General features: G+C 40.0%; 9 protein-coding genes, 1 non-coding gene and 1 pseudogene across 24 annotated transcripts in view; 8 read left to right on the top strand and 3 right to left on the bottom strand.

Annotated features, from left to right (window-relative positions):
* Positions 1-416, top strand: part of LOC146569748 (uncharacterized) — an 880-nt pseudogene extending 464 nt beyond the window's left edge.
* Positions 1-28128, top strand: part of megf11 (multiple EGF-like-domains 11) — an 80238-nt gene extending 52110 nt beyond the window's left edge. For 2 of the 8 annotated variants that reach the window (XM_085282255.1, XM_085282253.1), the window contains 17 exons: positions 5487-5699; positions 6179-6353; positions 11030-11150; positions 14119-14282; positions 14409-14511; positions 17307-17453; positions 18759-18893; positions 20846-20974; positions 21583-21711; positions 22351-22479; positions 22617-22745; positions 22852-23085; positions 23231-23400; positions 23491-23554; positions 24990-25034; positions 25731-25943; positions 26190-28128. In XM_085282255.1, the coding sequence (XP_085138381.1) occupies positions 5487-5699; positions 6179-6353; positions 11030-11150; positions 14119-14282; positions 14409-14511; positions 17307-17453; positions 18759-18893; positions 20846-20974; positions 21583-21711; positions 22351-22479; positions 22617-22745; positions 22852-23085; positions 23231-23400; positions 23491-23554; positions 24990-25034; positions 25731-25943; positions 26190-26365 (2476 nt within the window). In that variant the 3' untranslated portion in view covers positions 26366-28128. Of the gene's footprint in view, positions 1-5486; positions 5700-6178; positions 6354-11029; positions 11151-14118; positions 14283-14408; positions 14512-17306; positions 17454-18758; positions 18894-20845; positions 20975-21582; positions 21712-22350; positions 22480-22616; positions 22746-22848; positions 23086-23230; positions 23401-23490; positions 23555-24989; positions 25035-25730; positions 25944-26189 lie in introns of all 8 variants that reach the window. The other 6 variants (XM_085282254.1, XM_085282251.1, XM_085282258.1 and 3 more) reach the window with 4 other exon arrangements.
* A 4321-nt stretch (positions 28129-32449) lies between these two features.
* Positions 32450-32521, top strand: trnaq-cug (transfer RNA glutamine (anticodon CUG)). The gene has a single exon. It is a non-coding gene; the product is annotated as a tRNA-Gln (tRNA).
* Positions 32522-36287: 3766 nt separating this feature from the next.
* dennd4a (DENN/MADD domain containing 4A) lies at positions 36288-60925 on the top strand. Of its 2 annotated transcripts, XM_085282243.1 has the most exons (30): positions 36288-36496; positions 42657-42988; positions 43151-43397; positions 43503-43572; positions 43697-43866; positions 44657-44895; positions 45017-45083; positions 45176-45234; positions 45356-45500; positions 45621-45796; positions 46050-46150; positions 46885-47103; positions 47569-47714; positions 48176-48196; positions 49521-49654; positions 49986-50118; positions 50315-50521; positions 50624-50752; positions 50860-51004; positions 52391-52513; positions 53966-54073; positions 54886-55679; positions 55775-55994; positions 56607-56698; positions 56799-56974; positions 57221-57626; positions 57932-58049; positions 58348-58510; positions 58611-58675; positions 59144-60925. In XM_085282243.1, the coding sequence occupies exons 2-30, from the start codon at positions 42678-42680 to the stop codon at positions 59278-59280; spliced, it is 5121 nt and encodes a 1706-aa protein (XP_085138369.1). In that variant the 5' UTR covers positions 36288-36496; positions 42657-42677; the 3' UTR covers positions 59281-60925. The 2 variants fall into 2 exon arrangements, with proteins under 2 accessions (XP_085138369.1, XP_085138370.1); XM_085282244.1 differs by lacking the exon at positions 48176-48196.
* Positions 60926-60929: 4 nt separating this feature from the next.
* slc24a1 (solute carrier family 24 member 1) lies at positions 60930-71695 on the bottom strand. Of its 3 annotated transcripts, none has more exons than XM_085282246.1 (10): positions 70780-71695; positions 68385-69566; positions 67560-67619; positions 67236-67338; positions 64261-64335; positions 63146-63300; positions 62772-63029; positions 62593-62682; positions 61780-61946; positions 60930-61661 (listed from the first exon to the last, which is right to left on the bottom strand). In XM_085282246.1, exons 2-10 carry the CDS (start codon positions 69495-69497, stop codon positions 61412-61414), a joined length of 2271 nt encoding a protein of 756 aa, XP_085138372.1. In that variant the 5' UTR covers positions 69498-69566; positions 70780-71695; the 3' UTR covers positions 60930-61411. The 3 variants fall into 3 exon arrangements, with proteins under 3 accessions (XP_085138372.1, XP_085138371.1, XP_085138373.1); XM_085282245.1 differs by having other exon boundaries at positions 67230-67338; positions 70780-71687; XM_085282247.1 differs by having other exon boundaries at positions 63212-63300; positions 67230-67338; positions 70780-71675.
* Positions 71696-77656: 5961 nt separating this feature from the next.
* Positions 77657-84529, top strand: ints14 (integrator complex subunit 14). Of its 3 annotated transcripts, none has more exons than XM_085282250.1 (12): positions 77657-77822; positions 78070-78388; positions 78496-78603; positions 78759-78914; positions 79898-80016; positions 80120-80262; positions 80871-80963; positions 81493-81637; positions 81748-81881; positions 82252-82370; positions 83677-83742; positions 83840-84529. In XM_085282250.1, exons 2-12 carry the CDS (start codon positions 78167-78169, stop codon positions 84071-84073), a joined length of 1539 nt encoding a protein of 512 aa, XP_085138376.1. In that variant the 5' UTR covers positions 77657-77822; positions 78070-78166; the 3' UTR covers positions 84074-84529. The 3 variants fall into 3 exon arrangements, with proteins under 3 accessions (XP_085138376.1, XP_085138375.1, XP_085138374.1); XM_085282249.1 differs by having other exon boundaries at positions 77657-77826; XM_085282248.1 differs by having other exon boundaries at positions 77657-78388.
* Positions 84530-84803: 274 nt separating this feature from the next.
* hacd3 (3-hydroxyacyl-CoA dehydratase 3) lies at positions 84804-88065 on the bottom strand. Its single transcript, XM_085282242.1, has 11 exons — positions 87859-88065; positions 87052-87094; positions 86881-86954; positions 86579-86743; positions 86402-86447; positions 86189-86299; positions 85971-86098; positions 85760-85872; positions 85354-85460; positions 85124-85255; positions 84804-85021 (listed from the first exon to the last, which is right to left on the bottom strand). Exons 1-11 carry the CDS (start codon positions 87934-87936, stop codon positions 84945-84947), a joined length of 1074 nt encoding a protein of 357 aa, XP_085138368.1. The 5' UTR covers positions 87937-88065; the 3' UTR covers positions 84804-84944.
* An 84-nt stretch (positions 88066-88149) lies between these two features.
* ppcdc (phosphopantothenoylcysteine decarboxylase) lies at positions 88150-100565 on the top strand. Its single transcript, XM_085282241.1, has 5 exons — positions 88150-88344; positions 94950-95045; positions 95390-95518; positions 95614-95782; positions 98609-100565. Exons 1-5 carry the CDS (start codon positions 88219-88221, stop codon positions 98695-98697), a joined length of 609 nt encoding a protein of 202 aa, XP_085138367.1. The 5' UTR covers positions 88150-88218; the 3' UTR covers positions 98698-100565.
* Positions 100566-105252: 4687 nt separating this feature from the next.
* On the top strand, positions 105253-116202 carry prmt2ip (PRMT2 interacting protein). Of its 3 annotated transcripts, XM_085282237.1 has the most exons (4): positions 105253-105469; positions 108524-111800; positions 114009-114702; positions 114820-116202. In XM_085282237.1, the coding sequence occupies exons 2-4, from the start codon at positions 108566-108568 to the stop codon at positions 115103-115105; spliced, it is 4215 nt and encodes a 1404-aa protein (XP_085138363.1). In that variant the 5' UTR covers positions 105253-105469; positions 108524-108565; the 3' UTR covers positions 115106-116202. The 3 variants fall into 3 exon arrangements, with proteins under 3 accessions (XP_085138363.1, XP_085138362.1, XP_085138361.1); XM_085282236.1 differs by having other exon boundaries at positions 105255-105464; positions 114009-116202; XM_085282235.1 differs by having other exon boundaries at positions 105256-105469; positions 114009-116202.
* Positions 116203-118191: 1989 nt separating this feature from the next.
* On the bottom strand, positions 118192-130244 carry arih1 (ariadne ubiquitin-conjugating enzyme E2 binding protein homolog 1 (Drosophila)). Its single transcript, XM_085282240.1, has 14 exons — positions 129798-130244; positions 126566-126633; positions 126307-126454; positions 125116-125208; positions 124238-124293; positions 122889-122955; positions 122579-122685; positions 122443-122485; positions 122239-122310; positions 121792-121922; positions 121384-121441; positions 120702-120962; positions 120197-120309; positions 118192-120113 (listed from the first exon to the last, which is right to left on the bottom strand). Exons 1-14 carry the CDS (start codon positions 130083-130085, stop codon positions 120029-120031), a joined length of 1590 nt encoding a protein of 529 aa, XP_085138366.1. The 5' UTR covers positions 130086-130244; the 3' UTR covers positions 118192-120028.
* Positions 130245-131182: 938 nt separating this feature from the next.
* On the top strand, positions 131183-141048 carry hexa (hexosaminidase A (alpha polypeptide)). Its single transcript, XM_085282234.1, has 14 exons — positions 131183-131494; positions 132019-132123; positions 132247-132312; positions 134086-134132; positions 134248-134358; positions 134451-134552; positions 134785-134917; positions 135233-135413; positions 135552-135638; positions 135722-135794; positions 139685-139865; positions 140100-140190; positions 140298-140405; positions 140518-141048. The coding sequence occupies exons 1-14, from the start codon at positions 131233-131235 to the stop codon at positions 140579-140581; spliced, it is 1611 nt and encodes a 536-aa protein (XP_085138360.1). The 5' UTR covers positions 131183-131232; the 3' UTR covers positions 140582-141048.
* The last annotated feature ends 271 nt before the right edge of the window (positions 141049-141319 follow it).

Below are 141319 nucleotides of genomic sequence, written 5' to 3'. Positions count from 1 at the left end.
GCTGAGAGATACAGGAAGGAGGGAGCGAGTACAACAACTTCTGACAGCAGAGTGTTGCACCACTGCTCCTCTGGCAAAAAAACCTGCCAGTGTGCCCAGTGCTACTACATCTAGCAGCCAAGGTGAGATGGCAGAGCCAGAGGAGGAGACCTATTCTGCAGAAAAAGAAGTCATGGACTACCTGATGTCAGGCTACGACCTTCAGATTCTGCATACGTTTTCAAGCATAAAGACATTTTTTTTTAAAGTATAACACTCCAACCCCATCAAGTACTCCTGTGGAGCGACTTTTTAGTCTGGGAGGTTTGGTGCTCACGCCTAAAAGAAATCGACTTTCTGACAAAGGGTTTGAGAAGCTTCTGTTAATGAGGTACAACCACTGGTTTACTCGCTCCAGTCTACTGTTTCCCCCATAACATGCAATGACAACATATACTGAAAAAAAGAGAATGGGGAATCCAATTTAAATAACTATTTACAAGTAACTGAATTAAGTTTATCAAAGTCACTTAATAAACTTATTAAAGTTTTCAAGTTGATTAACTTAAATCAATTACTTGCAAGAAAGTAAGGCAATTTAAGTTGGACCTGCAGTCTCTTTTTTTTCATAAGATTAGTCCAAAGTTACAATAGTGCTTACATGTGGATGATAAAAAAAAAGTATCTTAAGGGAAGTCAAGAAAGACTCTTTGTTTGTTTGTTTGTTTGTTTGTTTGTTTGTTTTTTATAAAAAAGTATTTGTTAAATGAAGTCGACTTATTGTTTTTTATAAAGTTTTTGTTAAAGTCAAAAACTTTCTTTGTTTTTTTTTTAATAAAAAGTATTTATGTTAAGTGAAGTAACAAGACTTTCTTTATTTTCATACAAACAAGTATTTCTGTCAGGAAAAAGTTCAGCTTCAAATGTCAGGAGATATATTGTTGACATTACTGTTAAAATACACTTCCAATAAAGTGAGTATTGGCAAAACCGGTTGATGTTTTTATGTTGAGGCAGTGGGGAGTGTTATTGGCAGCTTCTGAAAGTAACTAATAAAGTAACGAGTAATCTAACTTAGTTACTTTAAAAATAAAATAAAGTAGGGCTGGGCCATATTATACCGTTCACGGTAATACCGGTATAATGTTAGGCAACGATAGGAAAATGAAATATCGCGATAGAATATGAGTAAAACGCGCGTGCGCAGTGCCTTTGTTTTTTTGTGTGTGAAATTATTTTTTAACCATTTGACTTGAATTTGATTTAAGCAGATGCATATTCTTTGTGATATGACCATATGGGAAACAAATGATCATTTAGCCATTTATTTTTAGCTCAAAATGACAACATTAACACAGTAAAACAGGTCTCTTTTTTAAACAGAAGCCTGTCATGCTTAACTTTTGAGAATATAAGTAAATCTTTCTTTAAAAGAACTCTGTCCTGCTTAACTTAAAATTATATAAATTAATAGAAAGCAATAGAACAAAAACATTCTTGTAACAGTGCACATATAGTGCATTTAGTACAATTGGCTTCAGTTGAGGTATTATTTCAGCTTTTCTAATGCTAATCAGCTGCTCCTGTTTGTAAACCCGCTTGTTCCCATGATTACACATCATAACTCATCATCATTATTAATCTATGTATTACTTTTATGTATTAGTCATCTATTTGTTGTAATCATCTATCCTTGCAGTTGTTTATTACACAAAATAAATTTTATTATCACACTTCTGGCCACATAGCGCTGATATTCACTGCACATGCCCATATTAACCTTAACCAGAGGGTTTAAAAAAAACAAACCAATGTTTACATACCATATCTGCTTCTGCCGTGGCCTGGTGGACAAGAAATTGGTTAAGGGTTCCCCGAGCTTTCACGCCCCTCATGTTCTTCATGCGCCCACCATTAGAAGCATGCCTATGGAAAAAGTGAGGGTGTCACCGCAGCTGCTCACACGTAAACGTCGGTGAAAAAGACGTTGCAGCACGGCGTGTGATCTGGACACAAGCGATGGAGGCACAACTTGTAGAACTTTGGAAAGCTCATCCGAGCCTTTTCGATGTGGCATCACAAAATTATCACGACCACAACAACCGTGAAAATAGTTGGATTTACATTGCTGCTCAATCACAGCTGCCTGATCAATGTCTTTCATTAGCAATTTAGCAAAGTTGATGGTGGTGGCGTGCGTATCTGTCTGAGTGAAAGACAGAGAGGGAGAGCGAGCGACAGATTTTCTATTATAACCTTCATTTTATGGAGTCACAGTGTGAGCACTCAGGTCGCATCAGAGCATCGGGCGGTATAGTGTGAGACCCTGCCTCGTGACCTATAAACTTATAACCCCTGTGAGTCAATCGTGCAGTTTGAAAATCGCACAGTGTATGTCCAGCTTTAGGTGTACTGTCGTCCGAGAATTGCACCGCAGTGTCGGCGTTTGTTTCCCTGTTGGCCATGCTTCTTGTTGTGGTCATCTGTTGTCTTCCGGTATTTTCTCCGTAAGCAACCTTTCCTCGACCAATGAGATGAACGGTAATCTGACTTGTCATACTCGAATTGTCATAAGTGTGCTGTCAGCTCATTGGTCACAAAGCAGGAGAGGGGCTGGGAATTATGTTTTCAAACAAAGTGTTAATTCCATGAACATTTATAGACTACTTTTGATTCTCACTGTATTACGGGACAAAGTGCGTCCCTTATTAGCTCAATACGGGACGTGTACTTTTGTTTCTAAATACGGGACGATTCCGTTTTTTAAGGGACGGTTGGCAACCCTAGGTCAAACGAACACTGCAGCATCACTGAGAGTTAAAAACTGTCTCAATTCTTTCATCTTTAATAAAACGATCAGCATTGCTGCTTTACCAGGTGTAACTATGAAGTTTAACTTCCAGGCATCCATGAAAACAAAATGTATTACATTTAACGGAGTTAGAAGTTAGCAGGACGCTAGCGGAAGTTAGCTCGCTATAGCGAGCTAACTTCTCAGCGGTAACTATAGTTACCGCTGAGATTTCTGAAAAAATTCAAATGTACAGCTCTGCTATCATGTCCAACATAAATGAAGACAGGAAACTAAACAGCAGTGACGTTTGTAGGGTTACTGAAGTTGGGCTAGCTGGTATATAATGATGTGCTACCTGATCGCTAGTGACACAGCTATGCTAGCATAACATAAACAGTGAAGCTGGAGGACGAACACTAACACTTTTCCACTTATAAAAGTTAACATTAAGGTTCCTGATAGTTAGAGACAAATGCAATCGCATGGCAGGATGCTGTAAACGGACCAAACTTCAGTCAGGAGAACAACTGAGATGATCCATCCACAATACAAGGTTAGTCATTAATATACTGCAACAACATGGGAATAGAGTATCTGCCGGAGAATTCAACATTAATGACTCAATGGTACAGAAGTGGAGGAAGCAAGAAGAATGAGTTTAATAAAGTTTGATTTATCTGACTGCTTTGTTTCGCTTAATGTGCCTTATAATCCCGTGCACCTTATGGTCTGAAAAATACGTACTGCACACTGCAGTTTCATGTTGCAAAGCACCTCTTTTTAACTTCAGTGGATATTATACATGGTTATGCTCAGGATATGTCAGCCCATTTCTACTGGAAATGCCTTTTGGTTAAACTTTAAGCAAGGAATTTGCATTTGCACTGTTACATTTTTATAAAGCTTTAATGTACATAAAAACCAGCTTCTTGTTTAAGTGAAAATAAATGGAAGGTTGTCTTTTTGTACTAGTAATGTTGTGGAGTTGTATTTTGTCTCGCATCAATTATATCGTCAGTTATATCGTTATCGCAAATTTTCAAATATATATCGTGATAAATATTTTTGGCCATATCGCCCTGCTCTAAAGTAAAGTAACTAAATTACTTTTGGAAGGAGTAATCAGTAGTCCGTAATATATTACTTTTTCAAAGTAACTGTGGCAACACTGTTAATAATATATCCATATTATTTAATGTATTGAAGCTGGGGCTGGAGTTTTATTTCATGTTCCAATTCTTAAACAATCTTTGCATTGCGTAAAATATGATAAAGCATTATTGTTTTTTAGTATTATATTTACATGCACTTTCCAAAAACACCCTGTTGCATTCAGATCTGCCGCATTTCCTCGTGGCAGAGATTCAACAAGGTGCTGGAAACATTCCTCTGAGATTTTGGTTCATATTGACATGATAGCATCACACAGTTGCTGCAGATTTTTCAGCTGCGTGTATTGATGTGAATCTCCCGTTCCACCGCATCCCAGGGGTACTCTGTTGTGGATTGAGAACGTGTGACTGTTGAGGCCGTTGGAGTACAGTGAGCTCACTGTCATCTTCAAACCAGTTTGAGATGATTTGAGCTTTGTGACATTGCGTGCTGTCTTGCTGGAAACAGTCATTAGATGATGGGTAGACTGCTGTAATAAAGGTACGGACATGGTCAGCAACAAAACTCAGGTAGGCTGTTTAAACAATGCTCAGTTGGTACTAATCGGTCCAAAGTGTGCCAAGAAAATATCCCCCACACCATTACACAACCAGGTCAGTACCAGGTATTTAAACCCTAGTGGGAGTTCTCCCTTAAGAGGGTCGTTGACCCGCTCTTGATCATGTGCCTCATCACACGAGCCAAGGCGTGAAAAAGGTGAGTGTCATTATCAGCAGAGGTTTCAGGTGAAACCATCGTGAGACCTTGCCTCACACTGTCATGTGAACTATTAAGAATGGCTGATGCAAGATGTGAGTGGGGGTTATTTAACAGCTAACCTTCTGAAGACACACAAAAATGTAGTCTGCTATAAAATCAGATGGTGACTGGTACCAACGTAAAACAATAAAATAATAATACAAATAAAACTTTACAAGCAACCTATTATATATTTATCTTATGCTTTTAAAATGTGAACAGAGTGGTTAGAGTAAAATATTTGCCCGCATTTATTTTCCTTTGAGTTTAGAAGGTTCAGGGTCTATGAAATATGTATCCAAAATGAAATGTTTCAGTTTTACTAAAATGGCTCATAATAAATATAAAATTGACTCAATTTCCTTCATGTACTTGTGACCATGTGCAATTTGTAAAGGCTTTTTAATGCTGTAGTGATTAAGCATTGACATTGTTGAAAAATACCATCATTTATTAACTGAACTGCACTCACAGAGCTGAAAGGTGGGATTTGTCTGTGTTTGAAACCCTAAAACATGAACTAGAGAAAGGACAGAAAAATGAGCACATTTTAAAAGATGGAACCAAGCAGAGTTTGAGATTTTGCAGATTATTCTTTATTCAATTCATTTTATTCAATTGTTGAAATTAACATTGTATATATCTGTATATATATATCATACATGCACAAAAAGAATCTTTAACATTTCCAACATCAGATTTTCATGTTACAAGTCTTGACTCATTTTTTCCCCCATGTACCTGACATTTTTTAGAGCAGCAATTTAAAAGACTCCGTCATTGCTCTGTAATTTTCCTCCAGATGTCAGGATGACTGCCCTGTGGGCACCTATGGACCGCAATGTAACCAGAAGTGCGAGTGTCAGAATGGAGCCAAGTGTCACCATATCAATGGAGCCTGTCTATGTGAAACAGGGTTTAAAGGGCCTAATTGCCAGGAGAGATTCTGTCCCCCAGGTCTATACGGCCTCATTTGTGACAAGTACTGCCCCTGTAACACCACCAACACCATCAGGTAAGTGAGACATCAGTGCAAGGCCACACACAGCTTTGCTCTGACCAAGCCCTGAAGCAAAGACTCTCCATATGAATAAAGATTTCTGCAACTCAATTTTGTCTCATCTTAACTCTATGCCAGCACTCATTCTGAAGTCTGGACACCTCTTAGCCATGTCATCCAGTTAGCTTTTAATCGCGACCTTTACTTCATTCATAATTTCTCAGCAGCATTCATAGTTAATGCAATGTTAATGCTCTGATTCCGGCAAGAGTTGGGCATCGGCCATAGAAGTCATTACAGAACGAAGGAGAAAAGGGACACCTCATCTATCAGAAACGAGCACGTAGACGCGTAGATGGATGAATGGCTTTTGGCGCGGACTTCACACTTTGATCCTGCTCAAGAATGAAGTGTTGATACTTTTAGAGCTCAAACTTCACCTCACCCTTTTTCTTCCTGTCATTGTCCCATATTTCTTTCTCATTATATTGTAGCTGCCACCCGCTTTCTGGTGAATGCACCTGCTCTGCGGGATGGACAGGGCTTTACTGTAATGAGTCCTGTCCGCCTGGATTCTATGGAGAGGGTTGCATGCTGACTTGTAGCTGTGCCAACGGAGCTGACTGTCATCCTGTCACGGGTACCTGTACATGTGCCCCTGGGTTCATGGTGAGTATCATGTACATTCACTGCTATTTTATTGTACTCATATCTGTGGCCACTTTCAGGATAATGTTTTATTAAAGATTTTCTTTCAAATTTGACCTTTACCTGATCTCATGAGATCTAGATCTCTTTTCCCAGAGCCAAAATGCCAAGGTGGGGCCACAGTTACGCTATGCAAACCGAAACACAGCCAATGTGTACTCAAGGAAAAGGAGGAAAAAAGAAGTTGGTGGAAAAACAGAGAAAAGAGCACTCAAAATGCATTAAAAACAAGCATAAGCTTAAACGGCATTTAAAACACTTAGAAAGAGCAGTCCTTGAACATCCATGACTTTGTGTTCTAAACCACGTTGACACTCGCATGTCCATTTTAATTTATTCGCAGCTATAATTACCATGTCAACTTGTAATTATGCTATTGGTTACATTAATTTCTCATGAAATGCTCAAGGGTTAATTGTATTTGTAACCTCGCTCCTCGTGATCTTTAATATACTGAAGAATATCTCTATCTCCACTAACCAATAATTGTACTCGCATGTCTCATACCATATGCTGCGAAACTCTCCGCCATGAGCCTAAGTTGTGAAGGTTGCAGCTTTGACTTATGTTTCATGTTTTTTTGTGGCTGTTGTAAAAGGTTTGTGTCAGTGTGGTCATAATTTTTTTGGAAGTTGTCCCAGTTTCACTTTAGAAGCTTTTTGTACACAGACAGTCAAGAGCAAGGGGAGACATTTTATTATCGCCTTATTATAAATGTGCTCTACCGCATCACAATAAATCCTCTGGTACCTCCCAGTGCAGACATTAATAATGGGTCGTGTGTATTTTACAAATACAGTCGATATGTCTTGACTTGTAGCATCAGTGATCTGTACTCCTGGACCAATTGGGAGAAAATTGAATCCTTGACCTATATATGTTTTCGTTTTAGTCGGTTTTTGTTGCAGCCACATTGTTCCCTCTTACAACTGTCAAATTAGTTGGGTAACTTCAATCAGTTTCCCTATTGTATTTCTTGTCTTGCAATCTGAAGTTAGAGAGCAACAGCGACTGCAAGGGTACATTCCTGCCAACATTACATTTCGGTGGAAATTGCCTGTGTCTTACACCAGGCCACTGTGGTGAATTGAGCTACCGAGTAGGGCCGCAGACTGTGTCTTAATTTGCTCCACCTGTTCTCTTTGGCGGCTGCTGGGAAGGACTGCCAGATCCATTAAATAGACCTAGAGGGCAGGAGCTGGAAAGAAAAGAAGGCAGTCAGATGGGACCAGACACACCTCATATGGAGGATTGGTGTGTTTGAGTGTGTGTGGAGAGTTTTTTTTGTTTGTTTTTTTGTACTCTGAACAAAGCTGCTGCTGTGCAAACACTTTGTTACAGAGGTAGAGCTGTGTAGCTGCTACCTGTAATTGTGTGACATGCATCACACATGGTTATTATCACATGGAGCTTTTAAAATGTGGTTGATGATGGTGTTGCGGCTATGATTGCAAGCGAAGTCACTTCCCCGGGGGACAGCTGATAAGACTAAGCCTCCCCACTGCATCTTTGTTCTGGAGTCCCATCGGGGGGCAAACCAAGCAAAGTGTCTGAGCAGACTGAGCACCTCCACGCTTGATTTAGCTCTAGTAATTGGACATGCTCTTTTTGACTGGGACAAAGTGATTACATGTTACCTATTCAGGCATTGTCCCTTGCAATCTGCAGCATGTGGACTCTGTAAGGTGTCTTTCTTTTTTTTTCTTTTTTTCTACAGATTCTGTTGGTACCGCTTTATGTGAAATATGAATGCATTAGGAATGGATTCCAGTCTGCCTTTGTAGGTGGTGAAAACAATTTTCCTATCTCTCAGGGATTTCTCTCCTCATCAGAAGGTTCAGAGGTTCATTTTCAACCATGCTGCATGAATTTTAAACTGCACTCACTCACCCAGCAGTTAGATGAACTGTTAAGGAGTGAGAATGATTGGTAATTAGTGGTGCCATTTGCATCTAGTCTCGAAGGGTACCAGCCTGATCAATGTTGTGTCAGCTAGTGGCTTTCTGGAAAAAATGCACTCCAATTACATTAAGATACTAATAGGTATGAATTTAGTGCTTTGGCCAAGGACGACCTGGTCTGGTCTGGTTACTACTTCTATCGGCTGTGTAGTTATGTAAGGTCCTGCTGCTCCTATGCAATGGACTGACAGCCCGTGTATTAATAATGATTCTCCACATCCAGACTTCTATCCTTCCCAGCTCAGAAGGAATATGAATCAGTCGACTAATGAGAGAGCTGCCTTTCCCCACTTGAGAACAGACCAACCACTGGAGTCCGCACTGTGAGGGGGGAAACCAAGTGGAATTCAACGCAGTCATGGAGGCAGCAAAATCCATGGTCATTTGTGGCTGTATGACGTTTTATCCATGAGTCCAGTCACCAGTAAATTGCCTGAGCTCTGAAGAAAGACTGCACCTCCCTGCCAGTCCCCCTCTGTCCAGCCCTCCCCCACCCCCCACCCCCCAGCCGGTCGAACTTCTTGCCGCACTTAACAACTGTAACTGAACTGCTATTGTTAGCAGTCTTGAAGCTGTCGTTTGCGGCAGAACAAAGGTTATTGCAACCGATTGATAAAAATTTCATTCGCAGACAGGCGCTTTTATGTGGTGTACGGGGAGGAGAGATGTTTTAAGATGTGTGTTCTGCCCCTGGCGTCCACTGGCACATCTCCTCCTGCCTCATGTTTAAACTGAGTTCAAAATGATAATGAGAGCAGTGAGCAGCCAGCAGTCCCCCAGATCTCTGGTGAGCGAAGCAAGAGCCACTCAGGACTCCTCTGGGCCTCTAATTGGAACTCTAAATCATTGTGTCACCTGTCACTCAAGTCAGGGTTTGAAACAAAGGGTGTGGGCATCCATAGACTGGCTGTGATCTCTAGCTGAGGGAGGGACAAGAGCGGTGGAGGTGGGTTGTGCTCAGCCTTTAAAGCAGAGAAATTCTAATGACAGCAGGATGCAGAGGACAGAGACGGAGTACTTCATGTCCTTTACCAGATACTTAATTTTAATGCAACAACACTAAAAGGCTGTGCCAATGTGGCTGCCAATCTTTTCTATGGTATATTAGAGTGAGAGGTTAGAGAGTTGGTCTATAAGTGATACCTGTGGGATCCTGTCCATCCATTTCACTGTGGAACTCATTTACTTGGATTTTATCGCTGTTTTTGCCTAGTGTGGCTTTGGCTGAATATCTAGCCTGATGAGGGCCCACGTGCTAAAATGTAGATACAATGTTCTCACCACAAGATTCAGCCCTATTGCATTCCCATGCTGTCAAATCCATGGAAAGCTGCTAATGTCTCACAGACGAGCACAATGTGTTTTTTGCCATCAGTGCTGTGACGCACAGGGTAATGGCAACAATGAGATGGGTTTTGCTCCCAAATGATCACAGGCAAACTTGTAAAGGACCCCTTGGCATCACATTTATGGGCAGGGTTAATGTGGGGAAGGTGCATGTTTTAACCCAAGCCTCAATCTCCTGATGCTGACTTATTTGCTCATTAAAAGAGGACCATTATCTCTCTGTGTCCAAGACTGCTGCTGACAGTGTGTCAAGGACACCGGTGCCAAAGGACACATTATGAGTATCTTAAAAGTTGCCATTTTTTGTTGATTCCGTTTGGCATGCTAAGTTGGCTCACTCAGCAAACCGGTAAAGTTGAAGCCACAGAAGTGGTTCGAACTCAAAAATCCAGTTTCTTTGTCTGTTTGAACACACAGATGTTTTACATATTTTTGTGATTTAGTTTGGCTCACAATTCATGATGGTTTCATCATCTCCAATGTCCATCGCAATAAGCATCCATAAATCAGATCTCAGACAAACTCCAGGATGTTCTTCTTTACCTTTCAATGTAATGTAATGCAGTGTAGTGTAATCCAGTCCATGGGAAGCTTGCAAACAGCAACTTGTTGTGCTTATGAGCCATATTTTTATTTCATTTCAGTGTGCCAGTTCCATTTGCATGCCAACATTGTCTTGACTGCTTGAGTGGGCTCCACAGTGTCAGATTTTGAACACCCTTATAGAGTAAGGCTTGCAAAATACATCTTCTGCAAGTCATTTCACAAGGCAAGGGCAGTAACTTAATGTGACTTTAGTTTATTAAGAACTCAAAAGATTGCATTAATAGAGTGAAGATGATTAGATAAGAGTGCAAAGTTAGTCATTGCTTGATTGGAGAAAGCGGTGAAAAGTCTGGATTCTCCAACTTTGGAGTCCTGCCTGCGTCTCAGCTGAAAAGGAAATCTAACGGGAGATGGAGATGAAGAGAGAAGTTGAGAGATGGGGTGAAATGGGGTTGCAAACCATGGCTCAGAACAGGCGCTGTCAGAATATATAGAGTGCATAATTGGAAGTTAAGAAGAGATAGCTTGAGCTGATCAAGTGTGGTCCTTCCTTTGAACTTCAGTTACTTTCTTAAATCCATTCAATTTCAGTCTCCATACAGACACAATGTGACTTGTTTAAGTAAACAGCTTAGTAAGCTATACAGAGAAATAGAGTCAACCTTCCCAGTGTTTTAGTCCACATCCTTTCAGACTATTTTATTCCTTTTTCAGTCTGCCAGTGTCAGCATTTATTGCTATGTTGGCTGTGTGCTGCATAACTTTGCGTTATTTCTCCCACAGAGTGAGGACTGCTCTACAGTGTGTCCACCTGGTCTGTTTGGACGTAGTTGCCTGTCCACCTGCTCTTGCCATAATCATGCATCCTGCTCTCCTGTTGATGGCTCCTGCTTCTGCAAGGAAGGTAAAGAATGAGGCTGAGCACAAGTCTTCTATATCATGAGATAAGGTGTACTGGCTGTGCAGATGAACAGATGGATGAACATTTGTACACATAAATTCTTATGGACTAAATTCAGTTGCATTCTGTGCATTGGGTTGTTTTCCTGTACAAACTTTAATCTGTTCAAGTTTCCAGTCTAATGAATAATACATGTCATAAGCTATTCTTAATTTCTTAAGACAAAATTTTATGGTACAATGCACCCCTCATTGACCCACCCCTCATTTCCATGTGTTTCTCAAGGAAAATGTGAACTAGGTGCAGTGATTCATTGAAATGTGCAAACATGAATGAGAATGCAACATGCAAGGTAAAAACTGTTCGTACAATTCTAATGAAATTTGGTATGACCGCCTTTATTCTTCAGCAGAGCATGAACTCTCTTAGGCAAGCTTTTTTTGTCATTTCTTCATGTAGGTTTCAGGAATAGTTCTCCAGGCTTCTTGAAGAGCACTTAATAATAACGAGCATGGTGTGGGGAGGCCAATCTATGACTGATAGTATGCAATTGTGTGTGTAGAATCATTGTCATGCTGTTAAATGAAGCCACTGTCAATCAGACAATTTCCAGATGGTTTTACATGATGGATCAATGTATGACGCTATTTTCTGTTGACAATGCGATACATTTTGACAAGAGTCACAATACCACTGACCTCAAACTCCAAATCATGGCGGAGCCTCCACTATGCTTTACACGTGGCTGTAGATGGTCACTATCGTACCTCTGTCCTAAACTCCTCCTCAACAATCTAAACTAAAACCTTCAAATCTGGATTCATTCCTTAATAAAAAGCTGTTGCAACTGATTTTAAGTCCAACTTTTTCTTTTTTAAACTCAGATCTGCCACTTTTTCTTTTGTCCTCCACTTGTCCAGTTTCCTCGGAGTGTTTAAGGACACACTGCACACAATGCCAAGATATGCCACGTTTTTGGCCAATAGCACTTTGGGAATCACCTTGCTGGTGCAAAAATATTATGTTATGGCCATCAAACGGTGTTATCTTTGGCATTTTTCATTGATTCAACTAAAGAAATAGGCACAAATTATTGGTTTTGTGACAGACTGCTAATAACAAGGTGCCAAGCGATATATTTCTGTGAAAGACAGCAAAGACTACACTGAAAAATGACTGAAAAAGTAGCCAAAGTTAAAAGAAGAACTTTCAAGGACCTTCAGAAAGCCTGGAGAACTATTGCTGCAGGCCACTTTAAAAATTACAAGAAAGTCTGGCTCCTTGGAAGCAAACTATAAAGAAATGAGGGGTGGCTCAAGATTTTTTACACAGCACTGCATAAATGTCTCACTGATATCAAATCCTTCTTACCTTCTAACCTCTCATTGCCTATAAAAACATTTTCCTTTCTCAGATTGTATTGTTTTCCACCAGATAAAAGATAAAAATAATAAGTGTGCACCAAATACACAGTATACACAGTCAATAGTACCACCCAGATCAATTATTCCTGAGAGATTTCACTCATGCACACAGATGTTAACTCGTGGGTTAATAGAGGAATCGTAAATTTTGACTGCCAACAGTTGAGTCTATTCAATGTTTTGGGGGCAATATATCCAGGACATATAGATATATTTCTCTGGAAGTAAAAACTTTATTATATTTGAACACAATAAAACAACTGAAGAGGTTACCAAAGTCCAGATGCTATCAATATACCACTTTTTTTTTTAATCTTTTACCCATTGTACTGGACGCACTGAAGAGAAACTTAAGAACTCTCCAAAGTCAGTAGGACTGAATAAATTTATACAAGTCCATCCATAGTTATTGTGCTCATTCATACATTGCCATTCTTAGAGGTGTGTTTTCTCTTTGCAGCTGAATCATATCACATTTATTTAAATTAATCTTTAGGGTTCAAGCACAAGGGCAAAAACCATTGTAGCTCACCATTATTTACACCAAAGGTGTCAAACATAAGGCCTGAGGGCAAAAATCGGCCCAGCCTACTGGAATGATTTTAAAAATGTGATGGAGGACCTAATTTTCAGGATTTAAACAGCTGTTTCTTAAGTTTTCCATCTTTTCTTCAGATGAAGACCTTCCTCATGATCACTGATGTTACAACAAAGTTATAGATAAACAATTAATTTTGAGTAAGCTTCCAGTTTTTTTGTTCCTTTCACTATTATGGGGCGATCGTGGCTCAAGAGTTGGGAGTTCGCCTTGTAATCGGAAGGTTGCCGGTTCGAGCCCCGGCTCCGACAGTCTCGGTCGTTGTGTCCTTGGGCAAGACACTTCACCTGTTGCCTACTGGTGGTGGTCAGAGGGCCCGGTGGCGCCAGTGTCCGGCAGCCTCGCCTCTGTCAGTGCGCCCCAGGGTGGCTGTGGTTACAATGTAGCTTGCCACCACCAGTGTGCGAATGTGTGTGTGAATGGGTGGATGACTGGATATGTAAAGCGCTTTGGGGTCCTTAGGGACTAGTAAAGCGCTATATAAATACAGGCCATTTACCATTTATTTATTATAAAAATGACAGTTTATTACAATGGGTCCACAGTAATTATAAAATACAACATTTTCTGTGAATGACCTTGCAGAACTTTTTCTGAAGTTTTACACATTTCTTGCAATTTATGCTGAAAGAGTCGTGATGACAGAGCAGAATTCCTTTGGTGTGCAGAAAAACTGAGATGCACAGTTGACATTGCACTTCTTTTTCTATTATTAAGATATCTCATGGATCAAGTGGGTAGTTAAACTTCTTTGCACTCATAGAAAGGAGTGTTTCACTCGTCCAGCCCACTCAAGATCAAAGTGGACTGTATGAGCCCAATGATATAAAATGAGCTGACATCCCTGATTTAGACTGTTCAGTTGTCTGGTAATTTTAATATAAAGCCTTCATGTCGCTTTTCTTGTATAAATGTTTATAGTTTGATTTTTCTCTCTCTGTTACTCGAGGTTGGCAGGGTGTGGACTGCTCCATCCTCTGTTCCAGTGGTGCCTGGGGTCTGGGCTGTAATCAGACATGCTTATGTAGCAACAGAGCTGCATGCGATCCTATAGATGGCACTTGCACATGTTCTCCTGGTTGGAGAGGAGAGCACTGTGACGAGCCCTGCCCTGTAAGTCTGTCTTTCTTTCTTTTTAACTGAGAGATTGATGTGAAGACCCAGCTAAATCTTTTGCACCATTGTGCTGTATTTTAGAAGAGTTAGAGCAAGTTTTCTTATTATTATCGTCGTTGTCAGGAGGGTACGTATGGGTTGGAGTGCCGTGAGCGCTGCGACTGCAGCCACGCCGATGGCTGTGACCCAGTGAGCGGTTATTGTCGCTGCTACCCTGGCTGGACAGGTTTGTACTCCTTTTTTCACAACAAAATCACAGTAGTCTGTCTTTAGGAGCAGAAGCGGCCCGTCTTTAGTAGTTATCTTCATTAGCTGAAAATCAAAGACATTAGATGCCAGTCAGACACACTGATTTACCATAACAGGAAAATATGCTGCAGCATTCATGGCTTGTGCAGTACAGTATGTTTACAGAATGTCTACACAGTGTTTTGTTAATTAAATGTTCAATTTGTTTTGCCACTGCGCCGGTGGCATAGCCGAATGAGAGATGTTGAGAATTGAGCTCTAAATTAATTCTCTTGGCTGGCACGCTGGAAGCTGCTATGCAATCATGCTTATATTATATGATGCCGGCTACACACAAGGACTGAACTGAATCATCAGCTAAATATTTGCAAACTGAATCAAATAATTGGCCCACATTGCTCTCAAGATTTTTAGATATGTCTTGTGATATTGTTATTTTTGGTTCTGTTTATTAGAGTTTGCATTTTATTGGGAAATTTGATTAAACCAGCTGCCGCGTTTATTCACCAGAGTATCAATCGTTCTTTGCTATCACAAGCTCTCCACTGGAATCTGATCCCCTCTGGATGCAATAGTTTTTCGTTTTTTGGGGGGTTTGCACGTCCATATGTTCGCTCTCTGTTTCTTGTCATTTAAACCATTTGCTTACAGGGAAAAAGCTTGGAGGTTGGAAAGTATGAATGTCACAGCAAGGGTGAGAGTCATTATGCTCAAAAATGAAGCGTCGCATCTGAATGTCAAATACAGGGGGCTAGCAAAGGACCTGGTCTCTGAGCTTGGGCAGAGAGGTGCAGTCGGAGAGGGAAAAAGATTCAGCAGGAAAGGTCAAGCCTGTGAGCTCTCAGCATCCCACTCCATTCAGCCTCCCGAGCTTCGGGCATTTATTCTGGGAAACAATGTGGGTTTTATTATCTGCAAGAATGGAGCCGGCAAAACGGGCCTCTCATGCTCTGAATCCCGCACAGGTCGGGACCATCTGTCAGCCTTAATTGAGTCACCAGGGTGCAGAGCTGGGGGCAGCGTGCAGCCCAGTGGGTCGGACAAACACACACATACATACTTAAATTGCAGCGGCTTGACAGCGGTCTCTCTGAAGGAAGGAGCACCTAGAGAGAGGGCTATGTGGGATTCGTCACAGGACTGAGTCAGGGATGGAGTGAAATGTCTGTTTACAGCTATTTTTGTAAACACTGTCATATCACTGAGTGTGCCAGGGTTGGTATTGCATTCTACTTTGCTGTCAACTTGGTGTTGGCTCTATTGTGAGGCTTGCCTAAATTGTCAAGAAGCTTGACTTTAGGAGTGTGCGCGCTTAAGTGGCTAGGCCGACTATGACCCACAGAATTGTTACTGAACTGTCGTGAGCCTGACATCAGCCAACAAAGATTTAAAAAAGTTCTCTGACTAGACACTTGATGCAGAGGGCATCGTGCTAGACCATGTTAAATAGACCTTTGCCTTTTATTTCTGTAGAGATTCTGATCCATGACACGAAGCAGGTAATGTGATGTGTGTTTACATGCACTAGGAGAGAGAGAGTTAAAAAGGGAGAGAGAGGTTTGCTTCGCTGTGCTCACTGTACAAATTGGATAGTAGGACCTCTGGCACTTCTCAGCGAAAAGCCTCCTTTGAAGAGACTTCAGTTCTGGCTTCTTTCACTCTTTCTTCTTCTCCCTCACTAGGCACCCAAAGCCCCTCTGTTTGTCACCATTAGACTGAAAAATGTGATGCTCTGTCCGCATTCATTTTCTGACAGTAAAGCCAGCCACTGTTTTTCTTTTTTTTTCCTGCCTGCCCTAGCAGAACCTCAAACACACTTGCACAAGCCTTGCCCTCCTTTTGATGTCCATGGCACAGCTTCTGACTTAATCACTGCGACTGTACCCCCCACACCCATCTAGCCCCCCACTCATCAGACTTAACATTTCCTATCCTATATAGCCTTAAGGTGCCATGGTTACCGTATAACATTAGTCCCCAGAGTTTAGTCCAGGTTTAATTCAAAGGTACTGCACTAATGCCGCTTTAATTGCCACACCATTCTCAGATATTCTCGCTCAAAGGAAATTTCAAATGAGGCTTCGAACTGAGGGCTGAAGCTTGAAAGGTTGCAGAGTTTGCATGCATTTGTGCGACTGTGTGACACCGACCGTGTGCATGTGCAATTGCAGGGCTATGCCACACTTTCTATACCCGGCTGTATACATGTAGAACGGCACGCGTGAATTTTTTTTTCTGAAGGAAAACATGGCGCTCTGATGGGCATGCTAATGCATTCACAGTGAGAGCCCTGTATGGATGCAGTGTTTTGCATTTGGTTGAAGCCACAGAAAAAAAAAGACACTGTGACACTTGCAGACTGTGGTCTGAGTACTTCCCTTCAGCTCCATGCACTACCCTTGCTCTGCTGAAAGAGAATGGGAGACAAGCTTGGCCTCTCTTGAGACCCAACCCTGTTAATCAACACAGTGCACTGGCAAGGAGCTCCAGTCAGATCAAAAATAAAATACATTTGGAGAGGAGAAGCAGAGTGTGAAAGATGGGCTGAAAAAAAACACCCTCCAAACTGCAGCTTCTTTATTCAAAACTAAAATAAGTCAATGATTCATGTTAGTTTAATAACCCTGAAAAGATGTGCAATGATCAAGCATTGTGAATGCTGCCCCTTAATGATGTGTTTTTACAGATGGCACTCTGTTTAGAATTTATCAGCTTACCAGTCTTTTGCCTTCTTAATATGCATTCACTGAAGATTTGGTAACATGCCTGCAGGAATCCACTGTGATAATGTGTGCCCACAAGGCTTCTGGGGACCCAACTGTTCAGTCAGCTGCTCCTGTCAGAACGGAGGATCGTGCTCTCCCGAGGACGGCACATGTGTGTGTGCACCTGGATACAGAGGGACGTCCTGCAAAAGAAGTGAGCCTCTTTCTCGAAGCAACTTCTTTTTATCTAAACCCTTAGGAAATAAATCTGTTTCACTGAGACCATCATACTTGCAAACTCCATCACAGCACTGACCTTGTTTGATCTTTGAAGAATTGTTGTTGGACATAACTGCTTGAGTGTAAACCCTTCATCACAGCTATCATGTAATCACAGTGTCTTTGCCCCAATGGCATTCCCCCAGACACATAAACATACACACACACTGACACACTTCTCACCCCTTTCTGGCACAGTCCTCAACAACCACCTCACAGTGGGAGACTCACAGTCCTCGCCTGAGGCTCATCAGAGGGTATGCTCACTGGGAGTGCCAGCGCTGGTTTCCGAATGGGGTCTGTCTGAAGGTGCTCTCAAGTGATGAACTCACTGATTGGGAGTGAATTCACTGTCTCAAACCTGTAAACATCAATTTGAGTGGAGAGACTTAAACACGCCGTGTGTGTGAGAGACAGAGAGGGGAAATGGTTACTCCTCCAAACTCAATATTTACACAGATAATTTTCTCGTCAGCTAGAAACCTCGTAACTGCAGTTTTGCACTTTTTCCCTTACTGAAATATTGTTAACTAATTGCATGCTTCTCCAGAGGATGATAAAAATGCACCAAACCTGGTGCTTAAAATAAAATCCACTGGGTAAACTTAACATTGCAAGTTTGTCAAGCTACAACTGAGGTTGTTTTGTCAGTTTCTAAAAGGTTTCTATTTTAGAAATACCCAGCTGTCCCCTGACAGTTTTCTCCGAATCACTGGCTGTGAAAATAGTGTAAGTATTCCTAAGGCGCTCTTAGAATGTGTAGCGCTGGAATGAAAATATGTTTTTAATATAAATTGCAGCTTTTTATAATGGTTGCACAATCTTTGCATAAAGTGTTATATAATAACTTCTGCACCACCGTTTATATATCTCTCAGTTCACATTCTTTCAATGAAATTTGCATTATTAACACAGCTGTGTGTCTCCTCACATATATAGATCATCAGGCTGCTCTCATGACTTGACGTAAAACAGACTCACTATGCTCTTAACTCGTTTACTATTCTGTCTCTGGCTGCAGATAAAATGGCAGTGATTACAATGGAGACTGACTTTTATACTTTTCCCCTGCCTTTGCTGTCGCTCCTTGTCTTTTCTGCTTTACTTCTCGCAGCCTTGATTTTTCTGCACTCCCTTGATCACTCTTGTCATGCTTTGTTTCATTACTATATACCTCTTGTTTCATCCAACGCTGGTGACTGATTCTCTGTCGTCTCTTGCCACACTCTGCTGCCTCCAGTCTGCTCTCCGGGGTTCTACGGGCACCGCTGCAGCCAGTCGTGTCCACAGTGTGTGCACAGCACCGGGCCATGCCATCATGTCACGGGCCACTGTGAGTGCCTGTCTGGCTTTACCGGCTCGCTGTGCAACCAAGGCAAGTAGTCTTCTATGTCCTTTTGACCTTTATCCTGCTCTTTCACGTACAGTGAAATTCATTCACTGTGAAGTTTGAGTGTTTTTTTTTTCTTTTTTTGTTGGTTATTTTTGAAAATGCCTTTGTATAAAATACAGAAATCTGTAAGGGAATAATACTGATCATGTTGTTCCTGTACATTTTGTTTAAGTCCTCTCTTTGCACACTGGTCCTAATAAGATGACCTGCTGCCTCTCGCACTAGCATCTTAGCCTTGAAACTTTAAAATATGACTATTATCGATGCAACCTAAGCTAAAAACAAAAGTAAACAAAAAAAACAACCTTCAACAGAGGATGGAAAATTGCTAAGAGCCACATTTTTAGACAAAGAATATTTTAAGTAAATTTTGCTGTCCCCTTGCCTAATTCTGCAAAAGGAGCTGTATGTAAATTGCTTTCATTAATATACAGACAAAGAAATGCACAAACACACCTGTTTCTATTGTTAAACTTGTTTTCAAGTCAACTTTTCTTTTGTGGCGTTACTGAGGATGTTATATGAAAACAACTTGGTTTGGCACTTTTTATTCCTTATAAGCGACATTTCTCAGCAACTACTTCTTGTAGCGTCATGACATCTTGATAAATGTTTTACAAAGAGGGTTTTGTTTTTTGCAAGACGTTTAGCTATATGTCTGGTCAAAGAGAACATTTAGTAGGAAACTGAGAAAGAGAATGAATGTATACTATGTGTGTGTCACAGTAGTTTTTGTCTCCACACTGTCCATCCATTGAACAGCGTGCTGATTTCAGTTCATTTGTGTGACAAGGTATTGTATTTGTCGTGTCAGTGGTTCCACATTAAAAATGTTCTCCGCCGTTCTGAGAAGAGATACCTTCACACAAATGCGCTGTAGATTTTTTTCCTCTAATAATTTACCTCTTTTTTTAAATAAATTACAGATAGGCGATGAGGAATTTTTGAATTCTCTTTCATGGCTTTAAGCAATGTCTTACAAATAAAAGTTTAATAGCTTAGCTGAAGGAAGAGGGAAAAGTAAAAGCGAGAACGAGTCCTAATTTGTCTGAACCATAATTACTGGTGAGCGGGCGTTAGGCGACGAGGGACAGAGGTGGCCATCATCATGCACATTATCCTCTTGTTGAGCCCCATTGTGTCCTCACTTGTCCTCTGTCCAGCACACAAAGTCCCAGCCTAATGAAGCTCTCCCAGTGAGCTGAGGCTTGAATCCCCCGAAGCAACAGTATGGGGGAGCCAACCTCATGGCTTAATGACAACCTGCTTGAAAGAGGTTGAAAGAGCTCTCAAGAAGAGGGAAAAACCAGTTGAAATATAATCATTAAAATCACCCCCCATGATAATGAGTCAGACCCATCTCTTTCACAGCCTGCCACCTTATCAGATATTCCTAACGGTGGCTATTCTTTTATGTGAGACGTTTATTGCATCTGCTGGCACTGCAGCTCCCTGATCCTGATACTGAGATACACCTTGGTTTAATTTGTCCCATGGTCCAACAAGGAAACACAAACGAGGTTTCACTGGAAATAATATTTCTTATTGAAGAGTGCCTGGATGCATTGAAATATTAATTTCATTAAAAATGTATACAGTGGTCTGTGTACATGGTCTATTTTAATTCTTTGGCACATCACTCATTCCACTCTAAGCAGTGGAAATGGGGCAGTTGTGCCACAGGAGGCAGTGACTGACTCCTCCTTTTGTTTAAGCAGATCATTTCGTGTCCACTCAAATAAAAGGATATCATCCATTAGAGGAACATGTTTACACAACCTTTTCAAAAAATCAGTGTGTTTTCATAAATGTGTTCACAGTAATGTGCCTAAGTTTAGTGTCATAATGTTAATGGGTTTTTCTAATCTTAAAAGAGGCAGAGCAGTTTTTTTGTTTATTCGTAAAGTGGTGTGTTGTTTCTTTCTGTTCTGCAGTCTGTCCAAGTGGCAGGTATGGGAGAGCTTGTGCCGAGATCTGCCTCTGCACCAACAACGGCACCTGCAACCCCATTGATGGCTCCTGCCAGTGTTTTCCTGGCTGGATAGGAGAGGACTGCTCTCAGGGTATGGCTTCCTTCCTTCCTTCATCCACTCTGTAATTTGCTCATTTGTCCACTTTTCCCACTCTCATTGTCTGTCTCCACTCCTAATTTCTCTCTCACCCTTACCTTCATACACATTAATCATCTTCATGACCCGGCGCACAGAGAGAACTAACCTCAGCACCAGCTGATGTAAAACACACAGCTTGCTTAAATGATTGTTGTAATACATTATGCTCTTTGATTTACAGAACTGTAGGCCAAAGATCATTAGCAGAACTTTGAGCTGCCATGGCATGGGAAATTGATGTGTGTGTGTGTGTTTTTTTTAATTGCATTAACTATTAAACTAAAAAAAAACAACAACTAACGATCACACGGGTGATAATCCATACATATTCACCTGACAGCAATTTCCAACACTACAACTTGTGGGCTTGTGGAGGGTAATGACAAAACTGGATTTTCTTCCAAATGTATCATTTTAACATATTGTATGAAAGCGTGGAGAATGTCTGGACTTTTCCTCAAACATATGTGTTATGTGATTCATGTATGCATGTCTAGGACGTAGTGTATGTAAGGGAGAGTGCGTGACCATGAGTTTGACTGTGTCTCTGGCGTCTGCAGCCTGTCCCTCTGGGCACTGGGGCCCTGATTGTCTCAACTCGTGTAACTGTCACAATGGAGCCCAGTGCAGTGCCTATGATGGAGAGTGCAGGTGCAGCCCCGGCTGGACCGGTCTCTACTGCACACAGCGTGAGTTTCTCCCATCCAGTTAGTAGACACACAGTGTCATCTACTGGCAGTCTAATAGAACTGCAGCAGATGACAAGTGAGAAACAATGCTTTTTTTCTGATTACAAGGAAACTGGATGTTTTTATCTATTTTTTATTTTTTATTTTTTTAAAGCGAGAGAGAGCAATAGCAGAACAGAACTAATGGTCATTTCATTAATGGTTGTAATACATCCCAGTCATTTACCCAGGGATAGAGCAGATCATCAATATCAGTCCACTAATTTGAATTTCCATTATCCATCACCTCGAGGGGTTTATTCAGTATTGTTTGCAGTGTGGAGCTCCTGCTATTGTGCATGAAAATTACATTTGTTTTCCCCTCTCTTCTCTCATATAGATTCTTACTATTTGCAGTTGTCTTCTTCTTTATTTCCACCTCTAGGTTATGTTGACAGCATAACAGCATTTTCTGCAGAAGCAGGAAATGTTTCATTTCAATTCATTCACATTGTCTCTTATTGAGTATGCAGCAGAGACATTGAGTGATATTGATTTCCTCGTTCCTTTGCGATTTGACCTTGACTCTCTATGTTGTCTTCCCTTCTCTTTGTTTTCACCACTCCTCCCACCCCAACATTTTATACATCTCTGTCCCAGGCTGTCCTTCAGGGTTCTACGGCAGGGACTGCTCCGAAGTCTGCCGCTGCCAAAACGGTGCAGACTGCGACCACATATCTGGCCAGTGTGCTTGCCGAACCGGCTTCATTGGGACGAGCTGTGAGCAGAGTTGAGTAGGCACAACACATTTTAGCTCTGAGCAAAATTACCCAGTAGATGAGTGTGTGTTCTATAAACAGTTTGGCTCCCACTCTGTAAGTGCTTTAATTTTGATGGGTGTAATAATGTGCCTCTCTGTCATGCAGAGTGTCCCGCTGGTACATTTGGATATGGTTGCCAGCAGCTATGCGAGTGCCTGAACAATGCTACCTGTGACTATGTGACTGGAACATGCTACTGTAGCCCTGGCTATAAAGGCATCCGCTGCGATCAAGGTGAGAGGTGATTGAGATGGCTGAGGCTTTACGGGGTATTATCGCTCAAACACAGATGTGTACGCATTGTTTAAACGACCCACTTTTTCTGCTTTCTCTGTAGCAGCTCTGATGATGGAAGAGCTGAACCCATACACAAAGATCAGTCCAGCACGAGGCTCCGAGCGCCAGTCGGCAGGGGCTGTCATGGGCATCATCTTTCTCCTCCTCATCATCATGGCCATGCTTAGTCTGTTTGTGTGGTACAGACAGAGGCAGAGGGACAAGGGCCATGAGATCCAGCCAAGTGTATCGTACTCACAGGCCATGCACATTACCAACACTGACTACTCTCTGTCTGGTAAGAGTCTTGCATGTGCATTTTTCCATCACTTACAATATATGTAAGTGATGGGATATTACACCCCATGCAATATCACTAAAATGGGAAAAAATGTAAAAAGGTATCATTTTGCTTTTGAACCTTTCTGTGTGTAAATCCTCAGAGTGTGGCAGTACTGTCGCGATGAGAACCAGTGCTCCTGAGATCAGTCAGAGCCAGAACAGCAGCAGTAGCAGTGGCCAGTGCTTCTCCAACCCTAGCTACCACACCGTGGCTCAGTGTAATGTGGTCTCAACCATTTCCAGCAACTTGGACGGCACTCTGACCCTCAAAGTATGAACTCCCTCCATGTCTTCACACAAAATTTCTAAATTACATGCTGCAGTACAAAATCAACACTACATTGTCTTTTTCTTTTCACAGTCAAACACGCTGAAGAGCAGAAATGGGTCTGAATGGAGGGCCTACTGCAACCTCAATGACCTGGGTCAGTTTTCTTCTCTCCCTTATTACATCGCAGTTCGTAGATCTGGAATTTGGACTTTACAGAGCCAGCAATTCAAGGGCAAAAGACACACGTGTCGTTCTCACACACCCTTTATTGGCGCTAACCTGCTGTGAATGAAGATGAACCAGGGGTCTCTTGTTAGACATAACCTTTGCTCTGATTTTGATAAGATATGCAGCGAAAGCAGTGGTGCGAAGATGAATAGGGGTCACTATGAGCTCATTAGTCCTCTTTCACTTCCCCTGGTGGCACATTTTTCTATGAAGGCTTACATTGGGTCAAACACTACACTCACATAGGCTGTGAACGATAGAAAATTAAGTGTGGCATTTAAAAGGAGCATATTAGCATTTCATAAATGGTTTATAACAAACTAAAGGGTAGTTTGATGTAAGCACATCAAAGTCATTTTTTTTTGTATTAATGGTAATTGTCAGGTAACCATTTGTAAGTGGAGAATAAGGTGTGGTGCACAGATAATGAATGACAGTGTGAGCTGTTGTAAAAATACTGTATTATTAATATTATTATTTTCTTTACTGCTTATGTCCTACTTTAGGCGCGCTGAACACTGTTGCAATGCATTCTGACCCTGAGGCGTCAACTGCTGCTGTTCTGTCAGATGCCACTGGTGTCCTAGAGATACGCACAAGGTGTCCTTTTTGCTTTGTTGCCGTGAAGTGCTGCAATATAAGATGCCAAGAGATAACTGGGCCCCTTTTTAAAGACTGATAAAATCCTCAGTAGGAAGTGATTGCAGTCCATGTCCCCTTTGGGAGCGTTTGTCTTTTGGACTTTGTTTTGCTTTATTTTCTATCACTGAATTCAATTTTGCATCCACTCCCTGGTTAGGCTTAGGCTTGCTTAACTTTAGAAAAGTGTGCACAGTCCTTTACTAGATTCAATACTGTATGTGACAAGTTTGGAGCGAGAAAGCAGTCTTAGTCTCGTTATAACCAAGTGGGTCATGCACAGACACCAGAGGACACCTTGTGCATATCTGTGAGATGCCAGCAGCTTTGACAAAAAGGACAGTGTTCAGCGCTCGGGGAATCACAATAGGCTGGATGTCCATTCAAAAACCTAATATCTATAATTAATTCTTTGTCATGCTTGACTTTAAAAGTCGGAGCCCCCATTTAGTTTATACGTACAAAGCACATCAATTATATTGGGAAGTCAAAAAGTGGTTTTTATTTACTGAGCTATGAACTGTTGTAGTCACAGTACTTGGCTTTTTCTTTTTTGTGGTATTTTGTTGTTGGCAGTAACTTATCACCATCATTTTCTTCCTATCCTTTCAAAAAATAAAAAAATAATAATATTTCACTATAATGAGACGTCGCCTGTCAACCTTCACACGTTCTGGGAATTTAATGTGATGTCTGACTTTGTTGTTTTGACATGTTTACAGATGTTCAACAGGGTGAGGCACAGACACAAAGAGGCTCCAGGAAAGGTAAGAAATGAATAGCAGGGACAGTTTGCTGTGTGCTGCATGCGTGTCTGTGAAGACCTATTCTGCATATGGAATCCTGTTCAGCTTCACTAGCAGCTAAATTACAAAATCCTTTTATGCTTAACAGCCCATATATCCATTTTCCCATTTGGGTCGTGTTCCCCTCTGAGACAGCTATTTCTCTGACCCAAAATCCCACATCCATATAGTCTCTGTAATTTATGTGAAAACTCACTGCACTTTGGACAAGATCATGGTGGGCTGAGGTTTTATTCCAACAGTAATTGCTCTCTATGGCTCCGTGCCTGATACGTCATTTTGTCTTCCACACTGTTCAATCGGTGGTGAATGTGAGAAACCCAAGGGTGTGGAGAGTGGTCTGAAGCAGCTTTGCTGCGGTCTCTAATGAGCCCTCTTATCAGTATGATGAGACTGTTATGGATGAGACGAGTCCTCCACTCTCTCCCCTTTGTACTCTGATTACTACGTACCACCATTAGTCACCTGTCCGAGACAAAAGAAGTTCAGCTTCTTGAGAATGGCAACGAGTTTCGCTTCCATTCTTCTGGTCACGCTCTGATACCAGCTTAAATTTTAGTCCTTTAATATCAGAGTTCAGTATGTACGCCATTGTTAAAAGTCAGTGGCAGGCACTTCATCTCTGTTGTTACTAAATATGTCCTTGTCTTGCGGCAGCTGCAGATTACATCAAGAGCTCCATGTGCAGCAACAGCTCCTGCTCCCTCAATAGTGAGAATCCTTATGCTACCATTAGAGACCCACCAGGGCTGGCTTGCAAGCACACAGAGAGCAGCTATGTGGAGATGAAATCCCCCTCCCACCGTGAAGTGCCCTTTGGAGGCACTGCCACCCTCCTGGGCAGTGCAAGCAGGAATGTCTATGATGTTGGTGAGTGCGTTGTTGGAGTGTTGTGTGTGGAGCTCAGCAGGGTCCTGCAGCTTATGGCCTCTCTGGTCATGTCCCATACTGTGATCCTGTACAGAATTTGTACGCCTTGATAAAAGAAAATATATGTGGTCTCTGTTGCATGTACCTCTCTGGTCTCTTTTTTTCCCTCAGCCTGTGCCTGACACTTTACCTTCTTATGTATCTCTCCCACTTTTTTTCCCTTCCTCCTTCCCCAAACTGTGACAGAGCCGACAGTGAGCGTCCTGCAGGGGCCCAATGGAATGGCCACCGGATTCTCCCAGAGCCCCTACGACCTTCCCCGCAGCAGCCACATCCCTAGCCACTATGACATACTACCCATGCGTCACAGCCCCACGCACACACCCCCACCGCCTCCAGAAAGCCCCAGCTCTCTGCTCTAGAAGGAACGCTGTCCTCCGGGCCTCTGACTGCGTGCCGGCATCTGGGAAACATCCAGCCACCTTTCAACCAACGGCCCTCCCTTTGTCTCTGTGTGTGTTCGATTAGATACTGACATGCTGAGATGGAAGGACAGCCACAGCTCTTCTGGACCCTGCTCTCTTTAGCTCCCTCACTGGTGCCCATTCTATTGCCCAGAGAGAGGAAAGGGGGGAGATAGAGTGTCCCACACACCAGCGATCATTCACTCATTGTATTTTCTTATATAATTGATCACACAAACTGCTGGCTGGCCTCTTTATGGACCTGCTGAAGTGGAACAATATCTTTCCAAGCACCCTGTAAGACAGTATACATGGAGTGGGTGGACAGTTTATTTACCTGGAGAGAGCTCTCTTCACTCTGATTTTTAACCCATCATATAAGTTTACATTCAAGGACAGCCAAGCGTTTATAAAGTCCCCGCAAAACACAAGTGATTTTCTCCACAGGAAGGAAGGTTTAACAGCCTTCACCATATCTAAGCAGGCAAAGATCTGCTATGTATAGTGTTTATGAATTTTCTCTGTGAAGCAGCTGCATATCACAGCACAGCTGCCACAAAGTGCTTACGATCATCTACTCCGAAGTGAAGAAAAGCGCGGGCAAAGGTAGCGAAACCTCCACTAAATGTTAATTAAGGAAACTTTGCTGTGAGTGAGCCAAGTCTGAGGAAGCATGGATAAATAGTAAAATATTGTATTTGGGGTTTTTTTATTCACTGTTATCCAGTAACAATCACAGTTAATACTCATGTGATCTCTGTGTCTTACTAAAGAGCTTCTCTTAGTTTTAGTGTTAATGAGGCCCAGTGTATCTTGAAATGTATTCAGGTCATCAGTGTTCATGCATTTATTGCATTGCTGAAAGTAACAGTAAGTCTAAAGTTTGGATTTTTCTCCCCACACTAATGAAGTGATCTGATCTTGTGTTGTTTTGTACGTGAAAGCTTCTTCTTCTTTTCTTTTTTTCTTGCAAATGTTTTGGTTTACATCTTTTTTTAAAAATAGTGGGTCATAAGAAGAGTTTGCTTAGACTTTTTTTGTATTTATAAATCTAATTGGTTTTTTTTGGATTGTTTTATATTAGTGATGGTGTTCCTTTTTAAAAAAAAAAAAAAAAGTCTGTGTTATTCTAGCATAAGAAAAAAAATGAGCATGGATACCCGCTGATGTAGATAACACAATTTATCTTCTTGTGAAATTATCGGTGTCATTTTGTGAACTGTTTTTGAAGTCACTTAAAATGTTCTCACTCTCTCTGTCAAATTGTAAATTGAAAAAAGGGAGAAAAAAAAGGCTTTCACATGAGCAGTTTAAGACCCACAAATATCCTGTGCAGTATTTACAAAAGGGAATTATATGTTTAAAAAAAGAAAAAAGAAAGGGAAACAAATCCATTTCTAAATCTAAAATTTATGTTTGTATCAGGCTAAAAGAGCATATTTATTTATTTATTTATTTATTTATCGAGATGAATTTGCTCATTCACTATGTGAATTCCATTTCACCCTATGTAGAAGCAATAACATGTTGACAATCGATGCACAGACAGCGTTTCATTAGTGCTGAACATTATCCCATCTTTGACCAGTGTGGTGACCAGTGGATCATAAACCATGTGACTATTTGACCTCCGAGGAAGGTTTTTCTAGCTGCTGTCATATCAAAGCAGGTTGTTGTTTTGGTACAAGTTTCAAATTAAATGCCTATTCTGCCATCAGAAACCCGTTTCAGTCAGGTTAATACCCTTAATGAAGGGTTCTGGTCTGGTGAACAACAAATCTTATCAGGTGGCTTAATGATGAGTCTTTGGGTGAAATTCATGAATAGAAACTCTGTTAAATCCTCCGATGTTATATGCTGTGCGCAGACTGAAGCAGAAAGGGGACAACTACATGATTTAGACCAGCGATAGGCTTACTCGCCACCGCAGGGCGCCGGCTGACCCGTCGACTATTTTAAAATTCACTGTATAAAATTGATTGAGTGGTCTCCACCGTTGCGGGGTGTTGCATGAAGGCTTTTAAACTTAACAAAACTTCAGATGCCCCTACTGATTGCGCTATCAGCTTGTCAGTTTTATTCATTTAATCTCATAAATTCTACTTTTTTATCATTTAAACTGGCCCCTGGCCTCCTGTCATTCTAAAGGAGCGACCTCCAGGCAAAGCAAGCTGATTTACACCATACGTACACTTCAGCTCTGCACAGCATGTAAATTTATCCGCTACACCACAGAGGAAAATGTTTTATCCTTTATTCTACCGCATTTATTGTACTTTCATTAGAGTTACTTGACAGCTATATAAATGAAATCACAGGAATTAAACATTTTCTTTTGAGTAATTTCCTGATCGACTGTGCAGACGAGTGAAAAACAGAAAAGCAGGTTTTTTTTTACTGCTACTCTATGTGAAAGTGTGGAGCCTGTTTTTCATCTCTGACTGCGCCCAGGATCGCTGATGGTTGTAATTGATGCTCAGAAGTCTACTTCATGAACACGATAGGCTGAGATGATGACCTGTTGGAGTTAAGTAAAGATGCACATTTTTGGAGCTGTTAAGTTTGTCTCAGTGCACGGGGTTTTTAAATAATTTACGCTGTTGGATCACCAAATACATTTAATATGACTAACCGTATCTGTCTATATGAAGTTATAGAAATAACTCTGTGTCTCTCAAGTGTAAAAGGCCATAGTGCTTGCTTTACTAAAAAAAAAGAGTCATAACTGTCATAATTACCGGAACGTGGAGAAATTGCAGGGTGTCGGGTCACTATTACAAAGAATTAAGGAGCGGGTTTTTTGAGCTCCACTCAATTGACAGCCGACAAACCCTGAGTGATGCCCCACGGAAAGGAAATGCAGTCACTAAGTCAAGGAACTAATGGACCAAATACAGCCAGGGACTTTAAAGAGAGCTAGAGTGGAAGAAAAGAAGCATAAAAGGAAGAGGTCACACGGTAGCACGGTAAGCACTTGAGAGATGTCGTTTCTTTTTTCTTCTTCTTTTTGGCTTGCTGAATAGCCTTTCCGAACTGAAATACTTTATGTGATTTCTCAGAGGTCAGACCATGTAGAGAGTTACAGACGGCAACAAACCTTCATTTGACTAAAAGCTGGACAGATACTGAATGCTTAAAAGTTCTGTGCGTTCAGATGCAGGTATCATTATTGCTGCTGGGGAGCGTGTGCTCTCTTTCAGCTGAGTCACTGTGACAGACAAAAAGAAAATGTTTCTAATTTCCAGAGTCTTGTTCTGCCACCTATATGAATATTACATCTCAGTGTAAAGCGTGCCATCAAATATGCAACTATATTAGTGGCACATTCGCTTCTGTCCACATCTGTTCTCCATTAATCCTAATTTAACAGTGTCAGCTGTCTCACGGGAAGTCATTTGTTTCCCTTTAAACTACATTTTATACAAAGTATTGAAATAATCTTCACAGTTGAACATATTTCTTCTCCTTTATTACTGATAGTCTTTCAGTGGGCAGTTAAAACTTGCAGAGAACTTTTTGGACATTTTCACTTTGTTAACAAGAAGCACTCCAAGAGCACAAACCTCTGGCATGGCAGCTCATTCTCTGGGTAGTATTTACTTTTAGGGGAATAGTGTTGTATTCTGTATATATTCATTTTTCTTTTCTTTGTTCTTTTCAAACTACTTTAAGAAATTTGTTGTGCAGTAAAAATCAGAGAAGGGCAGCTAGACAGATAATGTAGGCGTAAGTAATGATCAATAAATCAAACAAGGTATTGATTTAGGAATAACCAGCTCGTTCTTTTTCTTGATAATACTTTCTTTTAAGATGTAAGAAAGGCAGATGTGAAATGTGAAAGTGAGGTCAGAGGTCAAATGTGACATGATATTTGGATGCAAACTGTAATGCCATATTTAAAATCCACGTATACCAGAATCATTTCCTAAATGTTACCAGTATAAACAAAGGCGGTACAGATTTAATGATGAGGTATTTGATGAAACTTTGAGGTTATTTGACTAGAGTAACGAGATATTTGTATATCCCCATATGTAATTCCATGTTGTCAATGCAAGCAAAAGCAGTACGAAGCATGGGTTTAAATAACACTGTATAGAATTATTATCACTTTGACCTGCAGTTTAATCTAACAACTGTGAGGTCAGAGGTCATATATGACATATTAAAATATTTTTACAGTAGTTTCTATATGTTGACACATCTCACTTATAAGGATAATTTTTTTTCTACGTTCTAAAGCTTTTTTTTTTTTTTTTTATCATTTTCCGACTGATAAATCATTCATTCGACCTTGAAGACCTTGGTGGATGTAAGCCAAATTTTAATGGATTGTTAACATGACCCCACTCTACAACCCTACCACGTTTTATCAAAATTCATGCAAAGCTGACAAGATGACATGCAAACGCTACCAAAAACTACACACGACACAAACTCGTTGCAACTGGTTAAATGTGAGCGGTGTCATTGGTTTGATTCATATGTGTGCATATCTTTGGTCTGCATCTTACAACGTTGATAAATCTTGAGCTGAAGAACTTCAGGGCTTTTTTCACTTTCTAATGCAGTCCTAAGGCGTACACCTTTCTGGTGCATTTGCCTGTCAGCTCTATCTCTCGCAAAAGCTGTTTTTCACAGAAGCTGTCATAGAGTGGGGAGGGAAGAAAACATCTACATGTTCTGAAAAGCTGCACCTGGATGCTGACCACGCTGCTGCAGAATAACCTGTCACTTTCACTTGAGTCTGACATCAGCTGTTGAGAGCCAGGGAATAGATTTATGTCTGCATGAAGCATTTGAAAAGAGCGACACACAACAACTTCTGATAAAGTTTCTATTTTTCCTGGTGAACTTCTGATAGCAGGATCAATTGTGGTGTGATAGCGCTCTCATTTAAGTATGCACCATTTGACTGCACTCTGCTGTGGCTAAATCCATAGCAGAGCTCAGCTGCCGATCTTTATTGTGGTCACGTCCTGCTACAGGAACTGTGATTATCCATCAGACCAGAGCTGGATCTTTACTTAATGCACAATCACTATTCATCCCAGTGAGGTTGATCATTTTCACTCCCTCTGTGTCTGTATATAATTCAGATGAAAACCAACCTTGACACTTCTAACACTGCTCAATAACTAAATAAGCCTGTTAACAAAGTAAAGGTGGGAAAGGAAATGACATAAGATTTGTCTAAATCAACTGGTGAGACCTGTTAATGGAGAATTCTATGAGAACAGATGTTTCCATATGAGTTCAAAGCTCAAGGTTTAAAGAAATTACTATTTTTATGGAGACAGAGCAACCACATTACTACAACCCTGCGAGTGCTCAAGGCTAGTGAGTCCTGCTATGTAATGTTGCACCTCGGTCTATAATGCTTTTTTTTCACAGGTATTGGTTGAACTAAGGAGATTTACCCTAGAGTTGAACAATCTCAGTCATAAACTGATTTTGTGCTAGGCCTGCTAACTGTGGTGAACTCACAGATGTGCAGTTGCACTTTTTAATTTAAGTGTTATTAGGTACTCTTTGCAGAAAGATCATCGTTAAATTTGTATATTCAGATCTAAATTAATTGTATTTCAAAAAGATCTCATGCAAGATGTTTCATCAGCAGCAGTTTAACATAGTATTACAATTACATAAGTGCACCTCCTGGAAAGGATTTGGAATGAAAGATCACTAAATTGTGGCTGTAGACTTAATTTAGACATGGTTAGGTCATTATTACTAGTGTGGACTGGAGACATTGGAATCGCCCTGAGGTTTACATACTCACATGTGCCTCAAAGACGAGCAGAAAACGGAATGAAAATCAATACCTGCGGTTCTTGCAATTACACATGTTGACCACCAGGAGGCAGCCGAGTGCTGGTGAGAGCGGCATTGAAGTAATTCTGCCAGTCACAAGTAAGTGCCCAAGTTTTGTCTTTTTATTCCGGTCTACAAGGGAAACAATACATCCGCAATAAATATACACCTTGCAGAAACAAGATGTGTCACGATTCACTCTATGATTTTAGTAAGTCGCTGACACGTGGTTCCATGGTGTAATGGTTAGCACTCTGGACTCTGAATCCAGCGATCCGAGTTCAAATCTCGGTGGGACCTGAAAAGTTATTTTTCTTTAATTCTCGTTTTTATTGTAAAATGTCTATAGTTTAACACACAGGATTCTTTTTAGGTCTATCAATACTTATAAAATAGATTATAATATATCTAATATCTATCGTTTCAGCTTACTAATGGGAAATTACAAACAATCTCCACAGTACGAAATAAATCCTTTCTCCTCCGTTTATATTTCAGTTGCAGAAGGTATGCAATATTTTGACTCGTTCACTATTTACATGCACTCACACGTTGCAAGTTTTCTTAAGAGTCTGACGTGCATATATTTGTAGAAAAACATAAATCATTTAAAAAAACACAGTTTTTGAAAGTCTAAGTCAAATCACTGACTCACTTCCCAATTTTGTCAAGGGATTTTTCAACTAAAGAACACAAACTTTTTCCCTGATGGTCTGAAAAACTGTATACTTCTGAAAAAGTGTGAGTGAGTCAAGGAGCTGATTAGACTGGTGCTGCTGGCATGACCAGCTGATGATCAAGTCAAGTTGGCTTTATTGTCACTTCAACCATATACAGTTTAACAGTACACAGTGAGGCGAAACAACGTTCCTCCAGGAACCAAGGTGCTACATGCAACATAAATTTACAACATAATTTAACAGAAAAACTCTAAACTAGCTAACTAAGAGGCCTAGTTAGCTGGCTAGCAGAGACAAGACAGACTGACCTAACATAAATTACAACATAACTTAACAAAAAACTATCTAACTATCTAAGGATGACTTTTTTTTTTTTTGATGATGACCCCTTTCCAAGCTTGAGGTGTAACGTAGAATTTTTCAATAACACTTTCTTGTCTAATGTCCTCCTTGTAATGATGTTCATTTTCGAAACAATTTTTAATCCTCTGGAGGATGTCATCAACAATAGTCTCATGCGATCAAAGACCAGACATCATTATATGGTAATTTCACCTGGATTTTTCTGATCTGATATTAAATAAAACTCTGTCTATTGCCTTTAATGCAAGGCTAACAAGGCAGACCAATTCACACTAATGGCTGATTTCAAAGCTCAACAATAACCCCAACACAGCTGGTCCCCCCCCCCCCCCCCCCCCCCCCCCCACACACACACACACACACTTTTTTAGCCTAGCTGTTATCCTGAATCAAATCAGAAAATGATAATCCTTTGAAATGTATTTGTTGCTCAGTCTGTTAGTCGTTTGCAAGGTAGGCTCATACATTAGGTTGGATAAATCACCCTTCCTTCCTTCCTTCCTTCCTTCCTTCCAATGTGTAGATATTGCAATAACACGTTTTTTAAAAGAGTTGTTTTAATTTCTTCCCTCATTTTTTTTTTTTTTTTGATGTTGTTGTTTTGGGTTTTGGTTTTTGTAATAACTCATCAGCTGTTGCCATGGATGCAATGTTTTCTTGTTTGACAGCAGCAGCGATCTCAGTGATTGTCAGCTTTGGAGCTTGCTTGTTATTTCATTGTGGGTAACACATACAGATACTTAATGTTCTGTTTTTCTGCTTTAGCCCTTCAACTCATACTGAGCTATTTGCTGAGATCAAGAAATGTCAGGTAATGTCAGTACTCCACATTCACGCTTCTGCAAAAAGCCCAGTATGACAGCTGTGTTGTGCTTTGACAGGAAGAACCTCACTTCATCTTACTTGAACTTAACTGTGTTTGTAACAACACATCTGATCTTGGATTGCAAGCAATTTATGTGAAGTCACAAAATAATTATTTAGTCTTCTCTAAAGTGACGGCGCTGCTGGTAACCAGTGCAGTAATAAATACTGTGTTTAGTCAAACCTGAACCTGCATCACTACATAGCTCTTTGGCAGCTCCAGGTGTTTGTGGGTGGGAAGCACCATCTGCTAAAAATACAAATAAATGCCTAGTCAAGGCCCACAGTTGTTTTTGTAAGTTTTTAGTTAACACTGTAGCATAACCATGAAGTTAAGAGCACAGAGCAGAGAATTTAGTGCAAGCTGACAGAAAAATGGTATGTAATATTCTCAGGCAGTTCGACTTAAATATCCGTTTGGACCGTTTGGACCTTTGTGATATATATATATTTTCATGCTAAACCAAAGTGTGATGATGATCATTTAGCTCTGAAGAGCATTTTGATTTGTTGAGTTTAATGACTTAACATCAATAACTAGGCCTTTACATAGAAAACCTGGTCACTTTTAACACCTGTACAGTACCTTTGAAATACCAACAACAGCATATCTGCTAACTGCCTAAGAATATATCAGATATCTTGTTGTTTTTATGTTTCTTCAAGGGTGCAGTCGGGGTGTGTGCCTGCAATCTCACAGAAACAAATGAAAAGCCACCTACTGTCTGTTGCTAATGAATACATTATCCAATGTGAGCATGCAGCTTGTCAAACACATTCACGCCACAAATCTTATATCATGTTTTTCATCTAGTCTGCACATCTCAGCAATACCATGTTGAACATTTTTGATGTAGTAGCTGTCTTCAGCCTATAACTGTTTTTCTTTTAACAATAAAACTGCAGTGTTGCCATCCTTATCTTGGAGATATAATAAGCATTAAAAAGCATTAAAGAGACAATACCATATCTGAAACTGGAGTAAATCAGAACTATGCGTTCTATTAATTAATTAATTAACTATTAATTTTCCCAAGGGGCTCCATGAGAAGCTGCAACTTTTTAAAACTACTGGTGCATGTATTGCTCACCACTGGAGCTATATGGGGTTTCCCAGTATTAATATGTGGTCATTTGTGAATTTCCACCAAACTGTGTGTCTTAGTAATCGCCACACAAGGGCAGCAGAGGGCAGGACTGCCAGGGTTTATGCAGAGTAAAAAGTTACAGTATACTGTAACTTTTTACTCTGCATAAAACCACTTTCATTGGGTATAACTGAACATTAAACAGCTGAGTGAGGAAAAAAACAACAACAACCTTTTGATTATCATGTCATAGATGAGTTCATGTGATATATAAAATTGTATAATAATAATAATAATAATGATAATGTGGTGAAGTTCAGAGTTGTCTGGCAATAAAGTATCATCATCACCACCATCATCATAATTCCTATATTTATTGCAAAAATTATATTAATATAATTAGCCTAATATATGTAATATTCTCAGATTATACTGAATGCACTACCAAAATGAATAAGTGTTTCTATGCCCCTTTTCCCTTTAAGAATAAAATAATGTACTTTGCTTATTAAATCAAAAGAGTCTTGTCTGTCTTTGGCGATGGGTGGGTGGGGGGTTGTGGGCCTGAGCGGTGTGGATGACTACAGTTAAATCCTGGAATACTGTGTCACTCAGTAGATTTAAATAAAACTAGGTGTAGCTCATCAGAATTTATTATTCCTGTTCGTATGCAAGAAGTTTCACAGAGCTATCAAATGAAAAGAAAAACAGTTTTAAGCTTATTGCGGTGATATAAATAAGTTGTAAAAGTAAAGTTATACTGTAATATTTCTATCAGAGACGTTTTTTATGTTAGCTCAATAACAAAAATAATAATAATAAGAAAGTAAAATACGTTTTTATTTATATAGCTCCTTTCGAGATAAATATAACAAAATCATTCGCGACAAAATGCGACTAGTACAGCTTATGGCAATAATAATACTCTTTTGGTGTGGTAGCGCTTTCGGAAGTTGTGCAGTTCCGTATAAACCTGTTTCTTCAGAACCACAGACGTTTTTCTCTGTCACAGCACTGTCATCAGTGACGTCAGTCAGGGTTGTAATCGGTCACGTGAACAGCGCAGGTCTGGATAAAGCGCTGCTCGGGAATACACCATTTATTCTGGTCGGTCCAACCCTCTGTGAATGATTTTTTATTATTTTATACATTATAATATATGTGTAGGTAATTTATTTAAATCTGAACTGTAAGAAATAAACATTTATCATCAACGGGGACCTGGGTTTTATTTTCAGCGTGTACTCATATTCGACTGATCATCTTTCATTCGTCGTGATGTGAGTAGATTCTTCTTTTGTCGAATATCTTTTAAAAAAAAATACAAGCGACGCTCGCACACGTAGTTTCTGTGCTTATAGTAATTTTTGTGTTATTATTATTTTTTTTAATATTATATGTCTGAGATCCCATTTTTGTAGCTTTATGTTTGTGTGTGTTATACACTGAAGGCTAATTTTAATGTTGGATTGCTGCTTGGAACAATTAACGGCAAACATGTCATATCACTGTCCAAGAGCTTCATGCAATGCAAGCTCAGATTAATTCTTTGCGGTGAGCATCGGTTTCTGTGTGAGATTTTCTGTGTATACACTGCGCCCATTGGTTACAATGAAGTCATATGGAGGCTTATTCCATTGCCTCCCGTGTCGGTGCTCCATAAGATGGCCTCTTTAGATGTGGGCATATGAGAAACCCCCTTTATTTTTATGGTCGCTGTAGCCAGTTGTTTTTTTTTTTAATCTATTTATTTAATTTTAACCATTTACTTTATGGTTAACCCAGTAGTCCTTTTGCACGTGCGGTTCAAGCTTAACGTACAAAGCCCTTCAGCGTTCTCCTATTTTCAGCACCACCTTATCTCCTTCATCTTTCTGCTCTGTTTATCTTGGGCGTGTGTGGTTTCCTCATCAAGCGGCCAGGGCTCCCCCCCTGTCCAGCATAAGGAGTGCAAATGGCTGATGAGGGTGAGGGTTGTCTTCATGGCTTCATGGGGAACAGATGCTTAGTGAAATGTTGTGGTGGTTCCCTCCCTGTTCACACTGCCCATCCTCCCTGCCCCCCTGCTGTTAACACAGCCCTCTAATCCCTCCACAGCCCTACTCGGACTGTCCAGCAGCCACTGCCTCTGTCTTTTGGGCCATAATTACAACAACACACAAGCAGAAGTCAGAAAGAGGGAGGATCGATTTTTCAAAGTTTAATGTCTGCCTTCTGAAAAAACAACAACAAAAAACAAAACAAAACAGAAAAAAAACATGTTATTGGCAAGAAATATCAAAAGAGACTGGGGATAAATAATTGGTCATGTTGCTTCTGATGAAATATAAGTTCATTCTAATTTCCGAAATTGGCTTTAATGCCTATCCAGCACTTAAAAATATATTTTGGTGCAAACAAAATCATGTTTGATATTTAGGGGTTTTGTCATCTGCAGAGCTTTGGCAGTTGGGACTTCTAAAATGTGAGGCAGTGCATTTTAGTTGAGAGCTATTATCAGAGTGTGCTGCATACAAATGCTACAAATGTAAAAGGAATGTTTAAAATGATGCAACAATTTTATAGGACTGATGCAAGTTTAAAAAACTCATCTTAGAACATGTTTTAGAACATAAGAAGATACACAGAAGGTGTGATGCTCTCAGATACCATGAAAAGAAAATATTAGGTTTGAGGATGCTTAAGAGGGAAATGTCAGGAACATTATGGCACAAGTGGTTAACAAATTACTGCAAAACGGACGGTTGACGGAGACTCACGCAAATAATAGTGGATGCGAATAGGGAAGTTGGTTTGCTTGCAGTAAGAGGAAATCCGCCGTGTCCTTATTTGTCCTGTTATTAAGAAATGCAGTGAATGAAGCGGTTGCAGTTTCTGTGGCGACTGTGACTTGCTCACTTCCAGTGTTTAGTAAACTCGAGACTGCCTAGAATAAGTGAGATAATACGAGAACATTTCAAAATTAAATTTCAGTCAAAATATTTGTGATGGAGTCAGTTTGATTTCTGTGTTGGGGGGGGGGGGGGGGGGGGTTGTCACTAGAACATGCACTTAGTGATTGATGGGATGAACAATCACATACATGAAAGTGGATGATACAGGCCAGTAACCAATCTGTTTTACCATAGTCATCTCTGTGGTATTAAATATGATATCACACTGATAAAAAATAGAAAGCATTTCCAGATAAAAGGGAAACACTGTGGGCAATCATGTTTACTAAGAGTGTTTGTTTCCTCGTCCACAATCACATGGAAAAAAAAAATCAATTCACATAAACAGATAAAAGATATTATTGCGGCCGATTCTCCATCTGGTAAAACATGTTTCTCAGACACATCGGTCCAGGCAAAGACAAATAATCTACAGCATTCTGATTAAAGGAAACCAAAGACTGTGTATCATCACAGGAGTTAGAAATGTTCAACCTTCTGTTCTCTGCTCAGTTTTAATGTTGTTGCTATGGAGAGGATTAGATATAATTTTAGGCCTCTACTTCCTGTCGAGGGGGAGGAATAGACGCAGTAATGTCGTGGTGGTTGGAGCAGGAGATTACATCTATATTTAATCCAGAACCTTTTGAGTATTATATGACACATCTGTCTAGCTTTTAGCTGTCAGCATTTGTGTAATACCCAGAGGTGTGGACTCGAGTCACATGACTTGGACTCGAGTCAGACTCGAGTCATTAATTTTATGACTTTAGACTTGACTTGAAAAAATGTTCTAAGACTTGTGACTTGACTTGGACTTTTACACCAATGACTTGGGACTTGAATTGGACTTGAACCGGTTTACTTGAAAAGACTTGATATTTTACCCCAAATATAAAATTTAACATGCATATTATATAGAGATTGAAAATGTGACGTCATTCACGGGTAGAACCGCAAAGGATTCTGGGAACTCGTGGCAAGCGGTACTAGCGCACGCAGGCTTTCAATTGAAATCAGTTACACAGCGATAAAAAGAAACACAAAAATGTCAAGAAGCCGTTGTATTATTAACTGCAATAGCCGGTCGCATGACAGCCACGGGAAGCCGACGGGTAAAGAGATCGGTTGTTATCGGATTACGTCGTTGAAGAGAAATTGTTCGAGCCATGTTTCCGAAGTAACAAAGACGCGACGGATGGCCTGGATTGCAGCCATTCAAAGACCAAATATAACGTCCCAGAACACTCCAGCTCACAGGTTAGTCTGCTCCAAGCATTTACACGAAGGTCAGTCTGCTGTTGTAGTTAATGCGTCATTTTTCTTAACATAATTGGTGATATAGGTTACAAGCAAGTCTGGCGCTGAACAGAAATTGTCGCGCTATGCTCCTTTATTTATTGTGCATAAATAGTGAATTGTCCTGACACAATATTGCGTTTCGCTTCTGTTATTATGGTACATTGACAAAAACACATACTTTTATTCACAGGATAAAACAGGTTTGTATCAGTACGATTACAGCATACAGTATTATTGTCACTGCTACATTTCTGTAATGAACCAGAAATTATTTCCACTACTAATTAATTACCGTTGAGCTCAAAGGTCCTATTAATAAACGGTTAACGAATGTGTATTTATGACGACAATTTGTGAGACTGGTAAACTTATGATACGTACGATGGTCTTTCGTTCTACACGGTGCATTTCAAGGTCCTGCACCCATCCGTCGGTAAACTGTACCTGGGCTTGTTGCAGTGACCGGAAGTTACTAAACTTCATGAGTGTATGCACTCACTCCAAGAACCGTATGATTATAAATATGCATATAAATATGCTACGATGAGATAGCTGACTTCATCTAACTAGCAAATGTTGTCCAGGCTACGTTGGTGATACAGTTTTTTTTTAATGTGTATGATATTTTTGTCATGCGATTTTAAAGCTGGTCCTACAACCGCATCCAAGAATAACATGCAGCTTATCTCAGAACTGTCGGTGAAAATTATTCTTGGAGCTAGGTTTAATTGAGCTGCATTTTAAAGAGGTGCAATTTCACAATTTGTGTATATTTTCTAAGTTCACTATTTTGTCATGTGTTGAGAAAAACACAGATTTTAAAATTACATGGTCTAATATTTACATTTAGCATAACTGCAACATTATTTTTTCGTTTTTTGTTTTTTTTTAAAGACTCGAAAGGACTTGAAATTCAAAGTTTCAGACTTGTGACTTGACTTGGACTTTTACACCAGTGACTTGAGACTCGACTCTGACTTGCCTGACATTAGTTGAGACTTGACTTGAGACTTGAGGATAAAGACTTGAGACTTACTTGAGACTTGCAAAACAATGACTTGGTCCCACCTCTGGTAATACCTACTGGCAGCAGGTATGTTGTGTAAGTGTTGTGCGCGATCAAAGAACAGGTGAATCAGCTGAACAGAATTATTGTGGCCTTCGGCTTGTTAGGTCATTAGGTAAAATGGATTCGGCACTGGATTACAAAGGATTTTGTGCCACATGAACAGCTGGCGATATGATAAAAGATGTGACACACAAATTTCTGCTTAGAAATTCTGGGGCAGGAAAGAAAGTGGTAAAAGAATCGCTTCTAGCTTTTCCAGCAGCATTATTTTGGGTCAAAGTCTGCAAACATTTCACCTGGTTTTAAACAGATTTCACCTGTAATTATATTTCATGACTTTGATTGTTCATTTGGTTAATGGGGAAGGACTTATTTTCTAAAATAGTTAGAACCTATTTAGAAAATAAGACCAAAATTAACTATCATATAGATGTTTAACAATGTAAATTATCTAACATAAGAAAAGAAGCCATCACATTCTGCCAGATAAGTAAGTAAGATTTACTTACTTATATGGAACCTTTAATTCATATAACACCTCCTTTAAGGACCACAAAGTGGTTCACAACTACAATAAAATTACAAATATTAAAACACAACAATAATGTCCACTAGTTTAAGTTTCTAAAAGCCGTTAGATAATGTGAATAGTTCATTGAAAAGTAGAACCGCAGAAGCAACATAAAAACAAGACCAGCTAAGCAATAAAATAAATATACATCAGTGTTTTTCAGAATAAAAAACTTTTTTGAGAACCTGAGTAAACCGTAGAGGAACAAATGCTACGTTGTAAAATGCATAAGTGGCAGTGTAATGAATGCATACATATTTTTCAATAAAATAAAATTGAGTATTGAAGGAGATCTGAAAAAACAAGAAACCTTTTTGCTCTTTACACGCCGAGTCATCACGCGTAACCATAGGGCTCAGCACAAATAACTGCGAAAAAACATCAACTACTGATGGAAAAACAATGTCGACTGGAAGACTGTCAGGATGGAGGAACCTGGTGGTGATGAGTCATCATTTCAAAAACAAGCTTATGAAACAGTGGACTGATCTTTGCTGGTAAATTATTTTAAAAGGTCTTGTGATTGAAAGTGAAAGCCAGTCAGATACCAAATTCTAAATCTTGTTCAGTAAACAACTGAATCTCTGTCATCACTCAACATGCTGCAGTATCTTGCTTCTACAAATTATCTTTTTTCCATGCTCTTGTGTTAGGAGTTAGTTTTGCACTCTGAGCCTGTAAGCAGTGCTTAGCTGTCTGTACCATCACGCAGCCACAGGGAGGAACAACACACGGGACTATTAGATTTAAAGCCAGTAGAAGCCAAAGTCCTCAGTAGATGAGATATGGCCATAGCTCCTTGTGTGCCAAGGTTCCTAACAGTGACACATCCATCACAAAGGAGTGAGACAACTATTCTACCTCCCACATACGCCAGTGGGGAAAATAATAGGCAGCTGTTTATCAGTTTGCTAGTGTGTGTGGACGAACTGCTGAGAGAGATAAACCAGGCTCTTCAACTGAACCACAATAAGCTGGCCCAGCACTTAGAGGGCTTCCAGGGTTCCATGCTTTGTGATAAAGCCATAACAAGCTAATTCACTGGCGCGCCCTCTATTCCTTTCATTTTCATGATGTTTTTGAGCCCAAAATAAATGCTGTCTGAATATTACAGCTGTAAAAGCCCAGAAAAAACTGCTTGCCGAGCAACAACGTATCCTCTCTTCACTTCTGAGTGCTCAGTTACAGTTCAATTTTAGTTTCCATATGCGCCTTTTTTCTTTTTTCTCTACAGAGGCATGTGTTCTGTTTTACATAACCAGCCATGGCATATAGCAAGGTCACTGGTTGCAAGCCCTCCCATATTTCTCGGTGAAATATGATGTTTTTGCAGCAAGGAATGTATTTTAAGTGCTTCCATGTGCTCTCATTATGTGCTATTTCTTTGGTATGGTATGCAATTTAATGCACTGCAGGAGAAGTGTACATTTTACATGCTGCATTTTGCCTCTTTTTTCAAATCTAGTACAACAGCTAATACAGAGTAAGGACATTTAAGGGTTATCCAGTGTATAGAGTGCACTTTGTTGACCCCCCCATGCAACTTCCACTTTTTTATTTTGCAGCCAACAGTGTGGGAATGGGAAATGATGGAGGATAAAGGGCCTCGTGTAGCAGACTACTTTGTGGTTGCTGGCCTCACCGACTCATCCAAGCCTCTAGAGGAGGATCTACACTTTGATGATGCTGGTCCCAAATCTGTGAAACCCAAAGCCCCTATCACGGATGTCGCTGTCGTGATACGCTCTCTGGGAGAAGAGGTACCCCCAGGCTTCACCTGTGTTGAAACTACCCCCTCAGGCCTTTCTGCAGAGCTCAATGGAGCCAGTCTAAGGGGCCCACAGATATTCTTGTGCTTTAAGCGAGGCAGAGATAAGCCTCCACTGACAGATCTCGGGTAAGAAGTAATCCTCACTTACTGACCTTTTACTCACCCAGCAGCACTAATAACTCCTCCGCTTAGGGTCACTGTAATCTGCTTTAATGCACATGCTCCAGTCTGAAGTCTTGATCAGTTTTCAAAAATATAAAAAGTCACCAACACCGTCTGATATTTCAGGGTTCTGTATGAGTGGAAAGAGAAACTCAAACCCGGATGTCACATCGTTCAGACCACACCCTCAGGCCGCCCTGCAAACATCAGCAGCTCGTCCTCCCAACGCATCTACATCACCTACCGCCGTGCACCAAAGAGCCAGCCACACACCTCATTGGCTGTCACCGATGTCTGCGTTATCATCCCCGGCAAAGGGGAAACGCCCCCTCACACCTTCTGCAAGGTGGACAAGAACCTCAACAGCAGCATGGTGGGATAGAGCTCTGAAAAATAATCACTTAAACCTAGTTTGTCTGCCCACACAGCCCAGATTGTTGCTGCTATGTGATGAACTTTATCTTTCTCCGTATTTCAGTGGGGATCCTCGGTCTACCTTTGTTACAAGAAGTCTCTGGCTAAAGCAAACACAATCGCATACAAAGCAGGTAAACTGTGCAGAGTTTGTAGCAGTGAAAAGAAAAAGGAAGTTTAGTCATGGATTTGTGTCAGTCATTATCAGTATTCATACAAAGAATATGTTTAACATTTCTTGCATGTGTTTGTGTCCAGGTCTTTTGTGTAGGTACCCCGAAGAGGACTATGAGTCCTTTCCACTGCCAGAGTCAGTGCCTATGTTCTGCCTGCCCATGGGGGCAATGATCGAGTGCTGGCCTGCACACACCAAACACTCCCTGCCTGTTTTTTCCACATTTGTACTAACGGGAGCCTCTGGAGAAAAGGTAAAATCACCTTTGTACGTAGTTGCTTTTTTGTATTCTTTTCTTTTACTTGTTATTTTGTGTACTCACCTACTGAAGTGGCCAAAAAAACACTTCTCCATTCAGCTTACGGCCATTTCGGTGAGATCATCACCAATTAATGATTCCCCTACAATACCACACATACAAAATATCTCCCTTAATTGCTTCATTTCAGCTAGCATCTCTATCTTTAGCTCCACCTCTGTCTCTCACTGAGAATTAGGATCCCTTATGGATTAGACTGTTTATGAAGTGCAGCTGTATTTCTAAGAATACCAGACAATCTTAATCAACTTCTGAACTCTGACTGGAATCAAAAGTGGTCTAAAGGCTGTGTTTGGAATACCAAAAGCCTGTTAGCCTCTGAAAGCACTGCAGCATAAAAGATTTTTTTTGTATTGTGCGGCTGAGTGTAGCTCATCTTTTGAATAATGGATGGCTCATGCACCACTTGGGCTGATGTGCAAGTTTTAAATGCTGGATGCTTCAGTGTTTACTGCTTCTTGCCTGCAACCTCTAGTCTGCAGGCTAGTCTCATGGCACTTTAGGCTAGGAATGACTTGTGTATTTATTTGGGAGAAGGAACTTCAAAGGGCGGATTTATTATGTTGAAAATTCTCTTGTGAAGCCGCCACTACATGCTCAATGAATGTGTTTCTCAAGGGACTTGTGGCTACTGTTGGGTTTGCATTAGGATAACAAGCGTGCGCATCCTTTAGATGCATTGTGCATTCTTCACGCAATTATCTTGGGGGCCCTTTGTGTGCAGGTGTACGGAGCAGCTATCCAGTTCTATGAGCCTTACCCAGAGGAGAACCTGTCTGAGCGTCAGCGCTCACAGCTCGGCCTGCCAAGCTCTGATCTCAGACCTGACGAGACCAGAAATGTTTACAGCAACAAGAGCATCTGCTTACTCTCCCACTGGCCCTTCTTCCAGTCCTTCAGGAGCTTTCTCACCTTCCTCTACCGATACTCCATCTCTGGGCCACATTCCCTGCCTATTGAAAAGTTAGCAACTTTTACAGATTTTATCCCTTTCAAATCAGACACTTTAGCTCACAGCCTGATAAATCATACAAAAGTAAGAAGTGTTACAACTTTACTAACTGAATTGATTTTTTACTCACAGGCACATCTCTCACTTCATGCAAAATGTGCCGTTTCCCTCCACTCAGAGACCACGCATCCTAGTCCAGGTGAGTTTATGAGAAATCACTTCAACTTTGTACGGGTGGGTTCTTTGTTAAATTTGCTCTAACTCACTAAATTTTGCTTGTGTCTTCCACAGCTGTCTCCACATGACAGCCTGATGCTGAGCCAACCTGTGTCCTCTCCGCTCCCACTCAGGTAAAGATAACAATAAATTTCAGAATTACAACATCTTGCATTTTTTGCAATCCTAATCTGAAAACTTGTGTTGTTGTTGTTGTTGTTGTTTTTTAAATTGCCGTGTGTTTTTGTGTGGTAGTGGGGGAAGCCTCTCCACGTTGCTCCTGAATCTGGGCCCCAAAAATGCTGCCACTCTGCTCGTGTTGGCTGTCACAGAGCACAAGATCCTGGTTCATTCCCTGCGCCCCGCTGTACTCACCAGTGTAACCGAGGCCCTTGTGTCTGTAAGTATTGTCTTTTTTAATCCTCTTTTTTTCCTGACAGTAAAACGAAGGTCTTTCATGGGACCATAAAAATCTTTTGTATATATTGTTTATAGTAATTTTACTTATGATCCTTTTCAGATGATTTTTCCCTTCCACTGGCCATGTCCATACATCCCTCTGTGCCCGCTGGCTCTGGCAGATGTTCTTAGTGCACCATGCCCTTTCATTGTGGGCATGGACTCCCGGTACTTTGATCTTTACGTCCCCCCGGCTGACATCACTTGTGTGGATCTGGACACCAACACCATCTCCCAGTAAGTGACCTCTTACTGCAGCCAGTCTGTGCTACTAGATGGCCACCTTCAAATCAACTCTTATGTAATGATAAGAGGTGGAATGTGAAGTATTTTTACTGTACAGAAAAAAAAACATGTTTGGATCCCACTGGTCTCCCACATCAATTCAAAAGGTATTCTGTGAGGATATCAGTGAATCCTCCCTCCCTCATATCTTTTTTGTTTCCTAACTGTCCTCCCGTGTAACAACAACCATCTGTTGTGCTTTCAGAAAAGATGACAAGAAGGCTCTTACGTGGAAAATCTTGCCCAGGAGAGCCTGCAAGCATCTTCTCAATAGTCTGAATAAGCTCTATCAGCAGCTCATTGAGGGTGAGTCCAGTCTGATGCTGTGTCATCCTCTAAGTGGTTTCATGAATAATTTTGGTTGCTTAGGCTACATGAGTCTGTTGAGTCAGCCTCTATGGGCAGCTTTACAGGAAAACTGACAGGATGCACTCACTGTTCCGTTAATAAAATAGTGCAATGATTAGTTCTTTTATAGAAGAGCATGTTGACCATGTATCATTCGCCATTTATGGTTTTTTAACTGATCCTCACCCTTCCTCTTATTCCATATATGGTATTCTTTCATTAGTGATTTATTCAGATTATTGTTTTTATTATTCTATTTCTATTTAATTTAAAAATCTTTTAAATTATGCAAAAATGAACTGTTATGTCCTGCCTCTTATAAAATCTAGATCTTCGCTGTGGTGTTTGAACAACATGACATCATGAATACTGGTCTAGACAGGAACAATTTGCTTGCGACATCATGCCAAGTGGTCTGTTTTTGCTAGCTTTATACCTGTTGGCAAGTTGGTCTCTGCATTTCTTTTAACTAGGTCTGCTGTGAAAATCAGAGTATTATACATAATTTGACTTTGACAGTCTCACTTTTACTCCAGTCTTGAGTGCTGTACTTAATACTTCTTTCCTTGTGGAAAAAGTGTGTGGTCTGTGGTAATAATAATACTGGTGTCTGGTTAAATAACCGGTTATTTGCTATCAGGTGGTTTACGCGCGTATGGATTGTTAAAACATCAGCTGTTGTGTGCCCTCAGGTGGTCATTTAAACCATGAAGATGTGCAGATGGATCACACAGTGACCGACTGTGAGCTTGAAAGTGGAAAAAGCCTGCACACACTAGAGCTCGAGATCCAGGAGGCCTTCCTGCGCTTCATGGCTGCCATCCTGCGAGGCTACCGTTCCTATCTGTTGCCCATCACCCAAGCCCCGTCCGAGAAAACCACTGATGCCAGCTCCCTCTTTGACATCCAAGGTATGTGTCACTCTCAGCCAGTAATATTCACCATACTAAGTCACGGCAAACCATGCTGACAGGTCATGGCTCCCCTCCCTCTGTGATTCAGTGCTGTAGTAAGTCGTGGGGTTAAGGTCTGAATGCTGCTAAGCTGGCCTCAAATCAGAGCTGTAATGACTGTTGTGATTTATGTTAAGCCTCGGTGGAAATTAGGGTTGGATGACAAGTCAGAGAGGCCACTGCGATTAATAGCACAATGTCCCTGCACATCTGTGTGCTATTATGTAAGAGGAGCAGTGGAGAACAAATTGTTTCATAACACAGCATTTATTTTGCGGAAATGTTGGTTACGGCTGCATCTTTACCCCATAAATATTTTGCAAGGGCTTGACAAGTAAATGCAATGATTTAGAATCATGAGACGGATATGAATTCCCCACTTTTTAAGATTTTCAATAAATAATTTCGTTTTCTTTTTTACAGGCTTCTTGAAGAGCAGAGACCGCTCCCATCAGAGGTTTTACTCCCTCATGACCAAGACTCAAATGTTCAGTCGTTTCATAGAAGAGTGCTCCTTTGTCAGTGATAAAGATGCCAGCCTGGCTTTCTTTGATGAGTGTGTTGATAAGGTGAGGTTTACAGCTAATCTTTATTATGGATTTTCAGTGTCAGAGATGATTCATCAAAATCATTCTGCTGCGTAGGAACAAACGCTCTTTGAGCGATATTTAGTCTGGCCTCTGACTGCTGGCAGAAATTCTCTAAAAAAGAAGCAGAAACATTTAGAGGAACAATTAATCACGCACTGTCCTCTAAATTAAGACCTTTTTTGGACTTTATTTAATTTTCAAAAAGAATGAAAAAGCAATTAACAGGAAGTAAAGGCAATAAACAAAAAGTAATTAACACTTCAGCACATCTCTTGGGCCTCTTTGTAAGATCAGCTCTAAGCTTTTCCATCAACTTTATTGTCTGCTTCTTTTTAAAGATGTTTTCTGTCTTCTTTTTGCTTCTTCTGCTGTTCTGATTATCTGCCTTCTTGTCATTTCTTTCTTCTCCTTTGCTTGTCGTTACGGTCCCTGCCTATCAGTTATTTTCCAGTGGAGGAAAGGTAAGTTACTCAATCCTATGCTGCTGTTTAAATAAAATATTTTTAACATTTTCCCACATTGATCCCAATCAAAGGATTTAATAATGTACATTATATTTATGTGCACTTATTTTGAATAAATCAAGGTGGTGTAACAGAGGGCTAGAAAGAAAATGTCTTTAATGTGATGACATGCATTAGATGTCAGAAATCTGCGTTATCCTTTTTGTTGTTGTTGTTGTTGAAATCCCGTGGGATGTGCTGATTATTAGTTTGTGCTAATTCTTCGTAGACTTGACAGATTTTATGAACACAAACTGACAACTTGTTTTGTCACACCCTCGCACAAAAACACTAAAACATCCGCCTCCTCTGTTCGTGTGTGTACGTGTGTGTGTGTGCTAGTACACTTGTGCAATCAGGAAGTCACATTTACATCCTGCTTGAAGAGTTTGAACTGTATTAATGGTCATTGTGGTTATTATTGAGAAGTGGAAGCCTTGATTCATACAGCGTCATTGCTGCTGAGGTTGACAACAAATGCGTGATTGAGAAAGAGCTCTCGGGTGTAAGAGGAAGGGCAACAAACAGAGAAACACAGAGCAGAATTGAAGTGAGGGCAAACAGGTCAGTGAGGGTCCGGTGACTGAATCATCCACTCAACTGAGTGGAACAAACCCTGTAATCCAGTACACCGGGGAACTATTCAGCCGCTGCCATAATATTAACGTTTTTGTGAAACTCATGCCCGAGATAAGCTGGTAATCGATTCAGACAAGCCAAGTGAGTGCACATCAGCTCAGTAGGCTTTTTATAATGTCCCAGGAAACTATTCAGAGCTGATTTTCTTTAAAAAAGGAGCATGTATGCTTTTGCTTGGCTTCTCTTTGTTCCTGCTGTTGTTCTCAGAAAGGCATGCAGGCATGCAGGCAGGCTTTGAAAGCTTCTCTCCAGACAGCAGATAAGTCCATTTGGAGCTGAAGCAAATGTGGCAGTTAAGTATCAAGTAGTGCTGCCAAAGCTGTACAGTTAAATGGTTTCATGTCCCTAGAGTAACATGGCATCAATTTTGTCCAGGTCACTGCAGCCTAGATTAATTCGGTCTTGGAGAATTCACGGGATCAAGCATTCGGTAGTGCCCTGTAGTTAACTGGAATTGGAGCAAAAGCCATATTTCTGATGCAGGCCGGTTCATTACTGACATCTTTGTGTCCTCACTGACCCTGATATCTGGTCGGATCTGAATGCTTCCAGAAAGCTTTAGCACTTGTAGATTTGTGTTTAGAGAACAGCTAAAAGGAAAGATGAAGACAGCTGCTGAATTTGTGTTTCTCTTGCAAACCAGATGGACAGTGAGCGACCAGAGGACGCCAGACTGATCGAACTGGATGAATCGCACCGCAGCGAGCACACAGTCTACATCAACCCTCCAGAGCTGCCTCCGCCATCGCAGGGAGAGGAGCATCCTCTGTGCTATAGGTACCACACTGCAGATGAATCTCTAAATGAGAGAGGCAAGACAGGGGGTTTCTTTTTTTAAAACTCTGTCCTGTATGCTTGAGCAGCACACTGGGTGCTGCTCCCAAAGGACAGACTCATAAACTGCTTCCGTTGTTAGACTTTGTCACTGCCACAAGGCTGTGTGGTTATTTTGAGCTGTAACACATTACTTTTGGATTCTTATGTTGGTGCCTCAGGGAAGAACCAAACTGTTGTAGGAATAACTCAGCTTGCTAGCATTTATGAGCAATCCATGTCTATTTTTAGCTTATGTAACTGTATATAAGGGAGTATACATTTCTTTCTGCAGCTACTCTGCATTTCCTGTGCTAAATGCTGAGCTTCTGGAGCCTTTGGAGGGAGCAAGTCCTTCATCGGCAGGCATAGCCTCACGCCACAGCAGTCCAGCCAGCCCCACAGCCATCTTTAGACGCTCTAAACAGGTCCTTAAGAATCTTCATGTCAATTTGGTTTCTTTCATGAACAAAGATAAACCTAAATATGTTCAAATTAATGTCACATTTACTCCTGTGCCTATTCTCCATAATCATGTGTAAGGATATGAATGTGAATCCAAAATGCAAATCTGGTTGTTAATAGACAATGAATCACATTTACATCTGATCTTTTTCATCTTAGGAGATCAAATCAGCTCAAAGGATGGCCAAAACATATTCATCTATGCCTCAGATGTGGTCCAAGTGTCTGCTTCGCCACTGCTACGGCCTGTGGTTTATCTGCTTGCCAGGATTTGTTGGCAACTGCCACTCCAAGGTGCGAGCGCTGCGTACGGCTTATGATGTGCTGAGGAAAATGCAGGACAAAAAGCTGCAGGCTCCAGATGAGGTAGGAAACTGCTCTGGATAAGAAAACAATACAGATCTGCCGATATGATTCAGAAAAGACGACGCTGCACATTTTCAGTGTTAACGTGTTTTTTTCTCCAAGGTTTGTTACCGTGTGCTGCTGCAGCTGTGTGGACAGTACAGCCAGCCAGTCCTGGCTGTGAGGGTGCTGTTTGAGATGAAGAAAGCTGGAGTTCAACCCAATGCTATCACATATGGGTACTATAACAAGGTGCGTGCTATCGGTCGTTAACAATACAACTAAGAAAATGCAAGCAATTTGCATATTGGATTGAGATGGGAGCTTAAATCTTAAAATATGTTGTATTTCTTCTCCAGGCGGTATTAGAGAGCACCTGGCCATCGACCACCAGGGGAGGTTACTTTCTATGGGGAAAGCTGAGGAACGTGCTCCTCGGTGTGCTCCAGTTCAAGCAAGCAGGAAGGAAACAACGGAACTCCCAAAGAGATCCTCATCTTTCAGGTAAGGAAAAATTAAATTCCTGATTATGTGACTGTCTGTAACAACCCAATTACATATATTTTGGTGAAAAAACAAAACAAAACATACAGATATTTTTTTCATTCAACTACAGCACTTCCACAAACATCTGGCCAAACATTTTGTATAGAGCAGTAATTCTCTGTGAATGCTTTCCTGGGCGGTTACATAGATCACACACATCATATTTTTGCCTCTAGTGAAAACTACTTTTTCCTCTTGTAAATAAAAAGCATGGATCAATCTTGTCTTGTATTAGCGGTTCAGGCTGGAGGGTATGTTGGCAAACTGAGCCCATTAGTAACATCTAAATGTTATCTAAACACCACAGCTCACCTGAGTATTGGTGCTGACCATCTTCATCCTTTTATGATCACAGTGTAACAATTTTGTGATGGATGCTTCCAGCAGGATAACACGCTGTGTCACAAATCATCTCAAATTGCTTTCTTGAACATGACAGTGAGTTCACTGTATTCAAATGGCAGCCACAGTCACCAGATCTCCATCCAACAGAGCACTGTTGGGATCTAGTGGAATGGGAGATTCTTATCATGGATGTGTAGCCAACAAATCTGCAGAAACTGTGTGATACTATCATCTCAAATAACATCTCTGAAAAATGTTTCCTTAGAACTCCGATTAAGGCAGTTCTGTAGTCAAAAGTAGAACTAGTAGTGACTGCTTTACACTCGATCCCAGTGAGGCTTTAAGATGTTTTGGACTGCATCAAATTTACAGAAAATTACTCCTGACTTCATCAATGGTGTATTTTCTTCTTAGTTACTGTAATTGCTTTATGAATTCATGCGACATAGTCTGATCCTGGTTCCCTACCTTGCTTTTTTTGAAACCTTTTACACAAAGTGAAGAGGTTTTCCTCCCTGGCAGTCAAAGTATACAGATTCCTTTTGATCTCAGTCTCAAATTCCCACAACAACCCGCAGCGACCCTCATTACCATAATGACATATTGAGTGATAGGCTTTAATGAAAAAGTAATGCTTTACACCATTTGATACGACATTTTTCCCAGCTGCACATATTTTAACTTAACGTTTTTAAACGTTTAAATTCCCAAAATAAAAACACGATCATATTAAGTGCATCTTCGGTCTTGAGCAAGATTCGTTCACTTTTCTTCACTTTGAGGTAAAATAGATAAATCTTATAGCGCTGGTTGATGCTGTGGCACTCAGAACATTCCTGCGTTTGCTGCAGATGATAATGATTGCAACACAGTTCAGTGAGGGTTTATACATCGCTCATATATAGTGTGAGTGCAGCTCTGGTTTCATAATCCTGTTGGTAGTCTGTCTTTTGTGAAGCCTCTCTCATCCCCTTTCTCTCTGCTCTTATCTCCCTTTAGACGGCAGCGATCTAGACACAGTCAGCCATGGCAGTTTGGACAGCGCTAATGACTCTGCTGAGCGCACCTCCATCGACACCGACTTCACTAAAATGGACTCCAGCGATGATGGATTTAGTACAGGTAGAGAGCTACTGCCCTATGTCGTTCTCATTCCATCTATTTTACGTGCAGCCTTTTACTTTCCCTCATATCTCTCTGATTTATGGGATGTGATTGAATTAACTGCCTTAAAAGTGGCAGAACATCATGAATCTCAAACCTTAATTATTCATCTGCACTGACTTTCTCTCAGTCGTTTTACACAAACTAATATATGAAAGACTCCAGTATTAAGGTGTGATGAAAGGTTCACCGTTTTCACTGTTGGTTTTTCCCATACCTGATGTACTTGATTTATATCAGAGAGACGTTTTTGTTGTTTATTTTGATATTATGGAATTATGCCAGGTAATCAGAGCGAAAATCTCTTTAGTGGTTGTGTCGTGTCTTGTTTTTTCCTCTGTGGTTAGATGCTATGGATGGTGAGGTGCAAGGATCAAGGATAGTTTGATCCCTGATTATTTACTTAATGGTGTGAAAGCAATAGGGAATAAAGGGGATGTGTAGTCAAAGGCACTCTGCTAAATACATAGATATACAATATGTGTGCTGCATGTGCCGTATTATAGGTACCTTTCAGCATGTAAGCAAATAACAGGTGATACCTTTTGTTATTTATTTACATTTTATATCCTTTTTGTTCGGCTTGCCCGCCCTCGGCTGGTGGTAGGGTCCATTCAGGCATGGATAAGAGAAAGAAGGCGTAACGTAGATGGAGATGTGGTGGCAGTTTGTTGTGTAGCTGCTTTCTTACTCTTGCTTTTAAATATAACTTTTAAAACTTTCTGCTGCTTTTAAACCAGCCCAGTCAAAAGCATAAATAAATACATATAATAAATCTTTGAATTATGCATTAAAGGCAAATTGCATTCAAATTACATTTTAAGTGATTGGGGAAAATGCAAATGTAAAAGCCAAGAAACAAGCACTTACATAAAGTCTGCTCTGTAATATGTGGTGGTGGAGGTATGGGTGGGGTTGGGGAAAATTGTATTATGTTGGATAGCGTTAGGTAGGCATGTTTCTTTTGTAAGCTCACATCTTCGCAGCTAAGACAAGTACCAAAGCTGAAAAGACCAAAGCTTTTGCGCTAACAATATCATCTGGCACAACTTGTCTCATCAAACTACTGAAAGTGAACAAATTCTTTGAAAATACTCCAAGCACAGTGGAGAAGGTTTGTACTGTCTCCTGCTATTTGACCTTGTGAATTTAATGAAGTTTTTATAAAAATATTCTGTTCCTTTTCTGGTGCCCCTGCTTTTCTATTCTGGGTGTTTTGTGTGCTTCATGCTGAAGGGAATGTCACAAAGCGCTTGTAAGCAAAAACTCTCTGATCAGTTGTCTCATATAAAGCTTCCATGGAGACTAATAGGAACAAATTCTAATTCACTCGAGGAAGAAACAAAACACCAGTGAGAGGACATTTAAAAAGTAAGCGTCAGCGGAGTGATTTCTCCTTATCTTTTTCAGGTGAACAGTCAGACCAAGGCTATGATTCCTTGTCTAAGGAGGAAGAGAGATTGTGCAGCAGAGAGAGTGATGGCACAGCCCTGGTGGAAGACAAAGGAGTCAAGTCAAGTGAGTTATGGATTGCTTTTATGTCGTATCTTTGACACTGGGGGATTATTTCTGCAAAAAGTGACTCACAGCTCACTGCAAAATGGATGCTTTGCCTTTAAAAGCTGGTGGTATCACATCTGGCTGTGGGTGTAAAGTGGGTTTTTTTCTTGTCCATTTGCTGTTAAATTTAGGTGTTTCTCATTAAAAAAAAATACAATCTGCTGATGGATAAACGTGTTATGTAAGCAGATGACTTTTGCCTTGAATTTTGTTGCAAATCATGACATGCGGTGTCTGACTTTGTGTTGTTTTTCTAATTTTTCAGTCTTCATAATCAGTAGTCCTCTGTAATTGGTGTGGCATTTTATCAGAGCCTTAATAACTTATTACTTTTGGCTTAAAATGCAATACAGCTGTATTGTAAGATAAACACATATCCCTTAAGGAACCGCAGAGCTGCCAGTTTCCCTTCCTCCTCGTCCCTGCAGCAGCTTCATGTTGGCGTGAACAGTAGAACACCAGCAACAATTCATTCAAATCTAACAGGATTTTTTAGAATAATGCAAGAGCACAATAATGCCACAGATTTCAGTGGACTAGCCAAAAACGCACAAAAATGCCTTTTAGTGTTCATTCTCAATCTAAATGTTGTTCAAAACTGCAGCGTTTGATGTGGAGGTTCCATTCTTTCTCCCAGTGCCTCCAAATCAAAAGATGCTAACACAGCAATGTTTTATTTATAAAGCAGACTCTCAAGAAGTTGTTTTATTACTGCGTATAACCACTATGTACCGTTCAGCTGAATGCTTTCAAATGTGTTTTTGTCACAGGCAGTGGCCTTAGGCTGGCTTCCAGTCCATCTAGTGACACTCTTCTGAGTGGAGCTTTGCCAAAGGCAGAGAGGCCAAATTCTCTGGACTTGTCTGGTGGACAGGGAACTCTGAGGCTCAGTGTCCCCATTCTAAGTACATCAAAGCAGCTTCACCTTGCTTCTGACAGACTGCATGAAGTAGAGGAAGAGGTCACAGAGACTGATAAACAGAAACACCCAGTGGAGAGGGCCGGCGTTATCTGCAATGCCGGGACAGTGAGGAGGACAGGTATTGAGATGGGATTTGATCCCCTGTCGCTGATGGCAACAGCGACCGTACAGGAATGTGACCATGACAACAGCAGTGCATCCAACTCTAGGCGCAACCTGGCCGAGGAGATTGAAACGTACATGAATAATGGCAACAGCCCCTTGAGCAGCCGCACGCCCAGTATGGACCTGCAGAACCCCTCAAGCCCTTTGTTCCGCTCAGCCTCTTCTCCCCACTCCTCCCCGCAATCCTCAACCCTAGTTCAATCCACTACACACCTCCCACTGCCTGCCAAAACAAAGGAGAGGCTGAGGCAGTCTCCATCTCTTCCTCTTGGTATTTGTAACAAAGACAGAGAGAGGCCTCCCTCTTTGGTTTCACCGTCATCACCCACTCCTTCCACTTCATCGTTCTCCATGGAAACACTGTTCACCCCAACTCTCGACATCTTCAAGAGCAGCGTTATATCAGCAGGAAAGGGTGTGGCTGAGAAAGCTAGTCGTCTCTACTCTCGTTTGTCCTCTCAAACTTCACTAACACAGGTTAGAATTTTTTTAACATATAAATAATTCATGCATATTTGGGATTACTGGCTCTAGGATGAAATCTAGTTACAGTTCTTTTTTGCCCCCTGCAGGACGCAAACTGTGACCGCATGAGTGTGTCCTCACTGACCTCAGGAGAGGCCGATTGCTCCTCGCTGCTTGATAATGACTCCTGTCTAGATCCAGATGGATTTACATCCCCACAGCATGGTAGCGTGTCCCGAGTCAGGAGAAGCCCCGTTGGGCATCATCATACTAACCTGGGCAGCCCTGGCACCCCAAACAGAGTGTTCAGACACAACTCCTTTTCTGGTTCGTTCCACATCTTTTAATAAATATTGTTGTAGTGAAGCTTTTATTTTCGTGTGTTACATTGTTATTTTACAACGTTACTGATACTTACACTGGATGATCAACAAAGTCAATTAAATCAGGTCCCTTTCCTGCTAGAAGCAGCTCTAATCTAAAAAACTCATGGCTTAAAGCTTTGTTGTTACAAGCTCATTATAACTGCAGCATTGTGCAGGTTTGCATGAAAACACTTCTTGGCAGTCTAAATTTAGAGTAAGAGTAGGCCTCAGTGATGGAAAGAGTTGGGTGTTGTTCTATTGGAAAGTAGGCCAGCAGGCGTGAGGGATGATGCAGTGTGTAGGTTTTTCTGCACCCAGCCACAGGCCCTATGCTAAACACACTTCAACATGTACACGTGCATGCACAATCACGTGCACACAAGCAGAGACACAGACTCACTAAACCTGCGGCACAAATACAAACACTCATTGCAGATTTTAATAAAGTAATTGCTGCTTTGTTTCAGCTGGACACTTTTTCTTAGTTTCATCCAGATATTTCAAGCTTTGACAGCTGTGTTCAGTCTTGGCTTTGCGTTCTGTGTCTGATTGTATAATCCTCCACTGTATCCAGGTGGTTTGGCACTTCCCTCCAAAACTCCTCACACTCCAGATTCCTCCCCCGACACCGGCCGCTTCCAACCCACTCCCAATTACACCGTAGAGGTAAGGCACCAGCACATAACAATCCCAGTCCAACTCTTGTCTGTAGGCTCGCTCAGGCAGTGTGATGGTTTCTTTCTGAACCTGACGCTTTCTTTTATAGGTGTTGATGTCTAGCTGTTCACTTTGTAAGACATGTGACTGTCTGGTGTATGATGAGGAGATAATGGCAGGATGGACGGCAAATGACTCAAACCTCAACAGCACTTGTCCTTTCTGCGGCACAGCCTTCTTGCCTTTTCTCAATGTGGAAATCAAAGATCTGAGACCGCACAGCAGGTAAAATTTACACAGCACACTATGCTTACAAAGAGAGCTCAAACACTTTGAATAGTTAAAGCCATCAATTTGGGCTATTTTCAGTTACAACATTGTGCTAGATTGTCTTTTCTATAGTATCTTGCTAATTGTCTGGAACATTTTTTTTTTCTTTTTACAAAAGAGCACTAAGGCACACAGACACAGACAAAACATCTTTTATCCCCGTGGCCCATTTAAACAGATCCACTCTCTGTCTCTCATCAGGTCGTCTAAGAAAAGCAATCCGGTTAAAGAGGAGGATACATCCCTGCCACCCAATCCCGAGGAAAAAATCTCCACAACAGACGGTGCAGCTGAGGCGTCTGCAGCTCCTGCACAGAAGCGGGAGAGCAGTGGGGGTGCTGGCCAAGCCCCAGCCTCATCCTCCTCCTCCTCCTGCTCCTCTGCTTCTGCTCCTGTAACAGTGCCCTACTTGAGCCCTCTGGTTCTGTGGAAGGAGCTGGAGAGCCTGTTAGTGAATGAGGGCGACCAGGCAATCTCCTCCCCAAGCGTTGTTGACCAACATCCCATTGTCTTCTGGAACCTTGTTTGGTACTTCAGAAGGCTCGACCTGCCGAGTAACCTGCCAGCTCTTATCCTGGGCTCCCAACACTGTAGCCACGAAGACCAGGTAAATATGACAGCCTGTCACCCACGCAGAATACTTTAATGATGTCATCCCGTGTGCCATCAGCAACTAGAAAAGTGAATATTGTAGCTCATTAGCTTAGCCAAGCGCTAAGGCAAGCAGAAACAGTTTGTACCAACTGGCACTTCTAAAGCTCAGAAAATTATTTGGGACTTTGGTGACTCCTAGTGTTGTTATTAAAAATCAAAACTAACAAAATATAATGCATGAAACCATAACACGACTTGTGCCTACAGAGGACAATGCAATAATGAATTCATCTTTTTTATGTATTTTGTCCCCTTCAGACTCCTCAGATGCTGTCATCGGAGGACAGCAAGCAGGTTCTCGTGAGGATTATGTGGGACAATTTGAAGTTGCACCAAGACAAAGTTCAACCCTGCTACGTCCTGTGGAACACCCACTGTAAGTTAATACAATGTTTACTTTCACAGACTATAGTGCAATAAATTAGAAAAGGTGATATCAGGCTACCTTCAGAAAAATTTTTTCCCGGTAAGGTCAGATATTTACATGCAAATGAAACAATGCATATTAACTAGTAGATCATGCATAATTCAGCTCAGGAAACCTATTAATCAAGTCATCTTATCAGTGAGCCACACCTTCAGACTTCGTTTCTTCATTTCTCTCATCTGTTAATGAGAGAAATGAGATGAATGAACCTTTGATCGCAGTGATTTTAATCTCTCCCTCTTCGCAGGTGCCAACTCGCTGGTTCGCTCCGGGTTATGTGAAGAAGGCCAACTCTTCACTGTGGAGCTCCTGCAGGGTTTCGTGAGGAGCATTAAGAAGAGTGATGTGCATCAGCCCATGAGCCAGATCATTCAGCTGTTGGGGCCTGAGTTAGGTTTTAAAAGACAGAGGTAAGTAAATAAAGAGGTGTGTGATGAGTAAAATTACACCGGCAAAATCATATGAATGGAAAATCTCATTGCTTTTCTTTTCTTTTCTCTCCCAAAAAAGGAGTCTCTACAGAGAGTTATTGTTCCTTGCTCTGGTGGCTTTGAGGAAGAACAACATTAATATCAGTAAGTTCAGAGCATGGATATTTTAGTTTTTAGTTATTTTAGCAGGACTGGAAATGTCAGTCCACTGCTTTTGCCCAAATATGTAATAATGACTCTTGATGGCTTTAATGATGCCCTGACATTTTGTGTAACTCCATCAGGCGGGTTTTTTTCTTCTTTTTTTCACATATCCTGTACAAAGTTTTGTGTAAACAGCCATCTTGGATGCAATACACTAGCCTCATTTGTACTCTGTACAAAGTATAAGATTAAAGTATTTGAATATATCCACATAACACAGTTTTAGTACCACCTTACATAACCCAAAGTATTTCTCTGACCATCTACAATAGAACAGCTAGCTAGAAGACTGTAGATTCTTCTGCCGATATTCTCAAATGCCTGCTGTTTGTAGTTAATGGATATAAAAGATTTTATATAAAGAAAGCGTGCTGACAGATTCTTAACTTACCATTATCTCGCCTGCAGGTGCTTTCGATCGCGAGTACAAGCTGGCATACGATCGCCTCACCCCCAACCTGGTTAAACTGACACACAACTGTGACCGGCCCCCTGGAGCAGGGGTCATGGAGTGTAGAAGGACATTTGGAGAGCCTGGTTTGTGAACATTTTGTCCCCCTTCTGTAGCTTTTTTTCCTCCCTCCAACAGTCACTGCTGCTGTTGTTGTTGTTTTGTTTGTTTCTTTGTTTGTCAAACTGCTCTTCAGACTCAGGACCAGCTCATCTGACTGAAGCATTAAGCTCTTGTAAGCACAATGGGACTGAACATAATGCAACTGCCATGAGTTTCTTGAAAACTGTCAGAGCTGAGAGGCATGAAGTGACAGGCCTTGTATTTGTAAATACTTTGAAGATATTTTCTGTATAAATGTTTGCACAGTTATTACACGGTCTACTTTATGCCTCTGTTACTGTTGAAGCTGTGAATAAGTAGGTACAACTAAGTGTAAGTTCACCTCGTCGAAATTCCTCAGTGGTCCTGGTGACCTTGTTAAGACTGTTGTTGACTGTGTGTACTTTTAGACGTTCATGTTTTTACAAAGCACTTTGATAAGATGAGCACTTGCCATTTGTTCTCATTTACATGGGGCTGTGTCTCTGCCACGCACACCTTAGTCATGGTTCTGTCTGAAATTTCCACAGGTTCAAGTTTGTAAAGGCAAATCACTTCCTCTTCATGTACACCTCATAAAGCGGACAGGTTAAACTCATATACTGAAATACACTAAACTAGGTTGTAACCTCATAAAATTATAAACCACAAAATTGTTTCTGATTCAAGAATGGAGCCAGTTAATTTATATGCACAATGTTTATTTGTTTTTGTACAATGTACCAAAAGATCCCAAAAGGGAATATTATATAATTCATTAATTTACAGTTTGGGTTTTTTTTAGGCAATATCTTTTTTTAAAGTAATGATTAAAATTTTGTGTTAAATGTGATTTTGCAAGGATGGATTTCCTTAAAAACAGTACAATCAATCAAAAGGAGATAAATGTTTTCTGTCAACATTTTCTTTTATAAAGACTTTGAGTCACACTAATGGGTTCATAATAATGTACAGAGCATTTGACTCTAGAATTTTGTATATTTTCTTTTTGTCTTCAATGTATGGTGTCGATGTTTTAGATATTTGGACAACAGTGCACTGTTTAGTGTGACATACAGAGTATTGATGGATGTTTTACACACTTATACTAACCGGTCTTGGAACAGACGGTAGTGCAGGCTTATTTGCACTGAGAATATTTAAAGATATAAAGATGTCAAAGGCATTTCTTTGACATGAAAAACAGCTCCGACCTGCCCTCATTCAGAAATCACTTTAAAACACAAGTGTGACAGTTCACTCTTTCACGATCAACTGACAAAAAACCTGGAGTGATGCAGCTCCACAGCTCATTGCTGGACTTTGCAGTAACTGATGATACAATGCTGGATTATATAAGTCTGTGTGCTTGAAATAAAACACCAATCTCACAGCATGTAGACCAGTATTTTAGCCAACTTGTAAAAAAAAAAAAAGTCTGGGTAAAAAACAAAACAGTGAATGACCAAAACATAATTTTATGTCTATGTGTTGTTTACACTAAGTGTCAATTTTAACAATGTTTTCAATGTATTATTTATCATTTGTAACACAGATACTGATTTGTATGATTTTTACATAAAGAAAAGAAATGAAATTTCTTCCTTAGGTGGATGTATAGTTTGACTTCATTTATGAATAAAGACATTTATTCTATGGATGTTGTGTTTGATTTATTTTTTATTTTTTCAATGATTTTTCATGATTTTTGAAAAAAAAGTTCAAGCAAGCTCAGGGTCCCTATCATGATTCTTACAAAATCATTTACTTACGATGATACAAAATACACATTTAGTAGCCTACATTTTTCAAAATGTGTCCACAAACTAACACTTTTACTTGCATTTCATAGACAGTGCATAAAAAACCCATTAACATCTCTGTTAGGTCTTACACCGCAAAATCTACACTGTATTAGACAGTAGTCATGCATCTCCCCGTGTACTACGAAAATCAATTTAAAAGCTGCCATCATTTCTATAAGTGAGTATCGGGTTCTAGAAAACGCTTTATTGCTGCTGACATACCAGACACTTCACTGGTAACAATGCAGAGCACGTAGCTTTCTGAATGTTTCCTATAGATATCCAGGTCTATGCTCGTGAGATCCTTTCCCAAAAAGGTTAACAGTTCAGCAGAAAGAATTAGATGGAAACTGGGCAGATGATGATACGATCTTCCAACATAACACTGAGCACCAAGAAGATAAAGTAGAGGAGGAACATGGTGAAACCCAGCACCTTATTCATCTTCCAGTTACAGGAAGCAATGGAGATGATGACAAAGAGGAGCATGAGGAAGAGCAGCACAATGGCACAAAAGAGCCCATTGCTGCTGACAGCCACTGGACCAAAACTATGGATGGCTGAGTACAGGAGCCAAGGGACTGGGAGACTTTTAAATAAAATGATAGTGAAAAAACATAAAGAAAAGGGAGAGAAAGGAATTATTAAAGTTTGTGTTAAGCAGCTTTAAAAACGAAATTGATGACGATCCAGCTATAGAGGCTCACCCCACAGTGATGTCAAAGATGTTACTGCCCACAGAGCTAGACACAGCCATGTCTCCCAGGCCTTTACGAGCCACAATCACACTGGTAATGAGGTCAGGGATGGAGGTCCCCGCAGCCAGTATAGTCAGGCCCATAATTTCCTCTGAGATGCCAATAGTCTCACCCACCTAGGAAGATGAACAAGATTTTTAGGTGCTCAGCTTTTAGTTTACACAGATCTTTTAACTCATTCACTGCCATTGACGTCTATAGACGTCAATTACGTTTTTCAATGGGAGGGGCTAGAATACAACCTCGGGCAGCTTGTCAGTGAATTTTATTTTTTCATATATTTGTAAATAAATTGTTTTGATAAAACATAACCTTTCTCAGTGTTATTTCTGTTTTATAGAAGTGAAAAACTATTTTATATGTTAGAGGTGTCACAAATCAAGAAATATTAGTGTTCTGCTTGAAATGTATTTTTCACAAAAAGCTCGTTTTCTCCCTTTTTTTGGTCAAAACAGGCATTTTTGGTGGAACCCACCTCTCTTCTACAGCTGATTACTAAAGAATGGAAAATGGTAGAAACAAGCTTTATTTTTTGGATGAAAGAAGAGAGTCTGTTCTTCATTTTGGTAGGTTCAGCGTTTATATGATCATAACACACAGTTTTCTGTGGCTCTTCAAAAATGAGTAAAAATGCTCAAAAACCCTGGCAGTGGGGAGTTACCTGATTTGAAAATGGCTGGCAGTGAATGAGTTAAGTGATACTGTGTGTCAATGCACATCAACAGGAAACAAAGCAGAGTATTTGTATCTAAAGTAACTGACCTGATGGGCCCACCACACCATGAGGTACGAGAAGATAGCAATCCATAGAATAGAGCCCAGGAAGGTGACAACAAAGAATTTTCTGGATTTCTATAGGACAAAGTGAGTTATGGAAAAGCAAAATGCAGCATGATTTAAATTACCACAGCTGATATCAGAAATATTATGGTATCTCTCACCGGGTTGCGAACATCTGGGACGGTAAGCCACAGAGGGAAAACTATGGGCAACAGGAAGAGGTAGGTTGCTTGCTTTCGACGTGTATCGGGCCATTCTAAAGACAGAGGTTCATCGTCTTTTTCATCTTCTTCTTCGTCTTTATCCTCATCATCATCCTCATCTTCACTGGACTCGTCACTTTCATCATCGCTGTCCTCTTCGTCGCTCTCAGAGTCGTCTGACTCTCCTGACCCATCATCTTTTGCTGGTACATCTTCCTGAAGTAGGAAAGATACCGCAATTAAAACATATGATAAAAAGAAACAAAAGTCAAACCATCCTAAGGAAGCAGGTGCCCACAAGTTGTATCATTGATCTGTGCATTGACTCTTACATAGACAGGAATCAAAGACTGACTTCTGGGCTTTTTGAAAGCCACCAGGACATGGTTGGAGAGTACCTTCTTGTCCTCTGGCTGCTCCTTCTTTTCTTCTTCTGCAGCTGGGGTTGGTTCTGACTCTTTGCTCTGCTCAGTTTTTTCCCCACCATCTGTGAAAGGAATCCCAAAGAGTTTGCTTAATAACTGCGGGCTCTTATGCAGTTATCTGGAAGATTTTAATTTCATTTAAGACTTCAGGACTGATTACAGGAAGAACTGCAGTCAATGCATTAGCTGAATTCACTCACTGTCTTCTTAGCTATATACCTATACATTCCTTGAGTTCTCTGCATAGTTATATGCACTTGGTTTGTACATGCAATTTGACATGTCAAATATGTCAAATAAAAAAAAAAAACATAAAGCTAGCATTAACAAGTAAACAAGCTTCAGTGATTTAGCATCCTAACAGATGAGTTTCGTCTTGCTAACCACCTTGGCCAACGTGTGATGCAGAGAAATGTTAAAAACATTGTTAATACTTCCTTACATTCACAAGGAAAGCTGTGATGACGGTGGAGAGGGCTGCTCTGACCATGTTGTTTTATTACTTTTTTGCTAAAATGTTATTTGGCAAATTCCTCCACCTCCTGTCATTCTCAGTTTGTTAGCAAGTAATATTTGGTAATATAGTAGATATTCAGTTATAAAAGTAATAATATTTTAAAATTCTTCAGTCAGGAAAGAGTGCCAAAAGCTGAAGACATCCATGTAAAGTGCAGACAGACAGCAAAAATGGTATGTTTTAATCTGTTCCAGTTTAACTAGTTAAACTGTTAAAAAGTGGAATAATATGTTTGTTTCTGGAGGCTGGGGAATCTCTGCTTGCCTTTGTGTAAAAGTCACGCCACCGTCATACAGTATATATATATATTTTTTTTTAACTAGTGTGTACTAACTGTTTCCAAGGTATAAGCTAAAATATTGTTGAACAAAAAACCTATTTTATTTTTTTTTTTAAGTCATTTTGCGCATGTCATTTTAATGCTTTGCAGACCAGCTATTGATAATGATACTAAGCAGGTGTCAGTCTCTAGTCAGTGAATGACGCTCACATCCTTCAATGTTACCTTCACTTTTGTCTTTGGCGTCTGATTTCTTTCTTGCCACGCTGTTCAGAGTTTCAGCTTTCTCCTTAAATTTCCCTACAAACACACAAAGTGGCAAAATAAAATTAGAATCACAGACGTCACACGGAGGGCCCTAAACACAGTACAAAGTGCTTTTAATTTAGATTCATTATGTGTATATTGCTGCTATATTACGGTAGTCATGAAACCCTAAAGAGAGCCTGATTGAAAATGTTGGTGGTTAAGATTTGTATTTGATTAACTTATTGCTCATCTTTTCATCAGACTGCACTTTAGATTGAGAACTACTATAAGTTAATTTAGTATTTAACTGATATTTAATTGTCATTTCCTGGAGTGGGAGGAGCTACTGACTATATGGTCAGCTACTTTCCAGAAGCATTGCATGTTAGGTCATAATGGTGAGTAGGCCACAATGGATGTACTACAGAATTGCTATCTTAATAGTTTATTTTACTTTTTGGATAATCAGTGTTTAAGTTGAGGTTACTTGTTTTTCTTTTGCTTTATACTAAACTTCTTGCCTTAGTTTGATTGCAAATACGGCACACTAATAAATTGCTATGATGAAAAGGGGGGATAAACAAAGACTGGACTGTTCATCTGCGTCCACCACACAGCCATTCCTCACAATGAGGCTAAAATAATTATTAATATTACCAGTAGTACAGCAAAAACCACAGAAAGACAGCGTCAGCAGTCAGTTTTTCAACTTCTCATATTTTGGACTAAATACACTCATCCCAAGGTACATAATAACAGAGTAGAGTATTTCTATTGATAGTGCTCCCCAGACATGAGAAAAGGTTTGATTGACTAAAAATTATTGCTTGACAGAATTACTTCTGTCACTGATGTTTCTTGGATGGATCTCAGGGTGTTTTCATGCCTGCTGTGTTTAGCCCATTTAAATCAAACTCTGGTTCATTTCCCCCCTTCATGCAGTATGTTTGTGCAGATGTGAACACAGTAACCACACCAAGAGCCTTTAGAGGAGGTGGTCTTGGTGCAAATGAACTCCTTGAAGTTTGTTTATAGTGTGAATGTGATCCGACAGTGATTCAAGCCATGGCTTGAATCACTGTCGGATCACATTCACACTAGGAGTTGAAGACTCCTAGTTGAAGACCACTAAGCAATATCAGATCGAGCGTGAGAATATTCAGCCTGCTTATTGGCCAGATGTGTCTGGGGTGGGAATAACAACAGTAAAAACAGGAAGAAGGTGTTGTGTTCTGGACTATTTTTATTCTAAATATATCTTCATTTCATAGCTAGTTGCTAGCTCGTACAGACCCTTGCACATCTATAGTACCTTTCCGCTTTCAGATTACAAAGCATTCATGGCTAAAGGGAATTTTCAGCTCAAACGTATAACATAGATAATCTTTGTAACCATTTTCTCAAATGTCAAATCTGGATAGGTCAGCCCATCATCACACTGTCAACCCAGCTTACATCTTCTAAATCATTGCATTTTAACTAATTTAAGGGAAAGAAAACCCCGTCATCATCAGTGTAGGGACTAACGTTATTAAGTAACACGTTACAGTAACTACGGTATTATTGTGGTAACGAGCACGGTAACTAGTTATTATGCGAAAATCAGGAACGCATTAATCGTTACTGGGATTTAGATAGGGTCGTTATTCGTTACTTCGTGTGGTGGCTATCGCAGCTTCCACAGATTCAGTAACATTAGCAAGTGGTGGAAGCCAGCAGGTGGATGAGGGAAAGGAGGAGCAGAGAACCGAGGCGGCCGCCGGTCCGAGTGTCAGGTGAACTGAACTTCAGGTAAGAAGTTATAACCTGCAGTCCATCTGGGTCAGAAATAAACCAAGTTTAGATGGAGTTTAAATGGTAAATGGCCTGTATTTGTATAGCGCTTTACTAGTCCCTAAGGACCCCAAAGCGCTTTACACAACCAGTCATCCACCCATTCATCCACCCATTCACACACACATTCACACACTGGTGATGTCAAGCTACGTTGTAGCCACAGCCACCCTGGGGCGCACTGACAGAGGTGAGGCTGCCGGACACTGGCGCCACCGGGCCCTCTGACCACCACCAGTAGGCAACGGGTGAAGTGTCTTGCCCAAGGACACAACGACCGAGACTGACCAAGCTGGGGCTCGAACCGGCAACCTTCCGATTACAAGGCGAACTCCCAACTCTTGATGAACCAGTCCAGCCCTGTATGCAGCTCATCTGCAGTCTGGTGTTACCTACATCTTCCTATTCGGAAGGCCGAATTTCTGAGTTCTGCGTACAATCGAAAGCACCACGACTGCAGTTTTTGTGTTGGATGTAAAAAGCGCACATGACGCTGTGACGTAGGCTAGAATCGTGGCGGCGGTCAACGGTGTGGGATTTCTCCAGGTGTGGGATTTCTCTCGTGGAAATATGCACATCATTTTTTCCTTTCTATTGGTAGGTGGCACAGTGCACTTGTGGCAAGTAAGCAAGCTAGAAGACTGGCAATCTTGCTGGGTATCCAGTTATGGAAGCAACACATTAACAAGAGAATTCTGAGTAAAACCAAAGTTACTTTCCCTAGTAACTAGTTACTTTGAAAGTAACGATTAACTTGAAGTAACTGAGTTACTTTTGATAGAAGTAACTAGTAATGTAACTAAGTTACTAATTTAAAGTGACTTACCCAACACTGGTCATCATGCACTAACTGACTTTTTCTAGAGTGTATTCTATACCCTGGTGATATTCTTCCTGTTCTCCTACAGGCCTCTAAATGGATCCCTCTACAGACTGAGGTAGGTATTTATCTGCTTAGTATCAATCTGGACTTAGTGCTGCCTTCATGTGGGACACTTTGCTAATCCATTTTAGAATGAGAAGGACATAGTACTCAGACAGCTATTATAAAAGCACTTGGTACACAGTTATCAGTCATCAAACAGTATTCACAACTATCAAATAGTACTCACCATTACCTATAGGGTCTAATGTATGAATCATGAGTTGGAAGATGGTGTTTCTCATTGTGCTGTTGTGTAAAGAAGCAGAACTCCCCCCTCGCTGAAGGGATGGCTTCAACTGGGGAAAGAGACGGCTGAGGTCATGATAACTAGTCACTGTACAGATAATAGCCCATCACTGTTAAACATGCAATAGTGGATATAGTGGCTTCTTAACTAGTGCAGGGAGCTAGCACTTGTCTTAATTATTTACAAAATAAGACTGTGAGTCTGAAGGGTATAAAGAATTTTTTTGTGACTTTCTTCTTGCAGTTTATTGGTTGGTGAATTGATTTTTACCTTTAAACGATTCTTGTCCTCTGGAGCAGGAGGGGCATTATCCTCACCGTTTCCATTAGTCTGTGTGCAACAATGTTTTGTTCAGTGATGATCATTCAGCGGCAGAGATAAAACAAAGTTCATTCTGGTAGATTTTATATTAGTGCTATAATTTAATGCATTACTAGTTCACTCATTGCACACGCTGCCTGACTTGATGATGTCAGATTTTTTTTTTTTTTAAATGCAGAGGATGACAGTATTTTTATTGTATCCATTATCCCCATAAAATAATTATTAATGATTCTAAATGATATGAAATAGCATTTTCAACAAGGAATAAAATGTTCTCTTTTTGGGAGTCCCACCCTCAAAAACCCTGAGTATGAACAAACCCTTAAACCCTTTACTTGGTGTAAGTTAAGCCTCAGTCACACTGTTTAGGTTTGGACACGCTATACATGGATGCTAAAGGAGCTATAACTCTGGAAAGCATTCATTTGCTGCAGCTGATTAGCTTTGGGGTGTTTTTGTTTTTATAAAAAGCTACGTATATATCATGTGACGAAACTGCTTTCTAGTTGCTAATAATAATCCCTACAAAAACCTCTACTAGTTAAATATCTTAAAATCTGCTGATTTATGTCTCTCCAGCAGGAATGCATTAATACCTAGCTAGTATGCCTAGCTCTTCAAAAGTTTCATTAGGTTGTTTTCTGTTACCAGTAGTTTATGGGTTTGGGTGAAAATGGAGAAAACTTTTCAATATAGATATCAGACAACAGACTTATTAGTTGTCTGACTGAGGATAAGAGCTTTGATGAATTCTTTAATAGGAGATCTTACCTTGTCAGGTTCCTCTACAGCAATAACTTTGACAATGCTCTTGTGTTTGTGGAGTTGGGTCTTGAATGCACGCTCTATTTGCACATTAAACTTCATGAAAATGACATAGACAGTGTAACAAGCCACCAGCATCATGCTCTCCCACCACATTATGACATTATCCAGGAAGAAGATAATTAGAAAGATGAGGCCAAGTATGTAGAATGACACATCTCTGAATAGAGGCCACCAGGTCAGATGGAGAATCTCCCGAGAAAACAAAGCACACATTCCAATCACAAACAAAATATTGAAAACTGCTGAGCCCACAATTGTGCCAATACCCACGTTGCTGTGGGCAATGAAGACTCCTATCAAAGAGGTAAAAAGCTCAGGGGCAGAACCTCCGGCGGCCATGAAGGTGGCTCCAGCCACATCATCAGAGATTGCCAACTTGTTTGTGATTACCCCGAGAGCAGGAACAAAAAACTCATCACACACAATTGCAAGTGACACAAACATGTACATCATCCCAATAATGTGAAGGGTCACCCAGCCACGTCTGCGATCTTCGATTGAAAAAATGTCCTCTGGGTAATCACCCTTCATATGTGGCGCTTCACCCGGAAAGGCTGGTGGGACGGTAGTTGTAGGAGGAGCTGGCGTGGGTGTTTCCGGAAGTTCAGGTGCCACATAGATGCAATGCACAAGAGTCCGATTTGTTGTTGGCAATAATGGCGATTCAGTAGTGGTAGATGTTGTGGATACTGAAGTTGTAGTTGCATTATGGACATCATACGTTGTGTTTCTTTGCTCAGTTTGCTCTAAATCATATGCTGTAGTTAGAGCCTTTCCCAGATCTGCAATCTCCTCAACCCCCTCTGCTGAACCTTCCCCACTATCCTGTGCAATTTGAGGCATTGCCAAAGGCTCGTACAGTCTAGTGCTGATGGTCAGCTGGTAGAGGGTACAGAGGAAAACCCCAGAGAGGAGAAAAAGAACTCGGCTCAGCTGCAGTCGCTTCCTTCTGGTACAATACATTTTTCTCCAGCAGCAGGTGTTGCTTTTGGCTAGGTTGAAATAAGGTGCATAAATAAAATTTGGTGGAGTCCAGTTCTCTCCCCAGAAGACCATGGGGTGGCAGAATTCAAAACTCCAGTGATGTGACTCATTTCACATCTTCAAATCCATGGAATACCCAGTCTATAGTACAGTAAAGGAAAAACAGGGATAAAATTGCATTTGGAAAAGATATTAATAGTATACATGTATTTCAAGGCATTTGGACTATTCATAACTAAAATGTATCCATTATTATGTGTCACAGTATTATCATGGGGAAAACAATTATTTGTTTGCTCACTTACAACAAAATTAAATCTGTTTTTTTATGGTAGTTTTAGTTTAACAAAGAGAGACAGAATATCAAACAAAACACATTATATAAAGGTTATAAAGTCATTTGCATGTCACTGAGCGAAATAAAGATTTGATACTTCTGTTCTTAAATAGTTATGTGCATGAAGCACAATCGTCCACATAATCAGTTTCTTCCATTCCAACCTCTGCATTCCCACAGGCTAAAGAGTAAAGTGCTGTCAAAGAATGTCAGGAGCAAGATTACAGACCTGCACAAGGCAGGGACGGGCTACAAGACCATCAGCAAAAAGCTTGGTGGGAAGGTGACAACACTTGATGTGACTATTAGGAAATGTAAGACACAGAAAATGACCCTCAATCACCCTCTGTGAGGAGCTTCAAAGTAACTCTAATAAGGAAGCCACATGTATAGGCTCATGTGAAGTTTGCCAGTAAAGATCTAAACAATTTAAAGAAGGCTTGGGATAAATTGCTGTGGTCAGATGAAATAAACATCAAGCTCTTTGGCCTCAACTCGACTCACCTTGGTGGAAACACGGTGGTGGAAACATTATGTTTTGGGTACAGGAGAGATCCTCTCATTGAGGGACAAAAGGACGGGGCTGCGTACCACAAAATCTTGGACAAGAATGTCCTTGCCTCAGCTAGAGCACTGAAGAGAGGTTGTGGATGGGTCTTCCAGCATGACAATGATCCAAAACATACAAGGCAACTAAAGAGTGGCTAATTTGTTCTATGTCATTTTTTTCTGGAGTTTTTGTTGATATTGTGTGTCTCTCCATTGAAAAAAAAACAACCATAAATATCAGAGACTGTTTATTTCTTTGAAAACGAGAAAACAAACAAATTCAGCAGATCATCAAATTATTATTTTCCCCACTGTATTCATAGATCCATTTATAAAGTGTTACAGTTACTTTCTTTGTATAATGCTGGTTTCTGCACAACATGAAAGACTAGAGTTGTGATGCAAAATTTAAAGCAAGGAGCCAATCTAATTGCTTTATCCAAAGAGAACAAAAAGGTTCAGACTTACCAGAGAATAACATCTTGCAAAATCATAAGTGCAAGCATATCCAAACACAGGTTTCCACTGTCAGCTATTGTGGCACAAACAAACTGTTGCAGTGGCCAGTGTTATGTATGTAGGACACAGAACAACTCTTCACAATGGATCAGCATAATACCTAATACCTGAAGTCTTCTAAGAGGATTATGTGCGTTACCGCACTCTCACTTGTGAGTATACCTTAGTAATATTCAGTTTAATGCAAAATAAGTGTTTGTTTTGTCTAATGGTATTTTGACACCACAGTGTTTAGAGAAAAAAACTTTGATGACATAGTGAAACGTATTATACTGGTATGTCTACCTTTAAACTTCATATTAAAACATATAAGTACCATATCAATGTGCATAACTGATAAAGTGACGCGTTCCTTGATGGATTGCTGTTCCGGTGTTTCCAGCATAGGAATATGAAATAGTAGTGCATCTTAAAACACTGTTGCAAGGGCGAATGCCATATTCTGAAAACTAGCCAACCATTAGACTCAGACTGTTTGCAGCTTTCAGTGGTGACTTGATCAGTGATGTCACGTGTATGTGTGATTAATGCTCCCCTAGTGTAGGTGAATGCATTTCCATGAGTGAACGCAGCTTTAGCACTGACTCCTCCCATACCTGCTTCCTAATCGTGGGTTGATAATATAATGCACCTGAAGCCTTTGTTTACGTCCCACTCTAACCATATATGCACTATATGCTTGCTATCTATCTTGCAGCAAAAGAGGAGGTATCACTTGGATCAAATAAATATGTATTTGGAAAGATGTTCTTGTAAAAGTAAACTTTGGTTTTTGGTTTAATTTTAAAATGTGTGCTGAAATTTGGTAAATAGTTTATTGTGGGGTGTATGATTGTGTACCTGCCAACAGGGGTAGGCAACTCCAGGCCTCGAGGGCCGGTGTCCTGCAGGTTTTAGATGTGTCCTTGATCCAACACAGCTAATTCAAATTGTTAAATTACCTCCTCAACATGTCTTGACGTTCTCCAGAGGCCTGGTAATGAACTAATCATTTGATTCAGGTGTGTTGACCAAGGGTGATATCTAAAACCTGCAGGACTCCAGCACTCGAGGCCAGGAGTTGCCTACCCCTGATGCACACCAAGGTTAATTAGAACATAAAACCATAAATATTTTACATACTGTTAGAGATGCATCACAAAATTTAAACTAACTGGAAAACATACTAATGGGTGTAAAATCAACATCATAGGTGAAAAGCTTCTTATGTACTGATCAGTTTTTTTGATTATTTGCTTCTGTTTTTTAGTTTTCTTAAACTATTTATTATCTGTGTTTCTGTAACTAACAATGTGAAGCTATTGCTTATGCCTAAACACTAAGGATTTAAAAGAAACCCTTTTTCAGAATAACTGTGTAGTCCCATGTGTTCCTGTGATTTATATGATTTGTGTCTTAGTCTTTTATTTACCCGGGTAAAATGCTAATTGAGATTTTAATCTCTTTTCCAAGAGAGACATGGCCTAGACACCAGCAGAGGTTACAACATACACATCACATAACAATATTCAGTACAGACAAGTGGGCACAATCTATATACTCTATATGAATCTATGTGAAACATACACAATAATACACATAAACAATAGTTACACTGACCAAAACAGCTATTCTGTTGCTCCTTTAAAATAGACTCAACTATCGTAACCCAACTTGTGTAAATTGTAAATAATAAACAGATCAAGATCTTTTTTTATAACACCCTCACAATTTTAATTAGTGTCAGGGGGACACTGCATTGGCTTTCAATGTTCTTTTTTTGAAATTTCAGGTTTGTGGTTATTTTTCTCAGGAAATCATCTTTAATGCATCAAGCCTTTGTTCTCTAGTTTCTTTAAAGTCACTGACTTTATGAAATGTATATGAACCCTTTCAACAAGCCTACTTGGGCTTACAAACAGGATGTCAGTGCGCAGGATAGAAGGCCTTTGTATTTTGTTGGGCGTAATATAGGGCCCCTGACGTCACAGTCACACCATCACTGGGGGGGTTTTTTTCAGAAAAGACTATTTATACATTTTCCGAGCGGATGTCTGATTATTTAGTTTTTTTTATTTACACGGCTGTCTATATGCTTGATAACTGCATAGTTTTGTCCAATGAATAAAACATTTCTATGGTCACACACTGTAACTCATTAGTAAGTAGAGATAGGGAGAATTCAGGATAATCCAAAGAAATGAGTAACGATACAGCAATTAATGAGCGGTGAGAGTCGGAAAAGCCAGGTTGAATTGGTAAGTTTTCAAGCATGCTTTAAAGGATTGAATGGAGTCAGAGGCACGAACGGTAGCAGGAAGACTATTCCAGATGTTTGGTGCTACAGAGGCAAAGGCACGATCATTCCTAGTCTTCAAACGGTGCCTAGGCTGGGCCAGAAGTAACTGACCAGATGATCAAAAAGAACGGCTGGGAGTATAGAGACTGAGGAGGTCGGTGAGATAGTCAGGTGAAAGGTTGTTTAGGCATTTAAAAGTAAGCAGCAGAACTTTCAAATCAATACGCAATTTAATAGGCAGCCAATGTAAATCAGAGAGCACTGGAGTAATGGAGGCAAACTTTCTAGTTCCGGTTAGGAGACGAGCCGCAGCATTCTGAACAAGCTCTAATCGTTGGAGGTGAGCGAGTTGGAGTCCAGAGTAGAGAGAGTTATATTAATCTAATCTGGAGGTCGCAAAGGCATGTATACGTTTTTCAAGATCTTTGTACGGTATTAAACGTTTGACCTTGGAAATTTGGCACAATTGGCACAAAAGCCAGATTTAACCACAGAGGAAACCTGTTTATCCAGCTTAAATGAACTATCCAGGAAAACACCTAGATTACTTACAGTATCTGTAAGAATAATAAAAATAACAATAAATCAAAAAGAAGAATCTGATTATCACCTTTTTGCGAACATCGGGCAGCCTAAGCAGGTAGATGGCTTGCTCCCACCCTGAGTCAGGCCACTGTAAAGACAATGGCTCCTCTGTTTTTTCATCTTGATCCTCCTCCACTCTGTTTTCATCAGCTCTGGCTTTGTTGTCATCATTTCCTTCAGGTAGATTCTCCTCGGAAGCAGTTCATTAATCATGACTGGCAACAGTACCTAATATGTACCATGATTTCTGTCTTTTTTAATAACAACTAGACCACTGTTTGAGACAATCTTCTTATCAACTGACTGATCCTTCTCCTCGTGTTTTTAATCATCTTATGCTACAGACTATACAATGCTGCAACTTTACAGACAGTATCATTTCAATTTTTGACATAGTTGCAACTACATACAGTGGGGCAAAAAAGTATTTAGTCAGCCACCGATTGTGCAAGTTCCCCCACTTAAAATGATGACAGAGGTCAGTAATTTGCACCAGAGGTACACTTCAACTGTGAGAGACAGAATGTGAAAAAAAAAAAATCCATGAATTCACATGATAGGATTTGTAAAGGATTTATTCGTAAATCAGGGTGGAAAATAAGTATTTGGTCACCTCAAACAAGGAAAATCTCTGGCTCTCACAGACCTGTAACGTCTTCTGTAAGAAGCTTTTCTGTCCCCCACGCGTTACCTGTATGAATGGCACCTGTTTGAACTCATCATCTGTATAAAAGACACCTGTCCACAGCCTCAAACAGTCAGACTCCAAACTCCGCCATGGCCAAGACCAAAGAGCTTTCGAAGGACACCAGGAAAAGTATTGTAGACCTGCAGCAGACTGGGAAGAGTGAATCTACAATAGGCAAGCAGCTTGGTGTGAAAAAATCAACTGTGGGAGCAATCATCAGAAAATGGAAGACATACAAGACCACTGATAATCTCCCTCGATCTGGGGCTCCACGCAAGATCTCATCCCGTGGGGTCAAAATGATCATGAGAACGGTGAGCTTTGATCCCAGAACCACACGGGGGGACCTGGTGAATGACCTGCAGAGAGCTGGGACCAAAGTAACAGAGGTCACCATCAGTAACACACTACAACGGCAGGGAATCAAATCCCGCAGTGCCAGACGTGTTCCGCTGCTGAAGCCAGTGCATGTCCAGGCCCGTCTGAAGTTTGCCAGAGAGCACATGGATGATACAGCAGAGGATTGGGAGAATGTCATGTGGTCAGATGAAACCAAAGTAGAACTTTTTGGTATAAACTCAACTCGTCGTGTTTGGAGGAAGAAGAATACTGAGTTGCATCCCAAGAACACCATACCTACTGTGAAGCATGGGGGCGGAAACATCATGCTATGGGGCTGTTTTTCTGCCAAGGGGACAGGACGACTGATCCGTGTTAAGGACAGAATGAATGGGGCCATGTATCGTGAGATTTTGAGCCAAAACCTCCTTCCATCAGTGAGAACTTTGAAGATGAAACGAGACTGGGTCTTCCAACATGACAATGATCCAAAACACACCACCCATGCAACAAAGGAGTGGCTCCGTAAGAAGCATTTGAAAGTCCTGGAGTGGCCTAGCCAGTCTCCAGACCTCAACCCCATAGAAAATCTGTGGCGGGAGTTGAAAGTCCGTGTTGCTCGGCGACAGCCCCAAAACATCACTGCTCTCGAGAAGATCTGCATGGAGGAATGGGCCAAAATACCAGCTACTGTGTGTGCAAACCTGGTAAAGACCTATAGTAAACGTTTGACCTCTGTTATTGCCAACAAAGGTTATGTTACAAAGTATTGAGTTGTATTTTTGTTATTGACCAAATACTTATTTTCCACCCTGATTTACGAATAAATTCTTTACAAATCCTACCATGTGGATTCATGGATTTTTTTTTTCACATTCTGTCTCTCACAGTTGAAATGTACCTCTGGTGCGAATTACTGACCTCTGTCATCATTTTAGGTGGGGGAACTTGCACAATCGGTGGCTGACTAAATACTTTTTTGCCCCACTGTATTTGTCTAACTGGTAACTTTTTAATATGTTTCTGTGAACGCCTGGCATTCATCTTATCCTTGTGTTAATTCTTTTAATTCTTTAAATAGATGCAAAACATACTTACAAACACATCTGAATGAACTACACTCTGTAGTTTTGTTCCCAATCATACACTAAAATTGTAACACATCACTGGTGTAGATACCATCTGGGGTTAAATGGTTTTTTAAATCAAAGCAGTCATTACAAACCAATTAACAGTGACCAATAAATGAGGTTTATGTGTGAAACTACATTTATGATGATATTGTCAGTTAAGGATTGTTGTGGGCACGGTTGAAATCATTAAATTAATGGGTTTTAAACAAGATAATACAGATTTTAGGCTCTTGAAAATTACATAAATACCAAACAGTAGATTCAATTCTTGTCTGATTCAACATAAGACCTCTGAAAAGGAGAGCTTACCTTGTCAGGTTCCTCTGCAGCAATAGCTTTAAAAATGCTCTTGTGTTTGTGGAGTTTGGTCTTGAGTTTGTGCTCTATATGCACGTTAAACTTCATGAAAATGACATAGAGAGTTTAACAAGCCACCAGCATCATGCTCTCCCACCACATTATGACATTGTCCAGGAAGAAGATGATCAGTACGATGAGGTCAAATATGTAGAATGACATATTTCTTAATAGAGGCCACCAGGACAGGTGGAGAACTTGCTGAGAAAACAAAGCACACAATCCATTCACAAAAGAAACACTGAAAACTGCTGAGCCCGCAACTGTGCCAAAAGTTGTCATGGGTGATGAAGACTCCTATTAAGAAACCCAAAAGCTTTTGGGGTGGATATTCCAGCAGCCATGAAGGTGGCTCCTACCACATCATAGGAGATGGCTAACTTGTCCCTGATTACCCTGAGAGCAGGAACAAAGAATTTATCACACAAGATCGCCAGCAGCACAAACATGTAAATGATCCCAATGAGGTGAAGGATCACCCAGCCAAAAGATATCTAGAGGATAATGAGCATGAAGGATGGTCGGTGCAGGAGGAGCTGGAGCTGCTGTAGATATTTCTTTTGGAAGCTTAGAGGCTGCAGAGATAAACCCTTTTGTGACTTGCAGTAATAGAGACTCAGTAGTGGTGGGTATGTTGGAATCTGAGGTTGTTTCCACATCATCTACCACATGCGTCTGATCTTGGGGATCATAATCATGCTTTGCAGTGAGAGATTCCACCTCAAGTATCTTTGTTAATTTCCCCCTGAAATCCTCTCCGTTCTGAGGCAAACCTGGTCTGGCACTGACAGTCAGCTGACAGAGGGAACAGAGGAGAGTCCCAAAGAGGAAAAAAAAAAGAAGCTTTTTCAGCCGCAGTCGTTTTCCTCTTGTACAATTCATTTTTGAAAAATCAATCAAAAAAAGTCCCAACTTCCCACTTCCACTTCAAAACCTAAAAAAAAGGTTCTTCAAAAAGTTTAGGAACTGTTTTGCAATTACAACTCAAATACAGCACCAGATAAGGATATTTTCAGAGGTTCTGTTCTATTCAGATAATCAAAACAAATATTATAATTTTTAATCATAGTGGCAGACATCTAAGGAATGTTCAAGTTATAGGATATGACGCTGGAAAAGTCTTCACCGTAAACATTATAACCTACTTTAGGTCCGACTAATAGGATTATGTGTAGCGTCTCATCTTAAACTAATCATCAAAGCAGATTCCAGAAAGCCTAAAATACATTTAAAAATATTTAAACTGTGAAAATGTATTTTGAAAATGTGGGTAGATACCTTGAAACGCGTCCACCAAATCTTTACTGGTCAGGGCTTTAAAGTGGGCGTTGCTTATCGGCCCGTCTTTTGTGCAAAACAAGTCGCCAAAAGACTTGTTTTGCACAAAGACTTTTTATCATCTCTAGATGATAAAAAGTTATGTCTGCAGCCAGATCATTATTATTATCATCATTATCATTATTATTACTATTATTGTTGTTGTTATGGGTTTTGTTTTGTTTTTTTATCTCCCGGGAACTATCCGCTGATGTGTACACTAATGTCAGCCCGGACGGAAGTGCTGGTGCACAGTACACCATAACCATTGTTTAGTTAGCGTAAAAACTGAAAGGCGCGTAGGTTTTAGTAATTTTTTTTCCTGATACCGCTTCTTTACTTTGTATCTTAGGTTTTGGATAGTTATAATGTAATTTTGGTTAAATGGCAGCTGGAACATTTCATTCGTTTGCCGTAGCGTTACATAATGCTAATGTAAATTAGCCGAAAAACTAGCCAACATTAGCTAACAGTTCGGATGTTACCATATGTCCCTTCTTCTTTATCTTTACTGACGGCGCCTGTGTATTTGGTTGTTCTAGCTAAATACGCCTCAGCGACGACAACGCAGTGGAAACCGTCAGTGGGAGCATTGCAGCGGACTTCTGTTTTCATATTTGGGATCTGTAAGCGGTGAGCATGCCTACTGTGGTGTTAATGGACGTGTCTCTGTCCATGACACGACCAGTGTCATTGGATGGCATCGAAGAGTTTCAGAGGAAGAACCTGGCTGTCCACGGACTCAATATGTTGTTTGAACACATGGCCTCAAACTACCGCTTGGAGTTCACGTCGCTGATGGCCTTTTCTTCCCTGTGGGAACTCCTGGTACCTTTCACCAGAGACTACAATGCATTGCAGGTAAAGTGTGCTCATGTGACATATCTGTCTGAAAAGTCAAAGTATATTTTGTTTCCTTGAAAAGCGGTCTGATTTTGGGATTACCGTATGTTTTTTTTCCTGCACAGGAGGCTCTGAGCAACCTGGAAGACTATGACAAAACCTGTGTTGAAGCAGCTCTAAATGGAGTTAGTAATGTAGTACAGCAGGAGTGGGGTAGTGCCTGCCCCTGTCAGGTATTTGGCTAACACTTTATTCAGTATCGCCACACCTCTGTATTTATTGGATTTATTTATTGCTTATTATTGGTCGAATAGCTTTCCTGCAGTGATCTGAACCATATGTTCATATACTGAGTTATGTTTATGTACTTCTTCCATATGTCCTGTAGGTGGTGCTGGTTACTGATGGATCCCTTGGTATTGGGAAGGGGTCTTTACGCCACTCCCTCCAAACACTGAAACAACGTGGGGATGACAAGAAATTTCCTCTTCCTTTCCCTTTTCCTACCAAACTGTTCATCATGTGTATTGCCAATGCAGAGGAGGTATTGAGCCATCCTTACAGTCACATGATACCAGAAGCAGCTATCAAAAACACAATTCAGGGTCATATTGCCTGTGTTAGACACCTGTAAATCACACATTTCTGTGAACATTTTAGGATGACAGCAGTATGACAGTTGCTTTCTACCTTCACAGACTCAAACTATAGTTTTCCAGCACATAAAACATTTTGGCTTCCAACAAAGAGGCTGTCACTTCACAAAGCTGTTATTTAAAAAATAAATTTGAATACATTTTATTTTTCAAATAGCAAAAAAATAACATAAAATGTATAAACTTATAAGTATAAGTGAAATAGCACAGTCTTTTTGTGTTGACTATATGCACACTAATCATGGTTATAAATAGTTACCAACTTTGAGTCGGGGAAAACCCTGCATGTTATTAAATATCAGGTATTCATCAAATCACTTTTATTGTCACATCACATGTGCAGGTACACTGGTACAGTACATGTGAGTGAAATGTTTATCGTCATGAAATTTGTAGATGAGGTGACCTTTGATTAAAGGTTTAAGATGATTTCTCTGTCAGCATTTCAGAATCGACAGACAAAAATTTGCTATAGATAACCTCACAGCACTTATCAGTTAAAGTTTTTGTGCTATTGTATCCCAAGTGCCCGGGAAGTTTCTCATGGAGATTTTTTTAGGAGGGGGACCACACCTCATTCACTCCCTGTCATATGACTATTGTATGGCTACTTCCTTCACTCAGGTTCTTAGTTCTCATTTTCATACATGGGAATCTGCGAGGCCCAGGAGCAACCACCAGTCTTCCCCATACCACAGTCTCAGCCCTAGATCTATATTTATTCCATCTGTCAGTACCTTTCAGGAAGCATGATCAGTCTAATTGAGAATGTGGAAATTGCCATTAAATTGCAAATATGTAAAAGTTTAACTTAATCTAGCTAAATAGCCCAGCTTTGAAAAATTAGACCCACTGTCTTGTGTAATTTCAGTTACAGATGACTGATGCCATGGACAACCTGGAGGAATTACTTTGCCTTAGTGGAGGGGATGGGCAAATCTTTACTATGGAGGGACCGCTTTGCATGAAGAGTGTACAGACCATGTTTGGGTACTACTGTAACTGTTTAGATTATTCACAAAAAACATTTTAACCTCTTTCATATGTTTAGTAAGGGCATCTTTGGTCATATTCTATATCTGCATGTCCCCAGGAAGCTGATCGATCTTGTATACTCTCCCTTCCACGCGGTTTTGCACTGTGGGAATCTATCCTCAGATGTTCAGGTCTTCCCTCGACCTGAGCCTGTCGTGATGGATGAAGAGGTGGAGCCTATGCCCCGGACTGTTAGTACAGGTACTGGCTTCAGATTTTATGATTAGTTTAATTTAAGGAGGTCATGAAACATTACATGCATAAAAGCTAATTTACATCATGGAACCCTACTTTAAAAAACTGACATAGATGTAACTGTGAAGCAGGATTTAAGAAATAAGTGCTGAAGTTTTATTCTGTCAGTACGGACCATGACAACATGTGGTTGGCTGGTGGCAGCTAGTAGACTTACATTATTTTACGTTAGCTAACTAGTGAGAGAATCAATAACTCTAAGGAAAATAAAGACACTAAAACTGAAAATCCATTTAAGGGGATCATTTTTGTGCTGGGCTAAGAAACTTAGCTGATTGCATGAGCTGATTGTGCCGCACAGTACAGCTGGTTAGAGGAGGAAAAATCAGTTTCTGACTTCATTCTGTCGGTCTGGTGATTCAAACAGTCTGTCCTCTACACTGTTCTTATTTAAGTAAACTTTAAGCACTTCTTTCACAGACAGTGTTACATCTATGTCAGTTTTTGAGAGCAGACCTCCACGATGTAAACTGGCCTTTATATGTTTAGTGTTTCGTATCCTCTTTAAATTCTTCATTTTTTTTAAACAAATCTTTCTCTTGTATGCCTTTCAGATTTGGAGATTGTGGGTTTCATTGAAATTGCTGACATTGCAAGTCCTCCTGTCATATCCAGACACTTGGTATTACCTATTGCTGTAAACAAAGGTTGGTTTTAATACTTTTGCTATGTTCCAGTTATAGAGAAATGCGGATTGGTGACATATTAGCTTTGCAGCTTGTGCACATCTCCTCGTATTTAGATGTAAACACCCAAATGTTCAAGCAGCTTTATGTTAACTCACTTAAGAAAGAAAGAAAAAAGAACTTTAGAGTTTGCTGTTGCAGAACAAATCAATTTTAGTAAATAAGGTTGATAACGAACGAATCAGGAAATGCCTCAGACTATAAGAAACCAACAAAATAGGAAGGAAGAGCAAAGCTGCTGGGAAATCCCTTGAGGTTCGAGCTTCCTTTATTTGTCATGCACACTAATTTATTTCAGTACTTCTTTAAAAAATTGCTCTCATTCTGTAATGTAAAAGATTAAAACTAACATTAATAGAAGAGATGAGAAAAACGTAAGTAAAATTGTCTAACACAGTCTAACAGCAGAAATGAAAACAAGTATTTTTTTCTGATTAATAAAGAATAGCAAATATTTATGATTTAGTTTATTATGTGTACTTGGTTTTAGATGTGGATGAAGTTGGTACGGGAACCACAGATGAGCTTGAGGAGGAACCTTCTGCCAGTCAGATGGCAGGCAAAAGTCCCAATTTTTGTGTACTTTTACATGGAAGTCTGAAGGTTGAAGGCATGGTGGCGCTGGTCCAGCTGGGGTGAGATGCAGCAGAGCTGTTATATAAACTCTTTTATATTAACCTGCACCATAAAGACTGCTATATTATGCAAACAAATTGTATATGTAGTTTGCTTTTTTGCCCCTCAGGCCGGAGTGGTACGGCATGTTGTACTCCCAGGCAGACAGCAAGAAGAAATCAAACTTGATGATGTCTCTTTTTGATCCCGGTCCGGAGCCTCTGCCCTGGCTGGGCAAGATATCACATTTGGGACCAATCTCAGGTGACTTTTTGTTTTTTTAATCTCTCCACCATGCCAAGTTTCATTGCAGATGAGGGTCAAATGAGCAAATATGAAGAGTTCTGTGTTTACAAAAGATTATATGGGGTTTCTAAGTGCACTGTCTTTAAATTTTTTTTTCTTTTTTCCCCCAGTGGCTTAAATTAATCCGGAAACCATTTTAGGGATATTCTGAAACTCTGTGTTTTATTTAACATGTGACACAATGACCCATGCACAAGTATTCCTAAAGAACAACAGACTGTGGACACGATCAAGTAGTTAATACTTCACCTGGGTTTCTCACATGTCTCATGATGCAGTGTATTGACTGACCTCACTATGTTGTCCCGTGACCTTTCTCATGTCACAGAAGCGGCTGATAATCCCTACGGAGAGGATGACAGTAAAAGTCCATTTCCTGTACAACCACAGGTGAAACGTAGCTATGCCCAGAATGTGACCGTGTGGATTAAGGCCAGTGGACTACAGGTGAAGTAAAATTACTGCGTGAGAGTATTTTTCTCTTGAAAGTTTGGAGAAAAGACAAACATTTCATACATTTCTGTCAGTGATAAATTTATCTAATTATATTCTTTTAATGAACTGCTTTCTGTTTTTAAAAAAACCCAGAAAGCGATTAATTTCTGACATTTCTGTGTAAGAAGAAGAAAAAAAGGCTTATTTGCGAAATTGTCAAAATAGCTTCAGATTAATTTCTTGCAATTGACTAATGAGTTACTTGGCTTCTCAGAGGCTGCTCTGTTCACTGCCTCTACAGTGGGCTCAGCAAGTCTCTACTTTGTTTGAACTCTCTTCAGCAGAGCTTGGTTAATATTTATTGAAATTCTTGTTCCTGTGATTAATAATTACTCCAGGAATTTCTGGTATTTGATTTTGTCAATATTGTCGCCATCAAACAAATATTGATTCTTCAGGTCAGTCCAAGTCTGTCATTCAGAGTAATCTTTACATGACCAACTATGTAATCTTATATTAGTGAATCTTAAAAAAACAAAGGAAAATGTCATCAAAAGGTTTTTCGTTTTTGTAGTTTATTCAATAATCATTACACACGAAGTGAAATATTTCCTAAAAATATGACGAAATATTTACTATTTGATATAAATCTTGAGGCTTGTGGTTTATAGCTCATTTAAAAACGGAAATCCAGTGTCTCAGATTATTAAAATGCTTCCTAAGTTTAATCAAAAAAAGATTGACAATAAAGAAATGTCCACCTACTGTAAAGTTCATGTAAACACTCAGCACTTAGTTTGAGTGCTTTTATTATTTATCAAGGCGGCGTGGCATGGAGATGATCTGCACTGAAGCCCAGGTTGCTTTGATAGATAGATGGCCGATAGTGCAGCTTGTCTGTGTTTCTCATCTTCCTGACATTATCTCACAGATTCTCTTTGGCATTTAGATCAGATTAGTTGGCTATAGTCATGCACAGTAATAACATTGTCAGCAAACCATTTGCTCATAGATTTAGCAATGTGTGCTTACTCCTGCTGAAAAAGGGAAATCTGCATCTCACTGAAGCTTATCAGAAGATCTGCGCATAGAGTACTCTAAAATCATCTTGTAGATGGCTGTTAACTCTGTACTTAACAAAACGGTGAACCAACAATTTCCAATACAGATCAACTAATAAATATTCTACTAATTGAGATACTGGATTTCAGGTTTTCAAGCCGTAATCACTAAAACTAATATAAAAACATTTCATTGGTCAAAACATTTAAGGGGCCTTTTGATTCATTGACTCGTTTTTTATGCTGTCATTGTACAGACTGATGTCCAGAAGATCCTGAGGAATGCCAGGAAACTGCCAGATAAAACTCAGACCTTCTATAAGGTAAGATTAGCTGGAGTGGCTCTAAACTATAATTTTTAAAGCTATGTTTGTTTTTTTCCAAAAATGAAATGTTATATTTTCATTTTGATTCTGACAGGAGCTGAACCGTCTACGTAAGGCTGCTTTGGCTTTTGGTTTCTGGGAGCTCCTGAAGGGAGTTGCCGATCTGCTGGAGAGAGAGTGCACCATGCTGCCAGACTCGGCACATCCTGATGCTGCTTTCCAGCTCTCCCACGCTGCACAGCAGCTTAAATTGGCCAGCACTGGTGACTCCCAGTATGCTGCTTTTGATCACAACATTGTTCCCATGCACACGGATTTCTCAAGTTGAGCCGCATCCGAATTTGTATGAATGAACTCAAAATATCATAGGCTCCGCCTGCGTGGACCAATGTGCTGCAGTGTTGCATACACCCTGTAAAGACGTTCACGGGATTATTTTACGAAGTCATCTTTGGGATTCAGTGTTGTTTTGTTTTTATAAATGTTCCTTTGTAGGAATCTTTTGACACAATAACCACATTAAAATTAGGTTTTTATTCATTGTCAAATAACTGCCACATTTACAGAACAGAGTAAACAGCTATTAATGTTGGCATTCGTAATTCAAGTGCAAATAATAAAAAAGCAGCCAGAAAAAACCTGTTACAATTTAACATTGCTCCTTGAAGGTTGTTGTTGAGCACAATGGACACTTTTTTTTTTTAAGCAGTCTGGTTATTTGTCCCTGAGCTTTGTGGAATGGCTTGGAATTGTGAAATTATAACCAAGAGCTTATCATGTGGAATGATGACTTGTTTTCTTTATACATATGGCAGTGACTGAATATGAAATGATAACAGGGTTTTCTTATCAGTGCTTCTCAAAATAGCGCTGCGTGGGAGAAAAACAAGACTAAGAGCGGGGGGGGGGGGGGGGGGGGGGGGGGGGGGGTACTATCACACAGGTGCTATGGAAATGTACCGGTATGTGTGTGCAAACTTGGTCACCAATAAGTTTGCTCGATGCAGTATTTCTGTACTCATTGCACATCTATTGTGTTAATAATAGCCATAAAGGAAGTCATTTTAGTTTTTATATGGACAGGCTGTCAAAAATTGAGTTGATAATAAATTTGACATAAGGATGATGATTATTAAAAACAAAGGTCGAGGAATAAGCAGGCAGCAAAGGTGTTCAAGGAATGCTGTTGGTGTTGAGTCTCAATTTGCTTTCCTCTTTTTGGTCCGGAAGCGCCTCTTCCTCTGCTTGTAAAGGTGGCTAAAGTTGATAAAAAGTCCTTTTGTGGGGGGGGGAGGGGGAACCAAGATTAATATCAGAGCAGCAGTGGTTAAGTTAGAATATATGTGTCATGTGAGAGACAGTTCATGTGGGGACTTACCCAAAAACATAAGAACAAGATAAATGTACAGGAAGTAAGAGAAGCTGACAGAGGTGCCAATCACTTTAGTCAGAGGAATGCTGAAGAGTTTAGATTCATCAAAGATGGGGATGGACTGGATCACTGCAAGAGCTACGTGGGATTGAGAGATAAGAGTATATATAATAGAGTCTATAAACATGTTTGCATGTTTTTTATATCAAATTTTGTTTAAAAAAAAAAAAGCCTACCTTCAGCTAAAACACCTAGTGGATACAGTGGCATCCAGACAGTATACCGCAGCCAAGTGAGGGTTTTCCACTCTGTATTGAAACAGCCCAGCATGTAAAAGGGATACCTGAAAAAGGATGAGCATGTTGGTTAAGGAAAAAAAAAGTCATGCTCCAAATAAAATTACACAAAGTTGCATCCACAGTTACACATTCTTATAAAATTATAGCTCAGATGCAACTGCTACTTGCCTGTTTCAAGGCTGAAATGTGAATAAAATCTAACAAAAAACTGTAACTGTTCCAAACATTTGCAAAGCTCTAAATCTTATCCAATTTTAGTTTTATTTAAATACAACTGGCTAAAGCTGTACTATATATCACTAGATGACTGTTTACTGTAGACAGTAGGAAAATGCATACTTGCCTAAAAATCTCAATAGCACTCCACAGATAGAAAACAAAGAACACAACTGGCTTGTGGTGCATTTCCTCCAGACTACCAAAAATGATGAAGAGGATAAAATTCCTTCCGACCACCTAGTGCACAAACAAAAGATGTATATTGGTGCTCAATCTGTAACTTTAGGAAACTTGAACTCAGGCAAAAAAAACAACAAAAAAAACCCATCCCATACCTGTATAAGAGTTGGTATAACACCTGTCTTGACTACACCAAAAGCAGCATTCAGGACCTCTACTAATGCCAGGATCTGGCAGAAGAACATCACATCCGAAATTGTGTGAAATGTGTCATAGAGGGAATCTGAAAAGAGTTTTGAACGGACATGTTTTAACCAGTTTTCTGTGAAGTAAGTGACACTTTCAGCTTCTCCTGTGTAATATATTTTCACACCTATGCCAATGATAAACAGGCGCACTGTCATGTTGATAAAGATCCATGAAAAACCAAGAAACTGGACCAGGTTGTACACAATCAAGAACACAGTTTTCAGGCTGACGAACCCTGAAATATTTCAAAGAAATTGGAAAATTGTATCAGCAGTTTTCCCTTCAAAGCCATCTGATAAAACAGAATGTTCAAGTGCAATATATTATCTGCACCCACCTTCTTCTTTTTGTCTTGAAGCCTTCAGCCTGTTCTTTTTCTCCTCCTTTTAAAAGTATTTAAAAAATGAAAATAGTACAGTCTTTAATCAATTATTTTAGTCATACTGACATTTTTTAATCTTTATCTGCGAGTGTCATCTAGTAACAATTGTCAAATGCCAAGTTGTACTCTTACCTTTTCTCTGATTTCCATCTCAGCGTCTGACTCGTCCAGCCAGCGATCAAAGTCCGGTGCCAGGAAGACAGGTTTACGCTCCCGGAGAGTCAGCCTTTCCCACCAACCTCGCTGTATTTTGTGCACTGTAATGTTCACCTGCCGCTGTGTGGACTTGTAGCTGACCTACAGGTTCACGCAATGAGCACAAACAGGAAAACCAAAGAAAGGAAAGGAAAAGATTTAAGAGCAATCTTAAAGTTATTCTGTCTATAGATATATTTCTGATCCCACAAGATAAATTATAGAATTACTCAGCATACCTGTGGCTTTACTGGTAAGAGGAAGTCCAAGCTGAACTTGTACTCATTTTGTCCTTTTGCACCATGCCCCTGGGCTACAAACAGGATATCACAAATGAAATGCCACAAAAATATTTTTAAAAATATGTCTTTAATCACCAAATGCAAATGAAATCCGTGAATCCATGTCACCTGAAAAGTGAAGGACATTTTCATCCACGTGGACGTCAATATTCTGCAAAAACACAGGCAAAGGATAAGCATACTTCCTCGCTAGATCAAGAATTTTTTTACTTCCTGTTAACAGAAACCCGAAACAAAGATATTAATCTTATGTTACATATTACCGTGACAAACTATATTGCAAAACACATAGGATATTTAATTAACAGGTAAAATAAGTGGTTAAAAAGTCTCTAACCTGAATCTTCTGTTACATGATCAGAAATAGAGTTAAGTGCTATAAAAAGAAGAAGAAAACGAGTGCTGAGAAGCCCTCCTGTAGCATGTAGTATGGGATGATGTGATATCTACAGGTGTAACAACACCTGTCCCTCACACATAACCCCACGAGCGCCGCGTGAACAATGCTACCACCCCCACCCACCCCGCCTTCCGAGTAGTTCCAACGGGTATTTTTAGGACTTTTCACCCATGTGATTAACTGTTAACACGAATATTCTTAAAATCAACAGGTTTTAAAAACAGGTTCGAACAGGTTGTGTGGCTTTAGACGTACTACATAATGAACGAAGGACCTCAAAAGAGAGCTTTGTATGGATCAGTTATCAGATAAGAGATCTCAGTTCTCATACAGTATGCAAATAGTACAGCTATCCAGCAGGATAACGTTTACAGGAACCTTTCGTCTGTATTTGCATTGCTTCCCATTTACCATCAGAGGCCCAAACACAAGGCTTAAAAAAGAAAAGAAAAAAAAAGTCAGAACCATGCTAAAGCGTTTTGCCCGTGACAAGCAACTGCAGGAGGTACTCTCACCTGAACATCTGTCAGCTCAACTCGCAGGTAAATGTCTTCATGGCGTTGAGCCCAATAAACAAGAGGTGTGAGTGCCATTATTGCGTTTTTGATCAGTTTTTTTAATCGGGCAAACAATGAATGAACGCTCCACGCTTCATGCTAGCTGCCCTGGAAGGACTTTAGCAATTACCCAGAATATTCTTCGAACGTGCGCGCTCTCCACTGATCAGTGCTGAGACGCGCTCGTGCAGGAGGCACAAACGTTAGACGTGCTCTTCCCTGATTGGCTAAGTGAATATTTACGGAAGTGTCACAGGAACGCGACAGGTTGTCTAATTTTTCTTTTGGCAGTATGCTAACAGGCAGCAAGACGACCATATGTCAAGTTTAAAAACTGATTTGTTGAAAACTTCCGGGACATTTAATGTCCTTGTTGGAGTGACAGGAAGCGTCGCAGCCTTGAAACTGCCTCTTTTGGTCTCCCAGCTTCTTGAACTCTCCGGGGTGAGTTGCTTCATATTAGTTAATGTTTGCATATCATGAATGTTTCTATTTTCCCCGTACATAGTTAGCAAATAATAGCACAAGCATCTATATACATTTATTGTTTATCTAAGTGGCATAATACGCATAAGCTCACCTTTACCGCAAGATGGGGATGTTAGGCAGCATCGCTACAAACGCAGTATATTCTAGTTATTAAATAAACAGAGCAAATCTGAGCCAGCAATATCTGCCTGTTAATTAAAAACCACAACGGTCGTCCATGAAAATAGAGAAAACGACATTTGAAGACGTAAATGTTAAACGGGGATAATATATGACAGTGTTGGTATTAGTGTGGGAAAGGTTTTGCAATATACTAAATAAAGTGTGTTAGGACTTTTGTAGTAAACAGGGTGATGAAGCTATGCGTTTGCATAGCAATGCAAATAGTTTTAAATTGTATGTGTAATAGCTAATACCTGTAGAGAGAAATATTTGGCCTGTCAAACTAAGAATAATTGCTTCATTTGAGTTTAACATGCGAGAATATGCATGGATGCACATCCCATGGAGCAGAGAGACATAATGCCCCAATCAGTCAATTTAATTTCCAACAAAATGATGTGGGATCACGGATGTCACTGGAAGCAGTAATGTCTTGTAAACATCATTCTTTTTTAAATTAAACAGTCAGTTGTAGGAAAATCTTCTCTGTAACAACTAGTATGACTTATTTATTTACTTGAGAAAGAATGAACACTTCACCTGCTCAAGCCCTGCTAATTATAAAACAATTGATGAATTAATTCAAGCATACTAGTGGTAGTGGTAGTTGTTTAAAAAAATACTCTATAATAATGTAAAAACTTAGAGTAAACAGAAATTCATACCTATGTAGACTCTATCTGCACTCACTTGCTACTTGGTTAGGTACACCAATTAAGCTGCTTTTTAATGCAAATATCTATTTAGCCAATCCCATGGCAGCAACTCAAGCATTTAGGCATGTAGACATGGTCAAGATTACCTGCTTAACTTCATCTGAACATCCGAATGGCAATGAAAGGTGATTTAAGTGACTTTGAACGTAGCATGTTTGTGGGCCGCAAACAGGTTGTTCTGAGTATTTCAGGAACTGCTGATCTACTGGTATTTTCCCACTCAATCATCTCTAGGGTTTACAGAGAATAGCCCAAAAAAGAGAAAATGTCCAGTGAATGGTAGCTTTCTGGGTGAAAATGCCTTTGTGACGTCCAGGGTTAGAGGAGAGTAATTCAAAATCCTCATGTTACAACCATGGTACTAGAAGAGTATCTCTCAATGCACAACTCATCGAACCTTAGCCAAAACCCCACCCTGTGCCATGCCTGTCAGCTAGACATTGAAAAATGAGGCTACAGTTCATACAGACTCACCAAAATTGGACAGAAGAAGTTTGGAAAAATGTTCAAATGGTAGGGTGGGAAATTGGTATAAAGATCATAAAACATGGATCCATCCCGCCATGTCTCAATTGTTCAGGCTGAAGGTGGTGTTATGTTGTGGGGGATATTGTCTTGGCACACTCCAGGCCTCTTAGTACATTTAAGTCATCATTTAAATATGTCTATCATTTATGACCACAGAGTACTCATCTTCTGATGGCTGCTTCCTGCAGGATAACATGCCATAAAGCTCAAATCATGTTAAACTGGTTTGTGAACATGACAGTGAATCCATTGTACACAAGTGGCTTTCAGGCATCCACAGTCATCAGATCTCAATTTTAAATGGGATGTGGTGGAAAAGGAAATTCATACTACTGATGTGTGTCTCCCTCCCTTTTCCCCTTATCTATCTATCTATCTATCTATCTATCTATCTATCTATCTATCTATCTATCTATCTATCTATCTATCTATCTATCTATCTATCTATCTATCTATCTATCTATCTATCTATTAGGGGTGCAACGATATTCGTATCGATATTGAACCGTTCGATACAGTGCTTTCGGTTCGGTACGCATATGTATCGAACAATACAACATTTGTAATTTATTTTATCAACTTTCCTTCTGACGATGCTGTCTGTGTTGAGCGCTCAGTGAATCTGCGTTCGACTACTCCGCCTAGGCTGCACTGTCGAGCGCAGATCCACTGAGCGCTCAACACAGACAGCATAGTCAGAAGGAAGAGCGCAGGGCAAGCTAGCGAGACAGAAGTTAAGCTCTCCTTGCAACATGGACCTCCCCCACTCTCATTCAGATCTGGCGTTTGGAATTATTTTGGTTTTCATGTGAGGTATGACCCTGAAGGTAAGCGAGTCATGGACTAAAGTAAAACAGTATGTTGGATGTGCCATGCAATGCTCAATTACATAGGTGGGAACTAGTGTGTTAGCGCAGTTAGCTTGTTAACGTGTTGGCCGTCTAGCCCCATGCACAGGGCGATCGGCGGTAGCTCGTTAATGGAGATTTGCCGTGTTGTAGCGTTAAGGTCATTTCAACGAGATTAACCTGAAAGCACTAGTGGGAACACAACGAATATGACTGCACATTTACATCATCCTAGTGCAAAGACAAAAACAACAAGCATGCTACTAACTTTAGCCGAGTCATTTAGACAGCTGTTAGCACATGATTCTCCTTATGCTGCTGAGAATATAGCCCAGAAGAAGCGGATAGTATAGCTTTTATTTTGGAAAGAGCCATTTCTCTGTAATAAACTCTCTTTTCCAAAGATGAGTGATTCCTCAATCAGATACAGGGCTCGCAAAATCGCTAGCCCGACGTCCTGGGGCTAGCGATTTTTTTTCAGACGGGCTACCCTGCCCGTCGGGCTATTGTAGGAAGGAAAAATCTATGTCAATGCTTTTGCATTCTTTCGGAAATGTAGCCAGGTAATTATGTCATTGGCATCGGTGAGCCACTGCCAATATGTGACATATTGAAGTCGCGTTTGAATTTGCGCTTGTTTTTTTGCTTTCACTTTGCAATCGCGCGAACTGTGTATAGAGAGTGACAGCACTGATTGGTGAGTGATGATAATTTGCGCACCAATTCCTCTGACATTGTCTTATCAATCGTTAGCTTACTATGCAAACATGACAAGTGAAATCTCCCGCAGCAAGCTTAAACATGTGAGAGGTTGATCGTGCAGAGAATCGCTGAGCATTATGTGAGTGCGTGTGTAAAAGCAGCAGGATATATATTGTAGCGGATCAGGGGCCCGTTCTTCGTACCTCGCTAAGTTGGTTAGCCGGATTAGATTGTTGACGATTTCGCGTGATCCTGGATCAGTCGGTTCCCCGAAGCCCATCCGGGACTTGCTGTCATAGCAACAGAGCCGTAAGCGTAAACCTGCTCGGGAGCAGGTTTACTTTATGTAAACAGGATTAGATCGCGGCCACGCAGGTATGTCCGCTTCATTTATACGAAAGCAACAGCGATATTTTTCCACTGTTTCACCATAAATAAATATTATCAATGTAACTAAAGATAATGCAGCACTTGATCCTTTTATTGATGTCACACAGATACATACAGGTCATTTCCTAAAAAAGGGAAATGAACTATTAACATTCTATTACATGTATGTGATTATTACAGATGTAATTCATATTTCAGAGTAGTAATTGTAAATTACTTCGTGTAATCAAGATGAGAGACCACGGCTATAAAAGCGAAGGTGGATTTGGGAAGCCTGTCGCAGCCATGTCCTGTCCGTATACGCGACCAACCCATTGCGGAAGGTGCAAGATTGATAAGGAGAGTCCTCAGAATTCAGCGTATATTGCGGGATAGACAGGATCCTTTAGCTCAGCGCGACAGTGTGCTCATAGAGAGATATCGATATTCCCGTGAGGGTATTATTTACTTAACCAACTTGTTGACGAGGGGGTGCAGGACCACCACCTGTCTTTTTTTCCTCTGCCCTTTTCTTGGTTGCTGTTATGAACAAACTAACAGAGTATTACAGGCCAGTATTACCTTGCCAAGAGACGCAAAGCAATCTAAGAGATAAATATTACCATTCTGTAGAATACTCCTGTATTCCACTTTTACTTGTTCCCATGTTCTTGTGGGTCCTGTTGTGGCTCTAATGTGAAAGGGGATATAATATAACATATTATAATATAATATAATGCCATATGATATTGGACAATATAGTGTCATATGATAGATCTACCCTACCGCCTACTGGTGTTGGCCAGAGGGGCCGATGGCGCGATATGGCAGCCTGGCTACAACCGTAGCTGCCTCCACCAGTGTGTGAATGTGGGAGTGAATGAATAGTGGTATCGTAAAGCGCTTTGGGTGCCTTGGAAAGCGCTATATAAATCCAATCCATTATTATTATTATTATTAAATTACCTACGAGTTTGATTTGTCAGCAACTTTCTGCCAGCCCTCTCTCCTTGCTTTTGCAGCCTTTGCAGTGTTTTCTCTTGCGTTTTAATTAAACTCTGAAACTCCTGTAATCCCTCACTCATGAGTTCTTGCTCTGCTGCCGGAAAATACCGAGCACGCCCCTTCGACATTTTCGCCGACCAATCAGCGGGTTGCCGATCAATGTTTCTACTATCGATGCGTAGCCCCTTTTACGACACCCAGTGATGTCACATTCCTGCGTCCAGCTGTAGTAATCGTCAACAGCAGGTGTGTTCGGGGAACCGGATTAGCGAGCTCACGGTTAGCGCGATGATTTGATCTTGGATGTGTCATTTGATCTTGGATGTAGTAAGCGACGTACGAAGAACGGGCCCCAGGGCTGTTCGGGGTTCTGTTTGTACAGTTATGTTTTGTTTATGTTGCCATAGTGACGGGTGACGCCCTCTCGCTGCGACGGTGTGTCCTTCCGGGGTCAGAGGGCGCCCTGTGTGGTGTTGTTGTTGTTGCTGTGCTGTTGCCGCGCTGAGCAGTTAGCTAGCGGCAGTGTTCTTCTGCAGATGTCAATAAACGGCTGTGCTCCCTGGCTAGCTCACGGGAAGCAAGACCAAACGATATCTCCGTCTCCTCCTTGTCTGAGCTCGCCACATTGGTGTCAGAAGTGGGATGATGGTGGCACCCCATGTTCTGACCCGAGTGACCGTGACCGGCCGGTGCGCCAAAAGAAGGCACCTGGACATTTGCATGACTTTGTGTGGGGTAATGGGGTCGTCGGGGACGACTGACCCCTTAGGTGGGGGCTATGTAGCGGGTCAGGGCTGTTCGGGGTTCTGTTTGTACAGTTATGTTTTGTTCATGTTGCCATAGTGACGGGTGACGCCCTCTCGCTGCGACGGTGTGTCCTTCCGGGGTCAGAGGGCGCCCTGTGTGGTGTTGTTGTTGTTGTTGCTGTGCTGTTGCCGCGCTGAGCAGTTAGCTAGCGGCAGTGTTCTTCTGCAGATGTCAATAAACGGCTGTGCTCCCTGGCTAGCTCACGGGAAGCAAGACCAAACGATACCTCCGTCTCCTCCTTGTCTGAGCTCGCCACATTGGTGTCAGAAGCGGGATGATGGTGGCACCCCATGTTCTGACCCGAGTGACTTTTACCCCGCCGGTCGTGACCGGCCGGTGCGCCAAAAGAAGGCACCTGGACATTTGCATGACTTTGTGTGGGGTAATGGGGTCGTCGGGGACGACTGACCCCTTAGGTGGGGGCTATGTAGCGGGTCAGGGCTGTTCGGGGTTCTGTTTGTACAGTTATGTTTTGTTCATGTTGCCATAGTGACGGGTGACGCCCTCTCGCTGCGACGGTGTGTCCTTCCGGGGTCAGAGGGCGCCCTGTGTGGTGTTGTTGTTGTTGTTGCTGTGCTGTTGCCGCGCTGAGCAGTTAGCTAGCGGCAGTGTTCTTCTGCAGATGTCAATAAACGGCTGTGCTCCCTGGCTAGCTCACGGGAAGCAAGACCAAACGATACCTCCGTCTCCTTCTTGTCTGAGCTCGCCACAATATTTTAGTTCTGCTGAGCCAAATAAGACAGGTCAGGGTGAAGAAGTGACAGCCAAAGAAAAGCTTACCACAAAACGGAGAAGTTATGACAAATCAGACTATAAGGCAAAAAGAAAGTGCAGCTTTATGGTTTCATGGACAAAAGAATTTCTGTGGCTGCAATATGACAAGCGAAATAACCAGGGCTGCACATAAGTGGTCCGCAGGTGCGCATTCGCTGTCAAAATAAAAAATGGGCACAAGATAAGAAGTTGCAACGCGTGTTTGCATACATAAGATTTTAAGGAGGAGGACAGACATTTGTTTAGAACTCTTAAAGATGTCGAAGAAGCAAGCTCCTTTAAGCAATTACTGTAATGTTCCTCCACCTCCAAAGAAATGTCAGAAGGAGTCCGAACCACAAAAGAAGCGCATATTCTCGGAAAAGTAGTTGCAGGAGGTGAGCTGGCTTCAAACAAATGATGAACGCACAGAGATGTGGTGCGGAATGTGCCGTGAAAATTTAATAAATGACAAATTAAAAAGGCATGAACATTTTTTTGTATCGAAAAAATATCGAACCGTGACACCAAAGTATCGAACCGAACCGTGAATTTTGTGTATTGTTGCACTCTATCTATCTATCTATCTATCTATCTATCTATCTATCTATCTATCTCTCTCTCTTCTGCAGTCACTGTCATTTATGTCATTTATGTTGTCATGCTGTAGGTGGATGTACGTGTAGTCACTACAGAGCATGCCAAGCACTTCTATAATTCTGCTGAGGTGTCAGTCAAAATCTACAGTGACGAGGATGAATGGGAGGTAATAACTAACTCGAGTATGATATTCTAATGTAGCCATTATTACACTGAAAACATATATATATATATATATATATATAGAAAAGACAAATTAACATGACATATATAATCAATATGAAGGTCAGCTTGGGCTCTTCAAATAAAATAGGTGAAGGAATACTGTACAGTGCCATACTGAGCAAAATGAAATGTGGTATGAGTTGCCCATTATTAACTTGAAAACACTGGAGTTACTTGTGAGAATTCTGAGACATAAAAACACTGGTTTAACTTGTGCATTCCAGACAGAAGTGAAGATGTGACTGTGTAACTGGATGCATTTCAAACAGCATGTCTCTCATTTAGCTGTGGAAACAGAGATCTGATCCTGTGCTACACATTGAGCTAAGGCGTTGGGCAGATCTACTTGTCATTGCCCCTCTTGATGCCAACAGTCTTGGAAAGATTGCTAGTGGTATTTGTGATAATCTGCTGGTAAGAAGATGAAACACTAAAGATTTTGCAAATAATCATTTATTGCAGAATTTCTGTGAAATGATTTCCAGGTTTATGTGTATTTGTCATTTCAGACGTGTGTGGTAAGAGCCTGGGATACCAGTCGTCCTCTTCTCTTCTGCCCTGCAATGAACACAGCTATGTGGCTGCATCCTATTACAGCCCAGCAGGTATCCAGACTGAAAGAGTTTGGATATGTGGAAATCCCCTGCGTTGCCAAAAAGCTAGTGTGTGGAGATGAAGGTGAGTTTTAATATGAGGAGGAACTAAATATATTTAACCTTTGCTAATATTTACTCAGACTCTCAGATCGTTGGAAATTGAAAAAGGGTTGAAATTTACATATTTTACTTAGAACTTAGAATTATGCAACAGCAGACATCATATTCTCACATTTGTGAGCCTTACTCAAGTGAGTATCTTACAATTTCCTTAAAAAAAGACTGACATGATTATTATGGCTTTAAAATAGCTGGAGATTAATATTCACACATGCCATGGAGCCAGTGACTTATTTTACTACACCCATCTTGGACTGTGTCTTTATTTATTTATTTATTTATTTATTTATTTATTTATTTATTTATTTATTACTGTAAACCCGTAACTGTATCTGTAGCTCATATATTTGCCATTATATATTTTTTATACTCCAGGTGTCTTCACCTGGAGTATAAAAACTCATGCACGTCTATATGATTGGACTACTTTTTGCAGTCAGGGGAAATTCCCCCCTGATGGCAGTTTAAAAAAAAATGCCTCTTTAAGGATGAATGTGGGTTACGTCCTCCTTTTATATATAGTATATAGCAGGAGCAAACACTACTTGAACTGCGCAGGCAAGAAACGTGACAGTAGTGAGTAAATCATATGACATCAGGGGTCCAAAGGTGAATAAGGAGAGTGGCATGTAACAGTGATTAGACCAGGTGACACACAGCATCACAGGCAGATAAAACAAGAGGTCAAATCTCACCTTTAAAAAAATAGTTTCAAAGGCTAGTTTTTCTACCTTCTTCCTTAACACAAATTCTCCTTCACCAGTTGTGTTGATTTCAGTGTCCTGTGGCTGTAAAAAGTACACTATGTACCAGCACACTGTGACTATTAGCTGCTATAGGTAAACAGACCTTATTCCAAATCACATGCCACATGCTTCCTTTTTTTCTGATAAGGTGACTTATCCCAAGGATGATTTTAGATTAAAGTGGCTCGTGAATTGCTCTTAATTACCAGGCACAGTAGCCAGCTGTGTGTGAGGTCATATCAACCTGCTCAGTGCTCACTGTTAAACTGTGTCACATAACTTGACATAGTAAGTTACCTACGAGAGGCATATTTTAGTTCCTTTCCAAAGACACTGTACTTAAGAGATAACTGTGGTACAAAGGGATTATCCAAGAACATCTAAAACTGCCTCCTTCCCTTTTTTGTATCAAGGACTTGTTTTTCATTCTGTCATGTGGCTAAGCAAAGTATTAAGAGACTTGGACAAACTATGTGAACATCTTACCAGTGTTTAGATTTACTAGGATGACATGGCATGTCTTACAATGCAGGTAGTTTCAAGAATAACCCAGCACTCAAACTCACCACAAGATAAAAATGAATAGGCCTTGATGGAAAATGCTACACGTATTTGACACCATTTTCTGTGGCTCTGGTAGAAGCTACTTTTTGTGTTGCGTGTGTTGTTGTGATCAACCATGCACTCTAAAGCAGTAGCTTTTATAGCACTGTTATAGCATAAATAGCAACCAAGTGAAATGTATAGATCGTACAAGTTCTAAAGTTGGCATCACATACTTGTAGTTCATGTGCTTTAAGACTTATGGTGCGATTTGTAAATGCAAAAACTTGTGTTGCATGGTCTATTTTTGTATAAGGTGCTACCATTTTATCTACTTAACTCTTCACAACTTCCGTTCATTTCATTTTTCTTCCCCGTTAATACAATTTGTTGTTTTTTGCTAACTGGAGCTTATCTCCTAAAATGCTTGGATGGCTAGATACCAATGCTGACAGCACTGCTGATACTTAGCGTTCATATTTAACATGCTGTGTGAGGCTGCTGCATCTGCTAAATCTATATCTGTAGCAGGTGTGTCGACTACTTTATTCTGAGAAATTATTTCTGGAAAAAACACTGTCCACAGCTGCAGTGTCCACCTTTAATATAACCTAGTATAAATAACTATAGTCCATGGTAAGTATTGATTATCCTGCTTCTAGTTACCCTAGGCTGCTGTTTATTAAGCTGTGTTTTCAGCTAAGTCAAAAGAAGTTTCCTATTAACATCCACTAAGAGTACAGGAAAGTATAAATAAGCATAGAAAGTGCTAATATAAGGAACTGAAAGTACTAATTTTAATGACTTAGTCTTATAGCAAGTGCAAAGAAAGTTGGACAGAAGACAAAAGGCTAGAAATAGATCCAGTGGGAACAACTTCCCTTCACAATGTTTTTCAAGGATATCTAACACTGGACTTTTTAATGTCATGTTTACGTCTTGGCTTTGTAAACCACTTTCTGTGTAGTGGAAAAGTAATGAAGTGTCACCTAGATTGTATAACTCAGTTTAAGACATTGATTGATACTATGTCAATTCATACAGTTGACCTTGGTACATTAATCTAATGACTAAAGTGTGCGTGTTAGTCCCCATAGGGAAATAGTTCCTCTGCATTTAACCCATTCACCCAGTGAAGCACAAACATGTGCAGATGTACACATGGATACAGTTAAAGCTTCAAAATTCTAATCAATTCATCTATTTTGGAGATGTACTGCATAAAGTGTTATAAAAGAATAAATAAAATGGTGGAGCTGTGCCTATGAGTTTTGTTGCTAATAGTGCTGTCTTTTTGATTCATCGGTGGGGTTTGGCTCAGATTTATATGCAAACAGCTTGAGTGTAGTGTAGTGTATTTATGAATGTGAAGAATGTGCATGAGCATTTGCATTGCAATCGTGTACATGTCTTCTTTGTATTTTCCTTCAGGCACTGACTGATTTATAGTTTTCTGCAGAAGACATTTGTATAGCTCATAATTCTTTGTTTTTCCATAGGTAAAGGTGCCATGGCAGAAGTATCGACAATTGTCAGTCTTGTCAAAGAGTATCTTCAGAAACCAGATGAGTCATCTTTGGAAGCATGAACGTCATATTGTACATCCAAGCAAACACAAAAGGCCAAAGAAAAACAAACACTATGCCTTGTTGTTGGATTTGTCAAACTGCCACGGTCCAACACACCCATGGTGAACTCATTTACTTGCTTTCACCTGTTTTACTTCATAAATTCACTTCTTAGAATGTGTGGGTGTCTCCAGAACATCATGACTGGCATCTCTCTAAATCCTCTTTTGGTATTGTTAAACCTGTTGGGGCACAGCAGCTTTACATTTCAAAGACGTGCATTGACTTTTTCAACATTAATTCCCATCATATCACCTCTGGAGCCTGATCATCCCAGAGGTTAAAAACAAAAAAGTTGGTAGTGTGAGACGTTAATTTTTAGCTGTCACCATCAGTTTTTTGAGGTACATTTTAAACAGTTTTGTGTTGTTTTTTTTGTATATTTATTTTGTTTAGATAGTAACACATTATTTGGTATCCCAAGTAACATAAAAGATAAGGTAGCAACAGCTGCATCTCTCAGAGATGACATGAAAGTGCGTTTTGTATTATGCATTTTTTCCTGACTTGAACAGACAGTTTGAGCCTGTTTACGATGTGCTCGACTTGTTTTTCCTGGAAAGGCTTTCCTCTGAATTTACCTTTGTTTATTCTTTTTGTTTAATGTTAGCTGACGTATTCAGATATAGATATAAGGATAATGAAAACTGCAACATGCCACATTACTGTTTGCTAAGTACCTCTCTAAATGAACATCTAATAATATACCTGTTAAAAAGGCCATATTTATACTCCAAGCTGTAAAATGTGTGATTATACATTTTGTTTATTTGCTAAAGGAACTGAAATTGTTGTCATTATCAAAGGTAAAGAGACAAAAGTGCAACAAGTTAAAATTTCAGTCATGTATTCCCATCAGATTCATGAAAGCCGTTGTAATTTGGGGTTTTCTATGGGTTTTAATTAGTTCTTTGAAGTGTCCTTTTTCCAGGATCGATTATTGAGCATAATCAATCATATCAGACATACAGGATGTGCCTTTAATGACTTAAAAAAAAAAAAACAAGAATTGGGTGCATGATCATTTCTAACTCTGGTTGTTTTCCTTTTAAGCATAGTCCACACATTTTCATTAGGGTCGGGGAAGGTGATTCCTGAAGCTTGCTTTATCTATTCCAAAACCAGGTTTAGTTTTTGGATTGTTGTCCTGTCCAGCTCTTGATTTGAGAAAAAGTTGGCGAATTTGGAGGTAGTCCTCCTCCTTTAATATTCTGCCAGTATTGCTGGAAGCAAAACAGCCCCAGAGCATGCTGCTACCACCATGCTTGACAGTTGCTACAGTGTTTGTCCATTTGAAAGCCACACCTGTGCTCCTCCAAACATACCTCTTTATTGTCTCAATCTTTGTCACATCTTTGACCATAAAACTTTTTTCCAGAAGGCTTGTTCACATGTGGACAGCTGCAAATATCAGTCGAGCTTAAAGGTGTTGCTTTTGGAGGAGGAGCGTCTTTCTTGGTTGGCACCCTCTCAGTCACTAAAAGTTGTAATCAGTCGCTAATGACGAGTTATTAGACCTTGGCTTTGTCGACCTAAGACACTGTAGAACCTTCAGCACCAATTATTAAAAAATGTAAGTAAGTGCATGTATATGTTTGAGCCTGCATTTATATTTTGACCCTGTCAAATCCAAAATGAATTCTTGTTTTTTTGTTTTTTAAAGTCACTGAAGATGAATGGTGAACAATCATTCCACTCTGGGAATTTTTAAAATAATAAAAAGCCCAAAATTACCATGACATTCATGCCCATGGTGTGTATATGTAAGCTTGGTTGTTCATATGTGTGTGTATATAAAATAAATGATAAAATATAATGCTGATTCAGACTGCACTTCTCTGTTCTGGGCTCTGTATGATATTAGTGAGAGATCCTTTAGATGGTCATATGGGGAACCATGACAAAAGGAAAAATATAGAATTGCAAATGAGTATAAAAGCATTGCATGAAACAAAAAGTCATTAAATCCATGTTCTGGCCATGTCATACATTATAGCAGGGGTGTCAAACTCAAATACACAGTGGGCCAAAATTCAAAACTGGAACAAAGTCGCGGGCTAACATTAATATTTATTTAAAAAAAAAATCTTCCTCCAGATATAAAAATGAATCTTTTCTTATGGACTCAAACAAGTTTTGCTGAAAAACTGAATTTGGAACAAGCATAGCTTAATACTAAACAATATATATATTAGCTGTATAATACCAGTAGGCCAGCTCTAATAGTAATTTGGTATGGCTTCGCGGGCCAAATGTAATTAGGCTGCGGGCCAAATTTGGCCCGCGGGCCAGAGTTTGACACCTATGCATTATAGTGTGAACAACATCCTTCTTATTTAATTCTATAGATGCTGTCCTGGTGCCTCTGGGGATTAATTATCTGACACAAGGCAACAGAAACTCTTTTCCCACCAGGCAGTTTGACAGACTGGTTTTACTGCAGAACCACATAAAATAAAACTGTCATGATACGGAAATCCTTGACTTGGTAACAACGATACATCCTCATTTTGTTTGTGCATTTTTGGAAATTTTCTTTATGTTTGCTTTAAGATGGTTTGAGCTTTTTAGAACAACTTCCCCAAATGCTTTTACAAGATGTCCAAAGGGCAAAATTGACGAAACCCATGGATCGCATTAGTGTAAGACATGTTTATCTTTGTGAAAGCCCTCTATCTCCTAACAAAGTGAAACATCCAGGTCTGGATTGTGTCCAGAGAAAACAGACGGTACACAACTGTCTTACTTGTAATAAACTGAAAGTGCACCTGGCAGGTGGCAGTTGTCTGGAGTAGTGTTATGTTGGGACAAGTAGGCCTACCCCCCATTTAAGAGATCAGGATACTTTGTATTGCAATCTAAGTCAGCCACGTCATGCTGTACATTATGTTTATCATTTTATGTTTTCTTCCCCCCCCCCCCCCCCCCCCCAATGATAGGGATCTATGGTGTTATTTTGAACTGCTCAAATTTTCCTGGTCACACAGCACTAGGAAGTCTCTTTATTTCCTTGTCATCAAACTGAACTTGTCTCTTTAGCATTAATACCTCCCGTCTCTACTGAAGAGAAACCCTCTCTTCTAATTTGCAGCTGCATGCTGCATGTTTTGTGTGTGTGCATTTTTGTTCTGTTTATTTTAACTTTTCTAGGCTGTGTAGAGGGTAATATTTTATCGTACTTTTTTCCTGCTTCCTCCAAATCCAGTTGGACTGGAGAGAAATTTGGCTTGCAAATAACTGAGGGGATTGTTACTGTTGAGCTGTCGAGGTTGCAGCACATGGAGCGATGTGAATGGCTCCCGAAATGAAAAGCATCCTTCCCTGAGCCATAACCTGTCCTGCTGCTATTGGCTGCTGGCTGATTCTGTTAATGAGGCTAGAGAAATATTACATCAGCCATTCTGACAAGGGGAGTGTCATCCTGGCCTTGATATCACTGTGGGGGAGCATGCAGCTTGCAGATGTGCTTAATGGGAATGAACAGTGTGTTCTAAGAACTGGGTGCATATCATGAAAACTTCAGATAGGTGATATGAAATGGCCAAAGTTGCACTTGCAAAAACAATTTTTTTCCCAGCTGCCAGTTTAACACATGCTTAACTAAAGATAGCTCCCAAATATCACAATCAATTGAACCTATTGTGTTATTTGCAAGAATTCACCGTCTGAAACCGAGGAGTTTCTGTAAGTACACACGATACCGTCAGCAAGAAAGTGACTCTGCAACATACCGGCTCATCACATGACAGTGTGTTGTCATATTTCAGCAGTGATGAACAGTTAAACCCTAGCTGTATCAGTTACTTAAAAGATTAGTCAACTAACTGGTATTAGTACAATTTTAGTTCAAAGCAAGCTCAAACCTTTTAAAATGAATCAGTACTTCCCTTCATATAATAGCAGCCATATTTATTCAGATGGACATCTACAAACACGAGACAAAAGTAGACAAACTAGCATGCAAGAATAACAAGTCCGCAAATCTTAAAACCAGAAGGATCAGAAACGGGAGCGATTTCAAAACATCAGATAGTGAGATTTTAAAATGTCCTGGGACTGTAAAAATACATTTGCAGTTCATTGAGTTTAAAAGGTCCAATGTACCTAAGCCATATTTATTTCTTGCTGGGAGTGTATATGTGGGACATGTTTAAGCATAACCTTAAACATTTAACTTTACCACAGTTATATTAACTGTAGACACAATCATAACTTCAGTTACTTTAATCCTGTTACTATAGCTATTAAAATGTGGATTCATTTTTGTAGTTGTCTACTGAAAGCTGAGTGTTGTCTTTGCTGTGATGTATCAGAATTATACAGGTTAACTGTCTCATTAGGAGAAAAAATATCATTTGAACATCATATGACTCCTGCAACAAATTTCCTGTCAACACAGTATAGGGTGAGGCTGTGTGTCAATATGTATGCACTTTCACTAACACATCTGACACGAGTGTCTGATGCAACCCAAGCAGTCTCTAGGCTCAGTGTGTGTTTGTGACCTCTGGGAATGTTTAAGCGTGTTTCATCAGAAACTGCATCCTGAGAGATCACCTGCTCTGCTCCCTGTGTCACCACAGCTTGCTTTACCCACTCTGAGATGCTTAAAAGTGGTAAACACCATGCACATTCACTCAGGAGTGTGTTTTATGTGCATAAATAATATTTTGTATTATTTATGCACACTTTCCTACACTTTACACACAGATAAATTTATAGATGTACATCTTATGTCAATCACAGTGTGTGGTGGCTTTAGAATTTACTCTAAAAGCTCTCTTACAGACCACAAACCTGGAAAGGCTGTAATCTGTGTATATAATCTGACTTGGACTAGTTAAGAATTAGTCAGCATTTCCCACACGCTTCTGGATTTGAGTCAACCACGCACGGCTGGTGCATTTATTGCTTTCTTTGTATGCCTTCTTTCATCTGGGATACAACCCTTTTGTAAAGAAAATGTGACCCATGTTGGTAAAGCCTTCACTGAAATTCTCTATCTTAAAACATTCATATCTGTATATGTATGCATATTTAAAACAGGGAGGTCTCACACAGGGAAATGCCCACTACAAATGCAAAACTGCAGATTCCATTGCGAGTTAATTTGTGCGGAGCTATCCGTTATAAAGGGGCAGCCGTTTGGGCCTCTTTAAATAAAAACATGATCAAATCAATCAGTATCTTTTCATCCTGTGCAATCATTTACAGACTTGGCTCCCAGCAGTTGTTCTAAAAGTGTCTAAGTTATTTCTGACCTACTTATAAACATGCTTGTCATGTCTAGCTTTACATGTCTATCACATGTCTCAAAGCTATGTACTGTATATGTTTAATATTCCCTTTTTTGTTGCCTTGTATGTTGGATGATGTGTGAGTTGCCTTGATGGCTTGTGTTGGTTACCCCAGAGCTGTAATGCCATAGTAACAGGAAATGGGAAGATCTGAGGAATTATCCATGGGGGTGAATCATTCCTCACATCAGGTATAAAGATGCTCCTTGATGAGCATCTTTGTACCTGTGAAACCCCCCTTGGACTTGTGGAAGCAACCAACTTGTCTAGACTAAACTGTGGCACCCCCATGGGACACATAAATTAGACTTTGGCTCACAGGTGAGGGGGGACATGATGCAAGTGCAACAAGACATGTACTCATCCAGATGTCAAGTCAGTGGAGAGTGTAAGAATTTGGGTGTGCAATATATAATAGAAATTTATTATATTATAAAACATTTGATTAGATTGAAAGGTGAAATGCCAGTCATGAGTAATGACAAGAAATTAAAAAAAAAGTCTGCCCGGGGTAATGGCTGACCTGAATTTAACTTTGGTCAATTATAGTAAACCATTAACTTTATTAGGATGAGATCGACACATGCAATCCTCTGCCATAAACGCTTCTTTTAGGTGCAGCTATTTACATATATTGGATTCTCTTTGTGTCAAGTCATATATTTATTTTAATTTCTGAGAATACATGCATCCTGCCATAATAAGTCTAATCGGAGAACAGTTTATTTTGACATCAGTGGGATGTCTTTAAACCAGTTTTATTGTTGCAGATATATTTAAATGTGTATGTTCCCAACCTTAGGCGTCTTCTGTGCCACTACACGGTTGAGTATGCAGTGACTAGTTCACGTAACCGTAGAGGTGCCGTGGGATAATGACTTGCATACAAGTCAACACAAAGATAAAGAACGGGGAATTATAAACACGTGATTTCCTTTATTGCTCCGAGACTGGCTTGTCCGATTCTGACACTCAGGCATGGGAACCGGGCAAAGGCGCGAAGGTGAGAAAGAGTCAACCTGACAAACGTGTGTTATCTGACAGGGAGTGAAAAGGGGCAAAAAACCCCGACTCTTAAATTAATTTCGGCGGTAGCAGCAGACAGTTGGCAGCCGGACAAAAAGTCACTGAAAGCGAGAAAACATGACATGTGAAGAAAACAAGCCGTGGATAGAGGGAGGGTGTGACTCCGCCTATTGATCAAAGACCATCCTCCTTCCTTTTGTCTTTTCTTCAGTTTGTTAACTTCTCTAAAAGCCTCGTGGACTTCGGGCCAGCAGCGCAGCAGTTTTTTTTAGTAGGCTGTGCTGTCGCTTCATTTGGTGGGATTGACGCATCTGGACTGATCCACTCCACGGGCGGCGGAGAGATTTGCCCACTCTTTTCTTAGAAGTTTCATGGAGTCTTTGTGGAAATCATTGATTACACGGGTGAGGTAAGGAGAGTTGTTCGCAGTTTAAAGTAACTGACGACTGATTGTGATGCAGAAGTGCGTAAAGTCAGAAAAGCGGGACCGGTGAACCTTTTAGTAAAGCTGTCAGAGTGCGTCAAAGAAGGTGGAACTATTTCATACAGTCGAGATCGATTTATGCATCCTCTGATTTTGTGTGTGTGTGTGCGTGCGTGTGTGTGTGTTTGGAACTTAGTTTGGTTTTAGTTTTGCCGTGGTTTACGAGGCTTTCGCGGCTGTATGGAAATGACTCGCTCTGTGAGCGAAAGTCAAGCTCTTACGCCCGTCTTATTTTCATATTATTTGCGTCCTATTAAATTTGGCAGGCTGCTCTTCTCGGCAGGTCTCGTACTTTCACATTTTGGCTGAGAAGCAAATATATGTGCATCGTAAGCTACAGCTCACGAGGATGTCAAGAGAAGCTGAGAAGAAACTTTTTTTTTCTCCTCGTTCAAGTTCCGTTTTTTAATGTTTGGACGTGAGCCGCTTTCATTGGTTAAGTCTAAGACATATTGGAGGAAATTGATTTTTTTTTTATGTCACACCAACTTGCGGAGATCTTTCAACATATCCTAACCCGAGAGACTAATTGGTGATCAGATAAATGATTAATGATCGCTAGACTGGACTGAAGTAAGCTTTTACCTTTTCACTCTTCTCTCGCGTGGTTTTAAGCCACGGGCGTTTTGTTTTCGAAAGTTACGCTCTCCATCACCCTTGCCCTACAGATCACGGGAGTGGGAGGACACACAAAGGCGCATGCACACAGGCAGACACAAATTTTAGAGTGCGGTTTTTAGTCCGTTGAAAACAGCTCTGCGCAGTTTCCTCCATGCACATAAACCGCGTTTCTCCTCGCCATATACAGATAAGCCGTCACACCACTTGTGTGAAAGGTGTCAACAGGATGAGAAGATAAGATCTCAGTGCTGTGCTGTCATTAGACTGGAGAGGGTCACTGTGTGGGATTAAAGAAAAAAAAAAGTCGTTTACTTCTCTAAACCTCACCAAGAGTTTCAGTTATTCTCAGAACGTCTTATCATTTTTTTTTGCATTTACAGATTGTGCTGGCAGATGTTGTATTTGCTAAACCTCTGCACTTTAACTGTTGAGCCAAATTTCCACGCGTAGTCGGCAAGCGAGTGCAAATAAACCTTGGTATAATTTATAATTTATCTCCTCTATGACCTCATCGGTGCCTGCAAATGCTTGCATGGCAGATCACGTGACGACGTTATCTTCTTTTCATCTGCTCCAAGAAGCCAGACTGCGTTGCGATCCACACGTTGCTATGTATCTGTTATCTGTTATGTCTGTATCTTAAAAATGGGATGGGATGCATCTAGCATTTTACTCAAGTGAAGGTTTTGTATTCCACATTTAAACAAACCCCCCCACCCAAAGAAACAAAACAAAAAACAAACTCTCAATCATTTACTTCCAAACTGGAGGCGGGCTTTCTGTTCTGCTTTCCAATTTTTACACTTGCAGAACCTTCCTTGGTGAAAATGTGCTGTACTTCTTACGCTCAGCTTTACACTTACTAAAAGAGAGTGAAGTGAAAATATCAAGAATGTGCAAAAATACTTTTTTCTTAGGAAAAAAAAGGTATGTGTGTGTGTGTGGGGGGGGGGGGGGATTCTGATACTGCACTATGGTCACTGTGGCTAGTGTTTATCACTTTGTGGATTACACATCTGTCATTGCAGATCATTTTTCACTGTTCATTTACCTGCTGAGCCCCAAAGTCTTGTTTGGATGTTACTCTTAACTTTCATTTAAAAAAGCTGATAGGAGGAACTGTTAGCTGACTAGTTTCAGTGTCAGGCGTTACCAAAAAGAGTTTTTAGTCATTAAAAGCTAATCAGCAAATTCCCATAAATGGGAGTCAGATGCAAAACAGCACTGAAGAAGTATAACAAAGAAGTACCTACGGTATGACCAGAGGGCTGTGGTAATAAAATGCAGAACAGCAACAACTCCACTTGTTTTGTCTGAGAATGTAAACACGAGATGAGAAGTGCATGCCAGATCAGGCGATAAGTCCTACTTCGACAAAAGCGAGCCTAGCCTTTTTGATACGATCACAGTGACACATTGACATTTGAAGTAAGCCATGGTAAAACCATAACACATTATATGTGACTCACAGAAATGACAACAGTTGTGCTACAGTGTAGTTCTCATTTTTACAGATGGCCTTGAAGTTGAGACTGCTCTCGGTCACACCTGGATATTATGTTACCACAAGTAACAGTTGGAGTGGAGGTGGTACAGGGAGAGCCAGTCGGTTTGGCGCATCATGTGTCAACTATCTCTTTGGCAGTTTGTGGAAAACCTTTCTCAAACCTGAGATTTCTCCTTGTACAAGAATTAAATTGTAACTCATTGTAGGAACCATTTATTAGCCGTGTGCGCTTTTTTTACTTTACAAGGTCAAAAGGAATGACTTACAAATAATTTGGTCCAGTTATTATTTGTCTTAAAACTGTGATTTTATGTGGTTATGCAATTATGTGTAATGTGAAGGAGTGGCATGGAAACTATGTTTAGGGCTGCAGTAGGAAGACGTGATGAAATAGCGATGAATGTACACCAAAGATTATTAAGTATCTACATGTTGTGCTCGCATATGAATTACTGAAGCCTTTTTACAATAAACCCTGAAGACTCTTTGTGTTTATTTACACCAGTGACCTGTGTGGTGATGGTCTGAGGCCGTCTGGCCTGGGTGGGGATTTTCTCTTCCACGTGATCCCCACACATTCCTCAGATAGTAACTTATTTTTCACATGCAGGACTCTTATTCCACCATTTATGTGCGTGAGTGTGATATGTGAGATAAACCTCAATTTTTTTTTTTTAAAGTCACTTCAGTTCTTATCTCATGATTCTGCTACTAAGCATTTATTTTTCCGTAACACACTTCACTGCTATATCTGATGTCAACATAGTCGGATTGATTCCAGTGTTAAACAAACTTTTGATAGTTTTTCAGTGAGAAATGCCACAATCTAATTGTTTTTGTTTTTTTGGCAGGTCCGGAGCATTATTGATGAATCATCATAACAAGGCTACTACATGATGAGCAACCAGTCAATGCAAACCCTCACTGATGCAGTGTTACGAGCCAAGATGCCATTATTTGACCGGACGATAGCATCTGCAGGACTGTCAAAACCGCAAAATATGTCTGGTTTCCTGGGCAAGCAGGCGCTGCCGTGCCATGGGGCCTTCTTTGCTTATGACCCGAGAGGAAAAGAGGGAGCGGGATTCACTTCTCCTTGGAGGAACTCAAAGACATCTCTGCTGAACGACCGGAGTACTATGAGTCACCTCTCTGGCATGGAGGGAAACCATCTGATTTACAGACACGACAGCAATTCTTCAGAGGAAACTCAGTCTTCTGCTACGCGTCACACCCCGGTAAAACAGGGCTTTATGAGGTACAAGAAAAGTCCTGAGATTAGCAGTCCTACAGTTGCAGCGTCGTTGCCTATTAGAAAACAAAAAACTGGAGGTGAGACTTCATCACCCCCATCTGAAAACTCTGTTTACTTAGCGATTCCCAGGCCGGTTTACGGACATAATCCCTGCTGTAATGAACTGGGTTGCATGTTAGGACAACGCTACAGTGTGGAACATAGCTCTCCAAGGATACCAAACACTGTATATGAGCGTGACTGGATGCAAACTGATGCTCACTACGCTGAAAAACCATCTGTTGAAAGGAAAGGACAAGAAATGGGGCTTCAACAGAGAGTCTTACAGTTTGAACACAGCACAGATACACTGAAGAGGCTGACTGTGGACTCATACAGCCCTGTTAGAGGAAGAACTTTGCCTGCTGTGATTGAACCGCACTACAGCAGTTACCCCTGCACCTCAACTCGTCCACTGTTTGGTTCTTTAAGTGAGCATAGCCAGCCTTTACAGACTTCCCCCAGAGGCTACCCCAGCCTTTACCCCTCCCACCCTACATATGAGCATATGACCTCAGAGGTTTATCAGGAACGTTCTCCCATGTCCAAATATGGCCAACTAGCGCAGCACCAAGTGTTTTACTACCCCCAGGCAAATGTGGAGGTAGAAAACAGAACCCAGTGTAAAGATAGTGGCAGTAAGCAGAGAGAAGATGTTGCTGTTATTCATAAACACACAAGCTCAAACCCTCGGGAGCATTACATAGTGCCTCAGTCGCTTCATGCTGAAATTCCTTTGCCTTTGTCTAGCACTGAAATGTTGCCAAATCATTCTTTTATGCGGGGTTTGAACTATCCATGCTATGCTGTTCCAAGACTTCATTTAAATCCAAGCCAAATCAGAGCCCCCCTAAAAAGGCAACATGCATCACCTACTTTTCATCCTAGCCACAAAAATGTTTCGCCATCCAGCCAACATATGGATCACCCCATGGTGTCCGCCAGCAGTTTACAAAAGGACAAACCCAAGCACCCCGGCCTTCATGTTGACCACCTACCCATTTCCTCACCGTTCCTACCTGTGACTCAAACCAGCCCTGCCAGACGTGTGAGCAAGCCAGGTGTCTCACCATCAGTTATAGAAATGAGAGGATTCTTCCCCCCTCTCAACCGCCTGCATATGGACTCACCCATCCTTCCACCACTTGGCTTGAATGTGGACAGAGCAGTGGACTATTCCTCCTGTGAATCTCAAGTCCCTTGCCCGACTCAGCCAAAAAACGTTCCAGTTTCCCCTGCCGTGTGGCGACCTCAGTCACCGAATCGGAGTTCAAATCGGATCCACACAGACGTGCCTAAGAGTGCAAATGTCCACAAAAGTATCGATTCTCCTGCTGTCGAAACAAGAAGCAAACATAAAAGCTCTGTGTCCAGTCCAGAAACCGCTGTTAATAAACAGTGTCTAAAGAGGAGCATTTCCCATTCATCTTCACCTGTCAAAATAAAAGAGGAGGATAAGGATTTATATGAAGTGGAATGGACCAGGAAGAGACAAAAGTTGAAAACGGAGATTATCCGAGAAGGAAATAAGAATGACTCTCCCCCTATGCCAGTTATTGACACTGTTTTCAGTTTGGCACCTTACCAAGGATATCTGCAGACCTCGGGAGGGATCTCTGGAGCTGGAGCATCAGGGAAAGCCTGTCAGTCCTCTGAGCAGCATGAAGTTAAATCCAAGCCAGACAAAGAAAAAAAACAAGATCAAGCTAAACAGGAGCCTGTTGTGTGTCTAGTTTTTAAAGAAACTCGCACTAATACTTCAAAAGAGAAAAGTGCTGCAGAAGCTGTTGAACCCAAAAATATTAAAGTAGAAAACCTAGATAAATCAGATATCAGCAGCTCTACAGATGACAGCATTTGTCCCAACCACAGCAGCAAAATGGAAGTCAAAAAAGAGCCCACAGAGACTGCTTCACCTGATGATGGACCTATTTTCTTAAAAAAGACAATTGAACCTGAAGAACATGAAACTAAGCCATCTAGAGCAGCTGAAAATAAGACTTCAGATGAGTCCAAACCTGCTGAGATGACTGCACAGACAAACACGACTTCTGAAGGTGACACAAAAGCAACACAACACAAAGAGGAGCTCATCCTTCCCCCCAAACCCACGACTCCACTGCCTGGGAGCAAACTAAATTTCAAAAACATTCCCCCTCAGTGTCTTAAACTTTCCACCTATAAGATTATTATCCCTAACGGCAAGAATTATTTCCCTGTTCCACCACCACAGAAGCCGACTGCACAGCCAGCAGCTGAGTTCATACCAAACCAAGATATCCAAACGCCCGCCCGCAAGCATTTCCTTGAGCTGCACCAGTCATTCTGTAAGCTTGTGTCCAAATCTGTGTCGACTTCTTCAGAGCAGGACCTTAAAAAGTGGTTGTCCCAACTGAAAATAACCGAATCGGTGTCTCACGTGACCAAAGTCCAGAAAGTTTCCTGCCTGCTGGGGGTAAAAGCCAGAGAGGCTTGGCTCAACGAGGAGATGAAATCGGCACTTGACACGGTCCTCGACAGGTTAAGAGAGTACTCGATCCAGGAACGCTGTCCTTTTCCGCACGTCATGCGGACGGGAGCAGTGTTTCTCCCCATGCTGGTGGTCAAGGAGCAGCTGTTTCCTATGGTCCACGGCAGCTTCATTGACCAGGTCCTGCAGGAGCACAAAGTCGAGCTGCGACCCACCACGCTCTCTGAAGAGAAGATCCTCATCCAGCTTCATAAACGAGCCTGCTCCTCCAGACTCAGGAGACTGATGTCCCTCAAACACCTGCCCGACGTCTATGCCGACGCGGTCAACCTTCTGTATTATGTCTGCGTCTGCAAACAGCTGGGTGAGTGTACATTCAACACAGACATACCGAGACAAACCACCATGGTTGCTACAGTTACAACACTGTAGCCCTTTAAACCATTAACACCCCACCCCCCTCCCCCCCACAGGTTTTGCAGTGAGTCCTCCATGTGCTAATTTCCCCGCAGCACCGGACACAACTGTGTGAAGAAATGTCTATAAGGCCAATGGCTTTAAAAATATTTTACAAGTAATTTAATACTACATATAAGCTATTATTTATGTGAATTAGCTAAGAAACAAAAAAATCTAAAGTATTCATATAAGATATAATATATCATCTCAGTAATTAGCGCAAACTATGTTCCTACTTGTAAAAAGATTTGTAATTTCTTATTATTAATTATGATGATTCATTTTGCTTGGTTTTATGAAAATCCCTGTTTCCTTAGTATAACTTTGATAGCATTCTAGGAGATCCCTTTCAGTACACGATGTGAACTGAACTTTTAGATATCATTATAAAGCATCATATTTCCTTCAAAGAATATTTTCTGCATTAATTGGCCCTTTTTGTAAGTAACCAATCAAAACAGAAGAACTATTCAATATAAAATCCATTTATTTTTTACAGAATCAACCTCATCTGACGTCCAAAAGAGAGTCCAGGTATTTTTTTCCTGTTGTCCCTCAATCTCACTACTCTTTTGCTTTTTTCCTGGTTTAGAAAGCGGGAATTTTTTCTTCTAACCTTCAGTAACAAATCACAAGAAGCTGCATGATTACACTGTGGGTGGGTTGAGGGGGAAAGGCGCTAAGCTGGGCTGCTTGGGGACATATGAATTTGTTGCCTACTTACAGCACTGTAGCTGAAACGGCGTAAGGCAGGCTGGTGGATGACATTATGAGGGGAAGGAAGTGAGAGGCCGCTACACACAAGAGGGATTAAGTGTGGCACTTTTTTTTTTTTTTTTTTAGGTCAGAGATCTTTTCAGAAGATGGTGACTTCATCCTTTGTTGTACCATCTCTAACTAACCCACATCTACACTGCATACAAGTTGCATTAGGCAGTTTCTGAGAATATGAGTGTGTAATGTCCAAAGAACAGGACAATAGTATAACACCAGTCAAATCTCATGAAAAAAAAAACTTCTTCCTTCCTCACCTGCCTGGCTGTGTTCGCCACCCTCTGCATTTCTGATAAGAATGCTTCAATCTTGTCACAAATATAAACTGATCAGACACACCCTTAAAACCAAGTTCCAAATATCGAACAGGTGCTCCCTGAACAGTTCTGACCCATTCCATCTCCGGGTGTCTTACAGTTTCTGGGACCAGGACGTGGGTTATCTAGATTGCAGGGTAGGTGTTGAGACTGGGTTAACATATCTGGGTTAAAAAAAAATCCAAATACTAATACAAACTTAAATCCCTTTCCCAGTCGTTTTAATGCTGTGGCTGATTAGTGTATACTTTCAGACTTCATCGTCATCACATTCAAGTATTCATGAAATGTTGCACATACTAAATAATAACAGTGCTCTCTCATTATAGGTGGGAAAAAAATGTTACATACATTAACTAAGTTAATCAACTTTATTTGAATTAAATATTTTGAGTTTTTATGTAGTTAGTTAAAAATACAAAGATTATAGCATATCAATAGAGTCGTCCTTTTAAAAAAAAAAAAATTATTGTTGCCTTTTATTTTGTCTGTCAACAGCTTCGATTGTATTTGCTTCCTGAACCTACTGAACTTGGCCTAATTGAACTGCTGTTCACTGCTGACATAGGTTCACATGGTTTTGGAGCACTTGACTCTAGTGTCTGAACATTTCTGTTGCCCTCTTCTTGCCTCACTGCTGTTTTATCCGTGACTGATAGCACCCCTCGCAGCAGCTGACTTTTTCCCAGCCTTTGTGTTTATTCCCATAGCCTTCTCTTCTCATAGCCATCTTTGCTGTAAGGGTGTTTCGTGGTGGAGGATCATGATGTGCAAAAGCCGAAATCCTTAGGTTTAGGTGTGAAATAAGCTCTTTAGGAAACCAAGTATTTTATATTTCCTTGTCAGAAATCCTGAAAGTCTGTTTCTGACTTGCTTCTCACTTGTAACTGTTTCCCTGATCACTGCATAAATTCCTTTGCCTCTAATCTTCCCACTTTGTGAGGAAGCAGAATCCTATATTTATCTGCGATATTTCAGCATTTGTTTTGAGCTCTCTTTTTGCCATTTTCCCTGTGTTGCAGGATTAGATATGGACTCCGATCACAGGGAACAAGATGGAAGCTCTGAAGCGTCTAACAGCGGGAGGGTTCCTGTATTTTCTGACACCACTGCCTCCGCAGCCTCGCACTCAGAGTTGCAACCACAGAGATGTTCAGAGGATGAGGAAACACAATTGCATTTGAACAGGAATAAAACTAAAAGAAGAGTAAAGAGCCGTTCGAGGCGTACGTTTCTAGAAAACAGGTTGTCAGATGAGGAAGAGAGAGGGGATATGGACAAGGTTGTAGCTGAAAGCACTGTCAACACAACTGCAAAGAAAAACTGCAGTGCCCATGAGCCCCAGGAGAGTGATAATAAAGGGACTGATTATATGGTTTCAGAGCAGAATCCATATATTTCATGGATGTGTCCTTTAACACTGGACGAGCTATCCCCATTCCCGAGTGACGCAGAAACTGAGGGATCTTCCAGCAGGTGGCACGTTGGTCAGTCCTCACCATCAGTCAAATCTAAGGAAAACTCTAAGAATTGTTCAGGAGTCATTGTTAAACTGAGGAAGATACTTAGTGAAGGTCTAAAGAGAAAAAAAACTCGATACCAAGCAGTGTCAGAGTCGGAGACATCTGCTGATGCTTCCATCTCACAGACTGATGACGGGGAGAGTGTGATCGGTGAGGCTGACGTTCACAGGAGGACACCCAAAACAAAGCACAGGTGGGAGAGAACAGGAAGCTTCTCTCATGCTTTAAGACCCCTTGGCAGCTCTTCTAAAAGAAAACATAGATCACTTTTGAAGATCAAATACTGTCCCTACTTGTCTGCCTGTCACAGCGCCGAACACAGGAGGCGATGGGTCCTGCGTTCAGCTGTGCAGAGGGCTCAGAGGGCCATGAGGTTCTGCTACCCCGAGTTGGTGGGAAAGAGGATCCGCCACCTGTACGAGGAAGTTGACAAATCAGAGGTGTGGTACAGAGGGGAGGTGCTGCGCATCCACGAGGCTCACCCCAACCCCCTTAAGACCATATTTGAGGTCAGGTATGACAGCGAGCCAGAGTGGAAGTACTACCTCGAGCTTCTCATAGACTATAAAAAAGGCTGGCTCAAAATTGAAGACTAGTTTCCAGGCACGTACACACAATGCTATGACACCTCTGTGAGCGCAACGACAGCTGAGCATTTTTTTTTTCTTAACTCACTTACGAAAGGTTCCTCGAGAATGAAGGTGAACTGGATTCTTTTTTTTTTCTACTTCTTCTTTTATATAAAATAATGAAGTCACCTAAAATTGCCTGTTATGTAAGCACAAAGTTGTGCTTTCTTTAGTGATGGGCTATGTTCAGTGTTTAGCTCATTATTATTTTATTTTTTTTTACATTATTATCATTTATGCGGTAACTTTATTTTAATAAATTAAATTTTGATGACATGAAAGAAATCACTGCCTCACTGTGCCCCTTTACTTTTATAAACTGCGAGCATCAGTGGAGTATTTTTTTAAGTCATCCTGACCTTTCTTTTGAAACAGTGCAGCAGAGGGAAATTAGTGGCTTGGCGTAGTTTGAATGAGCATTACTTTCAAGCACCTTACTGTACCGTAATGCGGTGCCAGTCACATATAGCATTAATGCAGAAAACTAATCTTGACCCTGATGATGGTGGTTGCCTTATTGTAAGTAAAGACCGGTGATGAATTAAATGGAAAAACTTTGACCCTTATAGTGACGCAAATTTACACTGCAAATCAATGCAAAGTTGCTCTGAGCCGCCACCTTTACCCATTTCTGTTCAGATGGAAATGGTCTCTTTCAAGATGACAGTGCCCCTGTACACAGGGAACAAGGGTTTCACTGAGTGGCTGATGAGAATGATGTAAATAATATATACTATGGTTGACGTAACCAGCTGGACACCTATGGATGCGCTCTTGGATGCTCCCTCAACCACCATCAGCAAAATACAAAATGAGTGAAAGCACTAAAGTCAAAACACTGAATAACTTTGAGAAGCTTGGTCCAGTCCATTCAGTAGAGGAAGCTCCTTTAATTTTTCAACCCTTTGTAGTTTTTGTGTTGAAACTGCTCAGGTTTCAAAAACACAAGCCGAGTGTGCTGTATACAGTCAGTGTGAAACTTATGACTGAACCTCAAATCGTGGTTTCATTTTGTATGATTTTCCTACTTCTGCAGACTGAATTAAAACATTTGTCTCACCATCGTGTTTTGTCACTTCTCAACTCTAAATATTCAAGAGAAGGGAAAAAAACAATGTTAAGACTTCTTGTAAAGCTATAATGTGTTCCTAAACGAATGAATTGAAACCTGATTAAAGCAGGATGATTATGTTAGTTTGAATCATACTGTTAGAATCCTCAAAGAACAGGCCAAGGAGAACGAGCGGAAGCAATCTTCCACATCAGCTTATTAATCAACCATACACCCAGAGTGATGCTGAAAAGCTAGTTTGTGTATTTATTACTTCTAGGCTGGACTATTATAATTCATTATTATCAGGCTCTCCTAAAAACTCAATGAAAAGCCTTCAGTTCATCCAAAATGCTGCAGTGAGAGCGTGCATATTTCTGCCATATTGGCTTCTCTTCATTGGCTCGCCCGGTAAATCCAGAATTGAATTTAAAATCCTCCTCACATACAAGGTCAAGCAGCATCTTATCTTAAAGAACTCATAGTACTATATCATGCCAACAGAGCATTTTGCTCTCAGACTGCTGGTTTACTTGTGGTTCCTAAAATATTCCAGAGTAGAATGGGAGGCAGAGCCTTAAGTTTTCAAACTCCTCTTCTGTCGAATCAGCTCCCAATTCAGATTCAGGTGACAGACACCCTCTCTGCTTTTATGATTAGGCTTAAAACTTCCCTTTTTGCTAAAAACAATTTCAACGCTTAGTTACTTTGCAATAGGCTTAAAGTTGCTGGGGGCTTCCCATGACACACTGAGCATTTCTTCTTAACTCTGTCCTTATACACCATTTTCATTTAATCACTAGTTATGAATTTTGGGTCCTCTCTTCCTCCCCTCACCCCCAACCAGTTGTGTCAGATGACTGCTTTTTCCCAAGCCTGATTTTGCCCAGAGTTTCTTCCTGTTAAAAGGGAGTTTTTCCTTCCCACTATCTCCAAGTGCTTGCTCAAAAGGGGTGTTTGATTGTTAAGGTTCCTATGTCTTACTGTTGGATCTTTAACTTGTACAAAGTACCTTGAGACAAATGTTATTGTTTGGTGCTAAATATGGATAAGCTGTCAAAAATAATGCGTTGTGTGTCACACCTTCCATTTTAACACCATGCATTTGACGTTGAAACTCACAATTAGTAATCATGTTTGTCAGAACTGGTGTCTTTGTCCCCATCATGTGGCTGAAAATGTAACTCTTACATTCACACTATACTGTTAAAAATGCTCTTTATTTTAAAAATGCAATTCCAGGGATGGACTTGGTTTATACCAGTGACAGTACAACAGTGGAAGTCTTCATAATGACACACTTTCAAAACACCTCAGACAGTTAAATGAGTGGTGCTGCAAAAATAAAATCGCCCCCCCCCCCAAAAAAAACAAAAAAATGTTTCTAACATTTTGCACTTTAATATTTTCATGTAAAACAACTAACTCCACCCCCAAACATTTTTTACACTACCAAGACATCTTTAATAGTGCAAATTGAAGATATTTATAAAACTATTAAAAGTCTTTTGGATGTCAATTTAATGTGAGTAGCTGCTTCTGTTACTCCATCCGTTAAGCTGAGATGTTCATGAACTACTAGCAGACACAATGAAAACCCTAGAGAGCACATTAGCCTAATGAGCAAAGCTACAGCTGGTGTTACTGCAAGACAGCTTGGAGAAAACAGCCCATCTTTTATCCATTCACCTTGTGTCATCATAAGTTTGGGATTTGAGAGAATTAAAATGACATAAAAACAAAACAAAACCACCTGATTGCTATATAACACTCTGAATAAACTAAAAAAAAGTTTAAATTATTATTTAAAAGTTATCAAATTAATTCCATGTCATTTTGGAAGACACTCTGGCAAGGTCTGCAGAACACAACACTGCTTTAAAAAAATAAAAATAAAAAATAAAAAGGGGGGGGGGGGGGGGGGAATTAGTGACTCATGGATGTTAAGGTAATTAAGATGAGAGAAAACCTACTCTAATGACTCACACAGTACTCCAAAAAATTAGATTTGTCATGACATTTATTCAAATAAACAATACAGTTTATAATTTGCTAGGATAAAATAATGCGTTTGAACACATAAGAAGCATTTGGGAAAGAATTCCCCAAAGATCTGAAACTGGGGCAAAGGATGTGTTTCAGTGATGGCTGACACTTTGGTGTCATCTTCAGACTCGTATCACTGCCTGTATAATCGCGTCCCCTCCAGTCAGTCTTTCTGAAGACTGCCATATTTCAGAGAACAGATGAACAAGCATTTACAAGCAGAGAGCTTGACAACCAGAGCAACCACCGCATAGAGCAATGCAAAATCTTGAGGGGAACTGACATTTCAATGCCAAAACCTCAACACACGTGCGAGAGGAAAAAAAAAACAAAAAAACACAACAAAAAAAATGCAGTCTTTAATGAAAAAGCATAACAGCTTTACAAAACACTCCTACAACCTTTAGAAGTTTGTCCCATCTCCCTCAGCTCCTTAAGGATCACATGTCCATCTGTGTAGCTCAATTAAAGCAATGTTCAGTCTCACTGCAAGGCAAGAGAGTTCCTGAATGGAGATGATGCCACTACCACCTCCATTCCAATATTCCCTGCAAGAGTGATGCAGATGCCTGACCCTGTTTGACAGTGATCGAGCCCAATTAGCAGCAGTGCAACGCCGCGCTGTCAGTACATTCCATTACCCTCTTTCAATTCTCAAGGTGCAAGCTGAGCTACCTCAAGCCACGTCAGGAAAGAGGGGGAGAGAAAAGAGAAAAAAAAAAAAGAAAAAAAAAGAAAAAAAAAAAAGAAAAAAAAAAAAGGAGTGAATGTCACTCAGTTTGGCTCTTGCAAATAATTAGTAATGTTCTTAAATGTTAAACACCTCCAAAAACAACTAGGGGGGTACAACAAAAGGTTAGCATAGAGAGACACTGGGCCGGTGCGTTCTACCTCACCTCTGACCTGTAAAACTTTATCCTGCTCCTCTGTGCACTTTCACTGAGTCCTTTATGTGATTACCTGGAAACTAAAGCCAATTCTGTCAGTCTCCATGTTGAGTTACTGGTTAGGTATAACTTATGACTGCTCTGAAGGGACTGCAGATGACAGGACGAATATCTTATTGCCAAAGACCTCCAAACATCAACAGTCTGTGGAGAGTAGACAGACTCAACCTACATGGCAAAAGCACGGTAAAGAATAAATATTTGAAAATTATGCAAACACGTGCCACTCCTGCTCTTGAACTTCCATGCATATGGACTATTTACAAATTGAAAAATACAGACTTGCTATTTTGTTCTTTTTATGTTTTTTTTTCTTCCTTTTTTTCCCCCCCTGAAATGTCTTTGCCCCTTTGCAATCAGCCTATCAACATTCAGCCACTCAGACAAGGATCTTTACCACATATTGCAGACATGGCCAGGACAATTAAAGCTGTGTTGAAAACATTTTCACACTGATGGGAAAACAAAAGTCAAAATCAAAACAGAGTAAAAGATTCACAAGCAAAAAACAACAACAAAAAAAAAAAAACATGAGGAAAACAAGTTCAGGGGAGGTATTACAATACAAGCCAAAAGGATGTATTTGTTTAATATGGATCTTCTGCTTGTTCAACCCTCCACTCTGTTGCTAACAATACTGTAGTACACATTTTTTTATTACTCTACCCTTTATTTAAATATAATTTACTTTGAAGATTTTGTTAAACAAATCCAGAAAAAAAAAAGATGCAAAAGTGGTTGGTTTGCCAAAGGAGAGGCGGCAGAAGGCCTGTGCTGCCCTGTTAAATTGCATCAGCGCTCTAGTTTGTCAAGATACTCAAGAGTCCGTTGCATTGGGACGTGTTCTCAATCCTCAATGTACTCCCACAGGTCCTTCTCATAGCCTTCATGCACGTGCTGTAGCAGCACTCTTCGCCTGCTCTCACAGTATCTACAGACACAGGACAAATTTTAAGCTCCAAAACACACAAAGTCAGCCATGGCATGCACCAGTACAGTTCTTCCTTCACTGACCTGTACTTGTCTTGTACTTTTTGCTTGATGTCCTGCAAGGAATCCTGGGAGATGTCCCTCTCTAGGTAGCCTGACAGCACCTCGGTGGCATTTTCCAGGTCTGCCTGGTTGTTCTGATGAGTGATAATTGCATTATAATCAGATAAGCAACGTTCCACTATATAATAGAGCTAAAGGAACAAATGTCTAATCTATGAGAATTTCTAATAAAGTAATTAAAAAACAAAAAAAACAAAAAACAGCTCTTCAGCACTTAGTTCATCCATGAAGATCAAAACTGTGTGAATGAAAGAGGGGGAGAGACGAACACAGCTTCCACAAAAGTCGAAAGCTAAAAGGTGTTACATCTGGGGTTGGTGAGGTGTCCAGTTTCGTTCGTATGCCATGTTGGATTCATTCATGCCCGCTGCAAATAATGCTACCAAAATTTTCCAGCACGATAGTAAATATCTCATATAAAAAAGGTACAATCACACTAGTGTATCTGAGCCAAAAACTGCCCTACCTCAAAAATAATGGACTGGTTGTTCTTCTTGAGGTAGAAGGCGAAGACATAAGTGAACATGAGTGTGGAGCGGCACTGGCACAGCACATCCACAGCCTTCTTCAGAAACTGCACCTCAATCCAGGACATGTTGTGCTGCTGCATTTCCTCCATCTTCTGCTTGACCTGAGCATAGAGCTTGTGCTCAAAGCGCAGACTCTGCATGTGGTTCATGTAGCGGTTGCAGTAGAACAGGTACCGCTGCAAGGCTGCCCTGGAGCGCTGCACACACACATACACACACAGCATGGACTTCCTTTACTGTGAGCACGCTCATCTTTACTTATAATAGACTGTCACTCTACTTTCTCGATGGGCACTGGAATATCAGAGACATATACTGAAATGTCTCAACTGTTTGTCAGGTCTGAATCATCATGTAATTATCAGCTTGCTGTACAATTCTTTATAAAACGATATCCAATATACAGATATATTTTAGTTATTGTAAACTATAGAAATGTCATGTTATTTATTTAATCATGGTTTTTCTCCTTCAAGAATAACTGTAATTCATTTTTAGATGTAAGCGTTAACTGGAACATAAACCATGCTTGGTACAACAGTTGAGGCTACTTGATTTTATACATCTGGCAAATAGAAGAACGTACAAAAATTTTGAAGCTTCAATATAACTGATTACCTCTTGAGCATCTCTGGCTGCCTTGGCATCATCTTCATTGTAGCGATTGCAGTTGTACCTGAAATATTAAAAATATATAACTGAGATGAAAAGAGTAATGTTCTTCTCTCTGATAAGCTATACTATGTGTGTTTAAGGTGGTCAAATTCACATTCATATGGCACTCTAACACAGAAAATCGGAATTTTAATCTCTACATCTTTTAGGGCCATTAAAAAAAAAAACCAAACAAGTGATGATGGAGGAAGTAAGAAACCTGAGCTGTCATTTAAGTGTAGCGAAAAACAACAACAACAACAACAACAAAAAAAAAAAAAGGTGGAAAAAGTCATCCCCTGTTCTGACATTTCCAGCAGACACTAAAACAAAAGACTCCACATAACAAGCATGTGAGCTAGTGATTCTCACCAGGCTGAGCCGTGTGGTTCCCATGGACCCAGACAGACCCAGCAGAACTCAGCTTTGCAGTTCTGGTTTCGACAAACCATATGATTGCAGCCACCATCTTTCTCAATGGTCACGTGGCATTTTGGACATTCCTGTGAATGAAATTACATTAATTTTATTTAAAAACAGTAATTCAAGGAAATGATTCATGCTATAGACTGAGAAAAAGGCTGCAGAAACAAACGAAGCAACAATGGGCAAGGCCCTGTAAAACTGTAATTCATAGATATGCACTGATGATTGTAAACATTAATTGTCAACAACTGTCAGGTCTGTAAGGTGTGCACACTTTATGACAGGTTATGAGCACACAAATATGTGACAAAAATATAGGGACTTCAACATTGTTTAATCCTATTTAAACTTAATACATAACATGAGAGAAAAAAAACCCCTCAGAATCCACACCTTGGTATTTGCTGCAATCCAGTTTGAAGTTTCACTGTCATCATCACATTTTTTAATCCATTTTCTCAGCCACTGCAAACACGTTAAAATAGAAGGAAATGGATTCATGTATTGAATGCTAATCTTAATATTTTTCTTAAGTAGAAGCTGAATCCAAAGCATAATTTTTCTCTAAGGTAAGAAAATAATCTCCATTTCGCGCACCTTACACTTCACAGGATCATGCCAATTTTCTCCACAGTTGAAGCTGAAACAAAGGGAGCAATATCAAACACATTATTCAAAAACTGCAAATAAATTTACAAGAAAGGTTTTAAAATAATAAAAAATTCTCTCTTACCAGAATTGGCGTCCACACTTGCACCTCACTGGCTTGGCATCTGGGTACTGGACTTTGACAACATGATGGCAGTCTGGTGCAGGGCACCACTTTAACAGTCGATTGCACTAAAATGAGTAATGAGACAAATTAGACTCAGAGGGCAGAAATAAGATTTTTGCTTTTCAAAGTAGTACACATATTCAGATTCACAAGACTTTATGTATCCCCAAGGGGCAATTAAGAGACAACCCAGCAGCTCACATTACGGATCAAAGTTTGATATTCAATCTCGAAATACTGTCAAGAAGAAGAAAAAAAGATCTCTTACCTCTACAAAACTATTTGTAATTAAATGCTGGTACTTCAACTTCACTTTTGAATCTGTTATGAGGCGCCTGTGGAAGCAGTCAAATAATATATTAGCCATCATTACAAAACATGGGTGAGATCATCAAAAGATAGCATATTTTCTTGCGTAACGCTAAGTATTACTGTAAGCTGACATGTGAATATTATCTCATTATGAAGCAACATTCCGAAATAGAAAAGTACAAGTTCATATGCAAACTCTATTTGAATGCATGGCCTAAACTGATTACTGAAAATACAGTAAGGTCTCTTGGTAGCTGGTAATATCAGAATGTAGGTTAAGACAATTACTGTCAGCTTAAGAGCTGGTACAAGAGATTAGCGTCCGTGCTTATTCAGGTATATTTCTTTGGACTTTACACTGAACGTGAACAAAGCACAAAAAGGGTCAACTTCAAAGCCTTGTACTGATGGGTTTCTTTTACAAGGCAAAACAAAAGGAAGAAATCCTTTTAACATATGGTTTCTATTCATACCAATATGTTAAAAATAAAAAGGAATCAATAAAGGATGTCTATATGGATTTAACTATATGACTGAAATGTGTGTATTTATAATTTTTACAAGCTTCTGGCTACAACTGCAAAATTAAACAGAATGTATTACATGAAAAAAAAAAAAAAAAGACTACAGTAGCTGTGAAAAGGGGAAGTGCTCTGATTGCATGAAGAGGACTATGGGAAACACTCCCTTGCTCTGACCACAGTAAATCCTTTTTTTCATGAGTTCTAATGACAATTTCAAATTATATCAAAAAAAAAAAAAAAAAAAAAAATATATATATATATATATATATATATATATATATATATATATATATATATATATATATATATATATATATATATATATATATATATATATATATATATATATATATATATATACACACACACACACACACATACATATATATATATACACACACATACATACACATACATATATTTTTTTTTTTGTTAATTATGGTCTTAATTAGTGTCCACAAGGGCAACAAAGACGGATACGCTTTCCCATATGACTAACAAACCGCTACAGCATGAGCATACAATGCCCCTTAACCAACCCTGGTGACATCTGGTTTCAAAAAGCTAAGATAATGATGGTGAATACACTCAGCTTCACAATGGGACTTCGATGATGTTATGGCGATTACGTTTCACCTGTATATGCAGTCTATGACCAGTAATGTTGTTTCTCATCTTTTATTTATTTTAAATTCTTCTGGCATATATTTTACTTCTTATGCTATTCATTGAACAATGCCCAATATGTAACAACATAAAAAATATATGCACAGATACTCACATGACTGTGTTGTCATCAACCAAAATGTCACAGCTATGAGCAGGGCAAGAAATGGTCTGTAAAGGAAACACAGAAGGTAGATAATTAGAGAACCACCTTTTGAAATAGTAAAGGCGGTATCAAATAGCACCCTCTGCAATTTGTTTTGTTGGATCACAGTGGTAAAGAAGAGGAAGAGCAGCTGCCCTTTCTGATTTAACTTTTTTAGGCTTGCCCTGTGACAGTTACAAGAACACAAACTCTGTCTAAATGTCAAGTGAAGACAATGAAACCCCCAAAATTACAGCCACTGTGTCATTCTTTGAAGGTCTATCTGCAAGTTAAATGCGCTAAATGTATAAATTAAAAGGAGTGTATGGATGCGTGTCAATGACTGAATAGAATAGCTAACGTAGAACTCGTCACAGTTTTTCAAAGTACTGTAAAATTGCAAAAGAGCAAGAAGACCAAACGACTCATCATGGGAGCGTCTGAAATTCTTAAACTAACATGAACAATTCAAATTATTGCAAAGATACAAAGAAAGAAATGTTGATGTTGCAGACATGAAATACTTCCAAGCAGAGGTGCTGACGCATGGTGTAACAAACAAAGAACAACAGCGTTGAACTGAACACACTATCCCACTGTCATGGATACACAGTTCAGCTTTTTGAGTTAGGATTACACTGATATCCAATCCTAATATCAAATGAGTTGATCTGTAAATTATACTGGTTGGATAGTGGCTACTAGTATCTGTATCTGCACATAGGCTGGTAAGCGAGAAGGTAGACGAGAACTGCTGAGGACTCTTGGTGCCCTCTTACTGTTGCCACTTGTTGCAGAAAAGTCACAAGTTCTATTCTAAATAAATCTTAAAATTTTGAAGTAGATACCTGTCCCATTCCTTCTTCAATTATTTTGGTCGTCAGATAATCTCCCCAACACTGCATGCAGAACTTGTGTCCACACTCCAGGCCTGTAAAATACTGTTAAACAAACAGTATCAACAAAAAGCAGATAGTTTATAATTTGGAATGAAACACACAAGGTATGAAAAAATTAGTAACCAAGTAGGAAAAGCCTTCAGAGGCCAGTGAAAACCATTCTAAGAAAAACATCACCTGGATTTTACACTGTTTTAACAACCTGATTGAAATAACACTGAAATGTGTGCTCCAAATGATAATATTCTAAATTCAGACAGTTATGGTAATCCATAGTTCTGACATCACATCATCTTAACTGAAGAACTAAACATGATGATGTGTGCCTTTTATTTACGGATCCATTTTCACCTTAACATTAAACCCTTTCCACCCAGTAGGTTCCTTTACCAATTTTTTAAAACACCAAGCACCTCTGTTTTGAGAAGACTGCAATGTGCACTGCATTAAATAAAGCAGTGCCTGGCATAACTGGTATAAAATAAATTTGGCATACAATATGTTGTTGGGAATTTTTTAGAATCCATTCAACAAAAGAAATGTAATAGACAAGTGACATTTATGTTATTGAACAGCTTTATATTCAAAGAACAATTCTTTTATTAATATTGTTATTGGAGGACAGTTTTTATAAAACAGCTACTGAGTCCTTATGTATAGCTTTGATCAGAGAGATGTAAAAATGTAATTTGTTTTTCCCCCCTTGTATTTTTAATGTCACTCTGGCCTGATGACAGAGTCACCAAATCCAAGGTTGTTCATGGGGAGGAGCTATTACTGAATAAATGTGGCTGAAAAAAAAAAATGCTATTGTATGGGGGGGGATAAGTTTGTATCTGTTTATAAAGATCTTATAACATGTATAAGAAACAGAAATCCTAGCAATTTATTTTCTTAGCTGTTGTAACCACCTTTTGTTATGTTAAATGACTTTTAGCAAAGCTTTTAACTAGTCTTTAAAATATAAAAAATAAAACAGGTTTCCCCATTTGTAACAAAACAGGATTACAATGTCCCTGCCTCTGATGATGCTCTCCTGTTGTTTCTCCACTTGCATTACAAAAGTTAAAGTGTGCATTAAATTGCCTGACAACACATTAAGATAGTGGAGCTCCATGTTAGTGTCATTATGTGACTCACAGAGTTGGGGAAGTTCAGATAGCAGATCTGACATGGCATGTCCTGTGCCGATGATCTAGTGTTGATTGGAGGACGTATTCGGGGCTTCTTACTCGGGTTAATGACATGACACTCAGAGAAAAGCTTGTCCAGATTACCATCAAAATACCTGAATAGATTGAAATAAAATAAGCTTTTAGATACGCTCTGCTATGAACCTTTTGGTTGACACTTGTCAGGAAGTTAAAAATGGCCAAGAATGTAATTCAGAATTTCTTACCTTTCCATGAGCTTTTCTTTATCCCAGTTGAAGTGACTGAGAAGAATGCGTGTTATTGTTGCAGGATTCTAAAGGAACAAGAAATAGTTTGTGAGAAACATTTTTGATTTTTACTTGCAACTTCTACTACCGGTAGTTTCAATGAGCTAGAGGGTCCAACGGTTGTAAGGGCTTTCAGGCCTTTTCAGCTTTTAAAGCCTGATTAAAGATAAGTATTGAATTAGGAAGGTAAAGGTAATATATTCTATGGCAGGACATTAAACTATTTTGCACATTAGAAATAGGGTTAGAAAACATAAGCAAGTTCTCATATTTGATCTTGCTGTTCACCCATGTACATCAGTGAATGGACATAAAAACAGCTGCCCATTACACTAAATACAACACAAAGCAACTACAGCTTTACAAGTTATCACAAAATTAAATCATCACAATCTAAGGCCATAATAATAGACAATATATTTAGAAAAGTTTGTATTCATTACAGCTATTCAATGAAGCATGTATTCCTTTCTTATAACCACAGTAGCTGTTAAAGATGACACAACTGAGACAGTTTTTATTTTTTAAATAAACAAAAAGTTTTAGTCTTTAGAAGTCTGTATGCATATTACACTGGATGAAGCCAAATGTGGCACTTATGTCCCACTGATGTGACAATTGTGATTTCTGATGACTCAAACTAATAAATACCCTACAAAATGGATTTAATCATCATGCTTGATCATATATACCCAGTCCCATTTGTGGCTTAATATAAGGACTTTCCGTCCAAATTGCAGTTAGAGAGCCATAGATGTATAAACACCTATAAAAGTACTGTTTTTGTAGATCTTTTGCCTGGGGGGAAATAAAATAAAAATACAATTTCTAGGTTACTGAAGCCTACACATTGATAGGAAAGTGGTTTAAGTTGGGTAAAGAAAGGATGCAAGGATTCACCCACCAGATGAATCCTTGCAAAATCACCTCCATATCTGATGGAATTATGTTGCTAAATGTGTTCTTACCCACCCAAGAACTATATCATTTTTAGGAGCCGTCCAGAAACACTTTACATTTCTTCCAAATAAAGTAATGCTAACTCACACCCTTGTCGGTAAATGGACCAGTCATGCTTTTGGCCATGTCACTCCCCACAAAGGCCTTTCAGAACCAGGAAAACCACTGGCTTACACCATCATTCTGAAAATACTTTGGAATTATAAAGCGTGTCAGGTTCAGAAACAGGTAGTATACACATAATTTGTTTGTTGTATTCTAAATGTGTAACAGGTATCTCACAAACTATCTGAAAATGTGGATGATGGTGTAACAGTAGCATAAAATGGACTATGTCCAGTGCCAAGGCTGTACAGTTTAGGGAAAGCACTAGGGATGATGAGGAACCTCTCTCCATGTACCTGTTAATACAAATATTTCTTATTATACTCCATTTACTATAGTTCAGGGATTAGAATAACTCTGTATTCTAATGTGAAATTACTGTAAGGTACTAAATTAGTGTTTAACCCAAGTTACAAACTGCTCTTTAAAAATGGGGAAAGCTATACCCTCAAACTACCCATATAACACATAATAATTAGTTGTTTGGAAAATATCTGTGAGATTTAGGAGACCACATGTATATGTTGCACATATGTGGCATCTCACTTGTCAAATATAAAGAAGTGAACAAAATTTAGTGTATTGTCTCCCTAGCCCAATGCCCATTTTACAATTTCAAAGAAAGTGGTCCAGGTTTGTACCAAATCCCACCTAACCCTGTAATGGACTGTTCATTGGCCCAGAAAAACAGCCCTGCTTGTATATCTCTACTTTGGTGCTCACCTTGGCGGAATAATAAAGTCAGGATACACCTTGAGATAACAAAAATCATAACATTGGAAAGGACTGACAACATATTTAGTATGTTCTGACTGTATTATGTACACCTAGCTAACACTAACACACCCTAAAACAGATATGCAAAACATACAACAATGATGATGGTATCGTTTATAAGGGCACTGATTCAATTTTACACTTCCTTTAGCTGTTATTCTTTGTGGTTCCACTGCAAAATGTTCTTCTAATTTATCTAACCACGTTGATATGAATGGGTTGGTCAAAAGATTAGTAGTACTTCTCAGTACCGATGACTAAAGTTGATGTAAACTTGACCACTATGAAGCCAATGCATGTTAATAAAGTACTGGCTTTTTGAAGCATATTCTACAAACGTCATATCAGAAGATCTATGTATGGATTAACTTTAAAGGCATTTGTTGGTGCTGCAAAACCCTGAAAATTTAATAATTAAACATAAACAATATTTAACGGGGATAAAAATCACCGTGTTACTCATTTTTGCTGTAGAAAAGAAACTGCCATGCGGCCGTAGGGTAGAAAAATAATATGTATCATTATTGGCCAATTTTAGTTTTTAGGCTTGTTTATATAGAAATCAACATAAAACTCCAACGCATTTTCTCAGATACCAAACTGGATGCTGAGTTATCAAGATCATTTTCCATTTTATTCTGAGCTCAAGTGAAGCTCTGTGAAAGGAAATGGAGGCCCAGGTTAACGCTAGCTTAAAGCGAAGAACTTCCCCCCGTTTCTTCATAAATTTCATTGAAAGCTATCGCAAAATTTAACTTTTTATGTTATTGGTAAAAAATGAAATTATCATAACCCGTTCTTTTACATAAGCGTAACTAAGCTAGCATCCCACTTGCTAACTTATCGCTGGCCAAGCCTTTGGGTCCAACGTTAAAATAACACTAAACGCAAGGTTTAGCTTTAGAAATGCAAAATTTCTGAAAACCCAAGTTTCAGTTAACATCTCAACGCACACTATCTGTCGTCTAGCAGGAGCTGGCACTCAACACCATCCTGGTCTAGAGCTTTTGCTGTAAGATGCTATGTAGCCAGCGAGCTAACATTAGCTTAGCAAGCGTTGCTGCCAACTTAGGGATGGGACTACTTCCTGGATGAAAAGTCCTAATGGAAATTTTTACCTTCACATATATAAGAAAAATTTTCATGTCTTCATTTTAACTACCAAGTTCCATAGTGCAATTATCTTATATATATGTAAGTTTAGTTTTCTATAAATCTCATCATTGTTCTCAAACTGTCAACTATAACAAGTATACTACTGGAAGGCTAATGGTTTAGCTAATATCCACGGCCTGTTTTTACGCTAGGACCCCGATCTTTCCTGATGCTGTCATACCAAAATACCTACCTGGATGACCTCGTTGACCTCCCTAATACACTCGACCATATGCTGGAGGATCTGCTCGGCAGTCAAAACTTCGAAACGGTAGTCTTCCTCCTCTTCCTCGCCCGGGCCGTGGCCTCCTCCGCCAGTCTCACCGCACTCATCTCGCTCCCCGCCGGCCACCACGGGATCGACCAACTCCACCTCCCCGAGCTCCAGGGTGTCGTCGTCGGGTTCCTCTTCATTGCTGTCCTCGCTACATTCCTCCTCGTCTTCGTCGTATTCATAGTTATAACCCTCGTCTGAGTCCATTCCTAGCGCGGTTATCAGCAAGTGACAAGCACACCTAAAGGTCTATAGCGTATGAAACGTTGATCCGAGCCCGTTTTTCAGCTGCGGCGAAAATAACAACAAAACGTCGCCGCTGCTGCTAAGCCAACAAAGAGACACAGCGTCACCAACTGACGACTGCCTTACGTCAGACAAGCAGGGCAAGAACGGATGTAAAAACATTTAATATAACAAACTTTTGCTTTAACCTAAATGTTTATAAAAAAAACAACAACAACTAATTCAAATAAGTACGAATTTGGAAAATTTTCATTTATAATTGAAGAGTCACATCAAATGCAAACGGAAAATACTTTCGTTCTCATAAATGAAGGCTAGTAACAGAAAAAAGATATAACGTGAGTTGTTTATAATTTTAAGCAGTGATTGCATGTGTGTGTGTGTTTGTGTGTGTTTTATATACCAAAACAGAGTTATAATAGTTCGGTCTTTAAAAAAAAAATCTGTATTTTTTTTTAATTATCATCATTTTTAACATTCTGTTGAATTACCTGTTGAATGAGTTTCGTGAGTGAGTTCGGTCATTTCCCTTTACTTTTCATTTAATACATTTCATTTAATAAATTGATTTGGCTATATAAATAAAATTGAATTGAATTGAATAAATGGATCGCTAAAATTAATTCGAGTAGTAGAGTACTTCTTAATTAAAGTTTACAATGACTTAAAATAACTTACGTTTACTTATATTTTAAAGGGATGCTTATATATATCCGGGTCAGATTCTGCGGTTCAGGCAGCACATTGCATGACACATTTGCAAACACTTTGTTAAGTCAGTTGTGTGAGTACGTCCCACTGTACATGCTGCCTTAAACCAGTCTTTTATATATTTATATATATATAAAAGACTATATATATATATACATATCAACTAAAACTGAAAGCATTTCCTGTAAATTTACAATTTATTTAAACTACAGCGACCTTGGTCCAGGTCTTACCAAATGAAATAATGTTTAAATAAAAATAATGTTTACTTATATTTTCCGGAAGACGAACTCGACTTATTAACTCGCTGCCGCAGTCATGTGATTGCATTCATCTAAGCACATGACAGGTATCGTTTTGACGGTGCAGTTCGCGCTAGTGAAGAGCGAGGGAAGTCATGTCTGTAGTAACGTCTGGACGATACACTTTTCCCAGCTATAATTTGGTGTTTTTTATTTTCCTCCAGCTTGGGCTGCACTCAGTTGAGGGAGTATGGCCTTTACCGCAATCTATTACCTCCTCACCGGAGCGATACCCTCTGAATCCCCAGGCTTTCTACTTTACTTACGGAAGTCAATCAGCTGCACAGGAGGGCTGCTCTGTTCTGGATGAAGCATTTAAGAGATACTTTTCTCTTATTTTTCCAGACTACTCATCTGGTAGGTTTTATAGTGAGGTGAAATTCTTAAAATGCAAAAACGAAGTAAGATTTAAAGTCTTGCTGAACTTGAACGTTGTAGTTGTTCAGTCAGACTGTTTAGATATTCGAAAAACATTAAGGATATGAAATAGCCTATAAAAACTAACTTTTTGTGAAAGTCTAATCTGGACACTATTAGTAGATGGTTTGGCATTATAACACGTTTAAAACATGATTGTAAACGCACAATAAACAGAGCAAAGTGCTCACGTGGCTTCAATGTTGTTTGTCATGCTGGCTTTTAAAACAGATCAATGGTCATTGTACAGACAACAGGTCATCAGTCAGCCAGCACGGGCATACCAACTGAAAATAACCTCACAATAACAATGGACGAGAGTAGCACAGCTTCGTTTTTGTCTTTTCAGAAACAAACACAAGAACCACAGCTCCTAGGGAACAAAAATCAGTGTGTAATGTGCTTAAAGTGCAAGTTTACTTCTGCAAATACTGTGGTAATGGTTTAATATTTATCACCACCAGGTTACGGTTTTCTGCGATTCAGTGTGGATAAACCATTTACTGTCCAAGTAAGTGTCGGCCGCGATGATTGTGACAGCTACCCAGATGAAGACTCTTCTGAGCAATGTAAGTACAACCCGCTGATGCCCATTGATTAGAGCAAGTAACACTGTTTTGTAATGAATTTAACCACCATAATACTATATAGAGATTGACAAAATATCATAATTTCTCCTGTTTGTGTTCCAGACACTCTGAGCGTCTCTGCTGGACAAGCATCTCTGAAGGCAGAAACTGTGTGGGGTGCTCTAAGAGGTGATTATAGCATATGTAAAATATATCTGAAGAGCATTGGTAATTAAACAAACATGTTAACCATCCCTAATTTCCTTCGGGATTAATAAAGTATTCTGATTCTGATTCTGATTCTTAAGCTGGCAAAGTATGTCAAAGCTTGATGAGTTGTAGCAGATTTCTTGTTCTACTACATATTCCATTGCTACAACGCTCCACACCACCATCTCTCACCTGGAAGTGCAGGGCCGTTACGCCAGGCTGCTCTTTGTTGACTTTAGCTCTGCTTTCAATACGATACTCCCGGACAGACTAATAGATAAACTGCTGGAAATTGGACTTCCTTCCACCACCTGCCGCTGGATCAGAGACTTCCTCTCAGACCGTGTACAGAGAGTTAGAGTGGGGCCTCATCTTTCCTCAGCCCTCAGCCTCAACACCGGCTCTCCACAAGGCTGTGTACTGAGTCCCCTACTGTACACTCTGTACACACATGACTGTGTTAGTTCCCACCCAGACAACACAGTCATCAAGTTTGCAGATGATACCACTGTGGTGGGGCTCATCTCAGGGGGAGATGAGACTGCATACAGAGCTGAAGTTCAGAGGCTGTCAGATTGGTGTGCAGATAACAACCTGGACCTCAATACCACCAAAACAAAAGAACTGGTAGTTGACTTCAGAAGGAGGAAGTCCGAGCTGCAGCCTGTCAGCATCAACGGGGAGTGCGTGGAAAGGGTCTCCAGTTTCAAGTTTCTGGGTGTGCACATAGACACAGACCTCCAATGGAGCTCTAACACCTCTGCGGTCTTAAAGAAGGCCCAACAGCGTCTCCACTTTCTGAGAATCCTCAGAAAAATGGACCTGAAGAAGGAGCTGCTGACCGTCTTCTACCGCTGCTCCATTGAAAGTGTGCTGACATATTGCATCGGTGTGTGGTTCTCCAGCTGCACCACAGCACACAGAAAGGCACTCCAGAGGGTCATCAACATGGCCCAAAAAATCATTGGACATCCTCTTCCCTCCCTGAAGGACCTGTACAGCACTCGCTGTCTCAAGAGGGCACGCAGCATCCTACGGGACTGCACACACCCAGGACACCGGGTGTTTAAGCTGCTGCCGTCTGGCAGGAGGTTCAGGCTGCTGAGGTCCCGAACAAATAGACTCAAGGACAGCTTTTACAACAGGGCAATAGCCCTGATCAATGTAAATAGCTGACCTGACTGGATACCTCCCTGGACTTTTTAGGGGGAGGTAACAATGTTTAAAATGATAACAATAATATTTATATTTATAACAAGGTGCAATAATAATTAATGTGCAATAATAACAGTGTGCAATACACATACACTTATTCTTCTTTTTTATACTAAGTTAATATACTGTGTTGTGTTGTTTGTTACGTTGTGATGTGTCATATCGTGTCGTGTTGTGTTATATGTAGTGCCGACGTAGGACAGTTTTTTCCAATTTCATTGTACTACTGTACTATGTATGACTGTGCAATGACAATAAAGAGTTATCTTATCTTATCTTATCTTATCTTATATTCAGTAAGTAGCCTGTCAGGTTGTGCTATGTATTTCCAGTTTTGTTTAACTCATGTGACTCAACTGATGCAACACTTCATGTGGCACACACAGACACCTTCTTTATAGTTTTACTCAGTAGAATTTCAAGTAGGCCTACTGCATGTGGATTATAAAGTAGGGAAATTCCAACATTTTGTCAACCTCATCTATCATGTATAACAAATTGCTGATTATGTACTGTACACCCTCTGTTTAAGCACAGGTCTGGAAACCTTCAGTCAGTTGGTTTATCAAGAGGATTTTGGCTCAGTAAGTCGCAGTTTTTCCTAATGCACAAACTAACAACAAGGCCTCTGGAGTAATCACGTTTCAAATATGTGCATAATTAATATTTTTCCCTTTTTTCTGTTTGTTTTTAATTTAGTATTATGTGAACAAGACTGAGATTAAAGACTTCCCCCGCTTTCAGTTCAGAGGGATTTTATTGGACACTTCACGTCATTATTTACCAGTGCAGGCCATTTTAAAAACCCTGGTAATAATCAGATGACACAATCGAAACTTCAGCCTTCTGTTTGAGTCACTGTATTTATTATAAGCTGTATTGACATACATGTTTTCTGTTAGGATGCGATGGCCTTCAGTAAGTTCAATGTGTTTCATTGGCACATTGTCGATGACCCCTCCTTCCCTTATCAGAGCCGCACCTTTCCGGACCTGTCTGCTAAGGTTTGTTGATATTCTTCCTTGAGGCACTTACGTAAGTCCTATCATATGATCCTCACTGTAACTATGCACATTCATTACAATTTGCCTTGCAAAAAATATCCTAATTTTCTAAGGTGTTCTTGGCTATTTTATCCCAGAAATCTAAGTAAGTTTAATGCATATAGACTCATGAGATAGGAAATGGCTGAAAAATAGCATCCACTCTGAACAGCGACTTCTGGCTCTTATTCAGGGGGCTTTCCATCCGATGACTCACATCTACACGCAGTCAGATGTAGGAAGGGTGATCTCATTTGCCAGAATGCGGGGAATAAGAGTCCTTCCTGAGTTTGATTCACCAGGCCACACTCAGTCTTGGGGAAAAGGTAAAAATTCAGTTAAACTCCCAACATCCAGTAAATGACATTAACAATAAACAGTTTAGTCCAAATGATTTCAGCATTTTGATCTATAGAAGAAAAAGTACTTGGCATGATGTCCAGTTAAGGCTCAGTAGGAATAATTTCTGCCAAATCTGCAAGTCAAGACTATAAATGGCAATATAATATGTAGTGAAGGCTGACTTACTGCTTATGTGGTTACATCAGTGGAACAAATTGTCTGCTCTCGATAGAAAATGCAAAAAAATGTATTTGAAGGATATGACTGAGTCAAATTAATTATTTACAATTATTTCTCAGGCCAGTCTGACCTGTTGACTCCCTGCTACAGTGGGAGCAGCCCTTCTGGTACTTTTGGTCCTGTTAATCCAATATTGCCCTCCACGTACAAGTTCATGGCAACACTATTTAAGGAAGTGTCTTCGGTGTTTCCTGATTCCTATATCCACTTAGGAGGAGATGAGGTTAACTTTTCCTGCTGGTAGGTTAAAATGTAACTATCATTTACACGTCGGCTGATTGTTAACAATTTCGAATAAGTTTTTCTGATTTTTGATAATTAAATAAAAGAGAGTTTATGAAAATTTTACATAAACAATGAACACATTTTTTTTTGTAGGAAATCCAACCCTGATGTCCGAGCATTCATGCTGAAAATGGGATTTGGAGCAGACTTCACCAAACTGGAAGCTTACTACATGGAGAAGTAGGTTGTAAAAGGGAAAATACAATGTAGAAGGTTCTGCAAAATACACCAACTGATGCATTCATGTGCTTATCTTTTTTTAGCATTGTGAACATCACTGTAGCTCTCAACAGAACATCCATTGTGTGGCAGGATGTTTTTGACTATCATGAACGAGTAAGTACGCCCCACCGAAACACTTATATTTCATGATATAAAAAATGTACATTTCCTGCGTTTGTGGTTTTTAGAGGATGTGGTTGGAAAGGCATGATGTTGATTTTAAACGGTAAACGGTAAACGGCCTGCATTTGTATAGCGCTTTTCTAGTCCCTAAGGACCCCAAAGTGCTTCACACTACATTCAGTCATTCACCCATTCACACACACACAAGTACAAATTTGAAATAAAAAAAAAGTGAATTTCAATGAATTTTATAATATTTTACCAGGGCAGTACTGTGCAAAAGCCACCCATAATTTATTTATATTCTGCTAAGAAGATAAGAAATAAGTGCAGTTCTGTATATAAATGTTCCTGCACTTAGGCAAGCTTTCTGGTAATTTCTTTAAGTAGTCTTCAGGAATAGTTCTCCAGATTTGAAGGACATTCAAAGCTCTTCATTTTTGTTGTCTCGCATTGGCAGTGTTTGTGGTCATTGTCAAGCTAAAAAATGAAGCTGTTGCCAATCAGACGCTTTACAGATGGTATTGCATGCTGGATCAAAATTCTTGCTAATCTTGCTGCTAATGACTAAAGATGTGTCTAAAGATACAATGTAAAATTCTTTGCTAGTTCATCCCTTGGGTGTGTTTCTATGCATGAATAATTCATTGGTAAGTGTTAAATGGCCGAAAAGAAATCTTTGGGTACAAGGATTGGACTGAAATCGAGTGCTAAAGCAGCCAATGCCCAAAAAAAACCAGCCTGGAGAACTATTGTACAAGACAACCCCTGAAAAATTACAACAAAGTATTGCTCCTTGGAAGCAAAATATGAAGGAATGAGGAGTGGCTCAACATTTTTGCATAGTCCTGTGTCTTTACAGTTTTGTTCTTGGATTATTAATTATAGATATTTTAGAGTGTGTTCAAGTATCTACAGGATCCATGCATATTCTATAAAAATGCACCAGTTATTTTTGTAGTTGTTGTGACACTGTTGGCTCAGTTGCTATTAGCTCTGCAGATGAGTACAGGATGGAAATTGTCACATTAAAACAGAACTGGCTAATTGTGGAAAAAATAAAATCCTCTATTAAGAAGTTCTTCAGATACATTTGATACAAATGTAATTTTACACTCTGCAGGTTTAGTGGTTTGAGCCAACTAACCAGCAGTTTAAAACAGTTTGTTGACAACATCCATCTGTTCTGTTCTGATCTGATCTTTCACCATGGACTGTATGCAAACAATGGACGTGAGAGGTCTGAAAAAACACAGCCAATGCACAGTGCCTGAAATCGGCATTCTTTCTAGTGTCCTGAAGGGGGCGAGTCACTTGAGTGCAAAAAGAAAGCTTGTGTTTAGTTTCAGTTGCCAGTTTTAAGCCTTACTGATGCCCAACGTGATACTCGTTAAAACAGCAAGAGAGCAACAGTAAAGACACCTAGCTGTGTCCATTATTTATATACAGTCTATGTATATCATGCTTTCTGTTTATCTGTCTGAGAGCCCAAAGCCTTGTGTTACAGCACACTTCTCTATCAGTGGTGGAGGTATGGAGAGAGGGCTGTTACCTGTGTGAAGTACGCAGGGTGGTTAAAGCAGGGCTCAGGGTAATTCTAGCCTCTCCATGGTATCTGGACCAGCCCGGACCTACACACAACTGGGCCCGCTACTACACTGTGTGGCCCCTCGCCTTCAAGGGTCAGAATATGAAAACTGTGTGCTGTGCAGAGTTAAAGATTTTCAAGCTGCTGTGTGTGTGTGTGTGTGTGTGTGTTTGTTTGTCTGATATTAATCAACAGATAAAACATGGTTTTACGTAAAATATATATCTATGGATAGCTACAATTTGGGGACTATTTACATGGTGTACAAAGTGTTTATACCAGTTTATACATCAGTGTTACTAAGGCTGTTCTGTGTCCCAAGACTGTACCTGAAATCTTTTTTTTTTTCAGGTATGAACAAATAATAATAATAATATAACTTGGTGTGTAAAGAACTTGGACACAGCTACAGAGAGATGTGATTGTTGTGATGCTGCTTACTGCTGAACACACATATAAAAGTCCTGCTACTGCCAGCTGCTTTGCCAAAGCAAAAACCCAGCAATTGACTCTTTGTTTATCTGGGAGATAATCAAAGAGTTAAGCATATGCATAATGGTGTCTTACTAAATATTCCAGATTTTTTTTATTTTTTAAAAAAAGGTCTTGAAAGCATAACCACATGCTTGCTCCTGACCTAATCTGCTGGTAGCCCATTAGAGATTCCACAGCTGCTTCCATCAGACAAGCTTAGCAGAAGAAAGTTACAGATACTGTTCATGTTTGGTTCTTCAAGCCATTTAAAAACCATTGTTTTTATACACAAAACTGCTGGAAATTCGAATTCAAATCAAATCAATTTTATTTATATAGCACTTTTAAAAACAACAACTGTTGACCAAAGTATTGTACAATAAAATAATCAGATAACATTTAAAAGGAAAGTAAAATAAAAGATAAGACAATAATAAGAATAAAAGAATGACAGACTCATACAGAATTAAAAGCCAAAGAGTAAAAATGGGTCTTTAAATGAGTTTTAAAAGTATCCAGTGTTGGAGAGGTCCTGATATGTAAAGGCAGTTTATTCCACAGTTTCGGAGCAGTCACAGAAAAAGCCCGATCTCCTCTGTGTTTTAATCTAGACCTAGGAACAACTAGAAGCATTTGGTCCGCAGACCTCATAGATCTCACTGGAGTATAGCAATTTAAAAGATCAGAAAGATATATAGGAGCTAGTTCGTGCAATGTTTTAAAAACAAGTGTCAAGATCTTAAAATCAATTCGAAAACTTACTGGCATCCAGTGTAGCGAGGTGAGTATAGGGGATATGTGCTCTCGCTTCTGCTTGCCAGTCAGTAGCCTTGCCGCGGCATTTTGAACCAGCTGTAGTCGGCCAATAAGTTGCTTACTCAAAGTCTCTGAAGCAGAGAAATGGCTTCACCTTTGCAAGTAAGCGGAGGTGAAAGAAGCTGGTCTTGATCACATTATTTATCTGTTTATCGAATGTTAAATTACTGTAAAAAATCACACCTAAATTCCTCACAAACGTTTTTTTTATAATTTTCTAAGGGGCCATGGTCATAATGGTCACTCAATTCAGCACAGTTTTCTTTATTGTCATTATATAAATATATGAAAAAACTCTTTAAGGGACAGAATGAGCAAGTTAACAGACTTTGTCTTAATTTTAGGTTATAAAAGCAAAGATAAATGTATCTTTGCAAGTACTGAGAAAGATGGGAAATTGTAAAAACATTATACAGATGTTGTTGAGGTTTTTCAAATAATGTCAAGGGAGATAACATGTTAAAAAGAATAAATGCAGCAGTTCAGTTTAACAATTCTCCGTGGACAGAGGCTGTATTGAGCACAGTTTGTTGGTAGTAATGTGAGGATAATATGCTGGTGAGATAATTCGTTTAACAGCCTAGACTGTATGCTTTGTCATCAGAGGCAGTTTTGGGATTCTGCAGAAGTTGAGCTTGATGCTTTCCCAGAAAGAAAAGAAAATTCTTGCCAACGTCTTTCACTTTAATCTTGTGCACATGCTTAGGAATAATGGCTCAAGGAAAGTTCAACCCTGGTTGCCAAATGTTGGCTACATGGGGATTGTCCAGACTGGGCATTTTTCCAGACATGAATGTGCACTAGATGAGTAACTTTGTGCTCTGGCTTGTGCTCTGAGGATTAGAAATTCTTTGAACTGTGGCTTTTTTTAAATATGTGACTTTTCTGAATGATAAAGTATTTAATACAAACATACTAATCAACTGGATTCAACATACAAAAAAAAAACTTGGGCAATATAACACACAAGGAGCAAGACAGTTGTTGTTGTTACCCTTCTCAGATTCCTAAGGACACAGTGCTGCACATCTGGAAGGGCCTCCCCGCTTCTTATGCGGCAGAACTCAGCGCTATCACCAAAGCTGGCTACAGGGTCCTGCTCGCTGCACCTTGGTACATCAACCACATTTCCTATGGCCAGGACTGGCGCAACTACTATACCGTGCAGCCTCTGAACTTTTCTGGTGTGTGTTGGCCAAGTAATATAACAAAATAATACAACCTTGCTCACTTATGTGCTGTCCATGGTGCTTCTCTGGTGGTGGGAGCTATCAGTAGAGATTTCTTATTAGTAAGACCCATTAAAACTCTGACTTGACAAGTTTGACTTGAAGTGGTGTGATAACATTGAACTGTAAATAGCCAATTCTAAAGTATAACATGTTATTCAAGAAAAAAAATCCACATCTTTTTCACAGGTACCGAGGAACAGAAGAAGCTGGTGATAGGGGGTGAAGTTTGCATGTGGGGGGAATATGTAGATGCCACTAATCTGACCCCACGTCTTTGGTAAGAGATTGAAAAGATCCCTGAAATGATCAAACTAGAGAACCTAAGTAGAATGTGCAGCCCATGAGATTAATCAAAATAATGACCGGATGAATCCAAAATCACAGGCCAAGGGCAAGTGCTGCCGCAGAGAGACTGTGGAGCGATGAGAAGCAGACCTCTGACGTGGACAAGGCGTTTCCTCGATTGCAGGACTTTCGTTGCGAACTCCTGAGGTACTTTAGCTTTTCTGATAACGCACATGGCATACCTCAACACATCGCCGCACTCTTTTTTTATGAGGTCTGCTTAATATACACCGATGCTTCTGTTTCACTTCGTTTGCAGGCGGGGTATCCAGGCAGAGCCTCTCTTTGTTGGACACTGCAAACACGAGTACCAAGGTGTTTGATTATAATGGACCGTGTGGCATTTTTGAGCATTTGAATCGATTAACTTCTGAGGTGTAACTGGAAGTAATTTTAAAAAAAAATGGAATGAAATTTTCTCTGCTTTTAAGTCCAATATACACTTGTGCTTTCTCAGGGATTTTCCTCTTTGTATTGCGACTGCTGTTTTTTAATTTTACATTTGATTTGATACATTTATATCATGTAGTGATCATATGTAATAAATGTGAAAGTTTACCTACATTATATGAGATGATTACAAAATATACAAATCAGTTGTGTTTGAGTTTAAAAGGCACACGCCAGTATGATGTAGCTTGCTCTGTTTTCCATTCAAATGTAATACAATTATGATAAAGTCACATTGCTGTGTAGACTTTTATCAAAATTAAAATCCATCTGGATGTAGCATTTTTAGTGGGAGAAACGTTTTGTCTGAAAAACGCTACGTCCAGGTGAACAGAATCAACTTTGTGGGATTTCTATACCTGGATGATTGAGCATCAAGATGGTTTTTTAATTATTATTAGAATAATACCAGAGACAACAGTTTGTCTCAGGTATAGAACACATGATCGTCTCATCCTAGGCAACTGATTTAAACTTAGAACCCTATTTTATAACTAGATTAATGTTACAAATGAAACTAACTGCACACCACCCTCAGGAAGCAACCCAAAAAAGAAGACAAAATTCTGTGGAAGGAAGAGTTTCCTCCAAAACTTGCTGATATTGGACAC

Source organism: Mchenga conophoros, linkage group LG7 (assembly GCF_057382185.1).
Source record: "Mchenga conophoros isolate Kocher_MC1m ecotype Shallow Benthic linkage group LG7, M_conophoros_male_GT1.1, whole genome shotgun sequence".
Classification (NCBI taxonomy): Eukaryota; Metazoa; Chordata; class Actinopteri; order Cichliformes; family Cichlidae; genus Mchenga; species Mchenga conophoros.
This window is presented reverse-complemented; position numbering and strand designations above follow the sequence as displayed.

What these genes read in the sequence shown, in the direction of transcription:
- hexa (XM_085282234.1), top strand. Translation starts at nt 131,233, where the DNA reads ATGTCTGTAGTAACGTCTGGACGATACACTTTTCCCAGCTATAATTTG. An exon ending in TGAAGACTCTTCTGAGCAAT is followed by an intron (nt 132,124 to 132,246) that starts GTAAGTACAACC and finishes TTTGTGTTCCAG; the next exon opens with ACACTCTGAGCGTCTCTGCT. An exon ending in AGGCCATTTTAAAAACCCTG is followed by an intron (nt 134,359 to 134,450) that starts GTAATAATCAGA and finishes GTTTTCTGTTAG; the next exon opens with GATGCGATGGCCTTCAGTAA.
- ppcdc (XM_085282241.1), top strand. Translation starts at nt 88,219, where the DNA reads ATGTCAAGTTTAAAAACTGATTTGTTGAAAACTTCCGGGACATTTAAT. An exon ending in GTGACGAGGATGAATGGGAG is followed by an intron (nt 95,046 to 95,389) that starts GTAATAACTAAC and finishes TCTCTCATTTAG; the next exon opens with CTGTGGAAACAGAGATCTGA. An exon ending in GCTAGTGTGTGGAGATGAAG is followed by an intron (nt 95,783 to 98,608) that starts GTGAGTTTTAAT and finishes GTTTTTCCATAG; the next exon opens with GTAAAGGTGCCATGGCAGAA.
- ints14 (XM_085282250.1), top strand. Translation starts at nt 78,167, where the DNA reads ATGCCTACTGTGGTGTTAATGGACGTGTCTCTGTCCATGACACGACCA. An exon ending in AGTGTACAGACCATGTTTGG is followed by an intron (nt 80,017 to 80,119) that starts GTACTACTGTAA and finishes GCATGTCCCCAG; the next exon opens with GAAGCTGATCGATCTTGTAT. An exon ending in GCCCCGGACTGTTAGTACAG is followed by an intron (nt 80,263 to 80,870) that starts GTACTGGCTTCA and finishes TATGCCTTTCAG; the next exon opens with ATTTGGAGATTGTGGGTTTC.
- slc24a1 (XM_085282245.1), bottom strand. Translation starts at nt 69,497, where the DNA reads ATGGTCTTCTGGGGAGAGAACTGGACTCCACCAAATTTTATTTATGCA. An exon ending in CTGTAGAGGAACCTGACAAG is followed by an intron (nt 67,620 to 68,384) that starts GTAAGATCTCCT and finishes TGTTGCACACAG; the next exon opens with ACTAATGGAAACGGTGAGGA. An exon ending in ATTAGACCCTATAGGTAATG is followed by an intron (nt 64,336 to 67,229) that starts GTGAGTACTATT and finishes GTGTGTTTGTAG; the next exon opens with GGAAATTTAAGGAGAAAGCT.
- hacd3 (XM_085282242.1), bottom strand. Translation starts at nt 87,936, where the DNA reads ATGGCACTCACACCTCTTGTTTATTGGGCTCAACGCCATGAAGACATT. An exon ending in TCTTACCAGTAAAGCCACAG is followed by an intron (nt 86,744 to 86,880) that starts GTATGCTGAGTA and finishes GTGAACCTGTAG; the next exon opens with GTCAGCTACAAGTCCACACA. An exon ending in CCTGTTTATCATTGGCATAG is followed by an intron (nt 86,099 to 86,188) that starts GTGTGAAAATAT and finishes AACTCTTTTCAG; the next exon opens with ATTCCCTCTATGACACATTT.
- arih1 (XM_085282240.1), bottom strand. Translation starts at nt 130,085, where the DNA reads ATGGACTCAGACGAGGGTTATAACTATGAATACGACGAAGACGAGGAG. An exon ending in GGATTGCAGCAAATACCAAG is followed by an intron (nt 121,923 to 122,238) that starts GTGTGGATTCTG and finishes TTTCATTCACAG; the next exon opens with GAATGTCCAAAATGCCACGT. An exon ending in CAGCCAGAGATGCTCAAGAG is followed by an intron (nt 120,963 to 121,383) that starts GTAATCAGTTAT and finishes GTGTGTGTGCAG; the next exon opens with CGCTCCAGGGCAGCCTTGCA.
- prmt2ip (XM_085282236.1), top strand. Translation starts at nt 108,566, where the DNA reads ATGATGAGCAACCAGTCAATGCAAACCCTCACTGATGCAGTGTTACGA. An exon ending in CTGCGTCTGCAAACAGCTGG is followed by an intron (nt 111,801 to 114,008) that starts GTGAGTGTACAT and finishes CCTGTGTTGCAG; the next exon opens with GATTAGATATGGACTCCGAT.
- dennd4a (XM_085282243.1), top strand. Translation starts at nt 42,678, where the DNA reads ATGATGGAGGATAAAGGGCCTCGTGTAGCAGACTACTTTGTGGTTGCT. An exon ending in CTCCCTCTTTGACATCCAAG is followed by an intron (nt 47,104 to 47,568) that starts GTATGTGTCACT and finishes TCTTTTTTACAG; the next exon opens with GCTTCTTGAAGAGCAGAGAC. An exon ending in GAAGAACAACATTAATATCA is followed by an intron (nt 58,676 to 59,143) that starts GTAAGTTCAGAG and finishes TCTCGCCTGCAG; the next exon opens with GTGCTTTCGATCGCGAGTAC.